This window comes from Phocoena sinus, chromosome 9, assembly GCF_008692025.1.
Source record: "Phocoena sinus isolate mPhoSin1 chromosome 9, mPhoSin1.pri, whole genome shotgun sequence".
NCBI classification, from domain to species: Eukaryota; Metazoa; Chordata; class Mammalia; order Artiodactyla; family Phocoenidae; genus Phocoena; species Phocoena sinus.
In genome coordinates this window covers 42,856,781-42,978,676 of record NC_045771.1, presented here as the reverse complement: position 1 = coordinate 42,978,676, position 121,896 = coordinate 42,856,781, and the positions used below count along the sequence as shown (strand labels likewise).

The 121,896-nt window shown below is 38.9% G+C and overlaps 1 protein-coding gene across 3 annotated transcripts; it reads right to left on the bottom strand.

Annotated features, from left to right (window-relative positions):
* Positions 1–966: 966 nt before the first annotated feature.
* On the bottom strand, positions 967–106,686 carry DPY19L1 (dpy-19 like C-mannosyltransferase 1). 3 transcript variants are annotated; one of them, XM_032643377.1, is made up of 23 exons: positions 106,297–106,686; positions 90,304–90,328; positions 89,587–89,674; positions 86,527–86,664; positions 83,410–83,530; positions 82,636–82,729; positions 68,436–68,493; positions 50,162–50,253; positions 46,630–46,729; positions 44,102–44,179; positions 34,458–34,544; positions 32,264–32,323; positions 31,632–31,712; positions 25,757–25,858; positions 21,147–21,218; positions 19,162–19,211; positions 14,755–14,779; positions 13,735–13,854; positions 12,759–12,933; positions 11,911–12,010; positions 10,645–10,770; positions 3,607–3,788; positions 967–2,220 (listed from the first exon to the last, which is right to left on the bottom strand). In XM_032643377.1, the coding sequence occupies exons 1-22, from the start codon at positions 106,592–106,594 to the stop codon at positions 3,632–3,634; spliced, it is 2,247 nt and encodes a 748-aa protein (XP_032499268.1). In that variant the 5' UTR covers positions 106,595–106,686; the 3' UTR covers positions 967–2,220; positions 3,607–3,631. The 3 variants fall into 3 exon arrangements, with proteins under 3 accessions (XP_032499268.1, XP_032499267.1, XP_032499269.1); XM_032643376.1 differs by having other exon boundaries at positions 967–3,788; XM_032643378.1 differs by lacking the exon at positions 34,458–34,544 and having other exon boundaries at positions 1,506–3,788.
* Between the last annotated feature and the right edge of the window lie 15,210 nt (positions 106,687–121,896).

Sequence of the window (121,896 nt, the reverse complement as noted above, 5' to 3'; positions counted from 1 at the left end):
ACAAAATACCACAAACTGGGTACCTTATTAAGAACAGAAATGTATTTCTTACAGTTCTGGAGGGTGGAAGTCTAAGATCAAGGTGCCAGCTGATTCAGCATCTGGTGGGAGCCCACTTCCTAGCTTATAGATTACACCTTGTAGCTGTGATCTCACATGGTGGAGGAGGAAAGGGAGTTTTCTTGGGCCTCTTTTATAAGGGCACTAATCTTATTCATCAGAGCTCCATCCTCATGACCTGATCACCCCCAAGTGTCCCACCTCCTAATATCATCTCCTTGGGGATTAAGATTTCAACATATGAATTTTGGGGACACAATCATTCAGATCATATAGCACCACCTTAGGCCAACTGAATCAGAAACCTCTGTGGTGGGGTGCAGCAATCTGTGTTTTAACAAGCCCTCCAGGTGATTCTGATGCACACTATATTTGAGAATAACTGACCTCAAACATGTCAGAGAATGAAGGTGTTACTGTGTAAAAATATTAATTATACAGGCATGAATTAAGCTAAACTGTCTTTCCTCCAAGCAGATTAAAAACAAAACAAAACAAACAAAAACTAAGTTGATGCTTATATCAAGCAAATACAAGGAGCTATAATTTAGGAAATGTCATGAGACCAAACTGTGGTTTAGAACTAATGTATGAAAAAAAGGTTTCAGCAATTCTGGAATTATCCTCAAAATATGGCTTTAAAGAATGATTGTGTCCCTTCATGGAAATGATAAAGGAAATGTTAGTGTATAATGCCATAAATATAAGAAGAGTATGGGGAACCTCAACACCTATACCACCACTGATGGAGAGGACTAAGTAGTGTCATGGACCTTTAACCCTTCCCATTTATTCAGGACTGCAATCTGTCACAAACCAGTTCATGGTTATCTGACTACAGAATGAGGCTGAACATGTCCACAGCCAAGGAGGAAATGAAAATAACAATCAAAAAAACACTTTCTATATTTTTCATGATCTTTTTTATTTAACATATATAGTACATGTAAACTGGCATAAAATTCATAAAAATACAATTCCCCTATGCATTATCACTTTATTTCTGATACATCCTTTCATTTTCTCCTTAATATCATTGTTCTATTTTAACACTACGCTGTTTCTGCTAAGCACTTTTAGAGGCTTATCTTTTTATAGAAATAATGCCCCAACTTTGTTTCTTTTATGTCATAGCAATAGCTATTTTATCACTTCCTTGCCCATCCTAACCTTCCTCACAGTAAAGCAAAATATTTTTAAATGCTAAAAATGCATAAAATACTGAGCTTTAATACTATTTTGTCATGTATATCAAATCTACCACTACTCTGTGCTGCCATAAAAGATGTTAATGATCTACAGCACCGGCTGCTACCAGATGTGACCAAGGCTGAGTGGGCAGTGTAGCCCAAGGCCTCTGTTCTAAACTGACTGGCCTAAAATATACTCATAGTTTGCTGGTGGAGTTACATCAATAAATACTGTTACAAAAGGAGTCTTCTGGCAAAAAAAAAAACCAAAAAACTAATTTGATTACTTTTATCTTTTCCCAGCATATGAAACAGTTATCACAGTATTTTAATGTTTTTCTTATATAGAATTTCAAATAATTACATGTGAACTTACTGGGAAAGGAATTCCTGAAAGGTGGGAAGAAGAGAGAACTTTAAAAGTAAAATTTTTTTTAAAAAATTGTAACTGCTGGATGTATAAAACATATTTACGAGAGAAACAATGGCAAATAAAGCAGAGCACACACTTCCGCTCTTCCTGCCCATGGTGCCTCTCATCCTCCTCGACCTCAAGTGCCCACTTGCCATTTTTCTGCATTGCTTCATCATTGCTCAAATTCTACTCCTAATCCACAACTCCCCAGATGCTTCCTTGTTTTCTGACTGGTAAAAGACCAAGAAATAAGTCACCCGGTAAGTGAGAAAGAGGGGGCAGGCACCTGAAGACACTGACAATCTCCGCTGGAAGGAGGCTCCCTGGGAGAGGCGGGCTCTGGGGCAGGCTGGGGGCTGCACAGTCCTCAGCCCAGGCTGTCTCGGCAGCTGTCTGCTCTAAGCAAGCTAGTGCCTCCCCCAGACCAGGTTTGTCCTTGGGCTCTGGTGAGAAGGCAGAAAGAGAACAGCTCTTCACTGGCTCCCCGGAGTGGGCACCGGAAACCATCCCTGAGGACTCAGGTCTCAAGGACAATCCACAATGAGGTTAATCTGCCTGTGGTTAATAAAGAGAACACTGTGTAATTAAACGTGTAGTCCACCAGAGTCATGGTTTGCTTAGAACGTTAAATCTTAAAACCATTTCTCAAAACTAGGAGGATTCACTGTTTTGAAGAATCTCATTTCACACAAATTAACTTTTAAGAAACAAAAATTCATACTAGGAATTTAAAGCAGGTTGGAAAATTTTCCAAATAAAAATAAACAGGAAAGAAAAAAAACAAAGAGGAAGGCTGAATATACTCATCATTCCTCATACTGAAATGATGCTTTCTGGAACCAAAATTATAACATAAGGTTTAAGGCTTCGTCTTATTAAAGACAGGCAATTTTAAAAGTAAAATATAAAAACTCCATTCACTTATCATTATTCATTTACTTATTTGACAAAAAAATTAGTCATATTTTATTGTATTTTAATAGTAAAAGAAAAATTACCACATACTACAGTCTACTGTTCCACTATAAATTATGTCTACTCAAATATACATTAGTTTCTAGATGCATTATATTTGTGGTTGTTCAAAATAGTTTTCTTAAGTCTACAATTATACATGAAAATTTTTAAGTGGTTTAAAGTTATTAAAATATAAACATTTGAACAATACTAAAAATGAATACTAAAAATACACAATTGTCATTAAATTTTTTAAACCAAGAATAAGTACTTGATAAGCAACTAAATGTGTAAATAGCACTTATTTGACAAAGAATATTGAGAAAGAGAGAGACAGACAGACAGACGCACACACACTAATGCCACATGGTTGGTAGTTAACAGGAATTTGGTCTTAAGGACCAGGTCCAAGAGCTTGGATTAATAACAGGCAGGAAATGCTTCATTAACGAGAGCAACAGAGAACAAAAGAATGTGAAGAAGTGAAACAAACAGAGTTCTACATAGCAAATACGCATGTCTGCCCCATCTATTCTTACTGAAGTTGATGACAGGGGCTGACTTGACTGAGGAACTTACAATAATCGCTGAAATGTTCAAAAGACAACAGCAAAAGGCAGAGAAAAAAGCAAGTGGCATCAATAGTCCACGAACTGTAAAATGAGCCCCTCAACAGTCCGTAAGTGACTATATTTTCATATCACCCTTGTCACGACCCATCATATTTTTTATACAGGTAGCTTTGCTCACTTCAGGACAAATATTTAAGTCAAGTACAAGCATATACTCATTTGCATAGCAAATTTTAAGGGGTGCATTGAAATAGTAACCAACTGATAAACGTATAAGTATTTTTACAATCAGAATGACATTCAAATTGACCAAATAAGATGTTTTTCATTTGAAAACAGTTACTTATAAAAGTTTTGGGGATTTGAATTAAAAACAAGGCATGAGCTATTAGCAAAACATGAAAACCATTACTGGTGGACTTCTCTGTAGGCAGTGGTCATTCCTCTATAACTTCTAAGACTTTGTAAACACTGTTCTGGAATACAGTGGTGAAGTGAGGCTTGGACTCCTTTACTAAGAGGGTACATAAGGGAGGTTTCCCAGCATTAGCAGGATCTTCCACATCCCAGATTTCAGGCATACTGCAACCAGGCCTAGAAAAGTTAACGTGCAGATTAAAAATCAATGTACATTATATAATGGCAGATAAAGAAACACACTTTTTATGTTCCTACTCTCATGTCATTTTTTTCTACTTAGTTTTTCTTTTTTAAATCCTATCATAGTTATTTATATTTATGTAAGCTACCATAAATCCTCTTGAGAACAAGGTGAACACAGCAAAGGTAACTATAAAGAAAGAAAAGACATATAATATACATGAATTCAGGTGGTGGGGTAGGAAATCTCAGTTGAATTCTGCCTCAGCTACTTACCAAGAATTCTGTGTTGGGTAGTTCACTCAGTCTCCCTCTCCACATTTGTAAAATGGGAAGTACCCATGACATAAGGGATTATGGGAGAGACTGTATCAAGCACGTACTCAGTGGTAATATACTGACACAGAACATTATACAGGCGTACCTCCGGGAGATCGCGGGTTTGGTTCCAGACCACCACAATAAAGCAAACATTGCAATAAAAGTGAGTTACATGAATTTTTTAGTTTCCAAGTGCATATAAAAGTTATGTTTATATTGAAGTCTATTAAGTGTGCCGTAGAATTACATACCTTAATTTAAAAATTCTTTATTGCTAAAATAACGTTAACCATCACTGAGCCTTCAGTGATAAGGCTTCACAATCTTTTTGCTGGCGGGGGGCCTTGCTTTGATGTTGATGGCTACTGACTGATTAGGGTAATGGCTGCAGACAGCAGGGGTGGCCGTGGCAATTTCTTAAAATAAGACAATAATGAAGTTTGCCACCTTGATGGACTTTTCCTTTCATGAATGATTTCTCTGTAGCATGCAATGCTGTTTGACAGTGTTTTACCCACAGGAGAACTTCCTTCAAAATTGGAATCGGTACTCTCAAACCCTGCTGCTGCTTTATCAACTGAGTTTATATAATATTCTAAATCCTTTGTTGTCATTTTAACAATCTTCACAGCATCTTCACCAGGAGTAGATTCCATCTCAAAAAATTACTTTCTTTGCTTATGCATAAGAAGTAACTCCTCATCCATTAGTTTTATCATGAGATTACAGCAATTCAGTCACACCTTCAGGCTCCACTTCTACTTGTGGTTGTCTTGCTATTTCTACCACATCTGCAGTTACTGCCTCCACTGAAGTCTTGAACCCCTCAAAGTCATCCATGAGGGCTGGAATCAGCTTCTTCCAAGCTCCTGCTAATGTTGAGACCTTGAGCTCTTCCCATGTATCACAAAGGTTCTTAATGGTATCTAGAATGGTAGATCCTTTCCAAAAAGGTTTTCAACTGACTTTGCCCAGATCCATCAGAGGAATCACTAGCTATGGCAGTTATAGCCTTACAAAATATATTTCTTAAATTATAAGACTTGGAAATTACTCTTGATCTATGGGCTGCAGAATGGATGTTGCATGAGCAGGCATGAAAACGTTAATCTTGTCGTACATCCATCAGAGCTCTTGGGTGACCAGGTGCATTGTCAATGAGCAGTCATATTTTGAAATGAATCTTTTTCTCCTGAGCAGTAGGTCTCAACAGCGGGCTTAACAAAATCAGTAAACCATGTTGTAAATAAACAGTTCTGCTGTCACCCAGGCTCTGTTGTTCCATTTACAGAGCACAGGCAAAACAGGTTTAGCATAATTCATAAGGGCCCTAGGATTTTCAGAATGATAAATGGAGCACTGGCTTCAACTTCAAGTCATCAGCTGCTTTAGCCTCTAATAAGAGAGTCAGCCTGTTCTTTGAAGCTTTGAAGCCAGGCATGGACTTATCCTCTCTAGCTATGAAAGTCCTAGATGGCATCTTCTTCCAATAGAAGGCTATTTCATCATTGAAAATCTGTTGTTTAGGGTAGCCACCTTCATTAATGATCTTAGCTAGATCTTCTGGATAACTTGCTGCAGCTTCTACATCAGCACTTGCCACTTCATCTTGCGCTTTGATGTTATGGAGACGGCTTCTTTCCTTAAACCTCATGAACCAAACTCTATAGTTTCAAACTTTTCTTCTGCAGCTTCCTTACCTTCTCAGCCTTCATAGAACTGAAGAGAGTTAGGGCCTTGCTCTGAATTAGGCTTTGGGTTAAGGAAATGTTGTGACTGGTCTGATCTTCCATCCAGACCACTAAAACTTTCTCCATATCAGCAATAAGGCTGTTTCACTTTCTTATCGTTCATGTATTCATTGGAGTAGCACTTTTAATTTCTTTCAAGAACTTTTCCTTTGCATTCACAATGTGGCTGTTTGGCACAAGAGACCTAGCTTTTGGCCAATCTTGGCTTTTGACATGCTTTCCTTACTAAACTTAAACATTTCTAACTTTTGATTTAAAGTGAGAGACATGCAGCTCTTTCACTTGAACACTTAGAGGCTACTGAAAGGTTATTAATTGGCCTGTGTCTCAGGGAGTAGGGAGGCCCAAGGAGAGGGAGAGAGATGGGGGTAATGGCTGGTTGGTAGAACAGTCAGGACACACACACCCATCAAGTTTGCCATCTTATATGGGTACAGTTACAATACCCATATAAGCAATAATCAATGAGCAGTCATATTTTGAAATGAATCTTTTTCTCCTGAGCAGTAGGTCTCAACAGCGGGCTTAACAAAATCAGTAAACCATGTTGTAAATAAACAGTTCTGCTGTCACCCAGGCTCTGTTGTTCCATTTACAGAGCACATTGTTTGTTACCCAAACAATTACAGAGCACAATTGTTTGTTACCCAAACAATTACAATAGTAACGTCAAAGATCACCTAATCAGTAACTGATATATTACTTTCAAATCTATATTACCTAACTATTTTATAATCATCAATGTAATAACTGATTCAGGGAATTATAAGAAGTGGATGCAAGAACTACCTGGTGAAAGGCTATTGATTATAAAGGAGACTTGTCTCCTTAAAATGGAGAAAATTGGGGAACATTCTTTAATCAAGTGATCAAACTTAGCATCACCAATAATAGAACAAAGTGACAGGTACCTACCAAAGTGACATAATGGAAAGTACACATCTTCTATGTACTATTCTTGCCAAATTTTGTCAAACTGAATCTAATCATGTGGAATAAATTAGACAAATCCAAATGTGGGACATTCTTACAAGACAACTGGGCTGGACTCTTCCAAATATCAACAGAAACAAAAAAGGTGAAAGGAATTTCACAATGTTTATATATTTTTTTAATATTAAAAACAGAAAAATCAAGGAAAAATTATAGAGATTTGCAACAGCTTATGTTTTGTCATAGTTGTTTCACTTTTCTTTATAAGAGAAAAAACCATTTCCAACAAGTCCCTTTTATTCCCAATGGCAGTCCCACTCCCCTGCTCTCCACCAGGAGGCAAGCACTAGACAGAAATGCACATGCTTTCTCCTTTTCAATAACATTTTTAATTTAAAGGTAACCTTCACCCAAAAAGTGTCAAAATATAAACCTATCAAAATAAATAAGTGAGTCACTGTCACCTCCAACACCGTTTCTCAGAGGTGGCTTCTATAAACAATCCAGCATACATTCTGCTAGACCTTTTCACGTTCAGACATACAAGCACACAAAAACATAGGCACAGACATATTTATATTCACAGATGCTCCTGGGTTGCTTTTACAAAAACAAGATTAATCTGGGACTCCTCACCTAGCAATGAAAAGTGGTCATTGTTGCATTTCATAAAGACCTACTTAATTCTTTTTCATAGATGCTAGTACTTCTATGTATTATTTAACCACTCTTTTATGGATGGATATTTTAATTGTTTCTCATTTTGTCATTATAAAACAATGCTGATATAAACAATGTTATGCCCATATTTTTCTGTAAGCTAAACTTCTAGAAGCAGCACTATCACTATACAATTTTCACTTTGTTTCTATCAAAGTATCTCCCAAAAAGGTATTACCAGTGAGTGTTCCTGCAAAGAGTGTTCAGTGCACACTTTTTTGCACACCCTTGTCGACACTAGAGTCTATCGATGTACGAAAATATGACTGAACTTGGATTTTCTATGTTTTAATTTTCTCACACATACTAAGGCCAAACCGTTATTACACTGCAGGCCAATGACAGTAGAGAGTAAAACATATATGAAGTACCAGCTACTGAGGTCAATTGCTTTCAGGAAAAGAAGAGGGCAAAGAGCTGCCTTTGTGAGCTCTGTCTAACATCCTTTAGTCCTTTTCTGAGTTTTCTGAAGTTTCCCCAGGCCAGCCAGCTACATCTTTAAAATGGCATTAGTGAAAATCTGAATAATTTTCTTCTGAATTCACGTATTTTAATTTTATGTCAACTCTATTATGGGAATTAATGAGAAAGAGAGCAGAGAACTGAGAATAAAAAAGGAGTTAATTAAAAACTCATCTACAACTTGCATTTGAGTATATTTTCCTACTTGTATTTGAACACAGGGTATCAAGTATTTAAGGAATAATCAAGCACACAATTAACCCACTCTGTTAATGAGAGCACATAAATATAGTGCCCACCAAGGTGCCAAGCACAGTTTAAGCTCCAGATAGATATTAGTCCCTCTTCCCTTTCTTCTTCTATTTGAATTCCCCACTTGCTCCCCCTGTCTGCCATAGCTTTCTTTTCCAGTAACACACAGCTGTCCCAGGCTGGCACAACAGAAAGAATTGGAGAGTGAGGGCCAAGGGAATAAAGAAGATCCCGATTCTGGCAGAGAGCTCTCTGGCCAGAAACTCAGTTCTTCTGCAAAGGTATGTGCTAAGTATTAGTCCTTCTTCCCTTTCCTCTTCTGTCTGAGCCCTCCACCTGCCTCCCTGTCAGGACAGAAAGCACAGCTGTGTTTTGTCTCCAGCTTTAAGCAGAGTGCACCTATCTAAGATTTCCTGAGACTTATAATCCTGTAGTAGATAGTGTTCTTTCAGTAACTGAGCAGGGAAACCAGATGAGAGGAAGCCACTTCTTCAGCTTCCTCCCTCCCCACTCCTGCTGCAACAAATACAACAAGGGCAAGTCAAGGTCCAGAGGCGGGGAAGCTGGCACACACCTCCACCCCTCTCAACTCTCAGTCTTAATGCCTGTAAGTGAGCTCTAAATGGAGATGATCAGAAGCCAGTTACTTTACTGCTGACTTTGTTTAGTGTGCAAGATTTATTGCCATACTTCCTAAATTTGTCTTTTGATCCTTTCTTGTGTACAAAAACCAGTGCTCTGCCCATCAGAACATGAGACTACTACAACTATGCAAATCCAAGGAGCTCCGTCAACATCTTAGCTCCATCAACATCAACGGGCTTAGTTGCTCCACGGCATGTGGATCTTCCCGGACCAGGGATTGAACCCATGTCCCCTGTACTGACAGGCAGATTTTTAACCACTGCGCCACCAGGGAAGTCCCTTTCTTCTTTTCAGAATGAAGCACCTTAGCCTCTGCAATTTCCACATATTCAAAACACTATGCAGGAGGCTAGGAAAAAATGAAGAATCTTGAATCAAGGTTCATCATTAGCTCGGAGAAAAAAGGTCATGAAATAATTTTTATGTTCCAGTAACCTACAGGTGTTTCAGGCTGGCATCACTGAACTGGAGAGTTGGAGAGTAAACCCTAAGTCTGTAAAGAAGATCCCAATGCTGGTGGAAATCTCTGCCAAAAAACTGAGTCCTTCTGACTGCAAATGTCAGCCCACCATTCATTTATTACAGTGTCTTCATCAAATTGTTATGAGAGATGCTTATGACTTTTTGTCCTAAATTTATATAACAAAGTTAAAGTTTATGTATATAAGTTTCACATATATTCTTACGTTCATAAAGACTTAAAGCGTTTTCTAAATTATGACTCAAGAACATTTTCTGTAGATCCTGATTAAATTCAAATCACCTGTGACATATTCAATGGAAAATCATTCAACAATAAAAATTTATTTGAGTTTCCTTGTGGGCAATGCTTGATAGGTACTGTGTCACAGAACTATCTACTCCTAAGTCAATATTTAATCATTTCATCTTAACACCCTTGTGTATTGTTGAAATACATGGTAAATGAGTATGATTAAGCCACAGATACAGCAATCTCCTGGAGACTTCTGTTTACTTAAAGAGTAGTGAGAATTTTAAAAATAATAGTATTCCATAAAATATCCTTGATTTCTGATAAAACTATTCCTTTCTGTATTCCTCATGGGGTGAATGCTCTAATATTTTAATAGCAAGCTATCATCTGCTGTCTAGTCACCCAAGTGTAACATTTCTAAATAGTCAACTTTAGAATTCACATTTGCTTTTAAAATCTTACTCTTATTGCTCTACTCTGCTTAGTGAACTTCTCTGTGGAAACAGATACTTTTTAAAACTATAAACCCAAGAGAATACGGGTCACCGTAAGGTTAATTATTTTCCCACTCAAATAAGATGCAAAACAGAAAGAAAGAAGTTCACTCTGAGTTGATGCTGGGAGGGGGGTTCCCATCTATCACAGGATATGGTATGGTGCAGAGATGTGGTATGGACAAAGCTGCCTGACTTCATTATAATGAGACTCTCCATTATTTGGTTTCAGACTCCACAAGTCTTTTGAAAGAAAATACATCCAAGTTTAAATAAAAGTTTCTCAAAAAAACAGCAAAGGCAAATATGAACAATTTGGGAAATTATCAATAAGTGCCAATACCTTTAAGGTAATGTGCACATGTAAATCATTATAAAATAAATAGATGTTTAAAATGACTAGAAAAGAAAAGATTCCAAATAATTATCAAAAAAGTTTTTTCTGCTTATACTTTGCTATTATATACATCTCACACATACAACTAGTAAAGCACTTGCCATGAGACTGAATTAACTTTAATGTCTTCTGAATATAAAATACTGTATTGAGTACTCACTTGGATCTTCTTATACACCAGGACTCTTCCAGAACGTAGTAATTCACTTGTAACTTTATCAATTCTCGCTTCACTTCTTCAGCTGCTTTTCGACTATACATTGAATATACTATTTTTGTTCTGGCTCTAAAGAAAAATAATTAGGCAGAAGATTTTCAAGATCAAAAGAATGCGATCGACCTATTTGGACAAAAGCACTGAATGGAACTAGAAGAAAGTCTCTACAGAAGAATCAGGTCAAGGGAACATTCTGCACAGGAGTTCCTGCTGAGGGGCACTGGGGAGGTCAATGGAGAAAAGCACAGGTAGCACAAGAGTCCTGAGAGAAAAAGTTCAGTTTAATGAATCTCTTCATTTCCAAACTTAGTCTTTTGGTTTGTTTGAGTGCTTGTTTTTGTTTTAAATTCTCCATCACTCTATCACAAGTAAGAGTATGAGCTACACAGACACAACTACAGGACTACTTTAAAGGTACAACAGTCCTAACATTGAGAACAAACGATTAGCATTAAATGGCTCTCCATTTTATTCCTAATTTTTAAAAAAAACAAAATACAAAAAACGAAACTTATTCAACACAATTGCTCTGGAAATTAGTTTGCTAACATTGATTTTTTAATGAAAAAGCTTTTTATTTATAAAAGGTATGTCTTGCTGTTACACAAAATATTAGTAAGGATTCACCAATTACTTAGGAAATGACTAGATGACCAACCTAGAAAGTGCATGAAAATTAAATCTATTTCCTTTACAAAGAGAACACAACACTCTAACTTATAAAAAATTAGTAAAAACAAAAAAACAAGATCATTCTAGTAGGCTATATTGGTGAAAATGAGAAAAAAAATCCTCTTTGAACGGGATTCCATCTCAACTGACTCCTCAGAATTCAAGAAAAATAGCCTATAAGAAAACCTTAATAAAAACTATAGGCTAGTGAATCTTCTGGGGAACTTAAAAGGTGATGATAACTAATAAGGACCTGGGTGTTTGGAGCCCTGTAACCTGTATAAAACAGACATGGGGTGATTTCTTTTTACTGCCTAGGAGAGAAGATAACCCCAAAGACTGTAGTTTTATTGTCCTATGGGGTCTTAACAGTTTGTATTGAACTTAGCCATCTTATTTCAGCATTCTTTGTCCCCAAACTCTATAAACCCCAGTTCACCATATCCTTTTGAAACACTTCTCATTATTTTGCTGGTTCCCTCACTCACTATTTGTAAGAAAAATTTGTTTTCAGCAATGTGATATTTGTGTACTAACCTCAAACCTGCATCTTCATAATGTGGATGATTCACAATGGGCCGAAGTGCGGAGAGTTTAACACTTGCCATTGTAGGCATAGCACCTGCAAACACTGCATCTGCAAAGCAGGAAGGAAGGTCTTAGGAAGACACCTGGTGAGCATGACAAGGGGTCTCCTTCTGGTCAACTCAGTTACTTCCCAGGTGAAAAAACTGAGGCCCGAATCATGATACAGTCAATACAGAACCAGAATGAAGTCAGGTAGCTAATAAAATGGTGGTCAGCAACCAAGCCTGGATAAACTATTTTCCTTGGAAGATAAAGCCTCATCATATGTCTCATCATTGAGGATTTCTGTTTCTTTTGTTTGTTTTTAATGTCTTTTCTTGCTTCTAGGAAAGAAGTAACAAATTGACTAGGGAAGTTTTATAGCACCTAGGAATTCTGGAAGATGATTTAATATTCAGTCACTTGATACTCAGATGACAACAAAAACCTCTCTTTCTATATATGAATAAAATATCACATTCCATGAGTTCATTTCAGAAAGGAATGTGAAGGGCTAAGATTAAAAATTAATTAGGAAAATAAGGATAACATAAATTATTTTAAATTGTGCCATGCAAAACTTTGGATATACTTTGAAAAAACTTAGAATTTATGTAAAATAGAGAAATAAATTACTAAGAAAATAGATGTAACATTTCCTTTGCAAACTACATAAGCAAGACTGACATCTCTCTCTTTCTGGATAACCTAGAAGCAGGATTGCTTAGAAAGACTGAAAGTAACTTGGGTTCAGGATTGTGCAGTTGTACATAGAACTGTAGGGAAAACCACAGCTAAATAATATGACCTTTTCTTACCTGGTTTAGTGCTATATTTAATCCACTCTATAAGTTCTTCTTGCGGCAAATTGCTGAACTCCCCTACAATATTCCACTGGGTTTGCAGATTTGCTGAACCTTGTATTGACATGGCTGCTAACACAGCAAAAACAACAGCACCAGGATGTACTTTGCAAAAGAGCCATCCAAATAGCTGAAACCAAATTAAGAATACATTGACAACTGTTAGTACAAACCAGCCTGCATCCAACCTCCCAGAGAAGAATACAGTCTCTGCTAGAATCCCTGATTCAGGACTAATAATTATAAGGAAAAGTTCCAGAAACAATAACCTGAGGGATCAAAACAATTCTACCATTAGCCTAATATAGGTGGGACATGATTTAAGAAACTCTTCTGTCAACTTGCTCTACTCCCAGATTCGGGTAAGGCCAGGCCTACCTACATAATTTGCCAGACTCAGTGCAAAATAAAAATGTGGGTTCCTTGGGACTTTCCTGGCAGTCCAGTGGTTGAGATTCCATGCTCCCACTGCAGGGGGCATGGGTTCAATCCCTGGTCAAGAACTAAGATCCCACATGCCACGTGGTGCAGCCAAAAAAACAAAAAAAAAATGTGGGTTCCTTGTCTGACATTTTTTAAGATGTTCAAAACAGCAATAGCAGAGTATCAATCTAGGTGCAGAGTCCTTCTGAGTGTGGGCCCCTGTGCGATCATTGCTTTCTATCAATATCTGTAGTTATCATTCATGAATTCAGCCTGCACTGAATGAGTGTTTGTTGTACACCAAGGACTATTTTAGAAGTTAAAAGGATAAGGGATCTGCTTTGGCCCCTACCCCTTAGGAAAGATTAGTACAAAACCATGAAGAACTTTAATTATAAACAATTTAAAGAACTTTGGGTAATTTAATATTATTTTAGGGCCACTCAATAACAAAGGCTGGGGTAAAATTATCATAGCAGCTATAATGCCAACATAACAATCATCTCACCTGTCTTGAGCAGATCAAGGAAGCCATAACGCACATGTGTGGCGTCAAAAAGAGTTTTAGTCTCATAATTAAAACACCAAGAACTGTATATGCTAACAACTGCAATGCATGATAAACCAGCTGAAAGAAAGAGAAAATATTTTTACTCCTACTATTTGTGAAGTTTAAAAATATATTGTTAAATTGGTGAATATATGGAAAAGGGTACTTTTTCTTAGTAACAATATTTTGATTTCTGAAATAATATTTAATATTATAATCAATATTTTGACTTCTGAAAGTCTTAAAATTCACTTTCAAACTTGTCCCTTTTATTAGAGGGCTAAAATTATAAAGTCCCTAAGGGAAGTGGTCCTATAATTCTGCTCAGAATCAAGCCTAGGGTTAATAAAGCCCACATTTCTGAAACAGATGGAAATACGAAATACAGTATCATGAACTATAGTCACCATGCTGTTGCTGAGAGAGTAGATCTTAAAAGTCCTCTTCACAAGAAAAAAAAAGAAAAACATTTGAGTAACTATGTATGGTAATGGATGTTCACTAGACTTATCATGGTGATATTCCACAATACATATAAATTCTAGTCATTATGTTGTACATCTGAAACTAATATAATATTATATGTCAATTATACCTCAATTAAAAAAAAAACCAGGCTGAATCACCAGGAGATGAGAACAGCAACCAGTCACATCTCTGAGGCCTCAGGACAAGGTGAGCAGAGAGAAAAGTGATCCCTAATCATGTGAAAGACACTCTGCATACACGTCTAAATGGTCTCCAGCAATGAACTGCTATTACCTTGAGGATGACCAGAGCCGACCAAATGAGTTTCCTACCTAATTGCTCTAACAAATGAATGGTCATGTTTGTAGTATTCTCGTAAAAACACATACAGGCCTATTTTGAAGATGATTAGTGACTTACCAATAAAGTTAGAAAATGGAACTAGAAAGAAAAATCCAAACATATACAAAGATTAAAACAAGCCAAATTTTGGTAATATTAAGTCTTTACCTCTCCATGATCAAATTGGTGTTTTCTGAAATGGAAAAAGAAATACTATCATTGAATCACTACTGAAGCACTTACTTCAGTCATGCGCATTTTTATCTTACAAATAGGAGTTTTACAACTTCTGTAATATGTCCTCAGGACACATACATGTAAATCAAAATAACTGAAAGTTATAAACCAAAACTGGTGCTACAGTCTTTTAAAAGTTTATTTTGCATATCCCATATCTGACTACACGGATATTTATTAGGCCAACAAAGCTCGCTGGCTGTGTATCAGGTACCTCACTGGTAATATAACCTGGCAAAGCAGGGAGTGAAAAGAAACTCTGCAGCCCTCACAGTCCCATACCCCTACTTCCAGTCCTCAGCAGTCCCTCAGCTCTGCCGTAAATTCTAGCTGCTTTAGAGACAATTTAGGAAGCCACACACAAGATTTTTTTTCAGCAGCAGCTCTGGAATATAAAAATAGCCACATAATGCCAGCTTTACCTCTGCTTGACAGTTTTAATTTCCTAAGAAAGGATGCATCTTTATAGGGCCATATATCCTCCCCACATCTCACTCCGGTCCCCTCCCGCACCCCGACCCCGTGTTGAGTCTCATCACAGCAGTGAGAGCAACCTTTTGAAAATGGGAATCCAGACATGCCACTCCCTTACTTAAAACTTTCCAATCGGCTATGGGGTTTTTTGTAATTAAAGTAAACTCTCAAATCCTTATCATGCTACACAGAGTCCTCCTAATCTGGTTCCCCACCTCCCATCCTGGAAACTCATCTCCTACCAGGTTCCCTCTTGATCACTGTGCTCCAGTCACTAGACTAATTTTATGCCTTAAAACATCAGAGAGCCGCCTTTGACTCCCATATTCAATGCCCCTTACCTTGATCACTCCCACTCCATTTCCCTGTTTTATCTTCTCACAGAAAACACAGTTTTCACTTATTGGTTTATTTGATTATCATATGTCTCTCCTAACTAAAATGAACCCTTCAGGAGGACCAGGTACAAATCCATCCATCCACTCAATTTCATTGAGCCTTGAGCAGTAAACAAGATGGAAAATAATCCGTGCCCTCACAGAGTTTACATATAAGTTGAAGGAGACAAACAAAAAGCAAATAAACATACATCACATGGCGATAAATACTGTGGGGAAAAAAGGAAACAGGGTAAAAGATGCAGGGAGTGCTGGGTGACTGGGATGGCATATATTATCAGTGTGGTCACCAACTGAGTGACATCTGAGCATAGCCTGAAGGAGCTGAGAGTTTGAGCCTGAGGATCCCTCAGGGAAGAAGAGCACTTCAGGCAGAGAGAACAGACATGGCAAAGCCTCATGGTAGCAGGCTCCCTGATAGGCTAACAACAAAGACAGCATGATTAGGGAGAAGAGAGAGCAAGGAGCAGAATGAGATGAGGGAGATCCAGGAGAACGGTACTGACAGGGAAGCACATTTTGAGGCTCAGTATTGCGTTCACAAAATTTGAGATTCTCATTAGACACCCAAGTAGAAATGACAAAAAGGGAATCGTATGTATAAATCTGGAGTTCAAGGGAGAAGTTTGGATCAGCGACACAAATGTGCGACTTGATAACACATACCTTCTCTATCCTAAACACTGATATATTTCCAAGACCTAGAAAACAATGCCTAGCACATAGAGTTCAATCTTTTTTTTTTTGAATGAATGAGCAAATGATTCAATTAACCCCTAAGGTAGGTTAATTGAATAGGTAGCACACAATCTAGGTAGCACACAATCTGATTTGAGGACTTGCTTTCAAATATATTGATGTGTTAGCAAACAGTAAAATTACTGGGCAAATGAAGGAAGTGAAATGGATCCTCCTTTATTCTTCTTTCATGCCAAGTAAAAATTATCAGTTACCATTTACCGAGCACCTAAAATGTTAATATGATCATTACATTCCATTAACTCTGATCTTACAACTATTTATTATCCTACTTACAACTATTTATTATCCTAACTGGCAGCTCAGGAAAACAGGTTACAGAGGTAGTAAGAGGCGAAGCCAGGTCTATATATTGACTGGTTTCAGAGTCAATATATTTTCTACTTCATCATGCTGTCTCTATCCTACTTTATCCCCTAGCTCCCTGAATAAAGGAGATACTGATACTCACACCTTGAGAATTAAAATGTATGTCCTACCTCTCCCCTTTTTACATTGGCATATGACTTTGGTACTTATGCAAAATGAAATGTCGATGTGCCATTCTCCTTTCCAAAAAGCTCTGATCCTACCTGAATTGAGAGCCCCGTGAAGCTCAGTGCTTTTCTATAGTTACTTCTATAGTTGAGTTATTATTGAAAAGACTCTTTTGTTTCTGTGAAAAGTTCCACCTTTCTCTTCCAGAGGTGCATACTATAGTTATAACGGTAGCCCCTTTCTGAGCTCTTAAAAAAACTTCATCTCAATTGAAGAGAAATTTTGGCATTACATACCAGAAGCTTTTTTCTTTTCCCCAGCCCTCAAAGGCATCAGGTAGAAGTAAGGGCACAGTTACAGTAAATTGTTTCTAAACGAGAACAAGGATTGTCTCAAGAGTGCATGCAATAATTTATCACTGGTTGGAGATGAAGGAAGAATAGATAAGGCTGGTGTTATAAAAGAAAATATATAGACACACAAATTCAATAATCTCTACTCCCCCAAAAAATCCCACAAAAGAATGAAATTAGAATTAAAACTTCCTTTGCTCCATCCTCTAATCCCATGCTCCTAACAGTTACAAGTTTTATCCTTCCATATCCCTCCTATGTACAGACACATACAAAATCTTTATATTTTAAACAAAAGTGTAATCATCATGTATATGTCTTATAATTTTTTAATTCAAGGATGTATGATGAAGTATTTCCATAAAGAAATCCCACTTTATGACTGGGTCATAAGTAAGTCAATCCCGCACTAGTGGATATTTTGGTTGTTCGCATTTTCCACATTACATACACCACCACAGTGGGCATCTCTGTAACATCACCTCCACATTTCCGTGAGCATTTCTAGGGGACACATTTGCACTGGTGAAACTGCAGAGTTAAAGGACAGGCCCACTGTATGTCTTGCTTGTATTGCCTAACTGCCCTACCACCCACTTCCTCCCACGCTTGCAAGCACTGGGTATTATTAATTTTTACAAACTTGATAAGTAAAAAGGCTTTCACTTTTATCTTTACCATGGGACGGAGCACTTTTTCATGTATCTGTAAGTCATGCATAAGTCTTGACTCACTCAACTACTATTCTTTCCTATGTGCCAGGCACTGCATATAAACCATTGAACTGAACAGAAATGACCCCATCCCCCTTCAGGAGACACAGGCAACACATCAGTATGTAAGCACACATGGTGACAAATGCCGAGAGAAAGAAAAAGGGTGTGATGGTGTAGAATAACAAGGAAGGAGACAAGGGATCTACTCAGAAATGATGGTCAGGAAAGCCTTCTTGAAGGAGGTGGCATCTAAGCAAGGATTAAAGGAGTGAGTCACGCCAAGGCAGGCTGCGGAAAGCAGGAGGCACAATTACAGACTTAGGGTACAACCACTGCAAAATCGCAGAGGCAGGAAACTACTTGTCATGGTCAAAGAGCAGAAAGGAGATCTGTGGGACATTAGTATAGCGGAAAAGGGAAAATGGGAATTTTTTTTTTTTCTCAATTGCTCATTTGAGTCTTTCACTCATTTTTCAAATGGGTTTTTAGTATTTTTCTTATTAATTTATAGCAGTTCTTTATGTATGATGGTCATTAGGCCCTTGTTATAATTTGCAACTATTTTTTCCAAGTTGTATTTTTCTTTGAACAGTGCTTACAGTATTTTACCAAACCAAAGAATTTATCTGGTCAACCTTGTCAATCTTTCTTTCTAGCTTATAGCCTTTATGTCATACTTAACAAGGCGTCTCTAACCTTAAAATTATAAAAATAATCTCTTGGTTTATTTGGGAGTTTCATTTTTCTTTTCTATATTTAAATCTTTGCTCCATCTGGAATTTATTTTATGTAAAAATGAGGTGTGGGTCCACTTTTACATTTCCCTGCTCTTCTCTCAAAAAGCTGTCCATTGGTCCTAAAACCATCAACAGAGTAATTTGTTTTCCCTGCCAAACTGAAGCACAAAGCTGTATCCTTCAAGTATAGATTAGTATAGGGCTACAGTCAGATCATACTGGATGGGATCTGGGGAATGAACAAGTGATGTGCTGAGCTCTACACAAATGGGGAATAATGAGAAAAGCGGAGAAGAGGGATGGCAACAATCGAAACACCAATTAACAAATGTTGAGTGTACAACATGTAACTATAAAATTAATATACCGTAAATAACTACTTAATAAACAGAGGAGGCAACAAAATCATTAATGGCATATTTACCTTATATGTGTTTGTTGTTTAGTTAAGACACCCCACATGTCACTAACAATCTGCAAATAGATTTTTAAACATTTTATAACAGCTGTATTGGGAAAAAGAAAATTTCAAATAATGTATCTTCTAAACTTTCAAACTTTTATTTACTTAAAAATACATAAGTATGGAGATAAGAAGTAATTCAGAAAATAGTAATTACAACAACAGAATCTTACATTTGTACAGTACTTCATCATATCTACATCCAACCCCGTTCAGATAAGTTTTATTATCCTCATTTTAAAAATGAGCAACAGGCTCAGAAAGATTAAATGATCTCCCTAAAGGTGGACAACAACTAAGAAGGGTCTTGAAACTTGACCTTTTGGCTTCCAATTCACCTTTAAGTGAATTCCACCATGCCCAGGTTGTTGGCAATGCCTCTCCTTAATTATACACACACATAACTGGAGAACTGGCTCAGAGACTGATAAGCACAACTAACTAAACACTGTGCTTCCATATTTAGCAGTCACTGGGAGGTCATCTAATCTGAAATCCTGTCCCTAATGTGGATGTCCTCTGTGACACTGCCTGATAGGTTTTAATTCAGCCCTTGGAAGAACCACCTAGCTGCTGATTAAACCTATAACACTTTCCTAATCAGTCCAGATCAATGCTGGTCAAAAGCCCTAACTCCTAGAATTGGCCATAATATTAAGGAGCCAAAATGAGTATAATCTTATTTCCAAGTGGTAGCCTTTTAAGTCTCTGAAAAGAATTATCCTCTTTCCATTTAAGTCTTTCTTCTTTACATCAAACATCCCACTTTCTTTGACCCCAATCTAGTCATTTTCATCATCTCTAGCCATCCAGGTTGCTATCTTTTTAATACATGCTGGATTGCCAACATCTAGTATTTTTTTATTACCTACTGGGTGCCCACCCACATAAAGAAAGCAAAGGAAGCCAAGAGCACAGAGCCTGGCATACAGCAGAAACTGACTAACCATAAACAGACAAGATTTAAAAAGCGTTGTGAGACTACAAAGCTGAATACTATACAACACTCAATGAGGGGGGGTAAAGGTACAGTCTGATTCTCACTCTTCCCTTGCTTTTTTAACGGACATGATGTGAGGCTGGTAATAACTTGTCAAAATAGAAATAATAACATCTGTGTACCCCATAATGCTGTTGAAGAACCAATTGAAATAAGGTATATGGAATGTTTTGGGAGATTATAAACATATGATGTAAATAATAATTATAGTACAGAATATTCTACAAATATATGACACTGTACTAACACAAAAATAATAGCTACAAATCAGAAAACTTTTAGGGTCTATCATTTTGATTACAGACTAACCCCAATTCATTCTCTTAAAACACCTGTACTTACAGAGTTCACCAACTCTTAAAAGAAAAAAGGAGGGACTATTACATCACTCTTTACTGAAGAGTGGAACTTCCCTGGCCTGATTTATATGTGGACTTAAAATTTCATTATCAAAGTCAAGTTGGGAGTCTATTTTATCAAGTTTAGTAATACACTGTTAATATTCTATTTTTTCCTTTTGATTAATAATAAACTCTATCCAGAAGTTAATGAATACTGCACAAATGACTTAGAAAGGCATATATTAAATATTTTAAAGAAATATTACATAAAAGTTAAAAGTGAATCAGTAATAATTCACATAAGCAAAAACAATTGTATCTATGTCAATATGGTTCCTCTGATCCTATCTTTCAAAATACATGACTATCAAAACTTGAGCATCCTTTCCCTAGATCTACTTTATGCTGGCAACTAGCACAATGTTTTTAAGGCTTATAAATGTTCATCAAAGGCTATTAGTAAGAAAATACAGAATGTGTTTCAATAAATCTATATAAAATATTGTATTAGATTAACATGTAGCCTAGTATATGTAACTACACAAGAAATGAAGAAATAAGAAAATGTTCTATTATGAGAAAGTGCTCTTAAGTGATAGACCTACCTTTCTAATGATTGCAATAAACACGACAAGAACAACTGGAAGCAATAATGTCTTTGTATACCTCAGTGGAGTCTGAAATTCAAAGAGATGTTTTGTTAGAAGAAAAGATGATTTCAAATGAAATTTCAAATCATGATCCAAGTGAATTTTAAAACATGTTAGTAAAGAAGCATAAGCATTCACCCATCTAGGGTCCAATCTACTCACTGACTCCCATTGTAAAAATGAAGATGCATTTCCATAGAAACGAACTTGCCCAAAATGTTGAGTTGAAAACACTAACAAATACAGTTCCCAAACACTTGTAAAACATGACTAGAAAGACTACTGTTCACTTTTGCACACTACTTTTCTAACTAGAGAGCATAACTTATTATTCACCTAGGGTCAGCAGAACTCCTTTAAATGGCATGAGCTTTACTGTGCATTTTATCTGGGATAAAAATCATAACCATGATCTCCAGATACACACACACAATAATGACTAATGTTTATAAGAGGAATAAAAACATGTTTACGTTTCTTTGGTAACAGATAAAAATCTACAGAAAAATTTTTTTTATTAAAAAAGCCCCACACATTGTAATTCTATACACCTCTCGATAATTTGAGATCACAGTCTTAAACAATCCTGGGCTTGAAATTTCTAAATTGCAATTGATTTGCTTATTACCAACACTTTCCCTCAGAAAAATAATCTTACATCATTAAGTAAAATGATGTATGCTTTCCCCAATATGTTTATAAAGAGAAATCTAGCTTCAACCATATTAAAAATGCTGGTACATTTTAATGCTACAAAGTATACAGTAAGTAGCATTTTCTGATTTCCCTCTCCTTAGTCCAATTTTCTCACTATTCTGTATTAGACAAGTAATTTTCATAATTCATTATACAAAATGCATTCTTCATGAGTTAGAAATTCCATTAAAAAGAACTTTTATGTTTTCATTTTACTATTTACCTTTATAAACATTTGCATGTTATTATTTTAAAATAATAAATATATTTCTATTTTGTAATTTTTAAATTATGTTTTAACCTACACAAAAGTCATAACTACAACTATTTTTTATAGATCTAAACTTTCAAATTTTATTTACTTTTTTGGCCACACTGAATGGCATGTGGGATTTTAGTTCTCCAACCAGGGATTAAACCCATGCCCCCTACAGTGGAAGTGCAGTCTTAACCACTGGACCACCAAGGAAGTCCCCTAAAATTATTTTATTATTTTAAAAGTTAGACATTTGCTAATAACAGTTAACAATAAATATAAGAAAAGTAGTAAGATACAGATGTTTAGTTTGAAAAGGAAGTATGTCAAAACTGTGTTAAAAGTATTTAACAAAATTTAGTAAGGAGTTCAAACAATTTTAACATTATATTCCAAAAGTTTATTTAAAAGGTGTTTTTTAAATATTTCTTTTAAAAAGAAAATCATATTAGCATCAGATTTTCACAGCAACACTTTAGACCAGAAGATAGTACAGTAATTTATTTAGGATTCTCAAGGAAAGATAGGTGAGCCAAAGATTTTGTATCTAGCCAAACTGACCTTCACACATAAAAGCCACTGATAAAATATTTTGAGCATGTAAAAATTCAGGGATTACTGCTCCCATGAGCCCTTCCTGAGGAATCCACTAGAGAGAAATCTTCACACAGCCAAGAAATGTGTTCTTCGATCCTACAACTCATAGTGTACAATAAAAACAATGATCTACAGAACTACGACAATGAAAGGGATATAAAGATGACAGAAGAGTATGGGAGGTTATACGTGCTGACAATGAAGATACAATGGGACTCTTAAAAATGGGGTAAAAGGGGGAGAGTATATAAGAAGCAAAATAATCTCCCTGATTATAGTATTACAATAAATTAGAAATGGGTGGGAATAGGCATGGGGCAAGAAACGACTAGCTAAGTTCAGTATAACTCTCAGGAGGAAACCGATAGAAGGGACTAAGGTTAATATATATAAGTATTAATGTAAAGGAAACAAAATAATAAAACTTCCTCAATGCCAAAAGATACACCAGAGAGAGGGTATGCACAGAATAAATGCAAACCACACAGTGAGAGATGTATGCACGTGTGTGTGTGTTCTATTAGAACTGTAAGTTCTTTTAATATTTCTTGTAATTGTTGATTTTATTCTAAGTTACATATGCTCATTGTGAAAACTAGAAAATGGAGAAAAAATAAAGGAGACAATGAATTTCACATTTTAATCAGTTATCAGCATTTCCTCCCAGATGGATTGTATGTTCACATTTGCTCATTTCTGCATATGTTGGGGGGGGGAGGGTGGAGGGGGGATGTGTTTTTGGTGCTGGGAAAGGGTGAGAGCCCTTGGTAACTTTTTTTATTGATTTGAACAAGCTCCTATACTAATTATATTAATCTCTAGTTTCATTTATTATATTTATTGCGAGAATCATCCCAGTCATTTCTTTTAGTTTTTATAATACTTAATGTACAGATGTTTTAAGTTACATGCAGACAAATCTATTAATCATTCTCATATATGTTTTGCACTTGTATTATGCTCATTAATAATGAAGTTAATATTCATTCAAATTTTTCTCAGATTAATTTTTCAGGCTTCATTTATATTTAACACATTAATTGAAATGAAGTTTGGTGTATAATATGATACAAGGCCTTAAGCTGACTCCCCACCCCAATTCAATTTTTCAAATAATATTCATGAAACAATGCATCTTTTAAACATTTATTGATATATTATGTGGTGCTCTCTTCACTTCATACTAAGTACATACACATAAACATAGTTAAGTACCTACACATGGGTCTATCCAGCATTATCTGTTTTTGGTCCTAATGTTCCTGTTTTGGTATCCTTGTACTTTAAATATTATTGCTTTCCATTTTCATATCTAAAAAGCAAAGATCCCCCTCACTGTTTTAACTTTTTTTTTAGTAGCACAAAACAATTAAAATATGATTATTATAGAAAATTTAGAAGATGCAAATTATAAAAAAAGTTAATCACTGATTATCTCTCCACCAAAAAAAAACACTGTTAAAATTTTGGTCTCTTACACTTAATTCTATGTGTGCTAATTATAGGTCAATAAGATCGGACCATTTTGCTCATCCCATTATACATCTTAAGTGTCTTTCCATATCGGTATGATATCATGTTAAATTGTTCCCTCTTCCCCACTATATGGACGTACCATACAAGAGATGCCCTCTCTGAACTGGCACCGTGCTCTGTCTCTACAGCATCGTCCCTGTGAAGGTACCTATGGAGATGAGGAATGGCAGGCTGGACACAGCTTTGCCATTTTCTTCAAATTGACTGAAGGCATCTTATGCCTCAATAAACAATTTCTTCTATCACATAACTGATGGTTCATACTTTCAGGTTGTAACGGCGTGTATATCCTCAATAATGTTAAAGGATTTCTACTGAGTCCTCATTTCTCTGCTGATGTCTATACTCTACTTCCTTTACCACCTCCTTGAAAGAGTCTTGATCTGCTATTAAGCATGCATTTTAAAGCCTTGCAAGATACTTTTCCTTAGTTTCTTTCGGCAGGTTCAAAGTGTATCATTTGTACACTTTTTATCAGCCATTATGTGTCAAAACCACTTGCCAGAACACAGGAAATGAAGACTGATAGGTCACTGGAGGAAACAGTACATCTGCAGGACACGCTCAACTCGGAATGTCTGGTTGGTAAAAGTCTGCTGTGTGCTGCACTCTCCTCCACTGGCCTGTAATTTAGGACATGGGCTGACCCAGTGGGGGTCGGGGAAGATGAATGTGTCAGCAGAGGACTGTTGGCCACTTCCATATATACACATACACACAGCTTTGAAGAAAAATGTCTGACAGATAATAAAATCTCATCATAAATCGGGGCCACAAGGGTGGTGTGAAAAAAGGCATATATATACACGTGTCTGTTGAACCAAACTAGCTCATAAAGTATTGCAAAATGGTATTTAATATAAAATATCTTAAAATATCAAAGTACTTTCCTATGTATCTCCTTTCGTCCTCACAATATCTATCTGTAGCATACTACCAGAAACTAGTAAGCTACAACTCAAAGAATGAGAGTCACTTGTTCAAGAACATCAAGTAATATCACAGACTTCTGTCTCACTATCCACTAAACTACTCGCTGGGTTCCTTCTAAACACCTGAATACAGTTTTAGGAACAAAATGTTGTTGGAATGAAAAACTTATACTCAATGATATTCCAAAGCAATGAGATCATTCAAACAAACAACCACAAAGTGAGTGGAAACTTAAAAGCTTGAGAGCTTCACTGAACTAATGCTATCCCTAAAAAGAGGCGACTTGAAATGCCTCCGTGTTTACTCAATCCTAAAAACTATTGCTAGACTGAATGCATGTTTCTAAATTATCAAAATAAGAAAAGACCATATATTTCAGGAAGCTGTACTAATGTAAATAGGAATATCTTCCTTTAAGCTGCCAGGTTTTCCTTTTCCTTCAAACTGAGATAAGAGCACAGAGGTAAGAGTCTGAATAACAGGAGCACCCTTTATGAAAAATGAATGGACCAAAACCTAAGGAAAGAAAGGAGAAATCACATCTTACCTCCTTCTCCATAAAATCAAACTCCGCTGCACAGGTATACAATAAAGTGTCAAAATCCTTGTAACTGAAGAATTTTGATGTTAATAAGTTGCCAATATGAGCCTAGTAAGGAATAAAGGGAGGTACCATTAGATTATGCCATATATGGTAATAATGCATTTTAATCTTAATAGTACCTAAAAATAGTTTCCACTGCATGACAGAGCTCGCTGTTCCCACACCTGGCTACTTCTGGACCCTCCAACTTCACAGTCTCCCTTCTACTGCTGACAAGTGATAGCTCCAACAACACCCTGCTGTCCACGCTCCATCATCAACATTCCAAAGGTTTTTACCCTTGGGTTTTCCCTGCTCAAGGTGTTAAACCTGGTGAAATACACTACACAGTATCCGGTAGGCTTGGTAACACACACAGGCATCTGTCAGTCACGAAGGGACAGCGTGTGATAGAGCAAAGCAAAGCAAACGTTAATTCAGATTTCTGAAAAGCGGTTGGAAAAGACTTTTTGAAAGAAGTAGAAAATGAGCAGGCCTTGGAATAAAACACACTTTTGCCTCACAATCAACTGTGTAATTCTTCACATGTCACCAAGTGCTCACACTTATATCACCTAACTTACTTCCCACAAGAAGCCATGTGAGGAAGCTGGAATTATTTTCATTTAACAAATGAGAAAACATTTGCCAAACTTTCAATTCATTATTGTCTAAAAGAGCAAGAAGAGCAAGAACCATGGAAAAGGGGATAAATCATAACTGAAACACATCATGACTAAAACCCTAAACGATACCTAAAGGAAGTAGGGGGTCAGGGAGTGAGTAGGAACTATAAAGCGTGGTGGGATATGCTGAAGAATCTCAAATGCTCTGTCTCCTGGGGAAGAAATGTATTCTGATAAGTTTAAGAAATCAATAGGAGGGAGAGTACATAGGTCTAAAATACACAAAGTACCTAACCACTGAAAAGGAAAAGAATCTAAAAAGAAAGTAAAATGTTTGGAAAATCTCAAATAAAATGAAAGAAGTAAGTCCTAATATAATGATAACTGCCATAAATGTAAAGAGGTTAAATTCACTAACTAAAGGACAGATGCTCAAGTTGGATTTAAGGGGAAAATTTCAATATCATATTGTCTACAAAAGACAAACTTAAAAGTACACAGAAAGGTTGAAAACAGACAAAGAGAACAAGATATACCAGATAAAATGAACCAAAGAAATCTGGGTTAGCTACTGTGATGTCTCACAAAACTAAATTCAAACAAAAATATACGAAAAAAGACAACAAAATGACATTATATGCTGATAAAACAAACAGCAAAGCAAGGTTATACATATCACGAACATATAATATTTGCAATTTGCAATTAACAGTATAGATTCAAAGTGTATAGAAGAACAACTGAAAAACTCTGTAGGAAGAAAAAGTTGACAGTGTTCATTGGAAATGTTAATTTCCCTCTAAAGTAGAAAAAGCAGATAAATGTTAACATAAAATCTGAACAATATTAATAAGCTCACCAACAGAAAATACAAACTTCACGAAGAGAGACTATATGTTACCCTCAAACACAAGTAAAGATTTTTTTAATGTTCACATCCTATGCCACAATAAATCTCAATGAATTTATATAATGCAAATTATTTTTTTCTAATCATAAATGCAGCAAAATTGGAAAATGGTAACTAGGAATGGCTTTAAAAATCCTTTCAGCTAGAAACTAAATAACATAAAACTTTTTAGGTTAAAAAGAAAGTCGCAAAATAGTTAATTTGTAAGACACACAAAAAAGTACTACTTAGAGGGAAATTTATAGATTTAAAATGCATTTATCAGAAAATAAGAGAGGTGAAAACAAGAGCCAAGCACTTTCCCTCAAGCATCAGAAAATGCTACAGAACAATCCCAAAGAAATGAGAAGACAAGAAATGAGGGTGACAGAATTCAATTACAAAGAGCAATACAAAAAAACCAAGGAAGACTTTAAAGAAGTGGTACTTTGAAAATATTAATATAATAAATAGAAAGTAGAAAAAATAGCAAAAAAATAAAAAGCAGGTCTTTACAGATTAATATAATATCAAATTCAAATAAGGAAAATTAAAAAGCATAAAAGACAATTCACATATATGCAAAAAATTTCAATAAGAATTTTACGCTAACTGAATTCTACAATAATTTTTTTTTAATTTGATGATATATATGAAATGGGTGAGTTTCCTCTAAAGACATAAAACACCAACAGATTCCTACAGAAAGTGGATTTGTAGTAGAAAAATCTCCCATGAACAAAACTCCAGATCCTGAGGGCTTCACTGTCGAATTCTAACAAACCTTTAAGGAAGACATCGATTCTGTATAAATTCTCATTAAAAATAGGAGATTGAACATTTCCCAATAATTCTGGAAGGCTGTATTACCTTGAAACCAAAACCAGGCAAAAACATTACAAGAAAATAAAACTACAGACTAATATCCCCATAAATACCAGCAAAAGTCCTTAAAAATATTAGCCAACCAAATCCAGCAATATTTAGAAAAACTAATACATTGTAAACAAGTGAGGTTATCTGAGAAATATAAGGCTGGATCAACACACAAAAATCAATGAATGTGGGGACTTCCAGATATGGCAGAGGAAGAAGTTAGTAAATCCCCTCTTTCAATATAACAACTATGAAATTGGACAAAACTATCAAAAACCATATTAGGATCAAGTAATTGATCAAAAGGAAAACAAACGGAGAAACATGCATTCACAAAAAAACTGATGAGGGACTTTCCAGGTGGAGCAGTGGTTAAGAATCCGCCTGCCAATGCAGGGGACACGGGTTCGAGCCCTGGTCCGGGAAGATCCCACATGCCGTGGAGCAACGCCACAACTACTGAGCCTGCCCTCTAGAGCCTGCAAACCACAACCACTAAGCCTATGTGCCACAAGTACTGAAGCCCGCATGCTCTAGGGCCCACGTGCCACAACTACTGAGCCTTCATGCTGCAACTACTGAAGTCCACGTGCCTAGAGCCCGTGCTCCGCAACAAGAGAAGCCACTGCAATGAGAAGCCTGCACACCGCAACGAAAAGTAGTCCCTGCTTGCCGTAACTAGAGAAAGCCCACGCACAGCAACGAAGACCCTATGCAGTCAAAAAAACCAAAAAAAAAAAAACTGATGAGCTCTGGGTGGAAATAGTGGGAGTCTGTGGCATTGTTGCTTTGGCCGCTCCCTCCCACCATTACATCACCTCTGCTTCCCCCAGCTTGGTCAGCCCAACGGTCCTACCCAGGTGGGGTTGGCCATGAAAAGCAGAACCTTTGCTACTGCAAGGAGCTGACTTGTTTGGGGGCAGAGAGCAAAAAATTTATGCACCATCAGTAAAAGCATCAAACTCAGGAGGAAATGAAAGGCGGAAGTTCACAGCTCTGCCAGCTTAGGGTTACAGTACTCGTTTGGTGAACAGTAGACTGGCAGACTAGCTAGACATTTTACAGAGATTCTGAAAAGGAGACAACCAATAACAGGAGACAAGTTCTCACATCCCTGGTGCACTGGAAAGTTGTCCACAGATGCTGGTGGGTCCAAGAGAGCCCAAGCTCTCTACAAATCTATGACTGACTGGGAGGTGGTATGCATATTCATGGGAGATCCAAGGTGGGCATGGCAGAAAGGAAAAGATGAGACCAACTTGCTGTTCAGATGAGAGTTAACATAGTAGGTCTGAAGGGGATCCTTTGAAAAACCTGCTTGCAAGGTTGACCCTTAGCTGGCATCAGGGAACTTGAATTCCGGAAGGCTCCCATCACCCTAAATGATAATAGTGGCTTATACTGAACACCTACATTCTTTCTGGGAGTTTGGAATTTTGATAACGTGCTAGGCAGAGGATGCTTATGTTACCAGCCCCCAATAAAAACCTTGGGGCACTTAGTACAGAGCTTCCCTGGTATACAACATCAGGATTTTACCACGAAAAATGTTGATAGGAGCAAGGATGGGAAATCCAGGATAGACCGAGAAATGCCTCGCTGGGTTCCTAAAGGACAGGAAGTGTGTGTCTAATTAACAGAGAAGGGTGGGTGGAAATGCTTCTCAAGAGCCGTGTGGCCTTGCCATTCTCTTCCTTTGACCAATGTTAAAATTAAGTATTTATTTGTAACATTGATGTCCTTGATCAATGTTACAGATTTCTAGAAATACTAAAGCTGCAACTAACTTATTTCTGATTTGGAAATAACTTTTTACAGCATTTTTTTTTTTTTTTTTTTTTTTTGGCCCTGGTGCAACATCAGGCTGTGATAGAAATGACAATAGTCACTTTAACCTGAATTAAAACTCTAACCAGCTTGTCTTCCCCCAGTGAGTAGACAGATTCCATAAACCCAGGACTTGGGCTCTTTCCCTTTTCTTCCTGCTCATTCTCTGCCTCCTGGCTGACTCAATCACCACTTAGTGCTCATCTTCACAGTTGACTTCTAGGAGCCTTCCCTGACTCTCCCTGTGTATTCCTGCAGCACTCTATACTTATTTTTTTTAATGAATTTTTTAAAAATACATTTTGAATTTTTAAAATTTATTTTTATTTTATTTTTTTTGGCCATGCCATGTGGCATGCAGGATCTTTAGTTGCCTGACCAGGGGTAGAACCTGTGCCCCCTGCAGTGGAAGCATGGAGTCTTAACCACTGGACCACCAGGGAAGTCCCACTCTGTACTTATTTTTATCAGAGCTTTCATTACACTGTATTATAGTTGCTAGAAATTGTCCCTGTCTCCCACTAGACCATGTCTTATTCAGTTCTGTATCTCTAGGATGCATTCTACTACCAGGCACATAGCAGGTACATTGAATGAATGAATAAATAAATGCATTTTAGACTATGCTTTTAAACTTTTAAAATGTCTTTCACAGGTTGTAGACCACCCCTTTAATAGCCCATTGTTTTCCATCTTTTTTAAGCAAACAATTCCTTTGTTCATATGAAAACATGTATAAATGTCCACTATGTAGGAGATTAAAGCAAGACTATCCTGGGTGAAGAGGGGCTGGCAGGGGGACTGAGAAGTAGATGGACCCCACCAAAGAGTCCTTGAAGTCCCAGAACTTCACAGAACTCAGTTTCAAAAGCACAACTTTAATCTAATACAGAAGGAAGAAAGACCATCAATTGAAATAAATTACAGAAAAAAATATGTGGCTTACTTTACTCTTTCCATGTTGGTTGGTGTCCTGCTCTCTCTTTTAATTTAATTAATGTGCTTACCAAAACATCAAAATAAAATAGGCAATACAAAATTATAGATAGAGTGAATCTCTACAGTTATAAAGCAGAATTCTTCTCATTTTATTTTCTCTCCTACCCAAATACCAAAAAAAAGCAAAACCAATAACAATAATAAAAATGTCTCTTAATAAGACTAACTTGGATTAAATTACCTACAAACCTTTCACAAGCATTGACTAGAAAACTGGAAGAAAAAGAGAATAAGTTATATGACCTATTCTTTAAGAGTCTCTGAAGATGGCATCTTTAACTGTTACAAAAGGGGATTATAAAGAAACCAGAGAAAAATGACTGTAGAGGCCTTAAAATTTGAGCTTAAGTCTCTAGAGCTTTCTTACTTTAAAATTTTAAAATCTTTGTGATATAGAAAGACCAATAAAATATGAGAGTTATATCAAGAAATTAATTTTGGAGAATGGACTACAGACATAGTCATATTTACTCTCTATTATAGTAAATAGATAAAATAACAGGTGAATAGACGTCACCTTAGAATTTGGCTTAAATAGTGGTACTTTAACAACTCTAGTAATTCATTCTTAGCCTGTTTGATTTATTTCAAGTCTTCCAAGTTTAAGCAAAAATACACTTACATCATCTGCAATGCCAAAGATTTTAGATGTCAAATACTTGAGTATGACAGTTCCAAATAACCAAAAACATCCTTGGATAACCTACAAAAGAAAAATATAGCAAAACAAAACTAAACTGATGCATCATATAGCCATTGCACAGACATAGCCTAGGAAGAAAAAAATAAATGCTTTAATCACACGTGAAGTAATCATCTCTATATCCAAGAGAAAATGCCAAAAAAAAATGCACCTTAAATTAAAATAAAGAATGTTACTCCAAAATCAAGGGGCTATCATCAAAAAGAAAAATATACACAATCTTGTTGTCAAAATTAATATATTTTATAGGAGATTTATACAGCAATTGCAGTTAAATTCCCCTTCTACTAACAGTTTCTTACACATGCACTGCTCCTCAGAAAAAACATGGGTCATACATAAAACTGAAATTCTTTAACTACCTATCCAATATTAACCTTAACTTGCTTCACAGAAAGAGCAATTTGGCACATTAAAATTGAGCCGTAATATGTTATAAAACTGTTAGATCCTCTGCATTATATAGGATAGTTCCTTGAAAGTAAAACATAAAACCAATGATATATTTTGGAGAAGGAAACACACATACATTCAAATAGATTGATTCTTACCCATAAACTAAGTTCAGATACATTTACTTTCAGGAAACATGGTTTCATTGCCAGTAAACCCTGCATGCAGAAAATAACATAGCATACAGTTAATACTTATAGACACAAATTCAGGTACCAAAAAAATACTTCTAAATAATAAGACTCTCAAGAATCTAAACTTCAGCACACTTTCAGTGTTTCACATAGAATCACCACAAGCTCATTTGATTTCAAGAAGCCCTGTTTTATCCAGAGTATTTTAGGTCAGTTAGTCACTTTGTAAAGTTGAAAACAGAATCTCCATACGTAAATTTCTATGATTGATTTCTATGACTGGTTCTGATTTACCGAAGAACCAAGAAGTATATAATAATTTCAGAATTTTAGACAGGTGTCTAATAGTTATAAGATTTTCCTTAAGTTAAATATTACTAACTCCTTGAATAAACTACAAATGAGTTTTTAACAGATCAACTAAATACTTCTCCTCTATCAAATCTTATTTCTTTCCAAGTACATAATAGACTCCCAAAGTATAGTACCTATACAGATCTAAATCTACTTCAAACCTGGCAAAAATATGCTTAGAATCAAAACATAAATACATGATCCCAAATTAAATCTTTTCAGAAGTTTCTGAATATCTAAGAACACGAAATGTGTTACGATTGTTTCAAAGTGATAACTAGAAATAAAGACAGGCAAATGTGTGTTTATAGTTAAATATGCAAAAACATGCTATATTCTGTACCTGTTGCCATCATTTATTTTTATGCACCAAAATACGTGAAATATGCATAATGCTTAATCCATACCTAAGACACACCTCAGTGTCAAGCACCTAGTAGGAAACCTGACACACTGTAGGTGCTCAATAGAACTGAAGAGAAATTTCCTGCAAAATGTACTTAAGATTAGATTTACTGATAGGAAATCTTCCATTCAATGTACTTGTGTACTGTAGACAAGTAACAAGAGTCATGTACTTTACTCTGAGTAATAGCAGGACTTCCCCATGTACACATTTAAATATAGAATTGAGTCCATTGACACATTTCCTAATTACAAACAAAATTCATGACTGTAAGAACTATCACTAATCTCACAGCACAGCAACTCAGTTACTGGGTTTTTGTTTTTGTTTTGTCATTGTTGAAAACACAGCATCACCACATGCTAACTGCTAATTTCTGTGCCTAAGTATACTCAAGTCACACAACCTGAAAAGGGTGGTGGCCCAGATTGGGAAGAGGCATACTCCTGGGAAATGGGATCTTAAATAAATATTACTTGTAAAATCAGACAAAGAAATAGCAGATTCCAAATCTGTTAATGGGTTCTAGAAATCAAGAAAGACAAAATGATCTGAGTTACTTAAATGATTATTCAAGAAGTAGAAACCATTTCAGTTAAGACAGTGCAGTGTGCTTTCATCTTCCAAAAAACCAGCCTAATCCTAAAGCACATGCATGTTAAATATAAGGAATAATTTTTTTCCTCTTAGGTTTGCAAAACATTGTAATGGAGAAACCCACCAGCAAAAAAAAAAGAGTAACCACCTCTGGAAGTCCTTAAATTTAGAGAGACTTATATTTAGAAAGTCATCCTGCCGAAAGTGGCAGAAGGAGTTAGATAACCTTTTACCTTTTGCTCTAATTCTATAAGACAGTCTCCCCATAATCTAAATCTGTTCTTGGTAGTGATCTAGTAAAATATAACTGAATCATCATCTGATTTAAACTATCTGAATAATTCATACAAATAGACACGAGAGGAAAAAACTAAAAATATAAGGCCTTGAGCCTCTGATCACAGTGGAACAAGGAGAGACTGCTTGAGATGCCAGAGGGAGGAAAGGGAGTCAGAAAGTGGAGCAGGAGTAGGATAAACACTGAAAAGAGGGGAGGAAACAAGAAAAAGAGGAAAGCATAGAAACCATTCTAAAATGAACTCCAGGACCAAAAGTCAGGTGACAGAAAAGATGAGGAAAGGACAGATTAGGACTGTGAAACAAAGCACTATGTTTTCCAGTATTAACTTTTGTTGTGTTTCTTTGGAAACGAGAACTTAAATACATTATCACATATAGATGTATTCAGTAAGACACTTGAAACAGTACTTGTAGAAAATCCCTCACGAATCTCAAGCCAGTGATAAAGAAACTGGTAAACCATTAGTTTCAAAAACAGACATCTACTTAAGGAACACTTACCCAAATAATTACCAAAGAGGAAGCATAATAAGAAGTTAATAACATTGAGTTTCCAAACATCAAAACAAAACAAAGTGCAAGAGAAATCTGGAAAAATCCAAGAAAAATATAATTAATACACAGAAAACAAAAAAAATGATTTTATTCTGAAAATTGCACATGCCCATGATAAACAAAATTCAAACTGTTCAAAAGAGAATATACAAGGAAAACAGCCCGAATTCTATGCCACACTTCAAAACCCCAGAGATCACCACCACCACCAATTTTCTGTGCATCCTTATAGACATTCACATGTACAAATTCCAGTTTATAATTTTTTTTTTAAAGAATCGATTTTATTTATTTTTGGTTGTGTTGGGTCTTCGTTGCTGTGTGTGGGCTTTCTCTAGTTGCGTCAAGCGGAGGCTACTCTTAGTTGTGGTGCACGGGCTTCTCATTGTGGTAGCTTCTCTTGTTGTGGAGCATGGGCTCCAGGTGCACAGGCTTCAGAAGTTGTGGCACATGGGCTCAGTAGTTGTGGCTCCCGGGTTCTACAGCACAGGCTCAGTAGTCGTGGCACACGGGCTTAGCTGCTCTGTGGCATGTGGGAATCTTCCTGGACCAGGGCTTGAACCCGTGTCCCCTGCATCAGCAGGCGGATTCTTAACCACTGTGCCACCAGGGAAGTCCCCAGTTTATAATTTTTTAAAACCACAAATGGAAACTTGGCCCAGAAGCTATGCTATTGCTTGCTTTTACTCTCAGTTTGTTTCAAAGAGGTTTACCTATCAATTCAAACCAATCTAACTCATTCTGTTGAATAACTGAAAAAAGTACTCCACTCTAGAGATGTACTACAGTCCTCTGACTACTTCTGAAAACTTAAGTGCTTCCCAGTTTTGTTTTGTTGTTAGTTTTGTTTTTCCTATTACAAACACCGCTATGAAAAACACCCTTATTTATGTATCTTATGTACATGTCAACACACTTATGGGATAAATTACTATCATGGAATTAATGAATCAACAATACACATATTTCAAAATTTGAGAAAATACTGACAAATTGCCATACAAAATATTGTACTCTCCACCAATAGGGCATGAGAGTTCCTGCTGATACACACTCCTGCCAACACGGTGTATTATTCTTTCAAATATTTGCCAATCTAATCCAAAAAAATATGTTGCCTCATTGTTTCATTGTTCCATTCTTTTATTAGTGGGTGAGACACAGCATCTTTTCTTCTATTTACTGTTTATATTGTTTTGTGTGTGCATGAATTGTCTATTCCTAGTGCCCACTTTTCTATTGGGCTTTGGTATTTTCCTTAAGCACTCTCTTCATATATGATAAAGCATAGCTCCTTACCAAGCAAACATATTATAAATATTTTCCCAGTTCATTTTTATCTTTCTTTGTAGTATTTCTCTATTGTAGTTGCTTTCTACATTTTTATGTTAGTTTTTCATTCATTTCCTCTAAGTCTTCAGGATTTAACTCCATTATTAGAAAACCTTTAAAAATAAAATAATCCATGTTTTCTTCTGGAAGTTTTATTTTGATCCACATATATAAATTTCCATATGAATTTTATAATCAGCCTAAGTTTCAAAAATTGACATTTTTATTAGAATTGCCGTATTCTACAAAAGTACATTGCATTATATTTTAGTTACATCTGTCCAATATTGAATCTTTGCATCTGAAAATAATACATGTTGCTTCCATTTCCTTTTTTTTTTTTTTGGCCACACCATGCGGCTTGCAGCTTCTTATTTCCCAGACCAGGGATTGAACCCGTGCCCCCTGCAGTGGAAGCACAGAGTCCTAACAACTGAACCACCAGGGAATTTCCTGTTTCCATTTCTTTAAGTCTTCTTTTACCTACATCAGTAGAAGTATAAAGTTTTCTTTATACAGATCCTGCATATTAAGTTTATTTCAAAGTATATTACTTGTTTTGCTATTGTATCAGAAATCTTTTCATATTTTCTGATTTTTTATATTTAGAAAAGTTACATTAAGTATGCATAAATGAATATAAACTTTCATTGTTTCTAGTAGTAATTAGTTCATTAATTTGGGTTTTTTAAGTATTCAAAAGCATACTTACAATGATACTTTTACATCTTATTTCCTCTTATTTTTTAGTCAATTTTATTAGTTAATATTTATGCAACAACGTTAAGAGTGGCAGTAGGCATATTTGTCAAGTTTCTGGCATTAACGGGAATAGTTCTACTGATTCATCATTTTGTGTGATACTAGCTTTTGGTTTAAAGTATATGTATGTATTAAAAGTTCAATGAAATATCCACCTATTTTCATTTAATTAAGATCTTAAAAATCAGAAAGAGATGTTGACCTTTATCAAATGCCATTATAATATCAAAGGAAATGATCACATTGTTGATCTTTTTAAAATCTATTAATGAGATAAATTATGTTAACAGAATTTCTAATAATAAGCCAATCTTGCATTCTTGGAATAAATTTACCGTCACGTTATTTTTTTCTTATATGCTTACTAAATGTTAACTGCCCAGGTCCTTGGACTCTTTAACCAATAGAAGTTGATAAGAGGCCAGATGAGAATTTCAGGCAATGCTTAATCAGGGCTCATGCTGCAGCACAAGGGAGCGAAAGCAAGAAAAAGGTACCCTTGCCCACTCCCAGAGAAGAGCTGCTTGGATCCTTACATGGGGTAACAATGGGGGTAGACCCACGGGCTGGGCAGGAGGCCTAACTTAGGTGGTCTGTCCATGCCCTTGGAGGTGCTATGTGCAGGAATCATGTGCATTACCCTGCTTTTTGCTCCCAGCACCTCAGAAACTTGTAGTTTATTTCTGGCCTTTTTGTATCCTGTTGCTCATAATTGCTCCAACTGTGCATGGTGTAGTTATTTTAGTCACTTATAGTTTCTTTGTATCTTCTTGCTCAATGGAGACTTTTGTCCAGGTGCCAGCACTCCAGTAGAAGATTCCAGGTCCCAGCCTATCTCAAATGGGTAAGGAACCAAATTCTCAAAATTTTATAACAATAGCCTTTTTCCTTAAGTGCCACAATTTAAAACCAACTTTAAAATTTTCCCAATCAATTTTGGCAGAAACTAGTAAAATATCATCACTTTGAATAAACAGATTCATAACCAAGAATCAGGCAAAGCACTGCTAAGGGTATTCAAGAGAAATATAAGGTAGTATTAAGAAAGGATGTGTCAAGGGTCTGGAGAGATATTTGGGGTCCATTTTCCCAATTTTTTTTTTCCACTGTTCAAGGTTTATTGTTTTAGTTGGTATAACACTTAGATAGTTGGCTGCATTATTTATGTCGATTTTACTTTTTTACATTACATGGCAATGTACACTATTCTGATACATATGGTACATAAAATAAGATTCTTTAGAACAGTTATGCACAAGACATGCAATACTGGATTTATAATCAATCCCAGGATGTGATTAATTGGAGAAAAAAAAGTTGGACTTGGCATCTTGGCTAAAGGAACCAGCAGTTATATAACACAGAGTTAAATACACATCTGGTTTGAAGGGCAACTGCAGCATCTGCGACACCATCAGTGGTACCTCTTGAGGAAGTAGAACTATTTTACACGAACCAATTTAGGACCACACAAGATAAGTGCCGTGCAGCATCAGGATAGAGCTGCAGGGTTTTATGAACCATTCCTATTGCTAACGTTAGGAAATTGATGTTCTTCCTAGGCTGTCATAACATTACTGCTTTAGTCACAGATCAGATATAAAGGACAATATGCACAACCTCCATTAGCAACTCTGGTAACTTCTCTGCTCAAACTCTCTAAGGGCTTTGATTCTCACTTCAAGGAAAAACCAAAGACCTTTCAAAGACTTACACGACCCTATAGAGTCAGCCCACTAACCTCTGGGACCTCATTTCTAATGACCCTTTCCCTTCTCACTCAATCCAGCCACACTCTGCAGATTCTAGAACACACCAGTATATTCCCACCTCAGAGCACTTATGCTTGCTGCTTCTTTTAACCTAATGGATGCTCCCTCATCTAATCCCATGTAACCTTCTCAGTGAGGCCTTCTTTTCCCACTCTTTTAAATTATCACCTCCCCTACGTACTCAGTAAATCCCACTCTCCTTGTCTGCTTTGTTTTCCGTAATAGTGTTTATTCCCATTTAACATACTGTTTATCTTATATATTTGATTTATTTCTGTCTATGTACACTAGAATATAAGCTCCACGAGGGAAGAGATTTTTTAAATTGTTTTTATCACTGTTGTATGCTAAGGGCCTAGGAAATGTTTGACAAACAACTGGTGCTCAAAAACATCGGTTAATTTAAATGTGAAGAATAAAATTTGAGGAGTATTATACTAAGAAAATTGAGAACTTAGAAGGTACATAATGAAAGAGATATTACAAGTTATTTTAGTATCTATATCTTTTTTGAGTATCTATATTTTAGCAGATTAAAAAGAAGAAAACACTGTGAACAACTTCATGTCAATGAATTTTAAAACTGAGATGAATGGGAAAATTCCTAACAACATAAAAGTGCTAAAAAATGACTCAAGAAAAAATCTGAATTGTCCTATTATCATTAAACAACTTAGATCACGAATTTAAAATCTGTCCACAAAAAAAAAATAACAGGTCCATATAGTTTAACAGGCAAGCTCTGCCAAACTTTCAGGGAATATTCCTCCCAATCTTACAAAAAAATCTACCACAGACAGAGAAAGTAGAAACACAATTAATTCTATGGGGCTAGAATAAATCTGGTATCAAAATCAGGCAAGTGTAGCTGGAGGATTCTGGAGAAATGGCAGCATAGGGAGCACTAGGAAGAATCTGTCTCCCCACCTAGACAACAAATGCAACTTGACAAACTATCTGATGGAACTATTTTGGAACTCGGGCATCTATCAAAACACGCAACTTCCAGGAGAACCCCTAGATGGCAAATTGTAGTCAATTTCAGTAAATTTTAGCTCTTAGCTCACCAGCAGCTATCCATCCCTCATAAACCAGCCCTAATACAAACAGTCATGCATGAGTTTAAAAACAGACAATGAAAGCAAAATCACAGCAAGTGGAGCCAACCTAAAAAGCTTCTGCACAGCTAAAGAAACAATCAATGATAAGAAGAAGCAACCTACAGAATGGAAGAAAATATTTGCAAACTACATACCAGCTACAGTTAATATCCAAAATATACAAGGAACTCTTACAACTCAGTAGCAAAAAACCCCAAAATAATCTGATTTAAAAATGGGCAGGGCTTCCCTGGTGGCGCAGTGGTTGAGAGTCCGCCTGCCGATGCAGGGGACACGGGTTCGTGCCCCGGTCCAGGAAGATCCCACATGCCGCGGAGCCGCTGGGCCCGTGAGCCACGGCCGCTGAGCCTGCGCGTCCGGAGCCTGTGCTCCGCAATGGGAGAGGCCGCAGCGGTGAGAGGCCCGCGTACCGCAAAAAAAAAAAAAAAAAAAAAAATAGGCAGAAGACCTGAATTGATGGTTTTTCCAAGAAAGACATACAAATGACCAACAGGTACATGAAAAGGTACATAAATGCAAATCAAAACCACAATGAGACATCATCTCACACCGGTTAGAAAGACTTTTATCAAAAAGCCAAGAGATAAGAGTGAGGATGCGGAGAAAAGGGAATCCTTTTCCCCACTGTTGGTGGGAATGCAAATTGGTACACTGTGAAAAGAGTATGGAAGTTCCTTGAGAAATCTGCAGGGCAGAAATAGAGACACAGATGTAGAGAACAAACGTATGGACACCAAGGCAGGGAAAGCCGTGGGGGGGTGGGTGGATGAATTGGGAGACTGGGATTGACATGTATACACAGATGTGTATAAAATGGATGACTAATAAGAACCTGCTGTAAAAAAAAAGAAATAAAATTCAAAAAAAAAGAAATTAAAAATAGAACTACCATATGATCCAGCAAATCCACCTCTGGGTACATACCCAAAAGAAACAAAAACAGGATATCAAAGATATATCTGCACTCCCATGTTCATTGCAGCATTAGTCACAACAGCCAAGACATGGAAACATGGATGAATGGATATTGAAAATGTGGTATATATACACAATAAAACAGTATTCAGCTATAAAAAAGAAGGAAGCCCCTGCCATTTGCATCAACATGGATGGATCTTGAGAACATTATGCCAGGTGAAGTAACCTATTCTGGAAAAGACAAATAATGCATGATTCCACTTATATGAGGTACTTAGAGTAGTTAAAAGCATAGACAGAGGACGCAGAATGAGGGTTTCCAGGGCTTGGGGGGAGAAAGGAGAATAGGGAGTTATAACTCTATAGGGTATAGAGTTTCATTTTTGCAAGATGAAAAGACTTGTGGAGATAGACAGTGGTGATGTTTGCACAGCAATAAGAATGTACTTAATATCACTGATATGTAAACTTAAAATGTTTAAGACAGTAAATTTTATGTGTATTTTATCACAATAAAAAAATGGAAAAAATTTTTGGAAACAATTCCATATTTTTTTCCTTTTTAACTATAGGGATTTAGGAGTTTATAAAGCAACTATGGATAATAAGTGACTAGTTCCATAGTCAGTAAGTGACATCATAAAGCATATATCATTTACCCAGGATAGGTTCTACTACAAACTAAACCTGTGTAATGTTAGTACTTTTATAACTATAACTTTGAGTCAAAGTCCTCATTGATAGTTGCCTATGTGACTGTGTGATTGACAGACTCTAAATGCTTAACAATTACTTGAATTTTTATTGCTATGTAAAAAAAAAAAACATATTAAACAGTTTGGGGAAAAAAACTCAAGTCTAAAAAAGGATAAGTACTGTCCAATACCATTCATGAGATTTAAAACCCTAACAAAATAGCAAATTAATCCAGCAATATAATTAGTATAAAAATTGTTTAGTCCAGAAAAGCATGGTTTCTTAATGTAAAAAATCAATTAATGTAATTCACCACAGTAACATATTAAAGAGGGAAAAATACAGAGGATCATCTAGACAGATGCAGAAAAGCATTTGATGAAGCTGAGCCTTTATTAATTTCTTTGAAAAAGTGTTCAAAGCATAATGAGGACATGTTAAAAGAACAAAGAAGCCAGCAGGAAGTAGCTGGCCAAATCGGGAACAATTCAAGCATCAAAGCAAATAATGAAAATAGGGGATTACATTGCAGTGAATAAAACAGATGCCATTTTTTCCTTGGACATAAGAGAAAAACTGATGAAAAGTCTGAATAGGAGTGACACAAAAAAGGAAACACAAAGGGCCCATAAACATAAGAAAAGATGTTCAACTTTATTGAAAACCAGAGAAAATGTAAATTAAGGCCGTAAGATACCATTTTATACTCTCCAAATTGACAAAATAAAAAAAAGATATAGGATAAGAAGAACTGTTATACGTTACTGTTCAAAGTAGTCTAATCATTTTTGAAAAACAATGCAACATTAAATTGTGAAGTTGAACATGTATTTAATTTACCATCTAAAAATTCTACTACTATGTAAATACCCTAGAGAAACTCAATATATATTCCCCAGGAGGTACGTGTACACCATTATACATAAAAGGAAAACACCTAAATGTCTTTCAACAAGAATATGGATAAATATATCATGCTTTATTTATACAATGCAAAACATAAAGCAAAGAAAATGTCTGAACTCCAGCAACATACAAATTTCAAAAATCTGAGTGAAAACTTATGTCTCACAAAAAGGATACCATTTTATAAACCTTAAAAACAATACTAATATTTAATAATAAAAATATATTATTTAGGAATAAGTAGATGGTAAAGTCATAAAGAAAAGCAAGTTAATTATAATTTTAAAAGTCAGGATAGTGGTTATCTCCAAGAGAAGTGAGGGCATGTGTTCAGGACACACAAGGGCTTCAAAGTAATGATGGTTCCATTTTTCAATTGTAGGGTAGGCTCATGGTTGTTCATTTTAGAACTCTGTCCATAACTTCTCTATATGTTATAAATGTCCTATTTATATGTATCAATTATTAGAGAATAAAAAAATATATGGGGCTTCCCTGGTGGCGCAGTGGTTGAGAGTCCGCCTGCCGATGCAGGGGACACGGGTTCATGCCCTGGTCTGGGAAGATCCCACATGCCGCGGAGCGCCTGGGCCCATGAGCCATGGCCGCTGAGCCTGCGCGTCCAGAGCCTGTGCTCCGCAGTGGGAGAGGCCACAACAGTGAGAGGCCCGCGTACCGCAAAAAAAAAAATATATATATATGGCTGTAGTATAAACCCTGACAGTTGGGGATTTTTTCTTCTTCGTAATACAAGTGTCTGACTTAAAGCTTTTATTGCGATCCACTCCAAACATGGCTATCTCTTGAATAAACATATTGCCAGCCACATGACTAGATAAAGGGTCAGGCCACCTGCCCCCACTGAGGCTCCTTTGTTTTAGAGATCTTGATTAACTTCAACAACTGACCTTTGGGCCAGTTTTTTCTCTTCCTGTGATGTAAATTCCCATTCCTATGTTTTAAATTCACCCAAAAAAAAAAAAAAAAAAAAAAAAGCCCTCAAAAGCCTAGGCCCCCATCCTGGACCCCAGTAAAGGCAGAACTCCAAGGCATGCTTGTTCCCTAACTCTCCCATGCCTCTCCCCACACCCCACGACCTAACTGTGTGGTCCCAGGTGTGCTGTGTAATTTCCAGGTCCTGTAAGTAATAAACCTTGGTTTTTTTCAAAGTTTCCTGAAAATTATTGCTGAAGGGCATCTTGCAATCATAAGAACCACAAGTGCCTGTCCAACCACAGCATTGTTATTGATAGGCTGAGACCAGCACAAAACAACAGCATGCTGTAATTACATTAAAATTATAGGAAAAAGAAAATATCAAAATTGTAAGAACTAATGACAGAGAAGACAAATGTTTTTAAAAATCAATATTCATCAAAATCAACCATCCAGCCTTAAGACCTTTGCCCTGGCTATTTCATCAAGCTAGAATATTCTTCTCCATGACATCTACTTAGCTGACTCCCTCTCCTCCTTCCAATCTTTGCTCCACTACCCCCTTCTCAATAAGACCTCCTCTGACCTCCTCATGTGACACCTCAATCTCCCATCCCTTGACACTTGGCCAGCCTGACCTCCTTGGGGTACCATGACTTGTCCTTTTCCATAGCCCTTACCACCTTCTAACATACTATATAATTTACCCATTTACTATGTTTATTATTTATCCTCTGTCTTCTTCCTCCACTCTTTTAGGATGTAATCCACATATACACTGGGATCTTTGCAGTTTTATTCACTGATATGTCCCACATGCCTGGATAGTTTGTGCTCAATAAATGAATATTCCACTTCATTTTAACAGAAGGCTCCTGGATAATATACCATTTCATGTTTCTCTTTCACGAATTACCTCTTTTGCTGATAATGTATAAGCTGGGCACAAACTCAAATCAGATAATTAAATTTTCTGGGTGGCCTATTTAAAACAAGGTCTGTTAATTATATCACAGTTTTTGAATAACACTTGTTTTATATATGGAATTATGTCAAAACTAGTTGCAACCATGAATAAATAAAATACTAATCAGGAGTTTGTTTTAAGGTCAAGGTAAATGGGAAAAAAAAAATTAAAAACCATTACCATGTGCATATAAATGATCTTCCGTAATCTGCATATATCAATGTATCCCACAACATATACTGCAAATAATGATGCAATCTGAAATTTAAAAAGAAGTTATATTAAAATTATATATATAATGAATAGATTAAAAAATTAAGAAAAGATTATCTTTACTTTGCCTCAAATTTATATTTATATTGAAAGTAAGTTCTTTAGTTACCCTCTTACCTGCTAATTTATTATTTATTATGGTCAATATATTAATATAGCACATATCAGTTGATTTTTCTCTTCCATTCACATCTCTCTCAATTAACCATGTAAATTATCTACTTTACGGATTATCCAAACAATACTCCTTTTAATGTCAGAGTGACTCTACTGCCAACATGTACAATTACAAAGTGCCTTGCTCAATCAAAAAATATAAAAATTTAATTATAACATGTGACAATACATAATTGGGGAAAGTACATTAAACTAAAAAATAATTATATAATGCATGTGTGTGTAAAAATACACTGAGTTCTGCTTGTTAGTCAGTCTTTACGAGTATCTCCATTAGTGCTTTCTTTCATTTATACAAATATTCAAGTGTTGGGCATAATCAAATTTATCAAATTTCAAACTAGAAGTACTTTCACTACAAAGGTATTTTTAATTTTTTTAACAGTTTTGAAGAAAACTGTGTATGTATTTACCAAGAATTCTAAGAGTACTGGAGTTATTTATATGCATTAATTCATTATATGAATTAATTGATTAAATAATTTACCTCAGTAAAGTATAGAGAGGTATTATGTCAAACAACGCCTCTCCACCTTTCTTCATGGAAAAAGCAATTCAAATTAAATTCCACGCTTCTCCTACTACACAAATATGGTTTAAACAAATGGCAAAACAGCTGAAACTTAAACATGTAACTTAAGTTCCATTCATCAAGTTTTTTGTCTCCAAATAATCTACAACAAATTTTCCCAGTAGCAAGAAAAACAAGGTCTCCCTTGACCCAAATTTCCCCATGGGGAACATGGCACTGCTGAAGGGTGACAGATATGACACAGTAACTGTGGAAAAGTGTGCTGTTATTCAATGTAAGCCTGACAGAGGAGCACAGTACTGCCTACCCTCACTCCATGCACCTCCCCCCAGTTCCTCCCCCTCCCGCACCAAAAAACAAAAACAAAAACAAAAAGCAGGCCATCTCCAATAAGTGAAAGGATAGGAACTCTCCCTTTCCACTCCAGGGGCTAAGCAATACACAGCAGGCCTACAGGGTAGAATCTTAAGGAGTGACCCTCAGGGACATTTTAAACCAGAAACATTTAAAATGTCCTCAAACTAAAGAAGACAAAGGAGTCTAAAAGATAAGATCAAAGAAAGAATGAAGTACAAATAGAACCTCTTTAAAAAAAAATGATAGAAGCAGCAAACCTGATGTCTTAAGTAGCAGGTAATGTGTTAAGACTCTTACATACATGACCCCATCTGATCCTAAATGCAACCCAATACAGTAGGGTCTTTCATTTTCTCTACTTCATAAATGAGACAACTGAAACTAAGAAAAGTTATGCAGTTTGTCCAACTCAAGCAGCCAGTGAATAGAGTTAGGACACAAATCCAGGTCTGACTTCATTTCTCAAGCAAGACATCTCAAAGAACATTAAAAAGTGACTCTTATACTGCTTTATACGAATATAAATATGGCCAGTATAAGAAAGAAGTAGAAACAGTGGTGGCAGGGAGAAATGAGCACACATTTTACTCCCTCTCTCAATAAGCGACCTTTACCTTGCTTTTTTTTTTTTTTTTTTTTTTTTTTTTTTTTTTTTATGCGTTACGCGGGCCTCTCACTGTTGTGGCCTCTCCCGTTGCGGAGGACAGGCTCCGGACGCGCAGGCTCAGCGGCCATGGCTCACGGGCCCAGCCGCTCCGCGGCATGTGGGATCCTCCCAGACCGGGGCACGAACCCGTGTCCCCTGCATCGGCAGGCGGACTCTCAACCACTGCGCCACCAGGGAAGCCCTACCTTGCTTTATAGACCTCTATTTGAAGGGAAAGAGACTGACAGAGTACGTGGAAAGATGATAAATATATTACAGGCTGGTAAGGGAGTTATATAAAACATAAATTGTTTAGCTATTTTTCCTATGTTATCCTATGTGTATTTATCCTATGTGTAAGAAAGCCCACTATTATTCACAAAAACATTTTACTTAAGATAAATACTACAGTCTCCTTAAGAGAAATACTTAATGTTATAACACTAGTTCTCTTTTAAGCAAACTTAACATTGAAGAAAAAAGATAAGCATTCTTATAAACTTGAGTTCAATAAATGCATTCTACTAGTAAGTAAATAATTAACACCCATTAATAAGTAAATCATATATTTCCCTAACCCGAAATTTCTTTCAAAATGTGGACTAAAAAAAACTTTTTAGGACTTAGAATCATATAACATCTCAGTTCTGTAATTTTAGACAAATGAGTTCTCATAATCAAGCTCACTAAGCTTAATTCGTTTTTAAAATGTAAGCACCTTACCTGAGTAAGAAGTACAAACTGAGCAAACTGCCATGGAAGCATAAAAAACACATTGGAAATGCAGAGTGCAATCAAGCTTCCTCTGTAAAGTTTTGTAGCCCTTAAAAAGATAAAATAAGTAAGTTTAACCAGAAAATATTCTAGCATGGCTCCAAACCACTGCAAATTAGAATCTCTAAACATGATCTGGTTATAACATAAACCAGATATAAAATGAACCAGTGGATTAGAAATTATACCTCCTGACACTCAATTACAACAATTTCCTGTGAAAAGTAAATCCCCAATATAACTGTAAAAAACAAAGCTTTCCAAGGAGAGAGAGAGCACCTAGGTCAGTGTATCCATTGAGATTTTTCAAACTATATTTTGGTGAATTCATAACCAAACGTATTTAAAGCTGCATTCAATAGATTCATTTGGAGAGACAAACGATGTCTATGAAAAAATCAGAGAAGTAGCAGATTCTAAGTGCTAAGTATTCTGCAGACAAGCAAGCAAGTATTCAGGATACAGGCTGAGCAGCTGAGGGAGGTTTTGTGGAGGATATGGGATAAAAGTTGGGTCCTGCATAGGTAGGACACAGAAAAGAGGCAATGGCAGAAGCCCTTCTGGAGTCACATTCAGAGGGCTTTGCTTTGGTCCTGACTTGTATGCAAGGGATTTTTAGGAGGGTGAGGTGATTCTCTCATGCTAGTTTTAAGAAGTACTTTTCTCCTAAATCAGTGAACCATTGTGAAGCCCCCAACATGCCTAACATCTTCACTGTGGCTGTTATGAGGTGATTTATACAAAACTGAATTTCTAAAAATACTTAAAATTCAAAACTGGACAAAACCAATTTGTTACGATAAAATATCTTTCTAACCTTATTTGTAAATGATGTTTAGCATTAGGAAAAGTCTATTCTAGCTTTATAACAGTATCCTTAGTACCTGCAGCCCACATGAACATTGCTCAGCTTCTTCCTGGCTCACTCAAGGCATTCACCTCTCCACCGCCCCACATCAAGAGATGTCAACTCTAGGTGGAAACCGAGAACTAGAGGAAATGGCTGCTCTACCAAAGAGAGAGAATTCAGTAATAAAGATGAAAGACTTAAAAGACCACTAGAAATTAGGCTGTCATCCTTCAGAAGAAAGGTAAGAAGTTTACCACAACTCTAGGAAAGGAGCATGTGCTTTTCCCCAGCAAAAAGGACTGCAGTTGCCAAGAAAGCAGAAGGAAGATGTCAACTAGAGAAAAACAAAGAGAATGATAAAAGCCCTTGAAGGAAGGAAATTCCCTTACCTAACACTTTTTTATAAAAACCAAAAGTAAAGACAAGAATGAGGAGGTGGATGAGGCTGAAATGACAATGATTAGGAGGCTAAAGAAAACATAAAGAGCTTACCACAAAAGCACCTGACAAACAAGACAAAAGAACCTAACAGAACGCGGTCCCTGAAGCCAAGAAACAGGAGTTGGAGTAGCTCCACTGTGGTCAGTAGAATAATAGCTTCCAAAGAGGCCCACTACATGGCAAAGGGGAATTAAGGTTACCAATCAGCTGACCTTCAAATAGGGAGATTATCCTGGATTATCCAGGGGGGCCCAATGTAATCACAAGGGTCCTTAAAGTCAAAGAAGGTTGGAGTAAAATGACTGCTAAGAACTCAATCCACCATTGCTAGCTTTGAAGATAGAGGGGGCCACAGGTCAAGGAATGCAAGCAGTCCTCTAGAAGCGAAAAAAGGCAAGAAAACTGGTTCTTCCTTAGACTCTCCAGAAGAAGTGCAGCCCTGCCGACACCCCTATCTTAGGATTTCTGAGTTACAGAACTGTAAGATGTAACATGATAAATCTGTTTGTGGTGATTTGTTACAGTAGCAATAGCAAAGTAGCAGAACCTTCTACAGTACACCCCTCGGGATGGATTAAAGGAAGCAACCCTTAGCAGGTGGAGCAGCACCGTACACAGCTGCTCAGATCACAGCACATTAGCAAGGGAATATGGGAAGAATCAAAAGTTTGCCATCACTGGATTGAAGACAGAAGCAGAGGCAGAAGAAAAGCAGAAAGTAGAGATTGATGGGCAGTCCACTGTATTGGAGAAAATACTGTATTGGAGAATACAGTATTGTATTGTATTGGAGAAAAAAGCCAAGATCAAGAACGCGGATGTGGAAACACAGCATGTGCAGTGATGAATCAGACACTCATACGGCACAACACTTCCTCCTGAAGTGTTTGAGAAGGAAACCTCTATCAAAGTGTCCCAGAACTAAGGGTTATGAATTCAGAGTTCATCTTATGTGAAGATGCTAAAAAAGTTCTAATTTTCATAATAAAAGAGGAATTTAAGGGACAGCAATCAGGCTGGAGTTGCAGAGACTTTAAAAGCTAATATAAAAGCTGCCACCCATCCCACATTCTGTGAAAGGCTGGTCTAAAATCTCTACATAAGAGACAAAGCCATGTAATGGCTCTGTTCCTGTTGAGATCATCACGGGAAATAGATCATTCAAAGGGTTTGATGTAACAGACTTCAACCAGTTCTCCTGAATTCTGCAGATCACTGAAAGGAGTTCTTAGTCTGGGTCATCTTCAGATTTTCATCATGCTTTGTTCTGTTCTTTCATAGACCCCGTTTTGTTTTATCTTCACCCTCTGAAACAAGGCAGTATCAATCTAAATTCAATATCTGTCAATAACGAGGGGAGGGAAATGTTCTCGGTCCAACTCTCTCCACTCTTGTAGTGAGAAACATGGGAGGGCTCAATCCAATCCTGAGTTTCTAGCAGGAATTATCCTAGCATACCTTTGTCTACTCATGTGGTTTCTTTCTACCCCTACTATCCAATTCTCAGGGATGCTAAACAAACACAGAAAGAAGAACTACGAGTATTAATGTACCTGACCACACCTATTCTATGAACCGTTCTTTGCTTTGAAGGGCTATAGCTTATGGGATACACCCTACTGCCACCAGCTTTCCCTCTTCTATTTTTGGGAGGCTGCTGTGGTGGCAGAAAATGGTTTGGGAAAGCAGAGATGGCAGAAGAAGTGGAAGCAGATTTGCTGCTCCTCGAGCAGTACCTGTGGACCACTAATTAAAGGAAAGAAGACTAAAAGGCAGATCAAGAAAATGTTTTGGGTAGTAAATATTTTGAAGTTATATTTTTTTTTTTTTTTTTTTTGCGGTACGTGGGCCTCTCACTGTTGTGGCCTCTCCCGTTGTGGAGCACAGGCTCCAGAAGCACAGGCTCAGCGGCCATGGCTCACGGGCTCAGCCGCTCCGCGGCATGTGGATCTTCCCGGACCGGGGCACGAACCCGGGTCCCCTGCATCGGCAGGCGGACTCTCAACCACTGTGCCACCTGGGAAGCCCTGGAAGTTAAACTCTTAAAACCCCTTTATGAATTCAACCTAGCAACTGCATCAACTTAATTATTTTATTACACTTTTTATACTGGAAGTTCAAAAAATTCTAGCTTAAGTTATTCAATGCAAAACAAACAAACAACAACTACTAAAGATAAGACAAAGTTACCTGAGAATATGAGTCACAAGCAGCATCTGAAGTACAAGGAATGGATACGAGAAGCTTTCGCGTAGAGGAGGTGTCCACATCACACGGGTACACTGAAACAAAATTCATAGTGTATGGTATCTTTGTTAAAATTGTTGAGTAAGAAACACCAAGCGAAAGCTGCTATGAAGTTTTTTCTACAACTTAATGGTGTGCTGGAAAACAAGCTACTAACTTTTCTACCAACAGCAAAACTGGAAGATACACATGGCATAAGCTCTTGAGCAACAGTAACATCATGAACTGTCAACAACGAAGTCCTAAAAAACTTCAACTGTAGCCTAAAAGGAAAGTAGGGAAAGCACCAGCAAGAAAATGTTCTGCCAAAAGTAAAAACACTACATTTGAACTGGTTTTGAAAATGAACTATAGTTTGTCTTCTTTCAAGTGAATTTCAGCAAAACTCTCCATAACCAATATTTCAAAACTCCCTGTGGTCATCACTGTTAGTATTTTTACTGACAATGCTGCTTAAAAGGAGCACTCCATCTTTGTTTTTACTTCTTCTTTGCCCAAGCCACCCTGGGCTGCAAAATATTTAAAAGCGGCACAGGGGATCAAATAAAGTCACAGAAGTCCTAAAACAGTTAAGTATCAACCTTTCTGAAAAGCTTACTTTAGACTTAATTAAATAATGTAGTATCCCAGTATGAGACTCCATCATGTTTCTGCATATATACTAAATATATTAATAAGTCCACCTTTCAATTTAAAGAAAACTGCACTGGATTAAATGTAAACAATTTGATATTACTACTACTAAGCTCGTCACACTAGAAGAAATCATTACATCTTTCACGTCAAGCAGGGCTACTTTACAGACTATATAGTATTACAAAGACCACAGTGGAAATAAGTCTTTCCTCTATTTTAGCTCTACCTCAGACTATTAGGTATTTCTTCTACTGCTATAGAAAGTTTGAGCCAATTTATTCCTTTTTTTACCAAAACTCACCATTCTCTATGAAATTAACATAAATATCTATTTATAAATGAACTGTACATACAAGAGAATATGAAAAGATTGAAAAAGTCTTTAAAAATGTATATTTGTTGTTACTGAAATGCAAAGTAAAAAATCTGTTAGTTTATTAGATTAACTAGAGATTTCAGTATGATTGACAGTAGAGATATATAAAATTTATAAGGCTACCAATCTCTATGCAAAAACCAATAAGAAAATATTTAAACTATTTAATACACAATTTGAAAACTTTCTTCATACAAACTGTTCACCCATATTTATTTTGTTACCAAATACAACTATGTTGTCATCTCTTAGAAATTCATTTCTCTTAATAGCAGGAGTCACTCAGTTTGCTAAAACTCGATTACATCCTCTGTAAAGTAAGGATAAGAAGGCTCAATTATATATTAGTAACAAAGAGCAAGGTTTTCTCCTTCTAAAAAGTTAAGAGTGAATGAATTCATATGTATGTGAAAGTGCTTCTTATTGTTTCTCCAATAACACAGGGTGCTTTATTAGATCTGGTACTAACATAATTGCTGTTCCAGATGACACCATATAATATGAGAATAGTAAGCAGATTTGTTTTAATCATACCTTAAGTTTCAACAAATAAATATTTTTTATTTAACTATAATTTTAAATAGAAAATAAAAATCTATCATTCTCTTTATAGGTTCAAATGTAAGAATGAAAGGAGGAAATATACACATGTGAACTGCTTCAAAAAGGGTTACACAAATGTGTTCTATACTCTGACAAAGAATAAGAAATTCTTTAATTGTGAAAGTAAACTCAATAAAAAAATCTTACACTGTTTTAATTGTCATCATCCACTAAATAATTTTCAGCACACACTTCATAGCATTGAATAATACTGCAACATAACACTGCCTAGATATTGATGACAACAGGCTTTTAATCTATTTTCTGCTTGGTGAAGGCTGAATTTTTTAATCATCTACTCAAGAATCAAAAATGAAGAATTTTAGCAATAAACAGCTTCATTTTTCAACCTCTACTTTCAAATAGTTTACTTATTCTATTAGAGATCTAGCATAATCTAATTGATTTCTCTTCACAATTTAAAAATAGGAATAGAACTGACTAGTCAATTATAAGTTATAGTTAGTATCAAACAGATCATGTTTAAGGCTTGTTCAAGAGTTTTAACTAGAGTTAACCTTTGTAGGATCAATTGTAACTTGTTGGTATAATGTTTGGGTTTAAAACAAATTATCCCACCTCTGACTGCTGCACTGCTATGTTAGCTATAATATTGCTGTAAACACTATACTTACAAGCGATTCCAAAAAAGATTTCTGACCACCATGGGTTTGGCTACTCTTTTTCTGAGAATGGTGTAGGTTTAAGGATTCAGCTATCCAGATGTCAACCATGATAACGCTAGGTGCAACAGCTCTCGTTTGAACATCTTCTGTCTGATGTTACTTAGGGCAGTCCCATTGTTTAGGTAGACCCTTAGCTTGGCGTGGGCTTTGTGAGGCTGATGGGACTGCACCTTGATAATAAGTCAGGTAGCTTTCTTGGAGTTTGTCTCTTTCTGTACCATGTACTGACATGCTGCCCAAATAACCAGTCAGTTACAATTTGAATTTGTAATACAATTTTGGCTCACACGAAAATTAATGTTTCAGTGATGTATAATTGTTATTAGTAAGCTTTACCATCTTAATAAAGAATTTCTACTGGTTCTATGAAAAGAAACGTTTACCTTTTTTATCTCTGAACTTCTAGGATATCACCATATCCTACCATAAAGTTTGCACAGAACTTCTGTGAAATCAGTCAGCTTTGTTGGATAAGCAATAAATTACAGCTTCATGACTCTATCCTTTATAGCAATGATGCAACCTGACCATTCCATACTTATTTAAAATATAAAAAGCTGACAAGATGTTATCAATATCAACTCTACCATCTTACCATGTGGTTGTAAACTAAACTTATCCAGGTTATCAACATAATCAGAATTCTGTAGACAGTATGAAGGTATTTGTCAAGATACAAAGGCAGTATAAATATAAACTGAAACAAATGATTCTAACTGTATTAAATGGTAACATAACAGAGAAGCAAAAATAATCTAGGTATATTTTGAGCTGTTTTACTTTTGAACTCTGTACCCCCTTAGTAGAATATAATCTTAGGAAAAAAAAGAACAGCAAAGAAATCTTAAACCTTACTTAGTAGGTTTGTTATTGGTAATCGTAGTGTATTAATTCTGAAACTATTTTGTGTATATTACAGAATAAAGCAAGTAAGTAAATACATTTAGATTGTGGGAAGGGAGGAGATACAAATATGGAGTGGGAGAAGGCAGGGTTTATACTACTAGATTACTGGATTAGAATTATTGGAGGAATCAGTATGAATTAATGATTTTTGCTAAAAGGACCTAAAAGTCATTACATCCAAGCAGTAATAAGCATATCAAGCACCCAACTTGTGGTCTCTAGTTACCATTTTCCACTAACAGGATCCAAGATTCCTTGGAAAATGGCTGATTCCACATCTGGGGGCAAGACAGTACGAGGTGATCTTGAAACACCTTTTTGTGCAAGAAAGTAAGTGTTGAAAGAACACTGAGGACATATCAAAAGGGCAGAGAGTAGTACCCCTCCCTCCCAAAAATACACACACACACACACACACACACACACACACATTTGTTAGGAATTAATCTAATAAAAAATTTGCAAGACATAAAACATTGCTGAAAGAAACTGAAGAAGACTGATATAAATGAAAGAATACCTATGTTTATAGATGGGAAGATCTGATATATTTAGAATGTCACTTCTCCCTAAATTGATCTAGAGATCAAGGCAATCATAACTAAAGTCCTAGCAGGTTGTAAATCTACTGGGGGAAGGAGGAATCATGGAAAGCTGATTCTAAAATTTATATGGAAATACAAAAACCTGGACTAGCTAAAGCAACACCGGAGAACAGAGTTGGAGACTTTTTACTACCAGATATCAAACTTTTAAAGTTACAATATTTAAGATAGTGTGATACTGGCTTAAAGATAAATAGAAAAATAGAACAGATTTGAGAGTCTAAAAACAAATCTACAAATATACAGTTACTTGATTAATGACAAAAGCACCACTACAATTCAATGGGAAAAGAATGGTCTTTTCAACAAACAGTACTAAGTTAATTGGATATTCAGATTGGGGTGAAGAAGCAGTGAAGAACAGGGAGGAAGCAGAGAGAAGTCACAATCTCACACAGTGCTTAGCTTCCAGGAACTTGCTGAAGTCGAATCCAGTGATGGACTGAAACTAAAAAGCTAAAACTTCACCCCCTCCAGATTCAATTGCTGGTAAGATCAAAGAGATCATGCCCTGGGCTGAGCATCTGGGAAACTGGAGATTGAGCCACAGAGCAGAAATCTCCTTAATTCATTTGAAACTGGAGGCAAACTAAAACAAATTAAAACCACAGCCCTGCCCAGCTTAGCAAGACTCATGGTGGGATCAAATTGCTCAGGCCCTTACCCTACATACCTGACACAGGAAAAGATAATCCCTCTCTGGGAAAAAAAACAAGCAAAAACAATTATCTAGTTCAGGCTTTATCATTCTTTTATACAAAATGTCTTGCATAAAAGAGAAATCTATGAGACATGCAAAGTACAAAAATATAACCCACATTCAAAAGGTAAATTCTAGTTAAATCCACAGATAATGTGAATGTTGGAATTAGCAGACAAGGACTTTAAATTTAAACTATAATAATTAGGTTTAAAAATTTACAGAAAAAGATGGACAGAATGGGTAAACAGACAAGAATTTTCAACAGAGAAATGGAAGCTCAGGAAAACAATGAAATTCTAAAATTGAAATTTATAATATCTAAAATAAACAAGTCACTGGATGGGCATTAAAGCAGACTGAATATCAGAATAAAATACCAATGAACTCAGGGATATGGCAAAATAATATATCCAAATAGAGACAAAGAGAGAAAAAATGAAAATTAAAAAAAAAAATGAAGAGAGTATCAAAAACCTATGGGATAACATCAAAAGTTGAACATACATGGAATGAGAATCCTCAAAGACAATAAGAGAGAGAATGGGGAAGACAAAATATTTGAAGAAAAGATATTTGCTAAAAGGTTTCCAAAAACTGATTTAAAAAAAAAAAAAAAACGCACGGAACAAAGATGTTCAGTGAAACTTAAGCAGGATACATACAAAAAAGACCAAATTTAAGTTCATCACCATCAAACCAATAAAAATCAAATATAAAAACAAAGCTTTAAGGACTTCCCTGGTGGCGCATTGGTTAGGAATATGCCTGCCAATGCAGGGGACATGGGTTCGATCCCTAGTCAGGGAAAATCCCACATGCCGTGAAGCAACTCAGCCTGTGAGCCACAACTACTGAGCCTGCGCTGTAGAGCCCGTGAGCCACAACTACTGAAGCCCGTGCACCTGGAGCCCATGCTCCACAACAAGAGAAGCCATGGCAATAAGAAGCCCGCGCACCACAACAAAGAGCAGCTCCCTGCTCACGGCAACTAGAGAAAGAAAGCCTGCATGCAGCAACGAAGACCCAACACAGCCAAAAATATAATTAATTAAATTTTAAAACAACGACAAAGAAAAAAAAGAAAAAAAACAAAGCTTCAAACCACCACAGAAGATACACATTACATTCAGGACAACGATAGTAAGAGTGACAGATGACTTATGAAACAATGGAAGCCAGAACACAAAACAATGACACTTAAAGTGCTTAAAGATAAAGCTTTCAATCCAGAATTCTTATCCAGCAAAAATATACTTTAAAAAAATGAAGGCAAAATAAGGATGTTTTTAGAAAGGCAAAAGCTAAGAGAACTTATGGGCAGCAGATCTTCACCACAATGCTAAATAAAGTTCTTAGACTAAAGAGAAATTATACCAGACGAAAACCCAGATCTGCAGGAAGAAATGAAGAACACCACTGAAACCCAAACTAAAACATCCAGTTATTAAAGATGACTAAGAGTTAACTAGGCACAGATTAGGAGATACAGGGGGAGGGAAGTATGCAGGGCTAGGAAACAGCATGTGCAAAGGCCCTGAGGAAGGAAAAGGAACAGTCCTTTCTGGGAACTAGAGGAAGGAAGGACAGCAGGACTGAGGCAAAAAGAAAATGCCCTGGAGTAGTGAGACGCAGAAAGGGCCAGGTCACGAAAGATACTGCAGGCTAGTTTTCTACTACATTAGAAGTTAGTTTTCAAATCTACATCAACAGATTCATTTCCAGCTAAGACTAGCACACTCTCTGTTTTTGGACTTTTAGAGTTACTGTAAGTTTCACAAATAGGCACACCACTCAATAGCCTGAGTAACACATCTTGCACTTCCACTATAGTCCAAATTAATGTAAAAAATATTTAAATCATGTCCCTCTTCTGCAGGTAACCCTCCATGGCCTTTCCACGTGCTCCAAATGAACTTTACAATGACTGACAAGACTACAGAATCGGCTCCTTCCACACACCACCTCCCGTCTTTCACTGTTGGCCTTATCCCTTCCACTCTCTGCTCTTCCACAATGGCCTCCTTGCTTCTCCCCAAATAAACCAGTATTCCCCCACCTTAAGCAGAAGATTGTCCCACCTTCACATGATTATCCACAAGGACAGGGGTCTTTGTTTTACTAACTGACACATCCCCAGCATCTACAAGTCCTGACATACAGTAGGACCTCAGTATATGCTGTTTTAATTGAGTTGAATAAACAGAAGACTCAGAATAAATATCCTGGCCAAAACCTTACCATCATTAGAAAGGAAAGCAAGGGAGGGAGGGAGGAAGGAAAAGAAATTAACAGTCAAAAATTGCAGAAAAAGGGCTTCCCTGGTGGTGCAGTGGTTGAGAGTCCGCCTGCCGATGCAGGGGACACAGGTTCGTGCCCCGGTCGGGGAAGATCCCACATGCCGCAGAGCGGCTAGGCCCGTGAGCCATGGCCGCTGAGCCTGTGCGTCCGGAGCCTGTGCTCCACAACGGGAGAGGCCACAACAGTGAGAGGCCCACGTACCGCAAAAAAAAAAAAAAAATTGCAGAAAAATATTGCATTTAGTTTTTTTTTTAATGTACCCATCTAAATGCTTTAAAAGCTAAACAGAGAGGTCGGCGGGAAGATGGCGGAAGAGTAAGACGTGGAGATCGCCTTCCTCCTCACGGATACACCAGAAATAAATCTACACGTGGAACAACTCCTACAGAACACCTACTGAAGGCTGGCAGAAGACCTCAGAGCTCCCAAAAGGCAAGAAACTCCCCACGTACCTGGGTAGGGCAAAAGAAAAAAGAAAAAACAGAGACAAAAGAATAAGGACGGCACCTGCACCAGTGGGAGGGAGCTGTGAAGGAGGAAAAGTTTCCACACACTAGGAAGCCCCTCCGCGGGCGGAGACTGCGGGAGGCGGAGGGGGGAGCTTCGGGACCGCGGAGTGGTGCACAGCGACGGGTGTGGAGGGCAAAGCGGGGAGATTCCTGCACAGACGATCGGTGCCGACCGGCACTCACCAACCCGAGAGGCTTGTCTGCTCACCCGCCGGGGCGGGCGGGGCTGCGAGCTGAGGCTCGGGTTTCGGTTTTGGACGGAGCTCAGGGAGAGGACTGGGGTTGGCGGCTTGAGCATAGCCTGAAGGGGTTGGTGTGCCACGACTAGCCGGGAGGGAGTTCGGGGAAAAGCCGGCACCGGCCGAAGAGGCAAGAGACTTTTTCTTCCCTCTTTGTTTCCTGGTGCGCGAGGAGAGGGGTTTAAGAGCGCTGCTTAAAGGAACTCCAGAGACGGGCGCGAGCCGCGGCTAAAAGCGCGAACTCCAGAGACGGGCGCGAGCCGCGGCTGAGGGCGCGAGCCCCCGAGACGGGCGCGAGCCGCGGCGGGAAGCGCGAGCCCCAGAGACGGGCGCGAGCCGCGGCTGAAACCGCGGACCCCAGAGACGGGCGGGAGACGCTGGGGCTGCTGCTGCCGCCACCAGGGGGGCTGTGTGCGAGCACAGGTCACTCTCCGCGCCCCTCTTCCACGGAGCCTGTGCAGGCCGCCACTGCCAGGTTCCCGGGATCCAGGGACAACTTCCCCAGGAGTACGCACGGCGGGTCTCAGGCTGGTGCAGCGTCACGCCGGCCTCTGCCGCAGCGTCACGCCGCCTCTGCCGCCGCAGGCCCACCCCGCACGCAGTGCCCCTCCTTCCCCCATCCCCCAACCCCCGGCCTGAGTGAGCCGGAGCTCCCGAATCAGCGGCTCCTTTAACCCCGTCCTGTCTGAGCAAAAAAACAGACGCCCTCCAGCGATCTGCGCGCAGGGGCAGGGCCGGGTACAAAGCTGAGCTCCTGTGAGCTGTGAGAGCAGGGAGGAGAGGGGGAGGTCTCTCCCGGCAACCGCGGAGGTGGCGGATTGAAGCTCCACGATCAACTTGATGTGCCCTGCATTGTGGAATACCTGAATAGACAGGGAGTGATCCCAAATTGAAGAGGGGGAATTTAGGAGCGAGATCTGTGATTTTTTTCCCTTTTCCTCTTTTTGTGAATGTGTGCGTGTATGCTTCTGTGTGAGATCTTGTCTGTATACTCTTGCTTCCACCATTTGTCCTAGGGCTCTATCCGTCCATGGTTTTTTTTTTTTTTTTTTTTTTTTAATTTTTTTTTAAAATAATTAATTTTAATTGTAATAACTTTATTGAACTTTACCTTCGTTCTTTCTTTCTTTCTTTCCTTCCCTCCTTCCCTCCTTTAGACAGCGAATCACCCCAGGTTGAGGGGGTGGTCTCTGGGAGCAGGATTTATGATTTTTCCCCCTTTGCCCCTCTTTGTGAACGTGTATGTGTATGCTTCTGTGTAAGATTTTCTCTGTATAGCTTTGCTCCCAACAGTTGTCCTAGGGCTCTATCCGTCCATGGTTTTTTTTTAAAAAAAAATTTTTTTTTTTCTTAATAATTAATTTTAATTGTAATAACGTTATTGTACTTTACCTTCGTTCTTTCTTTCTTTCTTTCCTTCCTTCCTTCCCTCCTTTAGACAACAAATCACCCCAAATTGAGGAGGTGGTCTCTGGGAGCAGGATTTATGATTTTTCCCGCTTTGCCTATCTTTGTGAACATGTATGTGTATGCTTCTGTGTAAGATTTTCTCTGTATAGCTTTGCCTCCAACATTTGTCCTAGGGCTCTATCCGTCCATGGTTTTTTTTAAAAAAAATTTTTTTTTCTTAATAATTAATTTTAATTGTAATAACTTTATTGTACTTTACCTTCGTTCTTTCTTTCCTTCCTTCCTTCCTTCCCTCCTTTAGACAGCGAATCACCCCAGGTTGAGGAGGTGGTCTCTGGGAGCAGGATTTATGATTTTTTCCCCTTTGCCTCTCTTTGTGAACACGTATGTGTATGCTTCTGTGTAAGATTTTCTCTGTATAGCTTTGTTTCCAACATTTGTCCTAGGGTTCTATCTGTTCATTTTTATTTTTTTATTTTTTTTTTTTCTTTCTTTCTAAATATTTTTTAGTACAATAACTATATTATACTTTATTTTATTTTTACTGTATCTTCTTTCTTTCTGTCTTTTTTCCTTCTTTCCCTCCTTCCTTCCTCCCTTCCTCCCTCCCTCCCTCCCTCCTTTCTTTCCTTCTTTGCTTCTTTCTTCCTTCCTTCCTTTCCTCCTTTCCTCCTTTCCTTCTTTCTTTCCTCAAACTTCTACTAATTCTCTCTACATTTTCTCCTTCTTTCCCTCCTTCCTTCCTTCCTTCTCCCCTCCCTCCCTTTCTTTCCTTCTTTGCTTCTTTCTTCCTTCCTTCCTTTCCTCCTTTCCCTCTTTCTTTCCTCATACTTCTACTAATTCTCTCTACATTTTCTCCTTCTTTCCCTCCTTCCTTCCTTCCTTCCTCCCTCCCTCCCTCCTTTCTTTCCTTCTTTGCTTCTTTCTTCCTTCCTTCCTTTCCTCCTTTCCTTCTTTCTTTCCTCATACTTCTAATAATTCTCTCTACTTTTCCTCCCTTTTATTCTGAGCCGTGTGGATGAAAGGCTCTTGGTGCTCCAGCCCAGGAGGCAGGGCTCTGCCTCTGAGGTAGGAGAGCCAACCTCAGGACACTGACCAACAAGAGACCTCCCAGCTCCACATAATATTAAACGGTGGAAATCTCCCAGAGACCTCCATCTTAACACCAGCACCCAGCTTCACTCAACAACCAGCAAGCCACAGTGCTGGACAACCTATGCCAAACAACTAGCAAAACAGGAACACAACCCCACCCATTAGCAGAGAGGCTGCCGAAAATCATAACAAGGCCACAGACACCCCAAAACACACCACCAGACGTGAACCTGCCCACTAGAGAGACAAGATCCAGCCTCATCCAGCACAACACAGGCACTAGTCCCCTCCACCAGGAAGCCTACACAACCCGCTGAAACAACCTTAGCCACTGGAGACAGACATCAAAAACATCGGGAACTACGAACGTGCAGCCTGAAAAAGGAGACCCCAAACACAGTAAGATAAGCAAAATGAGAAGACAGAAAAACACACAGCAGATGAAGGAGCAAGATAAAAACCCACCAGACCTAACAAATGAAGAGGAAATAGGCAATCTACCTGAAAAAGAATTCAGAATAATGATAGTAAGGATGATCCGAAATCTTGGAAGTAGAATGGACAAAATGCAAGAAACAGTTAACGAGGACCTACAAGAACTAAAGATGAAACAAGCAATGATGAACAACGCAATAAATGAAATTAAAAGTACTCTAGATAGGATCAATAGCAGAATAACTGAGGCAGAAGAACGGATAAGTGACCTGGAAGATAAAGTAGTGGAAATAACTACTGCAGAGCAGAATAAAGAAAAAAGAATGAAAAGAACTGAGGACAGTCTCAGAGAGCTCTGGGACAACATGAAACGCACCAACATTCGAATTATAGGGGTTCCAGAAGAAGAAGAAAAAAAGAAAGGGACTGAGAAAATATTTGAAGAGATTATAGTTGAAAACTTCCCTAATATGGGAAAGGAAATAGTTAATCAAGTCCAGGAAGCACAGAGAGTCCCATACAGGATAAATACAAGGAGAAATACGCCAAGACACATATTAATCAAACTATCAAAAATTAAATACAAAGAAAGCATATTAAAAGCAGCAAGGGAAAAACAACAAATAACACACAAGGGAATCCCCATAAGGTTAACAGCTGATCTCTCAGCAGAAACCCTACAAGCCAGAAGGGAGTGGCAGGACATACTGAAAGTGATGAAGGAGAAAAACCTGCAACCAAGACTACTCTACCCAGCAAGGATCTCATTCAGATTTGATGGAGAAATTAAAATCTTTACAGACAAGCAAAAGCTGAGAGAGTTCAGCACCACCAAACCAGCTTTACAACAAATGCTAAAGGAACTGCTCTAGATAAGAAATGCAAAAGAAGGAAACGACCTATAATAACGAACCCAAAACAATATAGAAAATGGGAATAGGAACATACATATCGATAATTACCTTAAATGTAAATGGACTAAATGCTCCCACCAAAAGACACAGATTGGCTGAATGGATACAAAAACAAGACCCTTATATATGCTGTCTACAAGAGACCCACCTCAGACCTCGAGACACATACAGACTGAAAGTAAGGGGATGGAAAAAGATATTCCATGCAAATGGAAACCAAAAGAAAGCTGGAGTAGCAATTCTCATATCAGACAAAATAGACTTTAAAATAAGGACTATTAAAAGGGATAAAGAAGGACACTACATAATGATCAAGGGATCGATCCAAGAAGAAGATATAACAATTGTAAATATTTATGCACCCAACATAGGAGCACCTCAATACGTAAGGCAAATACTAACAGCCATAAAAGGGGAAATTGACAGTAACACATTCATAGTAGGGGACTTTAACACCCCACTTTCACCCATGGACAGATCATCCAAAATGAAAATAAATAAGGAAACACAAGCTTTAAATGATACATTAAACAAGATGGACTTAATTGATATTTATAGGACACTCCATCCAAAAACAACAGAATACACATTTTTCTCAAGTGCTCATGGAACATTCTCCAGGATAGATCATATCTTGGGTCACAAATCAAGCCTTGGTAAATTTAAGAAAATTGAAATTGTATCAAGTATCTTTTCTGACCACAACGCCATGAGACTAGATATCAATTACAGGAAAAGATCTGTAAAATATACAAACACATGGAGGCTAAACAATACACTACTTAATAATGAAGTGATCACTGAAGAAATCAAAGAGGAAATAAAAAAATACCTAGAAACAAATGACAATGGAGACACAACGACCCAAAACCTATGGGATGCAGCAAAAGCAGTTCTAAGGGGGAAGTTTATAGCAATACAAGCCCACCTTAAGAAGCAGGAAACATCTCGAATAAACAACCTAACCTTGCACCTCAAGCAATTAGAGAAAGAAGAACAAAAAAGCCCCAATGCTAGCAGAAGGAAAGAAATCATAAAAATCAGATCAGAAATAAATGAAAAAGAAATGAAGGAAACGATAGCAAAGATCAATAAAACTAAAAGCTGGTTCTTTGAGAAGATAAACAAAATAGATAAACCACTAGCCAGACTCATCAAGAAAAAAAGGGAGAAGACTCAAATCAATAGAATTAGAAATGAGAAAGGAGAAATAACAACTGACACTGCAGAAATAAAAAAAATCATGAGAGATTACTACAAGCAACTCTATGCCAATAAAATGGACAATCTGGAAGAAATGGACAAATTCTTAGAAATGCACAACCTGCCAAGACTGAATCAGGAAGAAATAGAAAATATGAACAGACCAATCACAAGCACTGAAATTGAAACTGTGATTAAAAATCTTCCAACAAACAAAAGCCCAGGACCAGATGGCTTCACAGGTGAATTCTATCAAACGTTTAGAGAAGAGCTAACACCTATCCTTCTCGAACTCTTCCAAAATATAGCAGAGGGAGGAACACTCCCAAATTCCTTCTACGAGGCCACCATCACCTTGATACCAAAACCAGACAAGGATGTCACAAAGAAAGAAAACTACAGGCCAATATCACTGATGAACATAGATGCAAAAATCCTCAACAAAATACTAGCAAACAGAATCCAGCAGCACATTAAAAGGATCATACACCATGATCAAGTGGGGTTTATTCCAGGAATGCAAGGATTCTTCAATATACGCAAATCTATCAATGTGATAAACCATATTAACAAATTGAAGGAGAAAAACCATATGATCATCTCAATAGATGCAGAGAAAGCTTTTGACAAAATTCAACACCCATTTATGATAAAAACCCTCCAGAAAGTAGGCATAGAGGGAACTTTCCTCAACATAATAAAGGCCATATATGACAAGCCCACAGCAAACATCATCCTCAATGGTGAAAAACTGAAGGCATTTCCACTAAGATCAGGAACAAGACAAGGTTGCCCACTCTCACCACTCTTATTCAACATAGTTTTGGAAGTTTTAGCCACAGCAATCAGAGAAGAAAAGGAAATAAAAGGAATCTACATCGGAAAAGAAGAAGTAAAGCTGTTACTGTTTGCAGATGACATGATACTATACATAGAGAATCCTAAAGATGCTACCAGAAAACTACTAGAGCTAATCAATGAATTTGGTAAAGTAGCAGGATACAAAATTAATGCACAGAAATCTCTGGCATTCCTATATACTAACGATGAAAAATCTGAAAGTGAAATCAAGAAAACACTCCCATTTACCATTGCAACAAAAAGAATAAAATATCTAGGAATAAACCTACCTAAGGATACGAAAGACCTGTATGCAGAAAATTATAAGACACTGATGAAAGAAATTAAAGATGATACAAATAGATGGAGAGATATACCATGTTCTTGGATGGGAAGAATCAACATTGTGAAAATGACTCTACTACCCAAAGCAATCTACAGATTCAATGCAATCCCTATCAAACTACCACTGGCATTTTTCACAGAACTAGAACAAAAAATTTCGCAATTTGTATGGAAACACAAAAGACCCCGAATAGCCAAAGCAATCTTGAGAACGAAAAAAGGAGCTGGAGGAATCAGGCTCCCTGACTTCAGACTATACTACAAAGCAACAGTAATCAAGACAGTATGGTACTGGCACAAAAACAGAAAGATAGATCAGTGGAACAGGATAGAAAGCCCAGAGATAAACCCACGCACATATGGACACCTTATTTTTGATAAAGGAGGCAGGAATGTACAGTGGAGAAAGGACAGCCTCTTCAATAAATGGTGCTGGGAAAACTGGACAGGTACATGTAAAAGTATGAGATTAGATCACTCCCTAACACCATACACAAAAATAAGCTCAAAATGGATTAAAGACCTAAATGTAAGGCCAGAAACTATCAAACTCTTAGAGGAAAACATAGGAAGAACACTCTATGACATAAATCACAGCAAGATCCTTTCTGACCCACCTCCTAGAGTAATGGAAATAAAAACAAAAATAAACAAATGGGACCTAATGAAACTTCAAAGCTTTTGCACAGCAAAGGAAACCATAATCAAGACCAAAAGACAACCCTCAGAATGGGAGAAAACATTTGCAAATGAAGCAACTGACAAAGGATTAATCTCCAAAATCTACAAGCAGCTCATGCAGCTCAATAACAAAAAAACAAACAACCCCATCCAAAAATGGGCAGAAGACCTAAACAGACATTTCTCCAAAGAAGATATACAGAATGCCAACAAACACATGAAAGAATGCTCAACATCATTAATCATTAGAGAAATGCAAATCAAAACTACAATGAGATATCATCTCACACCAGTCAGAATGGCCATCATCAAAAAATCTAGAAACAATAAATGCTGGAGAGGGTGTGGAGAAAAGGGGACACTCTTGCACTGCTGGTGGGAATGTGAATTGGTTCAGCCACTATGGAGAACAGTATGGAGGTTCCTTAAAAAACTACAAATAGAATTACCATATGACCCAGCAATCCCACTACTGGGCATATACCCTGAGAAAACCAAAATTCAAAAAGAGTCATGTACCAAAATGTTCATTGCAGCTCTATTTACAATAGCCCGGAGATGGAAAGAACCTAAGCGCCCATCATCGGACGAATGGATAAAGAAGATGTGGCACATATACACAATGGAATATTACTCAGCCTTAAAAAGAAATGAAATTGAGATATTTGTAATGAGATGGATAGACCTAGAGTCTGTCATACAGAGTGAAGTAAGTCAGAAAGACAAAGACAAATACCGTATGCTAACACATATATATGGAATTTAAGGGGAAAAAATGTCATGAAGAACCTAGGGATAAGACAGGAATAGAGGCGCAGACCTACTGGAGAACGGACTTGAGGATATGGGGAGGGGGAAGGGTGAGTTTTGACAGGGCGAGAGAGAGTCATGGACATATACACACTAACAAACGTAGTAAGGTAGATAGCTAGGGGGAAGCAGCCGCAAGGCACAGGGATATAAGCTCGGGGCTTTGGGACAGCCTGGAGGGGTGGGAGGGGGAGAGTGGGAGGGAGGGAGACGCAAGAGGGAAGACACATGGGAGCACATGTATATGTATAGCTGATTCACTTTGTTATAAATCAGAAACTAACACACCATTGTAAAGCAATTATACCCCAATAAAGATGTTAAAAAAATAAATAAATAAAATAAATGTATACCAAAAAAAAAAAATAAATAAAAGCTAAACAAAATTGTTAGCTTTCATCTTAGCAATAATTCTCAATAGGGACAGAATCAACATTTAATTAAAAAGCTTGATAAGTGAAAACATCTGCATAACTTTTATTATGAAATATATAACCTCAATATTATTGATAATTACTATGAGCAATTAATAGCTCCTTTACTGTGTTTTCACACTTTTTAGATTTGAAGGTTTTAAATTTCTGTTTTAAATAATTTGATTAATCATTTACACTACATAATTTGCAGTTCTTTTATTAAGGCAAATATTTTCCCTTGTAAAATCACCTGAGAAAAAAATATTTTAAAAAGTACGTCTTACACTATCTTAGACTCAAGTATAGAGCAAACTAAATAATGGAAATAGAAAAAAGCAGGTAACAATTCACAACTATTTTTTGGCACATAAACTACTCACTCACATGATTTAAATAACTCTTCTAAGAAAGAAGGGTACCAATTAGAAACTGGCCAGAAATTCCCGTGAAGCAAACACTGACTCTCCGGAAAAGTTCACTAAATGCATTAATAGGTACTATCAGAGTAGATGCTTCCCCCCTTATAAAAACTATGTACTTTAGGCAACATTTTTAAAAATCAGAAGAAAACAAGGGTCTGAAAATCGTACAATCTGAAAACCAAAATAAATATAAAATTATAATAAAATAGATTTTAGTTACTTGAGTTCTCAAGATTATTTTACCCAAAACTGCAGTTTATGTTCTAAATTTTAATGTCATTACTCAAAATGGTTACTTTTCTACTCTAAAGCTACAGTTACTGATATAAATACAATTATCTACTTGACTAATTCAGTAAAACCACAATTCTAATTCTAATCTCATTTAGTTTACCTTTTCCTAAGTGGAATGTGTTCCCTAAGCATGTTTCAGTGTACCAAGTAGCTAAAAAGTATCAAAAAAAAAAACCTCTCAACCTGATAAATGAACTGAATTGTCTGAATTTCATTGTTAAAAACTGAAAAGACTTTGTCAAGAATGATGTTCATGCTACATGAGTATCAAAATTATTAGAAAAATGTAAGATCAGGAATTAATAACCTCTAATTTACACTGAGAATATTTCTGCTTAAAGACAGTAGTATTTAAAACTGTGCCTTGGCTTCAAAATTTACAACAGTCCCTTTCCTCTCAACATCTCATTGTGAACCCTCAATGTTCCTTTCTTCCATTGTTAAGCAGTTCTTTCCTATTTCTTAGGTCATTCTCACAGATCTGTGCTTCCAAAAGGTTTATGGTCCAACGACAGCACTGAGCAGCATCCACAGTCAAAAAGAGCCAAATAATTCTTTTTTTCTTTGCTCAAAATTCAGATCAAATCAAGTAATTGATGTCATATTGTAATCATTTGTCAAATGCTCTAATCCATAAAGCTTTAAGTTTCTGTGATTCTAAACACTAAGCATGTGTTAGTTCAATTTCCATCAGTAATCCACTGAATAATAAAAAATTCAACCTTAAGTCTACAGTTAAGTTTTTGCATGACTACTCTTAGAGCTTTGTAACATGTGCATATTCAAATGTTGTAGACACTTAGTGTAGAAACACATAAAAGGAATGAGTTACTTCACACAAAGCAACCTGACCTTTCTTTTCTTTCCCTTCATACAAAACTTACCATGAAAGAAAACTGGACAGAGATATATTACTAGAAATTCATTTACAACTATAATTAATCTCCTGGAAGGATTTCACTGGCATCTTGAATTTATATTAAAATTTAATCTAAAATAAGTTACTAATGATAATATAAACAATTACACAAACTAAATTATTTAGCAGTAACTGTGTGTCAAACATTGTTCTAGGCACATTACACATATGAACTCATTTAATCTCCCCAATAATCCCATGAAATGGATAACATCATTATGCCCGTTTACAAAGAGGAAACTAAGGTGAGATTAAATGGCTTGCCTAGGTCACTCAGTCACTAAATGGCAGAGCCAGGATTTGAACACAGGTAACCTGGATCCAGAGTCTATGCTTTTTACAATGCTGTTCTCTTTGGAAAGCCCTTGGATATGTGAAATTTTATAGATACAATAAAATATTCTGCAAAGGATACTCAAAAGTATATCAAAGTTGAATAGAAATGCATTGAACTAGAAACATACACTATAGCTCCTACATCAAAAAGTTACCCCGACCCAGGAAGTTAATGGATACATGGCTAGCTTATTTGCGTCATAGTTAAAACACAGTGTTAAATTATGTATAGAATTAACACAGACCCACTATTTCTTCATGCCACTAAGAGATGTATCACATAAAAGATATAATGGTCATGAAAAGTTAACTAAAGATAAGTGCTAGTGTTTAAAAAAATGAATCAAAATAAGATCAAACATTTAAAGAATGCTACTATAGATTACATTTAAAGAAATTAAGGAAGAAATTTATATTTCTATTAGTAAATTCTCCTAAAATTTTAAAAAATACTTGACTGACTACCTAAAGAAGAAACTCGTATTTCTAGAAGTAAAATTCCCTAAAGATTTTGAAAATATTTGTTGACTACCTACCTCTCCATGATTGAAAAAGAAGCACAACACTGTAACCAGGCCTCCTAATCGACTGCCGCTGGAAAAGAGGATAAGAAAATGTAACTTGAATAACAGAAAGCAGGTCAATCTTAATAAAACCTTGAAATAACAGAGCATGATAATCTGCCAGTACTACAAGAAGTTTTAGCCACACTAGAACTCTACTATACTTATTTACAAAACAGCTTATTTCCTCTAAGGTATCATTAGTCAAAACAAGTTTTATTTTTAAAAAAATCATTTTCCATCTTCAAAATGTACAGAAAAACACAAACTGACAAGAAATAAAAAATTCTTAATAGTCATGTTACTGTGCGTCATGCAACCTGACCTTTCTTTTTCTTTTTTCTTTTATCCTTTAGTACACATATTAATTTGTGTCCCTCAGCATTTCTCAAAGTATTTTTCTTGGCATATAATATATATTCAGAAGAGGGGATGGGAGCAAGTACAGAAAAGTGCTTAATGGTCATAAAGCTGGAGATCACCACACTGTCTCCTGCTCTTGGAAATTCACAAAGCATGTTAGCACATTAAAGATTTAATTAATTCAGTATTTCCCAAACCCAAGCTACTTTTATACATGCTTGGGAAACCTAGTTTACAGATTAAGTTTTATCGTTCATTTGTTTTCCAAAAATTGGGAAATACAACACAAATATCAAAATATGAGAATCTGGCTTATCACTCTAGCTAAGAAACCACAATGGTATAGTTTGGCAGTCCTAACAGTTAAACCTTCATTTGATCAGGTAAGAGTGAAAACATCCCCATTCTCCTCCTCCCCTGGCCAGAAGCATTTGGGCAGGTGAAAGTAAGGCTGTTTTTAGGCTTGTTCCATCATTTCTTTCATCTCTACTATTGAGGTCTTTTTACTCTCTTTAGCTCATGCTGCTTTCTTGTTATTTTACCCAAATATCCTTCTTTCTTTCTATCCATCCAGCAAATACGTGTACAACACAGAGAAGTAACAAAGAATCAGACATAGGTATTCTAGGCCATTATATTTATTCTTCAGGATGTATGAATGAGGAAACACAGAAGAGATATATGAGATGGCAGGGATAATCCATGTAGCAAGAACATACACCCTCTGCATCACCCCCAGAAGGAGAAAGGAAGGGCTGGGATCCCCAGCACATGGGGCCAGTCAGCCAAGAGGAAGGTGAAGTTTGCATGTTTAGTGGCAAGGAGTTTACAGAGTTGCCATTTTCCCTAGAGTCAGGGCACAGAGTCACTTGCTGCTCAAGAGAACAGGTAGCAGGGCTAAAGGCTTGAGGAAAGGGGAGAAGGGGATGTCTGAAATACCACTTGCATTTAAGGAGAGAGGTAAGGAGGGAAAACAGAAGGACTGTAGAGCCATCTTTTTTTTTTTTTTTTTGCTGTACGCGGGCCTCTCACTGTTGTGGCCTCTCCCGCTGCAGAGCTCCGGACGCGCAGGCTCAGCGGCCATGGCTCACAGGCCCATGTGGGATCTTCCCGGACCGGGGCACGAACCCGTGTCCCCTGCATTGGCAGGCGGACTCTCAACCACTGCGCCACCAGGGAAGCCCCAAGGCATTCTTTTTATTTTAAGAGATGTCAAATATTGCACAGTACAAACACACTGCAATTTTTTCAGCCCTTTTCCTGTTATTGGTCATACAAATGTTTTTCAATTCCTTGCTATAGTTTTTAAAATGTTAAAATAACATCGCTGTACATGTAAAAAAAAAATGGTGCCTTTATTTCTATTGAATAGACGTGTGAGACTGCCAAGTCAAAGAACGTGAACTTTCCAGAGAAGCCATTCCAGTCCACACCCTCACCAATCTATGAGGGGTCCGTATCTCTATAACACAGCACCCAATATGCCCAGATCCTTTTACATTTTGCCCACAGGAAGGGCAAAAATGTTTTTCTCACTGTTATTTTGATTTGTTCTTCCTGCCTATTTGTACAAGCCATCATTTTACTTTTAAAAAATTTTTTTAATTAATTTTTATTGGAGTATAGTTGCTTTACAACAAAGCATCATTTTAGTGGGCTGTTTTGTTCTGTTTTCTTCATTTACTCTTCTGTGAATTGTATGTTCACATTCTTGTCTGTTTTCCTATTGGATTCTCTGTTTCCCTATTTAAAGATTAGGGATACAAATTTTTTTACTGTCGTGTGTGACAAAATCTTCTGATATAATTTACAGTGTATTCTGTCAGAAAAAAAATTTTAATTTTATGTAGTTAATTTCATAGTAAAATGTCAATATTTTAATTTATTTCTTCTGCATTTCCTGTCTTGTCTGTGAAGGTCTTCCTTACCTCAAAATTATATAGTGTTCTAATATACTATAGGTTATGGCACAGCATCTTCCATGATTATATAGACACCTTTGCTTAACTAATAAAGCAGGGAGGCAGACTTTCTGGTATATTCAGGCCCTGCATAGCCAGGAGGAGAGAATAAACTTTGCTTATCTACGAGGAATGTTCTAAGTTACAATCACTAGGAAATGACATGACTTGCAATAAATCCAAAATAGTGTTCCCAGCATTTACCTTCCTACCCTCCAATCCTTAATGCCTATCACATAGGTCATTTTATTTTGCTAAACAGAAAAGATGTAGTAATCAGAATACTTAAAATTGATTTTTTTTTCCATTACAGTTGATATTTCAGCATTCCCTAGTGGTTAAAAAAAAAACGTTTCTTCTGCAATATTACCAACTACCACCTGTGAGAAAATATGAAAGTTCCTACTGTGCAAATCTGAAAGGATTCTGAGCTTGGCAAACATTTACCACATTTACTCATACATCCCATTAATCTTTTGAGCCTTGATTTCCTTAGATATAAAATAAGGGGGTGAGAATGTAAAAGATCTTAAAAATACTTTTCAGTTCTAACGTTTAATAATTTTATAATTCTCTTCTTTCCCAAACTTTTCAGTGAAGCAGATTCAAACCAATCATCACATTTTGGTAGGCTGTGTTAATCTCAGAGGTTTTTACCTCTATTTACCAAAGAATGATGAAACACGCAAAGTTCAAAGAGAAAATGAAAGTAGTAATTCAAAATGATATTAAATTACCCTTGGAGTGAGTTTTCTTGCTGTATAAATGCTTAAGAAAGAGCATATGAGAGAATATTTTGGAAAGAAATCAATTAAGAGAATTTCCAGTCTCAAGTTTGATATGTAATCCTCAGCACCTGCTAGCCCACCAGGCCTGGCTGAGAGCTGAGCATCTTCCCTTAAACTTAGAGGCAGGGATACTTTGGAGCATTAGGGAAAGAGAAAGTAAAGGTGAGAAAAAGAATGAGAATCAGGAAGGCTGAGAAAAGTTCTCAGCTTGGTCCTGTCAGTCTGTTATAAGCAAACCATTAATGCCTTTAAATTAACTCTTTGTCTGCCAGGGCCAAGAAAAATAATATTTTATTTACTCGATTGTGAACTTTCGATACATCACTGCAGCTGTTGGAGTGCCTACTACTGAGCCTCTCCTAGGGCAGAGATTCAAAAGGTATCTGAAGAGTAAGTGAAAACATAAAAACTATTCAATCAGAAGACTGTTGGCATTCATTTTGGGGGAATCTTGTGGTCAAACATACAACATCTCACGTCATTGCTACTGGGACCTCCATTCCACGGTGGAAAACTTCCTTCCCCATCAGCCTCAGCCTCTACCCAGATGCTTCCTTCTCCTGCCTTGAAACCTCACCTTGCTGTGGGAGTCACTCTGTCATGCTCCTGTATTGGCTCTAGACCTGGAGGTGAGGCCAGCAGCCACCTCTATTGTCACTTCCAGACACTGCTCCTGAGCCTTTCATTAAACCCTGCTCATCTCAGCTCATTTCTTCACTTGCCCTCCTCAGAGCTGTTACCTCCCAACACTCCAGCTCATTCCCCACTATTCACAGCTTTCTCCTTCCTCACAGGCACACCTAGCTTCTTAACCCTCTGTTGAGCACCACTGGAGAAAATTACACCAACGTGCAAACCTGTGCTGTCCTAAAATTATTTTAAAAAGAACAACTCAATCACAAAGCCTCATGAACTCTGCCTCCCAAATATCATGGAGTCTGTCTGCTTCTCTCCATCCAACCCCCACTATACTAGCTCAGGCCACCATCCCCTTCCACATGGACAATGGCAGCACCTTCCTGCACAGCTTCACTATATCCAGGCTCACTCCTCCTACAGTGTATTCTCTACATCATGCCATCATTAAAAAGAAATTAATACGATCACACTAACACTATCCACTCAGTCCTTCATTGGCATCCCATTGTTCTCAGGAGGAAATTCAAACCCCTAAACACGTCTAAAATGCCATGTGGGATCTGGTCCTGCATACACTTCCAGACCCCTTTCACTGTTCTTCCTTCTCCCCCAAAACCTGTGCTCCTGTTGCACTGTCCTTGTCACAGTCCCACAGTGAACAAATAGCCTTGTGGGGGACTGGACTGATGGCAGAGCTGAGGCAGTCCTAGGGAGAGAGAATACCATGGTATCGTAGTAAGAGAGATGCTGGGATGTCCCAGAGAGACAGAGAATGCCAGGGTATCCCAGGGAGGCAGAATGATAGGGTACAAATAAAGAAGTGCAAGGATACCGGAGATATTCTGAAGGAAGAAACCAACGGGATTTTGTGACTACTTGGATTTCAGAGGTAACTAAAGGGGATAGTCATGGATATCTTCTCAGGGTTAGACTTGGACAACAAACAGTGTGGTCAAGTGTCATTTGCTGAGGGACTTCCCTGGTGGTGCAGTGGTTAAGAATCCGCCTGCCAATGCAGGGGACACGAGTTCAATCCATGGTCCGGGAAGATCCCACATGCCACGGAGCAACTAAGCCCGTGTGTCACAAATACTGAGTCTGCGCTCTAGAGCCCCCAAGCCACAACTACTGAGCCCACACGCCACAACTACTGAAGCCTGTGCACCTAGAGCCCATGCTCCACCACAAGAGAAGCCACCGCAATGAGAAGCCCACGCACTGCAACCAAGAGTAGCCCCAGCCTGCACTACTAGAGAAAGCCAGCGCACAGCAACAAAGACCTGACGCAGCCAAAAATTTTAAATTTAAAAAAAAATGTAATTTGCTGAGATAATGACATAAAAGGGGGCAGATTTTGTAGAAAAGACACCAATATTTTCAACCAATAACTTTCATCAATTTAAGCATGCTGAAGAGAAATACACATCTTTTAAATATTCATATACAACTGTTAGACCAAATGATTAAAGATGTGCTAGCAGGCCAAGTTAACAGAACATTCAAAAAACCAAAAAAAAACATGGAGCTGGAAAAGTTTGAGCTGGTTCAATTCACAGCCTACTTTAACGTTTTTAACCAAAAATCCAGCCTGCATAAACAGTAAATGCTTGATTTATTAATGAAGAACAAAAAAATGTCAAATAAAACAATGCAAGTGAAATTAGCATACAGAATAAGAAAGTCAACTTTTCCTTAAAACAGGTGGAGGGCAGGGAAGGAGTAAGAAATTGATGTAAAAAGTTAGTCTATTCTGCCACAGAGCCTAAAAAAAAACACTGAGTCACTTCATAGGTGACTTGGGTTGGATCATGAGAAGACAGAGTTGGAAAACTGGTTATATTAATTATGACTATTCACTTCAGGATAGAAAGGGGGTTATTAAGCAAAATTAAAAGGGGGGTTTGACATACAGACTAATCTTCCAGTCCCTCAAGGTTTCTGGAACGTATCTATAAATAAAGTAGTTCTAAAAAAAATTCTGGTATCAAAGAAGCCACTATGAACCTCCAATGGCCAAAGCTAATAGAGAAAAACAGAAAACCAGAATTGGATTTTCTTTGTACTCTGTGAGTGGTTGGTTCCTCATGTGGAAGGCATTTTCCGATGAGTAGCTATGTCTACAAAAGAGTGGCCAGGCTTTTCTCACAAAAGCTGAGAAGCAGTAAAGAACTTAGCAGAAACAGGTAGAGAAAGGTAAATATTCAAAGGAGAAGGAGATTCAGGGACAGATCCGAGTGGTCACATAGGTACTGAGCAGCAAACATTAAATGTAGAGACCTTCATAAAGAAAATCATTTAAAAGTTCTCCTCAAAAAGCTCCCTTAATGCAATAAAGGGAATGGAAAAGAGAGACGGGGAATACTGCTTCCTGCCTTGGTGAGTGCACTTGAGCCCTCACACACTAAGTGTCCACAAGAGGTGGGGGTGGGCAATTGTCACTGGTACCTGGTGTCACTTCTGCACTGAAGTGATTAAGAATCCAATGTGCCTCCACTCTCCGTACAGAGGCTTCTGAGGCTGGTAAATGAAGAAGCTACAAGATGATCCCGACCTGTTCATTCTATAATAAAAGCCACTAGCCAGTAAGTCCCATCCACCTTACACCCTTCCAACTTGCTTTTACAAGCTACCTCGTTCTTAAAAATAAATGTCAAGCTAAGGATCACCAGGCTGTGAGGAAGCTTTCAGCGTGAAAAACAGAAACAAATACAAATTGAAGGGGGACCTGCAGTCAAGAGACAATGCAAGAAGCAGAAGAAAACTTCAAGCTCAAAACTCTTTAGGAGAGTTGGAAACCTCATAGAAAGTACAATAAAGTGTAACAGATAAAATAAGGGAGGGAAAAAACTAGAAATTAGATTTCAATCCAAGAGTTCCATATCCAAACAATAGGATTTTGAGAAAAACAGAGACAATGGAGAAGAGAAAGTCATCCAAGGAATAATACTAGAAAATTTTCCCCAGAACAGAAGAATACACATGTCCAAATGAACAGAACCCACAGGGTATCCAATGAAAAGGATGAAACAAAATCTACCACATCATGACCTTTATTTAAGACATGAAAAAGAAGAACCCAAAAGCTGCCAGAGGGAAAAAAAGCCACTTACAAAAGGAATTGATGGCAAAACAGAACTTAATTTTGAAAAGCCAAATTGAATCTTAGAAGACAGTGGAACAAAGTCTGAGGAAAATAAAATACTAAAATCAGTCAAATCAAGTGAAAAAGTAAAATATAAAGTCCCAGCATGCAAGCCTAGAGAGTGATCAGTCTAGTGTGGAACCAGAAGACAGAGGACTCTAAGAGGGAGGCCCCAGGGACTAGGGGTGGGAGAACTGAAATGGTGAATTTTATACATTTGGCAACATATAAATTAAGCATTTTACAGTTTAGTTGTGGTTTAGAATTAATCAGTATACAGAAACCAAAGGAAAACAAAATAATAGGCAATTATTAACTACAGGAAAGAAACTGTTACCATGTAAACAATTAATTACCCTACGTGACTCAGCGGTGAGCAATATTTACATGGTTATAAGAACCTAAGTATGGGCTACTGGTTTCCATGGTAGAATTGCTGAGATTTTAAAGATGTGAAAGTGGTTTCTCTGGACAAAGGAATGGATGGGTTATGGAGACAGACGGGGTAAAAAACTGCTGCTGCATTTTATCACAAAAAGCCAATAAGCCAAGGTCATGTACGTACACACAAAATAATGACAATTAACTTTAAAAACACACTAATAAGTCTCTTACCCAGCTGTAGAATATAATAAAAAAAGTAGTTCAATAAACTTAATTGGGGACCTGTTTGTCAGACAAAGAGCTATGAGTAAAACAATCATAAAAATCTTCCAGACAACATTAAAACAGATGTTCTTATTCATCACTAAAGGAAATAAAATAGTATATTTTATTAATTTTGGCTTGAAAAACCATTAGAACAAAAACTTCAAAAAACAAACTGAAACATCACAAATCGTCAGACCATCCCAAACTATGGGGCACACTTCTATAGGGAGGAGGATGAATTGGGGAGAGATGTGCAATCAAAGAAATACACATTCAGGGAAACTGAAATGCCACACACAGTCTGCTACCCTTCATTTCAAATTGTAATGTGTCAACAAAATGATTCTAAGAAAAATTAATGGACCACAAAATCACATATAAGAGTACTAAAAACAGAGCAAAATAGGATTCTAAAAAATAGTAATATTAAAAAGAGTAAACTTATACGTGTCAAACTAAAAAAACAATGTCCACAGTTTTTCAAAACTAAACAATATACCATATTTAAGAATATATACATAGGTGGTAAAGTTATAAAGAAAAGCAAGGAAAAACTTAGACCAAAAGTTAGGATGCCATTTCCTCTGAGGTCTGGGAAAAGGGAAGAAAATGCACTAAGGAGGAATTTTAAGTGAATGAAAGCTTCCAATAATGATATTTATTTCTTAATTTGAGTGATGGGTACACAGGTGTTTACTTTACTATTGTTTAAAAATATATCTAAATATTTTATACAATTCCACAGGTAGGACACATTTCACACATAAAAGTTGCCTAAGAGAGGATAGTGGGTACTACAGTAGGTAATGTACTCAAATCACAGAGATGCACGAAACATAAAGTAAGGAATTTCATATAGCTGTTTCTTTTAAGACCCTAAAAGTAAAGTACAGTAAAAGTATTTCCCATGGAGGACAACAAACAAGTGTGCAAGTAGGCAGCAGGGCCTGGAGAGTTACCAGACCGTATAAGTGGACTCAGAGTCATCAACTCTACTCAATGCTCAATGATTTCTAAAGAAGATCTGCTCAGATGATCTAGAACAGAGAGCTACATGCTGAAAGAGCCTAAAAATCAAAAAGGGGTATTTTCTGGGCACCCTGCAGTAGAACAGTGAATGGAAAAGGGCTCAAAGATTCTATTACAAGATCTAAAAATCATACTCAAACTTAGGTGCTTTAATGATTCTACTCTATTTCTCGCCTTAAGAATTGTGGGAGGGACTTTCCTGGTGGTACAGTGGTTAAGAATCCACCTGCCAATGCAGGGGACATGGGTTCGAGCCCTGGTCCGGGAAGATCCCACATGCCACGGAGCAACTAAGCCCATGAGCCACCACTACTGAGCCCACGTGCCACAACTACTGAAGCCCACATGCCTAGAGCCCGTGCTCCACAACAAGAGAAGCCTGTGCACCACAACAAAGAGTAGCCCCCACTCACCACAACTAGAGAAAGCCCGCTTGCAGCAACGAAGACCCAATGCAGCCATTAATTAATTAATTAATTTTTAAAAAAGAATTGTGGGAAAGTAATTTTTGTCCATCCTTCAGCTACAGTTTTTATGAGAGGTGTAGAAACTCTAAAGATGGTGGCAGCCATAATCAGTGAGAGACTAAAGAGAAAATTAAGCACAAAAAGACAGGAACAGAGTCCCTATAGGCTGTTCACAGCACTTCTCCGTGAAAACCTTGAGTGGTTTTATGCATTATTTTACCATCCTTAGATTAAAACCAAACAAAAGAATGGCTTGGCTGGCTGCCAGGTAATCACTGTAAAAGGGGCAGGTGGTACAGGTGGATGGGACCACATCCTCACCACTGGTGAGACCAGACTGCAGTAGAGGAAGGAACAGGAGTTTTAAAGATTAGATTGGGGGTGACAAGGATACCCAAGGGTAGTCCAATTAAAAAATCTTGCTTCAATTTTGTCCTTTGAGAGGGAAAGGTAAGAGATGCACATATTCCTTGGCAGAAGGGAAGGAACCAAGAAAGACAGACTGAAGGATGGTGACAAATAAAGAATAACAAATAAAGAATAACTACATGGGCTTCCCTGGTGGCGCAGTGGTTGAGAGTCCGCCTGCTGATGCAGGGGACACAGATTTGTGCCCCGGTCCGGGAAGATCCCACATGCCGCAGAGCGGCTGGGCCCGTGAGCCGTGGCCGCTGAGCCTGCGTGTCTGGAGCCTGTGCTCCGCAATGGGAGAGGCCACAACAGTGAGAGGGTCACATACCGAAAAAAAAAAAAAAAAAAAAAAAAGAAAAACTACATGGTAGCAAGTAGGGATGAACTCCGTAACACCAACAGGGGGATGAGCCTTAAAACAAAAACACATCTTCAAATGGACATCCCTCTTTCAGGACTAATTCTGTCCTAAATTAATTTTCCACTAATAGAAATATTCACCCTCAAAAACAAAGTTTGTTTTGACCTCCTTTGAATTTCAAAGCAAGGCAAAAGGACTTGCACAACTAACTGGGGAAATACACATACTTCTGGGACACACACATGCCCAGACAGACACCTCTATCAGAAGTAATAGAGACAGGAAACACGTGGAGTAGGAGGAGGGAAGGAGAGAGAGTTGATATGGAGAGGACAGGCCTCCTTGGTTAAAAGGGCTTTCAAATTCCCACTTTCAGTTTTTATGAGGCCCAAATACTTTGTTTCCTGTCCCTAATACCACAAGACCTCTGTATCCCAGTACCACACTCCTTTTATTTGAGCTAGTCAGAGTATTTCTGGTGAGCTATTTCCAAAAAGAACTAAAAAATCCTGTTTAGAAACTGTTATTATTTGTACACATCTTTTATATCAATAAAATTTATAATAAATTTTAGGTATATGTATATTTTTTCCCGAGAGTTGGCTGTTAAACATTTACCAGCACACCACTGCTTCAGGGTAAATATTAATAGCTATACATACCATCCGATCTACTCTTACTTAACAATGCACAGTGTACTAGTGAAGAAGCATCCCACACTCCAGAATAATACTAAAATCAAACTGAATGACAAAGAACGAAAGGATTAATATTACTTGCATGATATCTGCCCCTCAGGTCCAACAAGAAAAGCTTGCATTTATTAGTAAGTGATTCCACTCCTCAGGAATGTACTGAATTCCCCTCAAAACAAGCAATGGGGACTTTCGTAACAGCCTACTAACTACTCTCCTACGTTCCCTCCCCCTGGCAGAACAGAGACTTGCACACGCGGGGTCTTGAGAAACTGGCCTCCAGAAACTGTCAGTCTGTGGCTGAGAAATACCAGGGTATCTTATGAAATATATAACTGTAACTATGTCTTCACAACACAGCTTTTAGAAAACAATCAACAATAGGTGTTTTAAAGAAATACCAAAATCCTGAGAATTCCAGACAAGAAGGTACATCAGAAATAGGCTGTGTGTGCAAAAACACCTTACTTCATCTCCTTAAGTCAGAGGTTGGCAGCCCAGCCCCATTTCACCATTTGGCTATGTTTTCTATGTTCCCTTCTACTTCCATTTCCGGTGAAATGAACTGGCTTATTTGACTTCAGAAAACCCGCGTGTGTGTGTGTGTGTGTGTGTGTGTGTGTGTGTGTGTGTGTGTGTGGGTGTGTGTGGGTGTGTGTATATATATATATATATATAGAGAGAGAGAGAGAGAGACAGAGAGAGAGAGAGAGTTTAAAAACATATATTTCTGGATTTTAAAATGTCATACTCAATCTGCCTATAAATTTCTAATCTGCTAAACAAATATCAACTTTTATTTCTCAATAGAAACACAATTTATAAAAAAGATTCTAAACTCAATTGAACATATCCTCCTCTTTATTCTTAACCTACATGTTAAGAAGTCTGCCGCTTTATCCCACTTTATAAAATTAGAAGGGTGACAAACCTAACAATCAAGGAAGAAAACATTAAGAACTACCTCTAATTGGACACCGCTAAAAATACTCATGTCAAGAACACTTAAAAATGCAATGAAAAAAACTGATAGAAAAAGTGACAGAAGACTCGATTCAACATATTATAAACCAGGGTCACTACTGGAGTATAATTTACACACCTGGGCCCCCAGGGTGCAGTGCAACAGTCAAGAGAATACACGTGGCTCCACAATGCACAGGAACTGGGTGTCATTTGGGGATGGGTGGACGATCCTAGAGTTTCGGATGTGTTTGGACAGGATTAAAGACATTATTTAGGGAAAAGAAAATGTGTGACACTAGTGGGGTCTCTATATCCAAGCACAGCTCCAGAGAGTAAACCACCAGCTACAAGAGTCGGACAACATCAACAAAGGGGCCAGCTGGGGCACAAAGCAGTAAAGTAGGTGAAGCTGAAACAGGATGCAGCCCTCAGAGCTGGGAGAAGAACCAGAGACAGCTAGTTAGCAAGACCCAAATCCTCTTATGGTAAAGTCACTCCCTCCTGCTACCCTAAGCAGTGAATGGTCTGTGGATGTTTTTTTTTTTTTTATCATCCTAAAACTACAATAAGAAATTAGACTTTACATCACAACTCAGCACATGTACGTCTACACACATATACACAATAAGCAACAAACAGAAGTTTCTCTAAATAACACCCATTTTATAATGGTATACTTTATTTTTTACATTTGTGTTCTTTTTCATGTAAAAAAGTTGCTGGGCCTAACTCACTAAATTGATTTTAAAATCCCCTAGATAAAGCCCTGCAATTTGACAGACTCTGTGCTGAAGTAGTCACTGGCTGACTCTGGGGGCAGGTGGGTGTCAAGGGTCACATGAGATCATAGCTCACCTTGAATCCTGTCCCTCTATTGGTCAAATTTCTGATTTCCTTCACTTGCTTTGGAAGTGGTTTCAAACAGCCTGGCATTAAGGTCATTCATCAACCAGCCCAACTCATTTCTCCAATCTTACTCTTCCACAACGCCTCCTCAATCATCTGCGTCCCAGTAAAACTGATCTGCTTGTAACCCCTCCATATCCCAGATTTTCCACCTTTGCTCGCCCCTGGGATTCTTTTCTCCTCCACCTATCCAAAATGCTCTGACCCTCCAAGGCGGAGCTAAATCGACTGCTCCACACAGAACAAATTTCTCCTGCCTCCAGAACTGTAAGCACTTTATCCTTGCTGTCTATCTTCTACTGACACACGCCTACCACCACTGCCATCTCTCACCTCACCCCACCACCATGCTCTCAGAACCCAAACACGCAGTCTCAAAAAGAGACCACTTGGTACGCACTTTATGTGCTGACTGAACAAACAAACATGTAGGGAGCACACTGCTGTCTGCGGACTACAAAATCTCAGGCCAGGGCCCACACCACCAAGAATCCCTCAACCAAAACTAGAACCTCATATTCTCTGCGGCAGATATAGTGCCTTCAGCCTCTGAAACAGTTGTTATAGCAAGCATTATACGAAAATGATACTGAATGTTTACTTTAATAAATGTTTAGAAATTCTTTCAATTGAAAAACAGCATAACTATAGATTAGCAATTTAGTAATAATGCCATGTTCCATGTTTTACTTCCCTTACTTAAAATCTAATTTCCCAAATGTAATAAAGCTATCCATAAGACAGCTGGGTAGTACTTAGCAAAATGGATAGATCCCCTCAAACTCATCTAACTCTGGCTTCTCATGAGACAAGGCACACTGGCCTTGCTTTCCTTCAAGTCAGCCCCCTCTCCTGATGACCAGATACTTTGGTTAAGTTATTTCTGTGTGTCTTGTTTCAAAAACAAAATTTTTCACATCATCTTTTAATCATGAGTTTTCATTTCGGTCTCCCCCAGTTACATAATTAAAAGAATTTTCTTTCATGCTAATATTTCTGACTTTGCTCTAAGTATCTTAAATCTCTATGCAAATATATTTTAAGTTGATCTTCTAATAGCTTCCTCATTTGACAAATATTTATCAAGCAACTGCTATACACTCAAACACTGAGCTAGGATGCAATAGACTCTTTGAGGCGCACTAAACTAAGAATGCCACACTTCCAAAGCAAAGAAGATAACAGGATAATAGCAGATTCACACTCATTAACCCAAATTGAAAATCACATACATATGCTATACTTCTGTACCGCAAAGAATCAGTAAGAAGTAAAAAAGAAAATTCTAAAGATACTCTGAAGGTAAAATAGTTCAAGCAAGTAATGTAAGGAATGGCCAAAATAAAGAAGAAACAGAAATACAAAACTCAGAAAATTTGTCTATCTTTTAGTTTTAGAAATGTTGCTCAACTATGAAGTAAATGAGGTCAGGTATTCACTATCTGTATAGAATATATTTCTATTTAACATCAGCAAAATAGTCATTAACACCATTTGATAATGAGTGGTTCTTTCCTTTATATTTTATGTAAACAGTATATACTGCTTATGCACAAATGCCTATGAATATTTAATATTTATCAAACATCCCCATCCTGCTCTACTTAAACCTTTAAAATTATTTTAAATGTGGCTAGCTAAGCCAATAGTAAAATCATTCAAATGGGAAATATTTTTGTATCTACAAACAGATATATTAGAAATGACATTGTTATAAAACTGAACTATAAATCAATCATTATCTCACTATTCTAGTATATATTATAAACACATATGAAAAATGAATAGTCTTACCTTAAATATGTGCCATATATGAAGAATAATGCCATCATTAGTCCATTTAAAATAAAAATTACAGCAACATAAAAGCAAGCAGGATCTCCCAATCCTTTAAAAATAAAGAAAAAAATATGCTCTAACTATAAATTATGTGTCTGGCAATTTACATTAAAATGTGCTTATTTTGAAAATGGTTGCCATATATATTAAATGGTTGCCTTGGTTCCCATATGAACACATGACACTAGTGTGGAACATAGATGAGAGCAGAGTAGTAACTACTGTGGTTTCAAAACAGGGCTGAAAATTCATGGATACTCCTCCTGTAGAGGTATGGGGTCTATGCCCCTGCTTCTGAGTCTGGCTGGGCTTGTGACTGCTTCAATACATCATGGCAGAAGCCACATAGAAGACGCCATGCAGTATCCAACTTAGAGCCCTGAGCTACCACATGAAAAGCCTAACTATCCTGAGGTACTATGCTACACAAAAGCCCAAGTTACATGAAAAGGGCACATGTAGGTGTCACAGTTGAGTCTCAGTTGGGCCCAGCCTTGCAGGTACAAGTACCATGCAGGTACTTACATTCTGGCTCTAAGTGAAGTAGCCCCAAGTTAATTCCAGTCTTCCCAGTCATTTGAGTCTAGCAGAGTCCTCTGACATAGTGGAAACCAACCAACCATCCTATACCCTGCCCAAATTCCCTACTTTCAGAAGCTGTACACCACTAAGTTTGCAGGAAATTTATTATGCTGCAACAGACAACTGGACAATATCATAGAAACTTGCCTTCACAGCTTTCAATAGGGCTGAGTCCTTCTCCTCTGGTAACTGTCCAACATATCTTGGTTTGAATACCAATCAAGTCCATTATTTTGATATAAATCCTGTACCAGCTGGCTAAGACTACCTAATTTTTTTAAAAAAAGAGAGACACCATAAGAAAAAAATATTATCCTCAACAGTTTCCTTACTAGAATATTTTTGAGATATTTTGATAATTATCAAACTTTCCCTTCCTGTACCATCCACTTGGGTCCCTTTAAATCTAGTAAAAGGACCTTCACAATCCCCTGTGTAGATTCTTCACTGGTCAGTCTTTACCAGTGCATGGCCTCTCATGGGTAAGAATAAAATATAACAAGAAATATGCAAATCTGTAATCTTCAAAAGCTATAAAACTCGACTAAGGGACATAAAGGAAGAGTTGAACAAATAGAAAGATACTCTGTCTTCCTGAATAGATCTAATTTTTCAAGATGTGAATTCTTCCTCAAATTAATTCATAAACACAATGCTAAGCAAAATCCCAAGTGTCTACTGAGATGCATTATATGGGAAAATGACAAAAAGGAGATAACTGAAGAAAATGTCCTAACAGATAACAAAATTTGTTACTTACATAATTAAATAGTGTGATGCTGGCACAAGAATAGCCAGGCAGATCAAAGTAACCATGGTGGAGGCAGTGGAGTGCCACCCAGATCCCCCTTCAAGGCTGAGGCACTCATTCCCCTAGCAGCTGGGGGGGTTGGTGGCCGACAGCTCCCAGCTGAGTCCCTCTCTGGGAGCTACCCTCTGCTGAAGAGAGTAAATTCACTGAAGATCATACCCCCTCCCAAGGGTAACTGCATCCAATGTCTAACTACTCAACAGGTGGAGGTATAAAGGCCAGGGGCCCTTGCCTCAGGTAGGACAACTCTGCGGGGTCATCCCAGTTCCAGAGTTTCCCAGGGGATTGGCTGAGGCCTTTGCTGTGACTGCATCACAGCTCAGCTCTCCTCCTCCTCCTCCTCCTTCCTTCACCCCCCTTCAGATGTTGCCCCCAAGGGCTTTCCCCTATACACTTCCTGTGTGCACATCTCCTCTTTTCCAGGACCTCAACCTAAGGTAACACTGAACACGAAGTCCAAAAGCAGATGCAAGCATATATGTATAATAATTCTGGATATAATAAAGAAGCAGGGAGAAGACGGACCACTCATCCAAGTGTAAGGTTACACAGAAGACCACTTTGAAAACATATAACGTTAGATCCCTACCCCAACACTGAGCATCCAGACGAATTCCAGATAAATTAAAAATGTAAATCTCAAAAACATAATTATAACAATTAAGAATGAAGATTTTTTACATATGAATGACTAAAAACCATAAATCTAAAAGCTTCACAGATATCTCTGAACAGAAAAAATACATTCTCATCATACTGTACAAAACTAAAAGGCAACAAAAAGCTGGAGAAAATATCTTATCATATAGCATAGTATTAACATCCTGCATATAATAAATGAGCTCTTATAAAATATCAATAAAAACATAGACAAAGGGCATGAATAAGCAATTATTTTTAAAAGTGAAAATGCATTTTAAGATATAGCATTGAATAAAATATACATACACACACATATATACAGCAATGAACAAAATACTTCATGTGATCTTAACTTTTTTCAGCCTATTAAATTAGCAAGGATGCAGGGAAACAAGCATTTTCAGAAAAACTGCTAGTGGGAATATAACCTATCTAGAAAGCATTTTGGCAACATGTACCAAAATCATTAAAGCATATATTCTATTGAACTAAATAGTTCCACATCAACATATTCATAGTTTAAAAAAACATAAGAATGTATGTAAAGATTTCGCTTCAAGGATGCTTATTGCAGCTTTAGATCCTTTAAAAGTTGAAAACAACCAAAGTTTTCATAAAAGATGGACTAAATAAACAATGGTAGATTGTATATACAGCCATAAAACATGATGCTGTTGAAGAAAAGATGACTTAGGAAGATGGCTTTAAATATTCTTAAAAGACAGGGCTTCCCTGGTGGCGCAGTGGTTGAGAGTCCGCCTGCCGATGCAGGGGACATGGGTTTGTGCCCCGGTCCGGGAAGATCCCACATGCCGCAGAGCGGCTGGGCCCGTGGGCCATGGCCGCTGAGCCTGTGCGTCCGGAGCCTGTTCTCCGCAACGGGAGAGGCCACAACAATGAGAGGCCCGTGTACCGCAAAAAATATATATATATATATTCTTAAAAGACAAAAAGCACTTATAAAAAATGTTACGTGTTGTGTGATCCCATTGCTGTAAAAGTAAATGTGTACATGGCTATAGAAAGTACTCAATAAGTACTCTGGTGATTATTTATTGGTCTCTATCTCCTCTATCTCTATTGCCTTACTAATCAATCAGGCTAACTCAGTTGATCTGGAAGTTGGACTCCACTCACTCAATGTGAAATGACCAAAAGCCCTGCTTCGTGCTGGTACTGAGCCCGGGCTTGAGATCCCACAGAGACCATGGCCCTGGCATCAGGCAGCATGCCTTCTAGAAGCATCAGCATGCTAAGAAGGGGGAGCCCAGGGGACGTGCGCTTAACAGGAGAACCTCAAGGAGGAGTCACTGAGGAAGTTACATCTCAGGTTGGTCCTGGAGAATGCTTAGGGATGCATCAAATGAAGGAGGGATGGTGAAGGAGAGGCCAAAGGTTACTGATATCACTGCCTTCCTATCTCAGGTCCTTTCTTCCACTCCCACAGGGGAAAAGTGCATTCAATTAAATGAAGAATCCCAGATAAGGAAGAAACATTATTTGGCAAATGACATGTACAAGTAATGGCGCTCCTCTGCTATAATCCCTATAAACATACCAAATCTAGACAGTTTTCATACTTTGTAAACCATGCAATCATACTAATCACTCCCATAAAATCAGTTAAAGACCCCCAAAATTAATAATGATCTTTTTTCCATATTCCTTTCCAAGAAAAGATACACGTTTTCTTTAAAAAAAAAAAGAAAATTCAATATACTGAATTACATCTTAGATTTAGAATCAGCATTTAATATAAGTAATACTTTAAAAAGTAAAAAAAAAAAATCACAATTGAAAAGGTATCTTACCTCAGGGTAAAGATTGAACCTTTTTAATGTATTAATAACAAGGGGATATTCAGTCAGCTTATCATTCATAATCATCCATACTCCATCCAAAAATGAGGGTGCTTCCACAATAGTCTTAAAGTAGGAATAATATAGTCCCTGAAATAAGCACATGTTATGACTAAAAGTACATAATCACTATGCCTCTTATTAGCTTAAAAAAAAACTTAAATATGCTGCTTTTGAAAAATAAAGCAATCAAGAAAGTAACAGCTACAATTAATTTCATAGGTTTCTGATCACTAATAAATGCTCAGGTTGCAAAAAACTTACATATCTTAGTATAACCTTGTCTTAATTGAAACAGTTGATCTCAAAATAGCTTCAAAAATAGTTTCAACATTTAAAAAGTAATATAGGGCTTCCCTGGTGGTGCAGTGGTTGAGAGTCCGCCTGCCGATGCAGAGGACATGGGTTCGTGACCCGGTCCGGGAAGATTCCACATGCCTTGGAGCAGCTGGGCCCATGAGCCATGGCCGCTGAGCCTGCGCGTCCGGAGCCTGTGCCCCGCAACGGGAGAGGCCACAACAGTGAGAGGCCCACGTACCGCAAAAAAAATTTTTTTAAATAATAAAAAGTAATATAACTCAGACAGCACACTTCATTTAAGAAACCCCTATAATCCATACTAATTGAAGTGTCAGTAAAGGCTATCTTATGAACAGGATGAGTTTACTATGGAACCTAAGTTTACCATGAACCAACGCAATCGTCCTCAGCCAAAAACGTTTCCCCCTAAATGCTTATTTGAATCCTCAAAATGGTACTATCAGCCACCTTTCCTCCAGAGTTATATGTAAAAATACAAATATATTAGGAAGGCTACACACTGATGTGTTACATATAAGTTACATTCAGATGCCAGCTAGTTTTACAGACTATTTTCCTTCTTCTCAGCTCAGCATAAGGTAAGTACCCTGCAGGACCAGGGCTCTGAGGGTGGAAGAGAGGGACAGTGGTAGTACTCCCATTTTGAGGAAAATAATTTTTTACTTTGACATGCTAATTATGAAAGATATCAAGGTTGGAATACTACATGGGACAAAAAACAAGCAAGTACTAGAAGCCTTATGAGGGAGCAGAAGTGGCAGCATAGGGCAAAACAGATGAACCAATTCCATCTGCTATACAGTTTTGTCTAGAGCTCCCCTGGTAGCCAGTACCATTAGCTATCAAACTCTAAACTCACCTTAAGGTTTATAAATATCAAAGTGATTTGCCTACTCAGAAAAGGAAAAAAATGGTTCTTGATACCATGGTATTTAGCTCTCATATCACTGTTTTTTTAAATACTTCCTACTGTACTAGGTTTAATAACGTCCCCCAATATTTCATGTTCACTAAAACCTGTGAATGTGACCTATGTGGAATAGGCTCCTTGCAAATGTAATCAAAATAAAATGAGGTAATACTGGATTAGGTGGACTCCAAATGCAAAATAACTGATATCCTTATAACAGCAGGGAAATTTAAACACAGAGGCACAAGGGAAAATGCTGCATGAAGACAGAGGCAGAGATTGGAGTGATTGTACCTCCAATGCAAGCCAAGGATTGCCAGAACCATGAGAAGCTGGGAAGGAGTCTCAGAGAAAACATGGGACAGCCAGCACCTTGATTTCAGACTTCTAGCCTCCAGAACCGTGAGAGAATAAACTTCTGCTCTTTTAAGGCACCTAGTTTATTGTACTTTGTTATGAGAGCCCCAGGAAACTACAACCTACCTTGTAGGTTTGATTTTGGAACCATGTGAATATCTTATATAATTAAAATTTAAAAACAAAAAATTTTACATGCCTAAATAGCAAAAAAAGAAAAAAAGAAGAAAAAGAATTAATTATTTATCTAGTTGGGAGAGGATTTCAAACAACTTTAAGACATATCAATAGTAATTTTACTGTACACCCCTAATGGAATATATCCTAAAGTCAAAAAGAGCTGCAAGAAAGTTTTAAATTATTTTCAGTAATCATTTTTAATAATATCTTTGATACTTTTATTCCTCAAGTATAAGTAATTTGAAACCAAGATTCTCAAGCTAACAGAAAAGATACAAATTTAATATCAAAAAAGTAAAAACCACCTAAAACTAAATTTGAATTTAGAAATATAAATCAATAATTTATTTTCTCCTTTTAAAAAACTGTTTCCTAATTCTGTTTACTAAAAAGGCCTAGACACAATGGCCAATCTAATATAAAGTATTATCAGTGAGCACCTCTAGAACCAAAATTGTGGTCTCTAAATACCATGTGCTACTGAAAGGAATCAGGGCTCCTTGGAAAACTGGATGATTCCAGGTCTGGAGAGGAAATGTCTTGTAGTACCAGCAAGTAAGGAAGCTACAGAATACTAGTGAGGTCATGTCAAGGAGACAGAGAGAACTGCAAGGGCTCTCACCAGCTAAAGACAGGTAAGTTTAAAAAATATGTTAAAATCTATCAGGCCACAATGGTATTCCAAAAGGAGTACCAACAGAACTCCATTGGTCACCACTAGGAGATGCTACGGAACCAACTCATTTTTCTGAAAAGTTGTAATAAAAAGAAAGAATCAAGCATTTTCCTGTCTTTCCTGTGAAGTGTACCTCAGAGAAACAAACCAAATAAGTATTGTGGGAAAGTTCTTCTCTACAGAGGAATTATGGTTATTAAATGCCCATTCCCCCAGGTAATTTAAACACTGGTTGATCTTTGATGACATTAAGTAATTGCTCTTCATTATTTTCAAGTATGACAATGATACTGTAGTTAACAAAAAAAAGTCCTTTCTTTTGAGACACATATGAAAAATATTTACAGATGAAACAATATCTGAGGTTTCCTTTAAAAAGAGATGGGTGTGTGAAGATGTAGATGACAGAAAAATGGGTATGTGTCCTCAGTTGTTGAAGCTGGGAGAATGGGTAGGGGGAGTTGTCTACTCTTCCTACTTTGGAACATCTTTGAAAACTTCCAGGATGAAAAGCTTAAAATGTTTAGATTACTAAACTACTATAATAAAATATTACATGAAAACTAACCATTTCAGTGCGAAAAGCCATCTCCCTTTCCAATGTTGAGAGGTGAGAAAAATGACGATCATTTTCAAAGAGGTGTGTGATATGGCTCCTGTAAAACAAGAGTAACAAAGCAACAGTGTTGAAACTTATACTAAGTATAATTTTAAAAGAAACTCTAAAAGCAAAAAATCTATATATTTGCAACTCATTTTGTGATAAAACTCAAACACAATGGTATGCATATTTGTTTTTCCACTCAGTATATCTTACATTTCTACTAAACTTTCTCTCTATAAGAATTTTAAAAGCTAATTCAAATTAAATTTTAAAATTAGAATGAACCAGAATAATGACGTTTTAAGCCAAGTATAATAAAATTATAGATTAAACTATAAATGTCATTGGGTTACCATTTCAGAAATGTCTGATTTATGAAATTCTTATTTCTTTCTATCCAGAAAATTAAAAGAATGAATCTTCCTCTCAACATAAACACTATATTAATGTTAAGGGAAGGAGAGTCTCAAATATAACCTCTTTAATAATAGATCTTTTTTATTAAAAAATTGCATTATTCTGGCTCTGATTTATGAATTAAACTACATTTTCAGACTAGTGTGCTGCATGTAATAATATACATTCATCCTTAAACTGAAATTATTCATATATATATGAGCAATAGTTTGGTAGGCTATAAACATCTGCATAAAATATACCATAGGAGAAAAACAATCTTACCAGTGCAACACTGCTGCAAAGGCAGCTGCAAGAAAAAAGAAACGTAAATTATTACTTTAGCATTAAAAAATGTTTTCACCCTACAGAAAAGCATTACAAAGATAAGCATGGTAAAGTTTGGGAACTGTAAATCTTGAACTCTTAGGGACTGGGCAAAGAATAGGGACTCTTCAAAAGAAGTCCCAGGGCTCTGCTTAAAATACCAATAGACTAAATTATAAAAGAATTAAGCATATATCTACAATTTTCATTCATACACTCATTCAACAAAATTAATGAGGAGCTATTATTTGCCAACAACTATACAAGAAACCCTCAGATGGAAAGTTCCACAAACTCAACTGCAAAGCGAATAGAACCAATGGTGAGAGGCAACAGAATAAAGAAATATGGTGACCTCAGGGAACAGGACTGGGGATGGACAAAAAGAGGGAACTATCACTTTCGATATGTGCTGCAATATCTTAATTTCTATAATACATTTTCCTTTTTTTTTATTTTTTGCGGTACGCAGGCCTCTCACTGTTGTGGCCTCTCCCATTGTGGACGCGCAGGCTCAGCGGCCACGGCTCACGGGCCTAGCCGCTCCGTGGCATGTGGGATCTTCCCGGCATGTGGGATCTTCCTGGACCGGGGCATGAATCCATGTCCCCTGCATCAGCAGGCAGACTCTCAACCACTGCGCCACCAGGGAAGCCCACAGTTGACTATTTTTTAAACAAATTTAAAACAAAAGAAGAAGGAAGAAGGAGATGGAGGGGGGTAAGGAAAATAGAAAAGGGAGAGAAAACAAGCTAGTAATAAAACCAGTCTCATAGTTTGCTTTCTGTACAAGTACAAAGAACACATTAAAATGAATCCAGAAAATACCATTCAGTTTCCTTGTATCACAAGATTCACTGTATTGCAGGTTTCTGATTAAATAACTACTAAGGAAATGAACTATAAAGTACTCTTAGAAATGAAAGACAAAACAGCTCAGATCTTATTGTCTTATTTTTAAAGAAGTATTTATATTTTTAAAAATTAAAAAATGCATTTTACCTAGAAGATACTAATAGTTACAAAAGAAAAAGATTTACTCTTTCCAGATCATTGAAACGACAAATATTTAACTAGGTTTGTCATTTGACATTTATTTGTACCTGGTACTTTGACCTTTTGAAATTTTGATTTTTTTTTCTTATTTTTTTTTTCTCATTGACAAATCTAGTATCCACTCCCTTTTTGGTTTTTACCTTTAAAGACTTCACACCACCATAATATAATCTGGGCTTTATTTTCTCAATGATCTAACTATCATGTTGCTGAATAAATCATTCTTCTATCATAGAATGTAAATACCACCTTATACTGAAGACTTGTCACATTATACTTTGGTAATCCCTTAGAGTTTATAATTTTGATTTCATTCATAAATTAATATGGGAAGAATCTACATATTTATAATATATATGTATATGTTAGTATCCATAAACATGATATATAACTTCAATTATTCAACTCTCTTTTCAACTGCCGTCGACAAAAATCCTATCAGTAGAGCTAATACATAATACATAGTTAACTCATATTTCTTATTAAGTCTTACCGGGGAGTTTAACATCTGTTTGCTCCTGCTAATAACCATGAAATTTTGTTTTCATTATACTTTACTGGATATTGTTAATGTATTTATTTTTGAAGTGTATTTATTTTGTAATGTATTTCTTTTGGGCTCATTTACTAAACTATTAATTCTTTTATTTATTTATTTTTTTTGGTTTATCATCTTCAATTCTCCATTTTAAATAATATTTTAAAAAGATAACTTTGCTCATGTTTTATAATTTTACTATTAGTTTCTTCTTCCCATCTGACAATAATAATAAACTTCTAGAATAATACCAAGTAATTCTGGTAAAAGAGGGCATCCAGTATTCTGCTGACTTTAACAGAAATGCATTTCACATTACGCCTTTAAACTAGTCTTTGACCTTCACAATTCTGCAGCGATACATAGGATTTCTCAAGATCATCATCTCTCTACTTCCTCAGAATACTACAACTTCTCAGAAGGATGGAAGATACAAAGTGCCTTTTGGTGCCTTCCTTTAATTCAATCCGTGCAGCACTAGACAATTCTTGGATTTCTTGGCATTTGAATGACCCTCTTTCATAGTTTCCAGGGTCGATTCATAATCTGTCCAATGTTTTGTAGTCCTTTGTTCATTTCAATTTAATAATAGTAATAAAGCAGCTAACATTTGAATTCTTATTACCTGCCAGGCATTTTTAAGTGCTTTACTTGAACTAATTCAATAAATCCTCGCAACCATCCGATGTGTTAGGTACCAACCTTCCCTGGTATACAGATAATACGTTGATTCCCAGAGAACTTTAGGAACTTGCCCAAGAAACAAAGTGGATAAACAGAGAAAGGGAGGTTGGAAGCAGGAATTCCGACCTAAGATCCCTGTGCTGTGTGGCCTCTTGTGGAGGAGGGAGGGGCTGACACAAAGGCCAGAGCCTCCTTACCCTAAGTATCTTATTCCCCTTCCCTCTTTCTTTATTTATTTTAAAGATAAAAGAAAAAAGTTACAATTCATCTGTTGATAAAGGCAGTATGTTTTATAGAAGCTATTATTTTTTTATAAAAGTGTAGAGCTATACTTTAATTTATTCAAAATTGAGATAAATTATATGCATATGTCATTTGAAAATGAAAGCCCCAGCAAGTAAAGCAGATACTGCCTTGTGAGCATAATTTAAGCATAAAGACATAAAATGACAAAAACTTCCTCAAGTATCCCTAAAGAGCTTTTCTTGCCTTCTTGCCTACAGAAAAGATTATAAATGATTTTCTCTAAATGTATTCCAGTGATTATCAATCCTGTGTATAGTCTTCTGGGAGTGTCACAAAATTGATAACCAATTTTTCCAGTTTAACACATATGCTATTCTTGTCATTCTAAGGTACTGAGGTAAATACAGCATTTTTTTAAAAAAAATCAGAAGATAAAGAAAACTTTCAAAAAATCCAAAACTATTCTATAAGAAAAAGGTGTTCAAGAAAAGAAGGTTTGCTTTGTAACGTAATTCAAAAGATTGCAATCCTGTGGCTGAGAATTCTGAAAGGCTCTTAAGTTTTGCTAGAAGCACACAAATTACCAATACTCTGAAACTAAATTGGCCACTCCTTCCACTTTCTGATTAAAGAAATTTTGTACAAGATTATATGTCACATTATATCAATTTTCAGCCTTATGCGATTTGAGCTGCTTCTTCACTGAAAATTATTCTTCTCCTGTTATTAGAATCTTGTTTAAACAAAATAGAATGCAATTTCCTGAGGATACAAACAATGTTTCACTGAATTTTACTACAGCAGTACTTAGCAAGAAGCTGAGCACATAGCCAGACTCAAATGTTTGCTGAATTAATGCATATAATTAAGGTGGGAAATTAAATAATCCTAAACCATGTCCACATAATAAACCAGAGTTGAATATACTTTGATGGATGGATGGCTACACACACACACACTCGTGTGCATATAATAGTTTTGTTTTGTTTTTTTTCTAAAATAGAGTCGCAGCGATCAGTGCATATTAGACCCCCTCGCCTACGCGCAGCCCGCTGCCTAAGCCTGCCATTCTCAGTCTGGAACCCCGGCACAGTGGAGTTCCCGAGGTCCTGCCCCAGCTCTGCTCCCTCTGACACCCCTCCTTCCAGCCACAGCTCGGAAAGTGGGAAGGGGACGCCCCCTGCTTCCCCCGCTCGATCTTGCCTGGCCCGCAGAGCTTTCCAGCAGTAAAGAGGGCAGGAGGAACGGGGAAAGAAATGGAGGAGGGGGTCCTTCCACGCTGTTCTGCTCAGTCCTCAAGGGTTCCTAGATCCCATCCCCTCTCCAACCAGCACCAGATCCCCCAGACCTCTCTCACCAACTCTCCCAGCCTCCTACCTTCCCCCAGGTCGCCTCGCCCCAGCAGGTGACTCAGAAGTCCTCCCACCCACCCAGTGAGGATTGCTGGGAAGTTGAGCCCCGCGATCTGCTTTCCTAAGATTCCTCGGCTGAGTCTTCTGCACGCTAAAGGTGGAGACCCACTGTCCTTTCTCTCTTCCTCCTCCTCAAGGCAGGAGAGCAGGAACTGTGAAGCCAGGGTGGGCTGCTTCTCCCCTTGCCCCTCTCTGGTAACCTGCCAGCCACCCTCCTGCAACCCCAGCCAGGACTACAGTTTCCCATCTACCCTACATTTAATCCCTCAGGCGTGTACTTCATAACTAGTACTTGACTTAATTCACAGAATACCTTCACAAGCCCTCTTGAGTCTCACAACAATCCTGTATTTATTCCCATTTCACAAATGAAAAACTGGGCCTCTGAGAGGTTATTTCCCCAAAAGCAAGAACCTGGACCCAGAAGTTCTCATTCCAAGCCTGTTTCTTTCCACAGTGACAGAGCTGCCTCCCTTCCCATCTGTAGGCATTTGATGACCTCATCTCGTAACAATATTTATACAGAGAAATATACTGTAAGTCCAAAATGACTTGCAAAATTTAAAGATACATCTTATTCTTAAATTGAGGTTAATCCATACTTAAAGCATTCTGCACAGTTTTGGCCTCCCTAATGCTCAAGTAACAAAATGACATAAAAAGAAGTTAAGAACTCTTCTTAAATCCACTGGACAAGGTTTTAAAATCAACCTTGACAAGTTCCACACTCAACCTCTTCCTAATATTACTAACAATTGTTCTCAAGGGTCCATTCAGAGTTTAAAAGTTTCTTCCCAGAAGATGAAGTCACCAGTAAATAGTCTCCCTATTCCACACCAACAATCCATCCTGGAGAAGGAAGTCAGTTTCTAAATGTACAGACTTAAGCATCTCCTCCCCCTGTCTAAAAAGTCCCATGACTTCCCATGGCCCACACCATGGAGTCCACATTCTGGCCTTTTTCCAGTTAATCCCACCACACACCCGTCATGCTTGGCTGCACTGGGCAATGATCCCCTAAAATGACAAGTGTTTTTTGGTTTTGTTTCGTTTTGTTTTTGGCTGCGTTGGGTCTTCATTGCTACGCATGTGGGCTTTCTCTGGTTGCGGTGAGCGGGGGCTACTCTCCGTTGAGGTGCGTGGGCTTCTCTTGTTGCAGAGCACGGGCTCTAGACGCGCGGGCTTCAGTCCTTGTGGCACGTGGGCTCAGTAGTTGTGGCGCACAGGCTTGCTTGCTCTGCGGCATGTGGGATCTTCCCAGACCAGGGATCGAACCCGCATCCCCTGCATTGGCAGGTAGATTCTTAACCACTGCGCCACCAGGGAAGTCCCTACCAAGGGTTTTAATGATGCTATGCCTTTGCTCCTGCCTGAAAACTACTAATTCATCCTTCAAAGTCAAAGGAATTCAAATGTGGCATTTTGTGAAGCTTGTCCTGCCAACATAGCTATTACACTTTTATTAGAGCACCTAAACAGTTCCCTATGCTAGGATGAGAAGCCTTGAGGCTGAGCTTGTGTTTAATTCATCTTAATATCTACATCTTCTAGCATTGTGCCTGGCACCTCACTGGGTTGAACTGTTAAATGACTATCACCATGTGAGAGAAATTAGAGAATATACTCAATTAGTCACAACCTAAACACCTAAAGACAATATCTAAGCATTCCAAACTGCTCAAAGGGTTCCAATTATGTGAAGGTAAAACAGATATAACAAAATTAATATATTGAAGGAAATCATGTTTCTAGTCTACAGTACCTAGAAAAAATCAAAGCCCAGTTTCTGTACAGTAAACTAATAAGTAAAAAGACATTCTTTAGGATCCAGTTTGGGAAAGAGAAAACGGTCGTGTATACGTCAGGCTTGGCCCCTTCCTTCTTTCTACACCTAGACTGTGTGTTATCAAGGGCTTTAAAGCCAACAAGTACATAAATGCCTCCTAGATGCACAACACATTTTCCTAGAAACTGAGGACATTAAAGCGATAGTAGCCAGCATCTGGGCCCTTAAAGATAAAATCTTTGAGAGAGATTTAGGTGCATGAAATAATGAGAGAACACATTAGGCACCCAAGCAAATAGCACGAAGTCTATGAACTGTAAGAAATCTGAGAAGGCAAATCAATAGTGGCCCTCTCAGCACACGGTTTATTAAAGTGGGATTGGGTGGGGGGGGAGGGGGGATGGATTACAGGACATGATTACAATTTAGGTGAGGATTTATGGTGCGTAGCCAGAAAAGAAGACAGTTACAATAAGGCTGTATGTGGACTCTGATCCAACATCACGAAAGAATTCCCATCACTGATACTGGTGTTATAGAATACACATGATATTGACAATAATGAGACATTAACTGAAGGCTCACTCACTATATATATAGTGTGTCAGGCTCTCAGAGCTCTAGGAACACCAGGAGGGGAGTTTGGCAGCGCCACTCAACCAGTGGTATCAAGAATGGTAGGGCTTCCCTGGTGGCACAGTGGTTGAGAGTCCGCCTGCCGATGCAGGGGACTCGTGCCCCGGTCCAGGAAGATCCCACATGCCACGGAGCGGCTGGGCCCGTGAGCCATGGCCACTGAGCCCGTGCATCCGGAGCCTGTGCTCCGCAACAGGAGAGGCCACAGTGAGAGGCCCGCGTGCCACAAAAAAATAAATAAATAAAAATTAAAAAAAAAAAAATTAAGAATCAAATTCTTTTTTACCTTCCATGGTAAGAAAGTCCTTCTTAAGAAGAAATATTCCTTAGATTTTATATGACTTATTTAGCTTCAGTCTCATTTTCACCAAATGTGAAATGAGGGGTTTTCACCTGGTTATCTCTATTCCTAGCACGTAATGACCTTGTATAGCTACAACTACTACTACTAATACTTAGGACTTCACACTGTCCAAGGGGCCTCCATGGCTATTTTCTGTTTTCCTTTTAGATCTTTCTGCTCCCCAAACTAAAAGCCTTGGCAGGTTTGACTCTTTTAATTTGTTTTTTCAATAGGGAAAAAAGGAATGCACTCAATTTATTAATAGAGACATTAAGTCTCAAAGTGAGAAGTAGGACTACTTTAAAATTCCATCACGATTGGAAGAAACTATATAGCTCCTAGGTAGAATTCACAATGGTCTGTGTAATAATGCTTGTAACGTTGACCTTAGTTAATTTGAATCTCCTCCATATATTTGGCATTGAGCAAAATAATACCTTACAACAGTTAGGGAAAAATTAAATTCTCAATTATAATGAATAAATCTAACAACTGTTAGATTTGCAGTTGCAGTTCACAGAGCACTTCCACATATTAAGCAAAAAGATCCAGGAGCCCTTTTGAAGCAAAAATGGCTCTTATTTTCCCATGAGGCCCAAGGTCACATGATTGGGATAAACCAAGGCCTCATGGATTGCCTGGGTTCTATGCCTCTGGTGCCCTTCTAATTGGAAGCTTAAGCATTAAAAAATGTTAATAAGCACATTTAACCAAAAGGGTACACTGACATAAAGGAGGAAACTTCTTAGAAATAATTTAAAAATCAAGGACAAAGGTTTATTTTGAAGTGAAATTATAAAAACAGAACCTGGTAAGGCCAGAAACTATCAAACTCTTAGAAGAAAACATAGGAAGAACACTCTATGACATAAATCACAGCAAGATCCTTTCTGACCCACCTCCTAGAGTAATGGAAATAAAAACAAAAATAAACAAATGGGACCTAATGAAACTTCAAAGCTTTTGCACAGCAAAGGAAACCATAACCAAGACCAAAAGACAACCCTCAGAATGGGAGAAAACATTTGCAAATGAAGCAACTGACAAAGGATTAATCTCCAAAATTTACAAGCAGCTCATGCAGCTCAATAACAAAAAAACAAACAACCCCATCCAAAAATGGGCAGAAGACCTAAATAGACATTTCTCCAAAGAAGATATACAGAATGCCAACAAACACATGAAAGAATGCTCAACATCATTAATCATTAGAGAAATGCAAATCAAAACTACAATGAGATATCATCTCACACCAGTCAGAATGGCCATCATCAAAAAATCAAGAAACAATAAATGCTGGAGAGGGTGTGGAGAAAAGGGGACACTCTTGCACTGCTGGTGGGAATGTGAATTGGTTCAGCCACTGTGGAGAACAGTATGGAGGTTCCTTAAAAAACTACAAATAGAATTACCATATGACCCAGCAATCCCACTACTTGGCATATACCCTGAGAAAACCAAAATTCAAAGAGAGTCATGTACCAAAATGTTCATTGCAGCTCTATTTACAATAGCCAGGACATGGAAACAACCTAAGCGCCCATCACCGGATGAATGGATAAAGAAGATGTGGCACATATACACAATGGAATATTACTCAGCCTTAAAAAGAAATGAAATTGAGCTATTTGTAATGAGATGGATAGACCTAGAATCTGTCATACAGAGTGAAGTAAGTCAGAAAGAAAAAGACAAATACCGTATGCTAACACATATATATGGAATTTAAGGGAAAAAAATGTCATGAAAAACCTAGGGGTAAGATAGGAATAAAGACGCAGACCTACTGGAGAACGGACTTAAGGATATGGGGAGGGGGAAGGGTGAGTTTTGACAGGGCGAGAGAGAGTCATGGACATATACACACTAACAAACGTAGTAAGGTAGATAGCTGGGGGGAAGCAGCCGCAAGGCACAGGGATATTAGCTCGGTGCTTTGTGACAGCCTGGAAGGGTGGGATGGGGAGAGTGGGAGGGAGGGAGACGCAAGAGGGAAGACATATGGGAACATATGTATATGTATAGCTGATTCACTTTGTTGTAAAGCAGAAACTAACACACCATTGTAAAGCAATTATACCCCAATAAAGATGTTTAAAAAAAAAAAAAAAAAAAAAAAAAAAAAAAAAACAGAACCTGGAAAATGTATATCACCACCCCCAAACAGTATAAAATTAGGCCTCTAAACAAAGAAATAGACAAAGAAAATTTTCACATTTAAAATATTTATGTATATACATATATTAAAGTAGGCAATACTTAATACAATTACCCAACATATGGGTTTTTAAAGCAATAAATTCTAACTTCCTTCTAAAATCGTATCCTCACATAATATGGACACAAATATTTTTAAATCAAACAGTAACCTACATTACCAATTTTCATAAAGTAACTTTCTCCTTACTAAAAAAAAATTCCATTTCAGTTTTTAAAGAACAAGTATCTAGATAAAATATACACCTGAAATAATATGCTAGCTCATTAAATGCCCCTGGGCAAGCATAGTGAAACTGTAAAGCTTTAATAAATCTAATGGAAAAAAATGTAGAAGCTGCATCGCTTCACCAGAGGAAAAAAAAAAAAAAAAGATCCATATATACACAATATACACCCAGGCCCAGCATATTATTAAGCAAGAGATTTTAAGAAGTTCATTAATCGATAAGCCATTTAAAGTTTCAAGGCTATAGTTATGGATTCTCAAGGTTATGCATTCTCCCCAAATTGCAAACTGCCCTTGGGTAGCACAATGTTTTGCTTAGCCTTTAAATGATTAAGAAAACTGTGATACTGTTTTTTACTATTTTATTCCGTTTTTTTTTTTTTTGTAACAATGCCAAACAACCAACTAACACAATCAAAAACAATTCAGAATTTAGTAGTTTCCGAAAAAAGGTTATGCAAAGACAAAATGGAGACTGACAGGCTGACCATAAGGATTTAACAATCAGAGCAATTCCCCATAAGCCACCAAAGTAGTGCTCTTGCTAAAAAAGTTATCAGGTCTTGGAACACATGAGATCATCTTCCCATTAAAGCATCTGTGACAGTTGCCTTAGATTGTAGATCTGAAACCTACAATTTGACAGATGTGCTTAACAAGCCAAGATACCGTAACTTTAATCCCAAACTTCACCCAGTGAACTCACTAGAGATGTCAGACCATTCACCTGGCCCACTTCAGTTTCCTCACATATCAAATTCCAGGAGTTAACTTTTAAGTTCTAGATTCCCATGAAACTTCCATGAAGATCAAAGATGAGAAGAGTGAGGAATCGGGTCTTATTTTAAAAAAACTTTTAAACATAAGTAGAAAACAGTAGCTCTCTGCTAGTTATGTAAGTACTTTATGATTAGTATTAAAACGTGGGGAAAATATTCTGAGGTGTGACATTTTCAGCACTGAAAGGCTGCACTACAAAAAGCAGTGGTTACTGTTAGGAAGTAATAGGAAAATGCAATGCAGAGCAGTAGTATATTAGGCAAATTTGAGTTGGCGTGAACATACGAATAAAGCCTCACTCTTCTCAATTATAACAATATTCTCAAATTAAAAATCTGTCAAGATGGCAAGTATTCAAAAGTTATTGGCCAAGTGATTTATAAACTGTGTTTTAAGATATAGTTGGTGCTATTGTAAACTAGAAGATAAAATCACCTCCATCCTTGGTCAGTACAATGAATCACTCAGAACTTCTGTGACTGGTTTTGGTGACTGTGCTGTTATGTTAACATTTGCTGCTATGATTAAAATACAAAATGCCATCCAAGAATCAATTACGTGTAGTGAAAGTACTGAAAAACACACCTGATAACTGGTTACTTTGGAAAGGAAGTCAAATATGAGGAAATATGCCAGGAAAACATGAAGATATATGAGCTCTTAAATGCATTCAGCGGGGGGGGGGGGGGGGGGAAGACAGTAATAATGCTGAGAAAATGAAAATCAGTATCAAAACAAAAATAAAAGTTACAACAGTTGTAGATTTATGTACTCCAAAAATTAATTCTTCCACTTTTTAAACTTAATCGTACTCAATGATTCTTGAATTATGAAAGATCACCCATGGAGAACTGATCTTTCCTATGAAACAGGACTGCTTTTTATGGGATTAAACAATAATATAAAGGTTTTGACCTAGAAAGAGGTGTAATTTTTACTAACTTTTATGACTAGTAATCATCAGAATGGTAACTAAAGAAAACTAGCAGACTCTTGACCTTGGAAGAATAATGTTCCAATGGTTTGGGCAAAGTATAATCTGATGGTAAAAGATGAACTAGCAAAACAAGAATTTAAGATTAAACATATAAATTATAAAGCCTATGCTACCCCATTTGGAAACAAGCACACAGGCTTGTAGTCTCTATGATAATGTAAATATCTCATTAACATAAGCTTTAAGAGACATTATAATATAGCCTAATCTTACAAAGTGTGTAAAGCTTACAAAAATAGCTACAGTGCAAATTTTAGCAACATCCAAATACACACATGTAGATAATAAAATTTTATCTGCTTTCAGTATTGATGCCGTATTATGGGCCAAAAATCAATCACGAGTTGGTAATATATCCTTATATTTACACAAATTAAACTTATCACATTTGTTATTTATTTGAGCTCTCATGAATATCACATATTCAGAACCCTCCTAATTGTATATTTTAATAATAACATATATTTAAGTGATTATAAACATTCTTTAAAGTTAACCAGAAGTGTACTTTAGAAAGAAAAAACTGGTTTTAAACAGAGGAAACTCTCTAAAAGCCCAAATACCCATCCAACTCATTGGCTTTCGGGGAACTGTATTAGCCCAACATCTATGTATTAACACACCCTCAGGGCTGGTGCTCAGGTGTGTCTAAGTGTTTGTTTGAAAGCCATACCACAAGATGGCCAGTGGCCCCTGTGCCTCTCGGTTCCTCAGCTTTTCTTGCCCATTAAGCCAACCCCAATATGCTCTTTTTCCACTTCTATTCCCTTATCTCTAGTTATGATCCCTCTCTTCCTTATTTCCCCTGAAGAAGGAAGAAACAAGAAAGCTAATGCTTACTGAGCACTAAATGTTGAGGTTTCTCTGAACTGGACCCTGGGGCTTCATTTCTCTTCTTGCTATTCTCACCCTAGAGAAGATGAAATATAAGCATAGCAGTTAAGAGCATGAACTCTGGAGCCACATTGCCTGGGTTCAAGTCCTGACCCTTCCACATTCTAGGGGTGACCTTGGGCAAGTTACTTAACATCTGTGTGCCTCAGGTCCCCAATCTGGTAAAATGGGTATGACAATCACAGTGTCATGGTGAGGACTGACTTAATAGTTAAATGAATTTGAGATAAGTCGGTTAATCTAAAATACTTAGAACTATGCCTGGCACAGAGTAAACCCCATATCAGGAGAAGATACTATCATCAATTCCCATGAATTTAATACCACCCATTTGCTGATGACCCCCTGTTTTATGTTTCCACTCAGATCTCTTCTCTTATGTCCCATTGCCTACTTGACATTTCTACTTGGACACCTCACGAATGTCTCAAAGGTAACATGTCCAAGATAGAATTCTTGATCTTTTCCCTTAAATCTGTCCGCTCACCACACCCCTAGTCTTCACCATCTCTGTGAATGCTACTCCAATTAAAATAACAGACATATCAGATGATAAATAGCAACTCACAGCCTGTTTTGGGAAAACAATAGAGATTAGGAGAAACTTTGGCAAACTGGGCTGTGTCCCCATTTAAAAGAGGGGAGGGGTAGATACACTTAGTTCCAGGGGATTGCTGTCAGGTAGGAATGTCAGCTCTGTGATGCTAGACAGTCGGCTCCTAAAGGGAAGCATAACATCAGACTTTAAAGCTACTAATGCTTCCCTCCACCTCACCCCACCCCAGATTCTCATTTAATTGGTCTGATGTGTGGCTTAGCTTTCGGGATTTTTTGAAGTTTCCAGGTGACACTAGTATACAGCTAAGGTTGGGAACCACTAGTCTAGTCCAGGTCTTCCATTTTTACATGTGTACAAACTGAGGCTCAGAGAAGCTAAATGCTTTGCTCAGGCACCAATGAGTTTGAAACAGGTACAGAATCAGAAAACAGTTCCTCTAAGGCAGTGTTTTCAAACTGTGGGTCATAATACTAGATCACGAAATCAGCTTAATGGTTTATAAACAGCATTTTTTAAAAAAGGACAGAACAGAAAATCAAAATGCACTGTACATTACAGAGTGAGAAGAGTGCATGACCTTTTTATTTTAAATGTATGCACATACTGCTCTTAGTCTCCATTTCCCTTTTCAAATCCGTTCTCCTCCCTTCTCTGCCTTGTTCCCAGCCCCAGGAGGCTGACCCTACAGAATGATTCAGCTGGACCCCTTGCCTAAGGATTTCCCGTTGGACAGCCAGTGAGAGGCACCAGTGGGAGATCAGAGGGTGGGCAGAGTGTCTGGGGTCACTCTTCTTGGGTGATCCTGCCCCCACTCCACAGCTCTCCTTGGGTTCAGCTCCGGAGGAAGCTCCCTTTCTCCTTCAGGCCCAGAGGTGGTAGCACCTTCCCACTGGTGACAATCCCTGGGTGCTTCAGTGTCCTTTTTGGGTTCCTTAAACCTGCTCACACTTTTGAAAACAGGCCACTTGTTAAATCTGTTTCCTGCCAGGACACTGACATAAAACAGTTTGACAGACAGAGAGACACATGCATAAATATACAGGGTTGGATTTTCAGAAGGGTGAGCAGTTTAACGTAAATTGTGTTGCTTTCTGAGGGTTGTGGTCAAAAAAGTTAGGAAAACACTGTGTCATGGTTCTTCTTAATACACCACTGCCTCCCCTGGCTGATATAGGGAGCTACTGGGTTGAAACATCTAAAAATAAACATTTCAAAGACCTTCTTTATGACCGTTACCATTAAATGGTAAATAATGTCTAAAAAAAAGAAAAACACGTTTATTAAAATGGATTTTTTAACAGGGCTTAAGACTGCCCAACAGTGGAAAGGGCCATCCTCGTAGGTTGTGAGCTCCCCATCAGTGCTTCACACACGTGGAGGAGATGAGAGACTAGGGACCCCTAGTCAGCCTCTCTTTAAAAGGTGTGCTTCTATCAGGGAGCCTCAAGTTGTAAAATTTCTTCCAAAACACAAATGAAACAATTTTTGTCATAGCAAAATCCTGTACTAAAAAACCATACCATGTCAGCTCAGTTCTCACTCATTCTGGGAGGGAAGAAGAGTGAAAATGAGGCAGCTTTCAAAAATGTCTAAACTCTGCTCCTCTTTACAGGTTTTGAGAGTACAGATCCAGAGAAAGAACCAAACATTCCAGGTCTGGTTATTCTCCAGAATCATCTTTCAAGCTGCCCCGTGTCCTCATGTAAACGGTTAGCAAGGACAGAAAGTCTCTAGACCTTGGTCTGGTCATCCAACCTCCATCCATCTGATGGCCAGTGTCCAGAGTACATCCAAAAATGTGGGACAGCACCTTCACTGTACCTCTATCCAATACCCAAAGGGATGAGTCAAGTAAAGTGTCACACTGTTACATTAATACAAAACTTAGGTATGAACCATTACTAGATCCAAATATAAGCCATCCAGTATAAGATTCAAAGGAAATGAAATTACAAGCAAAGAAAATATGCACATAAGAAAATGGCAATAGATATTATTCTATGATTTGTTACTGTAACCTCCCTTAAGGAGTGATGCCTTTCCATATTTTGCTACAAAGTGGTTAATGTTTATAGTAGCTATCTATTCAAGAAAAATGCAACTTCATTCCATCACCAGATATCAAATCAATATTATGCTTGTGCTTTTAGTTTAACAGCAACTAAAACTTGTTAAATGTTTTAGATACAAAGTGTCTAGCCATATAGTACCCACCCCTTTCAGTTCTGCTCCTCAGGATGTGCCCTGGAGTAAGTAGGGCAGGTGATAATCCCATGTCACAGAGAAGGCAAGGCTCGCAAAGGAAATAACTTGAAACTTAAACCAAACTTAAACTCGGTGAACTGGATCAGGAGCCTCTGTCTCATCCACTGTACCATGCTGCCTCCCCAAGGTGAATTGAACTAACCTGCACACTGGCAAGGTTTTTCAAGCTCGCTACTGAAAAAAAGGAGAAATGTACTGAAAATACTGAATTTCTCTAGTCTTGAATCTACAATAGAAAGAAAAAAAAAAAGTACCCCGAAAGCAATATCAACATTTCTGAGCCCATTAAAATGTGCAGGCGCACACACACGGTGATGACTGGCTTTCTATGATTGAGTGGCTGTGATCTCAGGGGAAGCCGATTTGTTGTATTTTATTCCCTGGTCTATAATGAACTCCAAATTCTTTGGGGTCACTAAAGGAATTTGAAAGGACCAAGAGTTAAATAATTCAGTAGCCAAAGCCCATTAATGACATTATATAGGAAAAGGCAGTGTTACAGCATTTTACTTGCTGACTTAGAAAAATTAGGCCTATTATCCAAACTGCTATAACTTGCCTTATCAGAATGTCGACCAGAAAACAAAGGAAACCTGAAGTCGGTCCACAACATGTGAATGTTTCAACTTTAATTTTTTCAGCACATCATTACATATCATCCGTTAGGTCAAGGCAGCGGATGATCCGGGGGAGCCCTCCATACCAATCTTTCCCAGGTCAGCAAGGTCCCAGCTTGGGGGCCCAAAACACAACACAACCGGGAAGGTGACGTGCGGAAGGGAATCACAAATAAAGTGCCATCGGCGGTGTCTGCAGCCAAGAAAAAAACAGCACGCCAAAATTTAATTATAAGTTTAGCAACTTTCTAGAACACGGGACGTGCTTTTGCTTTGAGTTCAGTGGAATCGCTTCCAACCCAAAGCAAACCATTCTCCCGGACAGGAGGCGAGATAACTGGAAGGCTGCCGGCCCGCGCCAATCAGCAGCGTCCAATCTCGTTAGCGCAGACCTGCCAATTCGCTGCCAGGCCGGGCAGCTGTTGATCTCGGGGCCATTTTTTTTTTTTTTTTTTTAAAGCAAAGACAGAGAGCAAGTAGGAAGGGAGCGAGGAAGACCGAGCCTAGGGCAGGGAGAGGTAAGGAAGAGGTAAGGATGTCCCAGGAAAACTCGGAGAGGGCTGCGAACTGGCAGGGACCGACCGGCGGGGCTCGGCGGCACGGAAGCCGGAGGAGAGCGGAGGGGAAGGGGAGAGGGGGCCCGCGCCTCAAAGTTCCGCGTCCCGGCGGCGCTCCCGCGCTGGGCTGCTCACCTAGCAGGAGCGTGGTCCAGGTCCGGCCGCGCCCCGAGAGCCGCAGGCCCAGCGCCCCGCGCAGCCCGGCCGCCAAGCGCCCCCCGAGGCCGCCCCCGGCGAGCGGCGGGGCGGGCTCGGCGCGGGGCCCCTTTCTGCCCGCGGCGCCCTTGCGCCGAGGGGACGGGGGCGCGCGCTCGGGCCCGGGCTCCCCGGCGCCGACATCTGGCGACCCCCTCAGCGGCGACTGCGAGGCACGGGGTGGCTGGGGCGGCTTGGGGGCCGCCTCCCGGTGCTTGTTCCGCGCCTGCAGGACCATCTTGGCATAGTCGCGCCCGCTCGCTGCGCGCGCCCGGACGGCGGCCGGGGAACGGCGGGCTGGCGGGGCGGCCCCGGCGCCGCTCACTCTCAAGCGGGCGGGCGGAGGGCGGGCCGGCCCCTCCCCGCCGGCGGGGAGGCGGGGAAAGCTGCAAGGCCTGGCGGCGGCTGCCTCCCTAGCGGTGCTACCGGGAGGCGGCGCCGGACTCGTGCGCCCGCCGCCGCTGCCGCTGCTCCGGTTGTCACGGCGACCGCGGAACGCCGGGGGGCGGGGGCGGGGACACCCTGTGAGCGGCTGCTGTCCCGCTCCCCCCGCCCCTCCGCGCCGGACGCGCGCTCCCGGACAGCCAGCGCGCACGCGCGGACTTCCGGCGAGGGCGGGGGCCGACCTGGGGCAGCCCGGCGACCCCGGCCCTACGTAGGACCTGTGCAGGACTCAGCCAGGGCGAGGGCACGGATCGCCTCCCGGGAGCGGCTGTCCCTCCCTTTGGGAGCGGCCGGGAAGAATAAAGGGCCCTCTCGGGAAGGGGGCCGCTGGTCGAAGTTTCGGACCCGATTAAGGCTGCAAGTGGACCCCGAGAAAGCCCGCGTGGCCCAAGCAGCTCGTCGCGGGGACGGCCGGACCGGGGAGGGGACGCTCGGGAATGACCACGCGGGGGCGCTGTGCGTGCGCTCTGGAGCCTCGGTGGCCCTGCCGCTGGAAGAAGAGCAGAACAAAGTAGAGCCACTGGGTCACATTACTCCACAATGTGTGGCCTTGCAGTTTAGAGCGCTGCCGAGTGCAGCTCCCGCATTCGCTGATACGACGAGCGGGGCAACCCGATTTTAAATGGCAGCAGAGTATCTCAAGGGGAGCTGTTAAGGGTCGAGACACAAGTGTGTGCCTGACATTAAAACTGAAACCCAGGGTAGGAGCCCAGGCTGAGGGTGATAAAATTGAGTGGACCGAGAAGAAAAAATTATCGTATGTTCTGTTACTTTTAAATGCTGTAACCTTGTGGCTTGAAAGAAAGCAGAAAAACTTTATTTGCTGTTAAAATACAAAACCTTAGTCGAAAACGCATTTTCTTACACGTAGCAAGCGGAAGGCATGACTGAAGGAAGCCCAGGAAGATTAGGAAAACCAGGCAGATCCCAGTTACCCTTCTCCCCCCCCCCCCCCACCCTTGCATTCTTTGGACAAAACCCTACAGCCTCCTAGATAACTAAGTTCCTTTACTTGCGGTGTCCAGTGGGCTTGTTCCAAAAAGTTGTCCTTAATTCCCAATTTTGTAAATCAAGCCACATCGTTCTGATTATCTCCATTGTAATTCCAGGTGCTTCACGTGGCTGTGGATCCTTGCCCTTAAGTTTCTTTGTCCAGCGATTTCGTTATTTAAGGAAGTTAATTAATATCGGCATCCATTCACTGTTATGCCTTTTTAAGGGCAATTAATTATTTTGTAAAGGGAAAAAATTTGCCATGCTAATTAATAATCCCTCATACTCTATATATTTTGTGAATTTGAATTTTCACCTGTCTTTCATCAGAACAGGGAACAATTATTTTTAGACACTTTTTAAAAAATTATTGAAGTGATATTACAGAAGGCTTGTATTCTGAAATTATGTGTCAGATGGATCCAGTGTGTTTCCCTCTTGGATTCAACTGGTACCATTTTGCCAGAGAAAACACTTGTTAAAAAATAAATGAGTGATTGAGTGAATGAATGCAGGAGATAACATAATCAGATGAAGATTAAATATGCTGTGTTCTGTAGTTCACTTGAAAGTTACTTAGTTCTAGCCCTCCTCCCATGGTCTCGAATTTCTAGAAAACAAAGAAGCTTTCCTACTCAACTTCATATTGTCCCACAGAGCCTAACCCAGAGCTTGACTGTGAAAATTTGTTGAACTGTATTGAAAGAGGAACACCTATTGTTTAAGCCATACCCAGTGGGTTTTGATCAGTTCCACCAGTGCTGAGGAGTCCCTTCTCTTCTTGGCGACCAAGTGGGGGCAGTCTAGCATATTGGTCAAAACACATGGTGACAATAGGCCCATATTCCAGTCTTTGCTCTGACGTGTACCAACCCTATGACCTTGGCCAAGTTACTAGACCTTTTTTTTTTTTTTTTTTTTTTTGTGGTATGCGGGCCTCTCACTGTTGTGACCTCTCCCGTTGCGGAGCACAGGCTCCGGACGTGCAGGCTCAGCGGCCATGGCTCACGGGCCCAGCCGCTCCGCGGCATGTGGGATCTTCCCGGACCGGGGCACGAACCCATGTCCCCTGCATCGGCAGGCGAACTCTCAACCACTGTGCCACCAGGGAAGCCCTACCAGACCTTTTTGAGTCTCGGTCTCCTCATCCCTAAGATAAGAGTAATAAAAACATCTACCCTACAGATTAGTAAAAATTAAGTAAGACAGTGTATATAAGGTATCTAACAATTACTTCCATCAAAGTAATTGCTCGATAAATGTTCAAAGCAGTGGATGCTGTATATGGAGGGTGGCAAGTCTTCTGTCCTCCCGAAGCCTGAAGCTGACAGTCTAGAATGGATGTGAAGATGCAGAGGAACAGAGTGCTGAGGAGCAAGGACAGCTGTGTGATGTTTAGACCAGACCCACACGCTCTGGGCTTCAAGTTTCTCAGCTGTCTGAGCAGTTGCTCCTCCCCTTGAAGTTTCCTGCTTCCCACACATGCTTTACAAAGGATGACCATTTCATGGGTCATTAAGCTTGGATAAAATAGTAGGCAACTGCTCTTACTTCTCTCTCCCCTCCCCCCAAGAAAGGAGGATGTTTCACACAGGGAGAGTGGTAGAGCAAAAAATGGAATAGTCATGAAAGTTATGTGCCAGATTTCATTTTGTCTTTATAACTCTGAGACCAAAAGAGCAGAGAATGCAGTTTATTCATATTCATATCTTTAGGCTAAGGGCTGCCACATAGTGGTGGACAGACGCTAAAGAGAGAGAGAGAGAAAGGGGGTGGGGGGGGACTGAAAGCTGCTTTAAAAAAAAAATGTGTGTAGATGATCCTAAGAAGTAATTCAAGATTATAATGAATACAGATTAAAGTATTGCAGTTACTGGCCACCTTTAATGCCTTTTTTCAGGAGTTCCAGATGTACCAGAAAGGTACTTCCTTATGTGACACTATAGAAATACTGGATCAAAGCAGACAAATTCCAAGGATAGAAGCCCTACAGAGCAACCACTCATGAAAAATCCCTGGTCTGGTCACCGGGATACAAGCCCAGTCCTTTTCTCACTAAAAGCTACATCTTGGGCATTTGAAATAAAAATTTTTAATTAAAAAACTAATTTTGTAAAAGCTTTGGGGATGGAGAAATAGGAAATTAAAAGGAGGAAATGTGCATAAAATAATAAAGACAAGTAAATGCCCCAAAATAAAGCCTAGCGATATTAAAGTATAGGGACCAGGGAAACATTGTTAAATGGACAATGAAAAGCAAAATTTGGTCAAGGGAAGACTGCCGGGAACCAATTTCCTTATTTCTTTACATTTGCATTTTCAAGGCCCTAATTAAAACTTCCAAATTTCCGCCTTTTCCTCCCACTCGCTCTCCTACCCATAAGAGTGACAGCAGAAGGAGGATCTTGACTGTGGCATCTGTTTCTCATTTCCTTGAACTAGGTCACTTGATGTGTTTATTGCAGAAGTGTCTGGGGGTCAAGTTCTAGATTCTGACAGTTGTATCCCTCAGCAGTTGCTCATATCAAGAGAGGAACCTGCATAATCCAGGCACACTTCACAGAAACCTAAAATGGGTGCAACAAAGTATATCTGTATAACATTCAACTTTCCACAAAGCCCCAACATTAGCTTGTCACTGTTACAATGAATGTATTTCTTTAGTCTCTGGTGAGAACAAATGTAAATTGCCACTTTATTGCTTTTCAAATTTTATCTTCTGTCTTTCTGGTAGCTGACCTTGTAATTTAAGCTGTTCATGCTCCAATGACTGTTCCTGAGAAACTCAGAAAGTTCATTATTAGTCCTAGTTCTAGTGCACTGTCAAGAAACACTCCATTACAGAGGGGCTTGTCTCCCTAAAATGCAGTTCCTGTTACTGAGGGCTTACTATGTCCTTGGTGTCTTAGTGGATTTCAGAGACATTAAAAATTCACATAAAGTCCTTATCCCCAAAGGTCTTACAGTTTCAATGGAGAGGTAGGGTAAGCTAGGAGAAAATATGAATGCGTAGGGAAATATGTAATTCAGAGCACAAGTACTGAAAGAGTTCCAAAGAGAAAAGACCACATCTGATACGACTGAGGAGTTTTCAGGGAGGAGATGAAACTTGTCTAGGCCTTGTTGGAATGATAGTTCTTTGAACAGAAGGAAACTTGGAAAACACGTTATAGAGAGGGAACAACATATATCCAAAACCCTTGTGTGCCTGACCCATAGTAAGTGCTAACAGGAACATCTTAAATCCTTTTTGGAATGAGGAAGGGAAGAAACAACTAATATAAGTTTGAGGAATAAATAAAAGGATTAAAGAGATTGGAGCATGAAATGCTTAGAGTGCCCAGACATGGATCCTGGGTCTCAGAGCCCCCAAATCTATCTACACCTGAGCAGACTCCTCGCCAAATGAGGCTGAGCACCTCTGCCCCGCACACACACACACAGACACACACACACACACAGACACACACACACACACACAAACACACGTGGCCTTAGGAACACTAGGAGCCAATGAATCCCACTGTTAGCCTCTAATGTGAACAGGGACTTGCTCGCATCCAGCGGGCCTTTGCTGACTCGTAGCCTGAGCCTCGCCCTCACCTGCTGCCAGATGCAGATAAGGTGGGAGACTGATTCATCTGGACATTGAATGGTCAGTCCTCCGAGCCCATTCTCCAGGGTCAGCACCTGGATGTATCACACAATTTATCCTCTCCCCACTAAGCTGTTTCCTCCACCCGACCTTACCTTGTGCTCCCTGAGGCCAACAATCCATCCCTAATACACTCAGCTCATCTCAGTGGTCTGTACCTCTTGGCTCTTTTCAGAGGCCCTCTCTCCTGTAACAGGTTCATTCCCTCATATCTCCACCCCCTTCTTTCCCTGGAGCTCCTTTCTGCCTCTGGAAAGCTCCTCTGAAGCCCTTGTCATCTCTACCCTTCAATCGTTGCTGTCCTCTACAGATTACCTGGTAACACTCCCCCCACCGTTTACTGTAGCCCTGGCCCCCCATCCACTCACTTCCTACTATTGCTGCAAATGACTTAAGCACCTAACACTGAACCTCTCTGCTCCCTGAAATCCTCATCTCTGGTGACCTGCATTCCGACTCCATGTCATTGCCCCACTCCAATGGCCCCATCCTGCTTCTTGTCATCACCTCAATCTGGCTTTGCTCCTGCATTTAAAATCCAAGCAACCCACCTCCAATGCCTCTAAGTCTCCTTGTTATTCCATCTCAAGTGCCAGGGCCCAGCCCATCACTGCGACTCTCTCTGTCAGGATCTCCCCCCGCATTCCCTGCATGGTCCTTCCATCTCACTGACCTGGCAAAATCCCACTGTCCAACTTTGGGTCTATGGCCATGCTACTGAAGAGTTCTGAAGAAATCCCATGGCTTGGAAGGCAGGAACTCATATGAATTCTTAGATTCCATTGGCAACTGGACCTGAGTGCTGCCCTGAAATCTTCCTTCATTCCCCTGGTCCCATTCTCCAGAGCAGATGCAGCAAATGTTCGCTAATGCTGTGGACTGAATTCCCTCCTCCCCAGATTCATGTGTCAAAACCAAATCCCCAGTGTGATGGTGTTTGAAGATGAGGCCTTTGGGATGTGATTAGAACATGAAGGCAGAACCCTGAGGAATGGGATTAGTGCCCATGAAAGAGACTTAGAACTCCTTCTCCTGCTTCCACCATGTGAGGACACAGCAAAAAGAGGGCCATCTCTGAATGGGGAATGAGGCCCTCGCCAGACATTGAATTTCCCAGCACCTTGATCCTGGACTTCCCAGCCTCCAGAACTGTGAGAAATAAACGTCTGTTTTTTATAGGCCGCCTAGTCTATGGTATTCTGTTAGAGCAGCCTGAGCTGGCCATGACAGCTAGTCTTGCAAACCTGCCACACCTGTCTCACCAACTCCCATACTCCCAGCAGACGAGGGCTTTCCCCCTACTCCACGGAGAAACTGGACACTATCAGGACTTGCCTCCCTGTCCTCCCATATACCCAAAAATTTACCCAAGACCCTCCTTCCTTCACATCACAAGAAGGAGCCCCTCTTCCATATGCAACCAACCTCTTCTCCAAGGGTTGGTTTACTCCATCCCACCATCTTGGTGCCTCACTACCAACTAACTGCTGGGTCATCTCTCTACTGTTTGGGTTGCCTTCCAACAGCCTCAGTCTTGCCCAAGTGACTCCCGTCTTAATTAGAACTCTCTCCCAAACTAACATCTCCCCAAAACAACTGCCCTCTCCCTCTCCTTGCTTCATTCATAGATATTCCTGGTAGAGTTCCTTATACCTGTCATCTCTGCTTCCTCATTTCCCAGTCAGTCAAGCTCATGGATGTCTGGCATTGTATCTAACATACCACAAAACTGCTCTCATTGAGATCACTAATGACCTCCACGTTGCTAAATTCACAGGACACACGAGTCTTTATCTTGGCATCTGACCACTCCCTTCCTTTGGTTTCTCTGACACACATGTTCTCGGGTTTTGTGTCTCTTTGTTCTTTTTCAGTCTCCCTTGAAGGTCCCTCTTGTTCACTAAATATTGATGTCTTCTAGGGTTTAAAACAGCCTTTCCTTCTTTGACTCCATGCACATTCCCTGGGCAATCTCATTACTGCCTTTTTGCTGGAGATTTCCAAACATGTGTCCCCAGCCCAGATCTCCTCACTGAGCCTCAAATCCATATCTCCAACTGCCCATTCGATGCTCACACTGGGATGTCTTTTTGGCACTTCGAACCCCCAAATCCAAATCTGTGTCATTTCCAGTCTCCTAATCTCAGTGAATGACACCACGATTTTCCCTGTTCCCGTATCCAGGGAGTCATATTTGTGTCTTCTCTCTTACTTCCAACATCCAATCAATCACAGAATCCTACTGATTCTATCCCATAATTGTCTCTCAAATTCCTTTCTTTCCATCCTCACTGCCATGGTCCACCATCAATTTTCCATGAGTTTCAGCACCATCTCCTATTTGGTTTTGCATCTTCTCTTGCTTCCCGTCGTTATTCCAGAGAACCATTTCTAATATGCAAATCTGATGTCACTTCTTAAAAAATCATTCAGCACTTCCAAATTCCTAAACATGACTCACTAGGCCTTCATGAATTGTGCTATGTCATACCCTCTCCCTACTTTTTTCTTCTCCAGCCTTATCTCTCACCATTCCCCAACACTCTGTGTCCTCCATCCCCCTGGACCTCTACACATGCCATTCTCTTAAACTGTCATACCTCTGTCCTGCCCAGCCCCTGGCAGTTCTCCTGGATAACTGGCTTATCCTTAACACCTCACTTAGAAATCAGCTCCTGCAGGAACTTTCCTCCCCCCTCACCCTGAACCATACATCAAGTAACCTAGACTATCTCCTGTCATATCACTTACCACACTGTTGATTTGCCTGTTTATTTGTCTGACTTCTCTGTTAGACTGTAATTTTCTTGAGGGAGAGCTCTGTATTAGGTCAGGTTCCCCGAGAAGACTCTAAAATGAAAATTTGCATGCAAGTGGTTTTGGGAGGGGGCACTTTCAAGAACAAAGCCTGTAAGGGAGTGAAGGAAGTGGAATTGGGCAAAGAGAAATTGAACTGCAATGCAATTGTAGCAGAAGCTTCAGCCAATCCAATAGGGAGACCTGGAGTTAGGATGGCCCTTCCCAATCATCCTAAATTGTGGCAAGGATCCCAAGTCTTTGACACCACACCAGCTGGTTATTGGTGGTGGCTGCTTGCAAGGAGTGAGTGAAACCTGGGCAGGCAGCTCCACAGAATGTGTACAACTGAAAGCTAGTCCCCAAAGGGATTCAGTGGTGAGCCCTCAGCCACCTACACCCCTGGCTTCTAACCTGAAGGGGAAATCTGGGTAGCATACCACAGTCCCCTCTGCCAACACCCTGTGGTGTCTCAAGGCCTGACACTCTACAGGTGCCCATTCTCTTTGTAGGTAAATGACTGAATGTATGATTAAATGAATTAATTAAATGGCAGAAAACAAAGTTAGTTAGATTAAATGAATTGAGATTTAGAGCCTTATGGAAGGACAAACTTTTCTATTTGAAAACAGTGAACTCTAGTGATCAAAAGATTGACGGGTTCTAAATAGGATTTGAAAAAATAGCAAGTAGACATGCTCTGAGGATGTAAACTTGTGGCATGAGGGTGGTGGGGATGGCTGAGATGATAGCAGGAAGATTGACAGGGGACAAAGCCCAGGGCCTGAGTCTGCTCCTATAACCAGGACAATGGAGTATAGAAGGCCTATAAGAGGATAGTGAGAGCATGACAGGACAAATATGAGACCAGCTAAAATGTTAAACTAACTCTTTGGAAGATATTTATGATTAGGTGTACTTGATCTCATTTATTAGTTATAAGCAGAGATTCACCATTTGAAATGTAAGGACTATAAACTGGATGTAAGTCTAGCCTTCAAAGGTATTCACTATACATTTCTAAACTATAATTATTTTGGATTAATTTTGCAGATATATTTAAAAACTAAGAGATTTAGTTATTTTACTTCCCAAGCAGCTATTAATTTAACTCAGCTCGTGCCACTAATCCTGGTTTATTTTCAGAAACTGACATTAAGAAAATAGCTGGAGACAATTCATTGCCATCTCAAGATGACCCGAAGCCCACAATGTTCAGCAATGCTGGAGTGAAGGAACATCTTACTTTTGCTTGCCGTGTAGCTGCATGTTGCTACAGTGTCCATTTTGTCCCAGGCTACAGGTTAGGGAGAAGTAACAGGTAAGGAATCTTTAGCTCTTCAGAGAAAACTGACATGGGTTCCAGCACCTGATTTTGCATCCAGACAATGAACACTGTGTCTGGAATCAAGGTTTCTCTTACAAGAACTGAAGTGCAAAGTGCAGTGAGATAGTGTGCTAGCCCTGGCACCTTGCTTGAGGGGCAGTACAAACCGTGCCTGGTTGCTGGAAGCTTTGGGAGGCTATGTGGTATGGATTCTGTGCAGCCTCAGGAGGAATCAAGATCCAGTTGCCATTGGCCCTGAGTTAATGAGAGAAGAGGGGCACAAAGAAAAAGAGCTTATCCCAATCCTTTCTGACCTACCCCAAATGGCCTATTTGTTGGGTTAGTGGACAAAGGAGCAAGAAGTGGCAGTGTCTGAGCACACAGCCCAAAATTTGAGGAGTTTCCGACTCAGGATGGGGGTCACTGGTGATGGGTGCAATGGTGTTAGTGATGCTTTGAGGCCAGTGCTTTTCCTGACACCGTTCAAAGTGTGAAAGAGAGAGGGGGTTAAGCTGGGCCTCCAGATTCCCCTGAACAGATGCCACAACAACCCAGTGATTGGCCCAAGTGTGCGTCTTGCTTTGTGCAGAGTTTTGTCACACTTGGATATAGTATGGTCCTGTGAGCAATTCTGCATGACCCTCTCTGCAGTTCCTCTGGCAGCTTATCACAGCATGCTTGATTCACACAGAGACTAGATGTTTGCTTGTCTTTCTTCATCTCCCACCATGAAATAAACACAACCAGGACTTTAAGAAGTTACCTGCGGGCATGGAAAGCCTGATGCGAGTTACTTGATATAACATAGAGAATGACATAATACAAGATCAGCCCTTGATAACAGTCCTGGACAACCAGAGAAATGTTTGGGCATGCTTGAATTCCACTCCAGCCAGAGTAGATGCACAATGAAATGAGAACATTGGGAAGTTAAAAACTTTTATAATTCATTATGTATAAAATAAATAAGCTACAAGGTTGTATTATACAGCACAGGAAATACAGCCAATATTTTATAATAATTTCAAATGGAGTATAATCTATAAAAATATTGAATCACTATGTTATACACCTGAAACTAATATAATATTGGATATCAACTATACTTCAATTAAAAAAAACACTGTTGGGCTTCCCTGGTGGCGCAGTGGTTGAGAGTCCGCCTGCTGATGCAGGAGACATGGGTTCGTGCCCCGGTCCGTGAGGATCCCACGTGCCGCGGAGCGGCTGGGCCCGTGGGCTGTGGCCGCTGAGCCTGCGCGTCCGGAGCCTGTGCTCCGCAGCGGGAGAGGCCACAGCAGTGAGAGGCCCGCGTACCGCAAAAAAAAGAAAGGGTTACAATTCAGCCAGTGCAAATGTTAAAAAAAAAATTATTTCACCTTAACATAACCTTACCATGTTCTAAATTTCTTTTCTTTTGTGACTGTTTGGACAAATGCATGTATTTCAGAAGCCATTGAGTGAATAGGATGGTTGAGGAAGAAAGAGTGTGGTAAGACAAGAAGAGTTCCAAGGACCTCAACAAGGATGGCCCTTGGAATGGAGAGAAGGCAGAAGGAGAGACAGAAGGCAACAAGTTAGGGAACAGGCAGCTCAGTGGAAGCACAGAGGCAGAGACAACACTGATGTTTGGAGTCCTTCAAGCAGCTGGGTGCAGTGCCTCTGGGAAGCTTCCCTGAACCCCCAGGACAGGCCACCTGCTGAACCCCAAGCCTGCCTCATCACTACTTTGCCCACTGGAGGAGCTCCACCTTCACTAGTTTATTTACTGGGATTCTGTGCACAATTTTATTTTAAAGATGGCACTGATGCTTTAAAAAGTAAAGTCAAGCAAAATGCCTAGGAACCTTGTTTAAAATGCAGATGACTGACCCTTGTCCCTAGAGAAGTTGGGACAAAGCCATAGGTAGACTGCCTGTCTAGCCAGGAGGCTCCTGACCACACGTTGTAAAACCTGGCCTGGATGGTGGTTTAAGACTCATTTACTCCATATGAATTTGTTCTGAGTGTTTGGAGGTCACACTTCCCAGTAAATTAAGATTCTTTCTTTTGCTTCTAATTTGCCTTTTTTAAGACAAATAAATATTTTCTCAAATCCCTCTATTATTAATATTTAATAATCTGTACATTTGAGAAGGACATATGCAGGAGAAGCAAATAAACTGTGCCTATAGAAAAATAATGGACAAAGCAATAGAGATTCATCTTCACAAAGTTTATCCTTCATCCTTCTTTTTGGAGTCATATTTTGGAAGAATAGTTATTAATGTCTATAATAATTCTTAGTAGTTTAAGATGGATCTTGGAAATAGGTCTTGAAAATACTGCCAAGAAAATGAGGTAGGTAACAAGAGACCATGTACTATTAATAAAACTTTGTTAAAAGGTTACACAGATATATTATTTTGGGTTCTGCCGGAAGCATCTTTGGTGTCACCTGACCCTTTTCTTGGAACCTGAGCCATGACCACTGAGCCTGCGTGTCCGGAGCCTGTGCTCCGCAATGGGATAGGCCACAACAGTGAGAGGCCCGCGTACAGCAAAAAAAAAAAAGAAAAGAAAAGGCTCATAATAACAAATAATAGTAGCCGCTATAAAACTAGCCTCGGCCCGATCTCAGGCACTGTTCTATGTCTTTTATACACACCATTTAATCCTCACAATAACTTACAAGGTGCATACTTTTATTATCCCCAGTTTAAAGGGGAGAAACCACAGAGATGCTGGGTAACTTGCTCAAGGTCAGAGCTGGTTAGAGATGGAGCTGGGATATGAACCCAGATGGGGCCACTCTGCCTCACGCTTGAGTCTATGCTGTCTTGTGTGGTGGAACATTCATAAAAGACAGACACCGTGAATTGTGGTTTCCTTTAAGAGCTAAAAATTGCCTCCTTCAAAATAAAGGCTATCCAACAATTACAGGCTTTCACAAGAAAGTATGTTCAGGGTAACTGAGTGTGGCATATCATGGGGATTAACTTGAGTTCTCTTTAATTTGTATATTGTTTTCAATATGTCATTGGCGGACTTGGGAACTCTATTGTTAGTAACAAAAGACTTGCACCATCGCTGACAGCCTGCTGCAACACCCCAGTGGGTTGTGGCACCACCGTTGGTGGGAACCACCAGCCTGGAAAATAGGCCTAAGCAGAAGATATTTATGTGACTGAGTTGGAAAAGGTAGCTGGAAGGTGCATGAAGCTAGACATCAGCAGTTTGTGTCAGGCATCCCAGCTTAGTGCCTTTCTGGAAAAATGGGCAAGAAAAGTAGGTGGCTTTGGAACATACACATCACATTGTTGCAGCTGAGCCTGCAGAGATAAACTTCAGGGCACCCTGTAGCTGGCCAAGACTGCAGGACAGAAGTCCCAGAAGCCACAGTATTTTTTGTACGAGATCAAATCACTCCTGGCTGAGAATTCTCCCCTTTGATACAACAAATGACAGGCACTGGGGGAAGAATGAGCCACTTCTCCCAGGATATCTAGAGGCTTCCACTTGGGCATTTTGGCCCCTTGACACCAGGTCAGCTAGATGACTTTGGTCGTGAGTTCATCGTATTAGCCCTCTTTATCCTCCCATTCCCCCACAAAAGATCTAGCTCAAGAAGTAGTATTATTTCCATTCAACACGTCAAGAAACACAGGCTCCATGGAGGTTTCAAAGCAAACCTGTAAATTCTTTGACACTCTTGCCATCAAGAAGAGGGATCTATATCCCCTCCCCTGGAACATAGGCATGACTTTTCACACCTCCACAAAAACAGTGAGGAGTGACCTGTGAGGCTGGGTCACAAAAAGCCATTGACTTCCACTTGCCACTCTCCTGGGACAAGTACCCCTGAAGCCTGGGCCTTCGTGTAAGAAGTCCAGCTGCCCTGAAGCCACCGTGCTGAAGAGTCCATATGGAGAGACCACACTGTGATAGGGAGAAATGCCTGAGGAGCCCCAGATGTTCTAGCCCCCTGCTGTTTAGGACTCCCCAGACCAGCTGCCAGACATATGAGTGGAGCAGAGTTCAAGAAAACTGGAGCCCATCCACTGTGCAACTGTAATTGTAGAAGGACCAAAAGCTGCCTAGCTGGGCTCCATCAACTCCCAAACAGTGAAAGATAATAAATGCTCATTTGTTTTATGCCACTAAGTTTGGAGTGATTTGCTGTGCAGCAGGCTCTAAGAGAAGTCACTTTCCAAGATCACTCAGGAACTTCCCAGTGGAGCTGGGGCTGGAATCACTTCATTCTATTCAATGCAGTATTAACCAGACAGTTGTGGCCCCTGGGGACCAGACAAGAATAAGGTACTGCCCAAGCCCTCTGCAACTGGGGCCTCCACTTTCCACTTCCTCCTGAAGATAGTTCCTCCTTGCTGGAGGTGGATGAGCCCCACCGCAGCTGGTTTCTAGAAGGAATTTGCTTCAGGGCTCTCTGGCTATTCCTCTACACCATGCTGTGTGCAGGTGGCTTCTGGCACCAAGAGGTGCCAAGCCTGCTGTCAGCCTTGGCTTTCCCTCTAGTCCTTCTCTGATGAGTTGGTTGGCTGTGTTTGCCATTGAAGGCAGACAGTACTGCAAAGGTATGTGGGTACCATACAGCCTGCCTGCAGAATATAGCTTGGCTCTGATGAATTATGTCCAGTCCCTGGTCTCACGTTTGGCTGGATCTGCAGGAAATATGTGTGTTCTGGGCCCCAGCTGATCTTTTAACCTAGCTTCTGTTCTAAAGTAAACATTCTCTGTTAAAATTGCAAACTTTCACCTGCTTCTTCCAAATAGATTGGTAAAAAGGCATAAAATATACAAAAATCATTTTTACTTGTAATAAGCTCAGGGTTGCTGGGTGACCAGCACTCACCCAGCATCCTCAGATTGTCCTGTAAGTCAAACCTGATTTCTATGTTTCCTTTAATCAAGGAATTCCTGTACATAAAGAAGAAGGAGGGGGGTGTTCCCTGGTGGTGCAGTGGTTAAGAATCCGCCTGCCAATGCAGGGGACACGGGTTCGAGCCCTGGTCCGGGAAGATCCCACATGCCGCAGAGCAATTCAGCCCATGTGCCACAACTACTGAGCCTGCGCTCTAGAGCCCGCGAGCCACAATTACTAAAGCCCACGCACCTGGAGCCCGTGCTCTGCAACAAGAGAAGCCACCGCAATGAGAAGGCTGCGCACCACAACGAAGAGTAGTCCCTGCTCGCCGCAACTAGAGAAAGCCAGCGTGCAGCAACAAAGACCCAACACAGCCAACAATAATAAATAAATTTTAAAAAATAAAATGTTTTTAAAAAAAAAGGAGGAGGGAAAGAAAAAGAGGGATGATTCAGCATTGTGATAAGGAGTAAAAATTATGTTTAGAATATTATGCCTAGTGCCTGGCCCATGATAGAGGCTCAATAAATGCTAATTATTGATCTTTACTCTTCTGCCTTATCTTTCCAAGGCTGCTCTACCAGGAGGATACAAATGAGGTCAAACTTACTGGACGACTTAAATTTCATTGACTGCTTGGCTGGCTCACATCTGCAGGACCTTCAGGCATCCTTCACTGTAAGTTCCACGCCATTTCTGGGACTCCCCGGACGTGTCTCTCAGGTGTCTAAGAACTAGCCCGCTGCCTGCCCTGCAGGTCTGCCTGTGCCCTGCCTATCACCAGAATGCCCTGCCTTCAGCTGCCATGGCCTGGGAAGCTATACCTGATGGAGACGGGGAGGTCCAACCTCTCTGCCACCCACCTGCTCTGATGTCCTGAGCAAAGCTGACAACAAGGTGTGGGGAGAGGACCAGCTCTGTGTTACCAGCTGTGGGAGGGATGCTGAGAAGGGCTGCTTGTGACCTCCTGTGTTAGAAATTTACAGACAGAATCATCATTTTTAAAAAGGTGTCGGGCTTCCCTGGTGGCGCAGTGGTTGGGAGTCCGCCTGCTGATGCAGGGGACGTGGGTTCGTGCCCTAGTCCGGGAGGATCCCATGTGCCGCGGAGCGGCTGGGCCCATGAGCCATGGCCGGGCCTGTGCATCCGGAGCCTGTGTTCTGCAGCTGGAGAGGCCACAGCAGTGAGAGGTCCGCGTACCGCAAAAAAAAAAAAAGGTGTCGACGTTGTCTTTACTCTCCCTAGGAAACAGACAAGCACCTGCATCCCAGGGGCTGGGCTGGGCTGGGGATGAGTAACTACCTTTACACAGGACTTGGATTCTTCACTGTCTTCAGCAGTGAAGGCTTTGCTGTCAGGGCCAGTTTATTGCCCTCAAACCTCTTCTCTTGGGAGGTCTTCTCCTCTGCGGGTCTGTTCAGCTCCCTACAGAGTCATCCCATAGCGGGCCCAGCCGGCGTC

What these genes read in the sequence shown, in the direction of transcription:
- DPY19L1 (XM_032643376.1), bottom strand. Translation starts at nt 106,594, where the DNA reads ATGGTCCTGCAGGCGCGGAACAAGCACCGGGAGGCGGCCCCCAAGCCG. An exon ending in TCTTTTTCAATCATGGAGAG is followed by an intron (nt 50,254 to 68,435) that starts GTAGGTAGTCAA and finishes ATTTTGTTTCAG; the next exon opens with TGTACCCGTGTGATGTGGAC. An exon ending in CTTGTGACTCATATTCTCAG is followed by an intron (nt 46,730 to 50,161) that starts GTAACTTTGTCT and finishes TATCTTTTTAAG; the next exon opens with GGCTACAAAACTTTACAGAG.